At 35.9% G+C, this 140,502-nt stretch overlaps 17 protein-coding genes and 2 pseudogenes across 18 annotated transcripts; 10 read left to right on the forward strand and 9 right to left on the reverse strand.

Moving 5' to 3' along the window:
* The window catches only part of LOC114725437 (serine/threonine-protein kinase TOR-like), a 21,224-nt pseudogene extending 1,542 nt beyond the window's left edge, over positions 1–19,682 (reverse strand).
* A 3,715-nt stretch (positions 19,683–23,397) lies between these two features.
* LOC114725407 (agamous-like MADS-box protein AGL62) lies at positions 23,398–24,200 on the forward strand. Its single transcript, XM_028911924.1, has 2 exons — positions 23,398–23,793; positions 23,883–24,200. The coding sequence occupies exons 1-2, from the start codon at positions 23,398–23,400 to the stop codon at positions 24,198–24,200; spliced, it is 714 nt and encodes a 237-aa protein (XP_028767757.1).
* Positions 24,201–26,816: 2,616 nt separating this feature from the next.
* On the forward strand, positions 26,817–27,548 carry LOC114725408 (agamous-like MADS-box protein AGL61). Its single transcript, XM_028911925.1, has one exon. It carries the CDS (start codon positions 26,817–26,819, stop codon positions 27,546–27,548), a length of 732 nt encoding a protein of 243 aa, XP_028767758.1.
* Positions 27,549–30,187: 2,639 nt separating this feature from the next.
* LOC114725409 (agamous-like MADS-box protein AGL62) lies at positions 30,188–30,847 on the forward strand. The gene has a single exon (XM_028911926.1). The coding sequence runs from the start codon at positions 30,188–30,190 to the stop codon at positions 30,845–30,847; it is 660 nt and encodes a 219-aa protein (XP_028767759.1).
* Positions 30,848–33,951: 3,104 nt separating this feature from the next.
* Positions 33,952–35,762, forward strand: LOC114725440 (uncharacterized). The gene is made up of 2 exons (XM_028911956.1): positions 33,952–34,621; positions 34,781–35,762. The coding sequence occupies exons 1-2, from the start codon at positions 34,005–34,007 to the stop codon at positions 35,472–35,474; spliced, it is 1,311 nt and encodes a 436-aa protein (XP_028767789.1). The 5' UTR covers positions 33,952–34,004; the 3' UTR covers positions 35,475–35,762.
* Positions 35,763–37,339: 1,577 nt separating this feature from the next.
* Positions 37,340–40,758, reverse strand: LOC114725439 (cilia- and flagella-associated protein 251-like). Of its 2 annotated transcripts, none has more exons than XM_028911955.1 (2): positions 40,573–40,758; positions 37,340–39,366 (listed from the first exon to the last, which is right to left on the reverse strand). In XM_028911955.1, the coding sequence occupies exon 2, from the start codon at positions 39,331–39,333 to the stop codon at positions 37,615–37,617; it is 1,719 nt and encodes a 572-aa protein (XP_028767788.1). In that variant the 5' UTR covers positions 39,334–39,366; positions 40,573–40,758; the 3' UTR covers positions 37,340–37,614. The 2 variants fall into 2 exon arrangements, with proteins under 2 accessions (XP_028767788.1, XP_028767787.1); XM_028911954.1 differs by lacking the exon at positions 40,573–40,758 and adding an exon at positions 39,445–39,631.
* A 2,182-nt stretch (positions 40,759–42,940) lies between these two features.
* LOC114725410 (probable xyloglucan endotransglucosylase/hydrolase protein 10) lies at positions 42,941–44,571 on the forward strand. The gene is made up of 4 exons (XM_028911928.1): positions 42,941–43,139; positions 43,279–43,379; positions 43,497–43,690; positions 43,915–44,571. The coding sequence occupies exons 1-4, from the start codon at positions 42,941–42,943 to the stop codon at positions 44,315–44,317; spliced, it is 897 nt and encodes a 298-aa protein (XP_028767761.1). The 3' UTR covers positions 44,318–44,571.
* Positions 44,572–46,859: 2,288 nt separating this feature from the next.
* Positions 46,860–48,311, forward strand: LOC114725406 (benzyl alcohol O-benzoyltransferase-like; annotated as a pseudogene).
* A 2,450-nt stretch (positions 48,312–50,761) lies between these two features.
* Positions 50,762–54,155, reverse strand: LOC114725438 (putative receptor-like protein kinase At4g00960). Its single transcript, XM_028911953.1, has 7 exons — positions 53,222–54,155; positions 52,827–52,946; positions 52,381–52,517; positions 52,057–52,267; positions 51,702–51,939; positions 51,413–51,563; positions 50,762–51,301 (listed from the first exon to the last, which is right to left on the reverse strand). The coding sequence occupies exons 1-7, from the start codon at positions 53,988–53,990 to the stop codon at positions 50,957–50,959; spliced, it is 1,971 nt and encodes a 656-aa protein (XP_028767786.1). The 5' UTR covers positions 53,991–54,155; the 3' UTR covers positions 50,762–50,956.
* A 1,152-nt stretch (positions 54,156–55,307) lies between these two features.
* Positions 55,308–58,468, reverse strand: LOC114725411 (cysteine-rich receptor-like protein kinase 10). The gene is given in 8 exon segments (XM_028911929.1): positions 55,308–55,757; positions 55,880–56,030; positions 56,375–56,609; positions 56,757–56,967; positions 57,054–57,175; positions 57,281–57,418; positions 57,605–57,892; positions 57,895–58,468. Coding segments are annotated over 8 exon segments (2,025 nt in total). The 3' UTR covers positions 55,308–55,451.
* A 2,004-nt stretch (positions 58,469–60,472) lies between these two features.
* Positions 60,473–69,460, reverse strand: LOC114725412 (cysteine-rich receptor-like protein kinase 25). The gene is made up of 14 exons (XM_028911930.1): positions 68,659–69,460; positions 68,369–68,506; positions 68,137–68,258; positions 67,780–67,990; positions 67,386–67,626; positions 67,087–67,237; positions 66,386–66,720; positions 63,212–63,990; positions 62,476–62,613; positions 62,262–62,383; positions 61,976–62,186; positions 61,620–61,857; positions 61,097–61,247; positions 60,473–60,953 (listed from the first exon to the last, which is right to left on the reverse strand). The coding sequence occupies exons 1-14, from the start codon at positions 69,458–69,460 to the stop codon at positions 60,648–60,650; spliced, it is 3,945 nt and encodes a 1,314-aa protein (XP_028767763.1). The 3' UTR covers positions 60,473–60,647.
* A 3,502-nt stretch (positions 69,461–72,962) lies between these two features.
* On the reverse strand, positions 72,963–75,798 carry LOC114725413 (cysteine-rich receptor-like protein kinase 25). Its single transcript, XM_028911931.1, has 6 exons — positions 75,003–75,798; positions 74,479–74,600; positions 74,144–74,354; positions 73,756–73,996; positions 73,450–73,606; positions 72,963–73,292 (listed from the first exon to the last, which is right to left on the reverse strand). The coding sequence occupies exons 1-6, from the start codon at positions 75,796–75,798 to the stop codon at positions 72,963–72,965; spliced, it is 1,857 nt and encodes a 618-aa protein (XP_028767764.1).
* A 4,247-nt stretch (positions 75,799–80,045) lies between these two features.
* On the reverse strand, positions 80,046–83,243 carry LOC114725414 (cysteine-rich receptor-like protein kinase 25). The gene is made up of 8 exons (XM_028911932.1): positions 82,481–83,243; positions 82,281–82,409; positions 82,048–82,169; positions 81,753–81,963; positions 81,319–81,556; positions 81,083–81,233; positions 80,673–81,001; positions 80,046–80,573 (listed from the first exon to the last, which is right to left on the reverse strand). Exons 1-7 carry the CDS (start codon positions 83,241–83,243, stop codon positions 80,675–80,677), a joined length of 1,941 nt encoding a protein of 646 aa, XP_028767765.1. The 3' UTR covers positions 80,046–80,573; positions 80,673–80,674.
* Positions 83,244–84,715: 1,472 nt separating this feature from the next.
* LOC114725424 (cysteine-rich receptor-like protein kinase 10) lies at positions 84,716–88,193 on the reverse strand. Its single transcript, XM_028911942.1, has 8 exons — positions 87,244–88,193; positions 86,753–86,890; positions 86,507–86,628; positions 86,213–86,423; positions 85,781–86,018; positions 85,551–85,701; positions 85,087–85,419; positions 84,716–84,978 (listed from the first exon to the last, which is right to left on the reverse strand). Exons 1-7 carry the CDS (start codon positions 88,022–88,024, stop codon positions 85,090–85,092), a joined length of 1,971 nt encoding a protein of 656 aa, XP_028767775.1. The 5' UTR covers positions 88,025–88,193; the 3' UTR covers positions 84,716–84,978; positions 85,087–85,089.
* A 1,225-nt stretch (positions 88,194–89,418) lies between these two features.
* LOC114725430 (cysteine-rich receptor-like protein kinase 25) lies at positions 89,419–91,054 on the reverse strand. Its single transcript, XM_028911946.1, has 3 exons — positions 90,174–91,054; positions 89,828–89,958; positions 89,419–89,719 (listed from the first exon to the last, which is right to left on the reverse strand). Exons 1-3 carry the CDS (start codon positions 90,946–90,948, stop codon positions 89,702–89,704), a joined length of 924 nt encoding a protein of 307 aa, XP_028767779.1. The 5' UTR covers positions 90,949–91,054; the 3' UTR covers positions 89,419–89,701.
* Positions 91,055–94,082: 3,028 nt separating this feature from the next.
* On the forward strand, positions 94,083–97,544 carry LOC114725423 (cysteine-rich receptor-like protein kinase 10). The gene is made up of 7 exons (XM_028911941.1): positions 94,083–95,196; positions 95,531–95,668; positions 95,786–95,907; positions 95,997–96,207; positions 96,316–96,553; positions 96,774–96,924; positions 97,042–97,544. Exons 1-7 carry the CDS (start codon positions 94,380–94,382, stop codon positions 97,366–97,368), a joined length of 2,004 nt encoding a protein of 667 aa, XP_028767774.1. The 5' UTR covers positions 94,083–94,379; the 3' UTR covers positions 97,369–97,544.
* Positions 97,545–100,002: 2,458 nt separating this feature from the next.
* Positions 100,003–103,695, forward strand: LOC114725415 (cysteine-rich receptor-like protein kinase 10). The gene is made up of 7 exons (XM_028911933.1): positions 100,003–100,774; positions 101,950–102,087; positions 102,203–102,324; positions 102,414–102,624; positions 102,803–103,040; positions 103,185–103,332; positions 103,450–103,695. The coding sequence occupies exons 1-7, from the start codon at positions 100,003–100,005 to the stop codon at positions 103,693–103,695; spliced, it is 1,875 nt and encodes a 624-aa protein (XP_028767766.1).
* A 10,230-nt stretch (positions 103,696–113,925) lies between these two features.
* Positions 113,926–116,926, forward strand: LOC114725426 (cysteine-rich receptor-like protein kinase 10). The gene is made up of 7 exons (XM_028911943.1): positions 113,926–114,830; positions 115,155–115,292; positions 115,408–115,529; positions 115,619–115,829; positions 116,013–116,250; positions 116,395–116,542; positions 116,660–116,926. Exons 1-7 carry the CDS (start codon positions 114,053–114,055, stop codon positions 116,903–116,905), a joined length of 1,881 nt encoding a protein of 626 aa, XP_028767776.1. The 5' UTR covers positions 113,926–114,052; the 3' UTR covers positions 116,906–116,926.
* Positions 116,927–132,696: 15,770 nt separating this feature from the next.
* LOC114725434 (putative receptor-like protein kinase At4g00960) lies at positions 132,697–135,687 on the forward strand. Its single transcript, XM_028911952.1, has 7 exons — positions 132,697–133,495; positions 133,765–133,902; positions 134,018–134,139; positions 134,229–134,439; positions 134,559–134,793; positions 134,973–135,129; positions 135,245–135,687. The coding sequence occupies exons 1-7, from the start codon at positions 132,721–132,723 to the stop codon at positions 135,578–135,580; spliced, it is 1,974 nt and encodes a 657-aa protein (XP_028767785.1). The 5' UTR covers positions 132,697–132,720; the 3' UTR covers positions 135,581–135,687.
* The last annotated feature ends 4,815 nt before the right edge of the window (positions 135,688–140,502 follow it).

Raw genomic sequence — 140,502 nt, forward strand, 5'->3', positions numbered from 1 at the left:
TATCAAAACAAGGCCAGAGAGGTAAGATAAATATACCCTGTATCACCTATACCAAAAAGTCCAAACAACCCAGGACCTTCTTCACAATGAGGAACTAATAAAAAATCTAGACAGGCAAATTTCAAACCTGGGTTAGCTCAGCATCTTTCCCAGTACTCTTATATTTCACACAGCACTCATAAGCCTCTAACAGCTCCTGTCGATAGGCCTGAAATAACAAGAAAATATAGACAATTCATATTCAATATTTGAATTTGAAGTGACGGGATTTCAACTTTTTAAAAATTCAGAATTGAAAAGCTTTTATGCATATGAAAACAAATACATAACCAGGGTAATACGAAAAACATGCACGAACATCTTAATCCTCGACTACCAAATAAGTCAAGATGCTGGCACAACCTCAATAAATATTCTCTCTTTTATTGTGACATTGTTTCTCATAGCGCCTTCTTCAAGCATCTCATGCAATGGCTCCAACACCTTTAGCATCCCTTCTATGTTATGTTCACCAAAATATAAACGACTAGCTTCTTCCAGGGCTTCATGCCACATCTCATGCCAAAGAATTGCAACCCTAATTAATTCTTGCGAAACAAGTTGAGCCTGAAGAAAAAGCAGCTTATAAATAATTAGGAAATAACGATGACCAAAAAAAAAAACTGTAGATGGATCATTATCACACCTGATCCACAAGAACACCACTACGCTGCCGAACTTTGTCAACAACTTCCTGAGCTGCAGCTCTGCGTAAATTGCTTATTGATTTACACGCTACAAGGAGTGGATACATGAGAGCCTACAGATAAAAATAAATGGCAATATCACATAAGCTTAACAAAAATAAAATCAGCATGAACATTAGAATCACTAAAATAGTCATCCAAATGCTACCAGCTGAGGGAAAAAAAAAGAAGAAAAGAAAACCGTTATATCAAGAAAAGAAAGTTGACATACAGAAAACTGACACGATCAGAGTCCCATCAGACATTTCAACCAATTAGAGTGCCATCTTTCAAATTCAAAAGGCTTTTCAACTTAATGCTTTTTTTAATTCTGAATCATTAATTATTGTTTACAAAGTACAACTGCCTCCAGTAAAACTTCATTAGAAAATTCATTTAGAAGTAGTTTGCAAGCCTGTGTGGGACGAAAATCTTCTTGGCTAAGGAAATCTATGTAATTATCAGCAAATTGCTCAAATCAAATGCCTTAAACAACTGATTAAATTATGCAACTTCCCAGTCGCCCAAAGAGGCTTGTCACATTTAGTTTATTATTTTTATTATCCATAATGGGCCATAAGAATTATTTAGGAGCATTAGTTGCAAAGTCACATATCACACTCAACACCCCTTTTTTTTTTGGGGGGGGGGGGGGGAGACAAATGGAACACAGTACAGATGGAGGAACCCAATTGCCACCTAGAGATATGCGCACCAAAGCACCCATTTAGAACATAGAAATATCTAATAGGAAAATTAGATACTTCATGCAAGTTCAAAATTCCAGCATCCGGAGCGCTACTTATCAGTAGTAAGTCCAAATTCAACATCAGTCCCAAACCTGTGGATGACTTTGCCCAATTCGCACCAAAAGTGACTGTATCAATTCTCTTACAGCATGGTTATTAGAGTGTATCCTGGCAATTATCTGAGGAAGAACTACTAGCCAGGTGTTGATGTTGACAAGGGAGAACCCCTTCTTTAGGGCCATTTGAACTTCTATTGTAGCACCATGGTTAAACCATAACGTTAGAAGCCGCAATATATCCTGAATCAAGTACAAAAAGCATTAAAATTAGGGCTCTAGTATATTAAAAAACAACCACCAAAGCGGATTCCAAAGCAAAAGCAAACCTATAGCATTACTCACAGCGATAACCAGATGTAAAGATGTAGATAATCTAAGATAGGTTAATGGCACATTTAAATGAGCCCAATATTGATGTACCCCTAATCTTATTAATCTTTCCCGCACGCCAAACAATGGGAGAAGCAGAGTTCTTCTGTTTAATTAGAAGATTTTTATAATAAGATAAAAAGGAAGAATTCCATATTTAAAAATATTAAAATTACAACCAAAAAGAACAGAAGAAAGAAACCAAATAACAACCAAAGCAAAAATATCGATACAAACAGTTCCAGCAATCCCCCAAGACATCAGCATGGTTTCATGTTGCAACGGATAATGTGGCATACCTGTAAACTATCATCAACACCTTTAGCATTGGCACCACATGCTATTGAATGGAAATATCCAGTGACAGCTGCTACAACAAATTGTGTGCTGCTACCTCAGGAAAACCTCTTACAGTGTAATGGGACATCACTGCGGTATTGAACAATGCCCATTTATGCCAAGCTTTGGCCCATTTATTTGCATACTGAGTAGCCTTTGTAAATGCAGCAAGTATATCTACAGATGTGAAAACATAATCAGAGAAGCTATTGAAATCCTTTTCATCTCAGAGTTGAAATTGAAACGTCCAAGAACCTTGTATGGACTCATCATCCAACCCTGGCGAAAGTGACCACTGCCAAGATCCAAGTATCAGAAACACACGAGCAAGGAGAGGAACACCTGGATTGGCTGCATTTGCAAAGCCTGATGGTGTAACTGGTTGCATGCTGGATGAACTCGAAAGCTCCATAGCCAAAGTCTGTGCCAAACGGTTTTGAAGCAGCAGGCCAGAGATTAGTGGTAACTAAAGTACATGTAACTATTATGCAAAGGGAGATATATCATACCTGCAGCCTGACAAAAGCCTCCCTACGCTTCAGATCCTCACCAAGTGAATACTGGTATTTTAAGTACGCCAGCATTACTTGTGGAGGGCCATGGTATCGTACATTTTCAGGAGAAATTTCAGGATCATACTGAAAAAGAAAGGGGAAGAAAATAGTGAAGCGAAGATGAATGATAATTAACAGAACAACCTTCTTAGAGAAAACACACAAACCTGCAAGAGTTTAACTAAAGTAGATCTAGCCTGACTAATGCGCCCACTTTTTCTGCAAAGTGAAGCAAACTTGAGCCAAGTTTCAATGTCTTCTGAAGGAGGCAGTACAAGTGCTCTAACAACCAGAAGTGCCTGCCAAACCTATACATTCAATCAAAGGAAATAATTAGACAAGTGACAGTACTTGCCGGAACTTCCTCTTAAAGGCGATATAAAGTTTCACATTGTTCCTAAAACAGAACCAGAAACCGGTCACCATATTAAGAAAATGATAAGAGTAGCACAGCCACACAATCACTACAAAGAGCACACAACAGGAGACAAGAAGATGACAAACAAAAAGGGTTAAGTAATGGCTTTGCAAATAATCTTCCAATCACTAATTCAGTCATTAAGCAAGAAATTCCCCTCCTGGACATAACTGAAAATAAAGCCTCATAAAGTTTAAGTGAAAATTCATTTGACTTAAGCCTATTAACCATCAATAAACCCACGTGATTCATAGGAAGAATCTGCAACTAAACACACAAGAATCATTAACCATTAACCAACATGAGCAAGCGAATAAAAGCATTAACCATTGACCTATTGTAGATTAATGAATAATTAACTATTAACTACTAAAAGTAACAAATGATAAGTGAAACATGTTTACCACTTCTTTGGCCTCTTTAACCTCAAGTGAAGCCAAAGATTAGTGCCCATAACGTTCTTACAAATTATCTATATCATAATCCCCAAAACTTTCAAAAAAACACAATTGTAGGCATCTAGTCAAAACTTAGAAGTCGGACTGTGATCACAATCATATGCAGTGGTTATATGCAGGCTTTCAATTGATAGCGTGCACAAAACACTTCCATGCTTAGTTTTATGTTTATGCACTTTTCACAGGGAAAAGCTGTGGACCTCAACATTGCGTTTTGCTCCTTGTATACGCTGCGTCCACATATTGCGAATAAGAGCTCGTCGCCCTTCAGCAACAGGATCTCCCATTGGAAGGATACAGTAATCAATTACCTGGCAAGAGTATATTTTCCCGCATTAAATTTAACAAGTTTAGAATAAAGAAAAACACCAAAAGTTAAATTTCTGACTACAAAAGCACAAACCTCTTCTAGCTCTGACAGTTGCTGAACACGAACCATATTGCTGTAAGCACGTTCATAGCTCTCCAAGACCTTGAAATGAAGAGAAGATGAGAATATACAACATTCTATGCAGTAGAAAGGAGTTCATAAAAAATAAAACTCTACTAGTAATACCAAAAGAATATCACACTGACTAAGCATAAGCAGGCATTGTCAGCCAGTGGTGCATCAAATGATGTTTCGTCAGTATTGGGCAATCAGCATAGTTTACAAGTATACAAGGAAAAATGGTCCAAATAATAATTCTAAGCAGTTTACAATGCCGCAACAAAATACAAATTATAAATTGATTTAAATTTTAGAGAGAGAGAGAGATCACTGAAGAGGTGAAGTCCCATTGTTTTTGACCTATCCATCCTTTACAGCAATGCAGAGGATATACATGAACACAAAACACTAGTGTATGGAGACAACTCCAGCATTAGTAAAACCAAGTAAATCAACATTCATGATGAACTGAACCCAATCTTTTTCCTTTTCCGCTTTAAGATCTAGCACCACTTATCAGATAAACGAGTACAGATTTAGAACAATATAGGTGACGGGAAGAATTTCAGAGAATAGTTACATAGAGACTTCTTGTTTTATTTCTAAAAAGTAGCCACAAGATGTAAAGGAAGTAAGCCACAGAAAATCAATTAACATCAGCAAAGAAGAAACAACAGCCACATAAATGAAAAATAATGCCTCACAAAAAAGGAATTAAATGAGGAAACAAAAGCATTTGACTTCAACACATCAGCCTAGAGTATACTACCATGATTTTGCCTATCCGACTAACAGCAGAGATTCCAAGAATAATAGTAAAACTTCCCACCCCCTTTTAAAACTTCTGTTGTCCACATAGTCTTGGAAATTTGAGTCCACTATCCTAGGAATAAACAAGAAAGAAAAGTTTATGAATCATACTCACCAAAGCAGCAAGCTCCGTGGCCAAACATTTTCTAGCCCTTTCAACATATTCCCGTGCTTCATCATGCTGCCAATATTCAGATCAGCAAGAGTAAAATTTTTCAGCACAGGAAAATCGAGAGTAGATGTCCCTAGCAAGCCAGTACCTTTCCTCTACGAACTAAGAGAACAGCTCTGAAGAAAGTACCATTACTGCTTCCATCACCACTGGAAGCAGTATTCCCTAATCCTCTAAGTTTTGTTTCATCACCATCATCTAATCGAGACACATATTCAGCCATTTGGTCCCATTCTCCCATGTTCCAAGCAGCGTTTGCAGCCTAACACAAATCATGTAAAAAACTTACGCACATGTTGAAAAATTAGAAAGTAATATGGTTTATATAAAACAAACCATTGGCGCCATTTCAAGACGAGCAGCTGGCTCAGCCGGGGTCCAATATTCTTTACATAGGTTATTCAGCTCCTCCCAGCGAGCCAATGCAGCAAGACATCTCATTCGTCCTGCAAAGGAAGTTCCAAGCTCAAAGATCATCAAAATAATTGTGTCAAGGCAGACTAACAAAGCAAGAGTAAGTCCTTTTACATAAAAACACAAATAAATTTGTAATATAGAGTAGCTTCCATGTTTAAAAAATGGCATTGGAATAGGAAAAGGGAAGGCACATTCTATTAAAGAATATACATAAGGTCAACTTCATCCACTTCTAGATGGAACACAGTTGTCTACTTCACCTTCTGTTAGGTTCTCTAATGTATTTTTTAGAGTGGTGGAAATTGATTATTGCTACTACTATCAGAATTATTAGCATTTAGCAGTGTAATTGTTAATGTTATTATGCATACATAAATGCATATATGAAGGAGGTCTTTATAGTCTTGATTTCAACTCGTAAATTGTTTTGGCCAATTATGATATCTCATCCTCTGTCACGCAACTCATTCACTTAATCCTAAAGGCCTTTTTTTTCTTCTGCAGGGGGGAAAAAAGAAAAACATTTTGTACCATTCATAAGCAACAATTTCCAACTATTTCCCTCTAATGATGTTTTGTATCCACGCACACATGCTAAGAAGCTATAAAATCCTGGTTGATGATCCGGATAAAAACCTTCCTTTAACTCCACCTCCACATATCAACCACTTGCTGACTACAGCAAGAATTTGATCGCAATATCCTAAAAATTCTTCACTTCAAATTTTTAATACTAAAAGCTATTTTAAATATAGTTGGGACTTGGAAAATGGGATATAGAACAATCATGTGCATGCACGTTTTTGTATTTAGTTCTATTTCTAATTCAATAAATAGTCAAATAGAATCATAGTAACAACAACTGAAGCATTAACAGCCCCATAGATTACCAGCTAAAGAACAAAGAGTCGGTTCATCTTGAAAGCACGTTCAAGTAACTCCAAAAACGAAGGAATAAAGGTAGGGATATCACTACAGACCTAAAGTAGCATCCAAGACAAGATGTGGACTTGTTGCTTGGGAGGCCTTTGCAGTATAAGCCTTGAGGGCATCATCCCATCTCTGCAGTTTCTCATACCTAAAGAATTGCTCATAAGCCCAAAATCTTTCCAACACTTTCTGGTGACATGCTAAAATTGCTTATGCAAGAGAAGCAAACATAGAAACGTTAAAGCATTACCATGACTCCTTTAGCTGAAAATCTAGGTGCTGTTGAGCATGGGTCAATATCCCAACTGCAGCCTACAAAATAAGATGTTTGGATGAAAATATAACTCACCATATCCATCAGGATAACGAAGTCGACCTAGAGAGCAACAGCCTACAACAAAATTTATCCGAAGCAACTTCTCTTCACACAAACCTCATGTTGGTGTAATTGGTTGTTTATATGAATCAGAGCTTCAACTACAGCTACTGGGTTTGCATCCATCTTCTTAGAGCGTGCTTCTTCAAATTCCATTTCTTTGTAGTGCAAGGCTTTTGCAAAAGCTCGACACTGAACATGACATAGAAATGTGAAAATGTATGAAACAGACACAAAATGAAAAGGCAAAGCAATGTTTTAAGCAGCATGTGCTGAAAGCACAAAATAAAGAAATGTATGGACCTTTTCAGCAAGAGCACCAAGAAGGCGAATGTCTATTGGAAGAGGTTTTTCATCATGCTCCATGAACTCAGCCTGTAGATTGAAAAGGAGGGTAAATTTACAAAAGCATAGAAGACCATAGTTTTGTTTCTTCCCCATGAATCTTAAAGTTGGCAGGACTAAAAGACGAATCACATGAAACCCTTGTTTTTGAAAAACAGAACCAATCTTCCCAGACAATTTTGTTCACAAGTTTATCACGTATGGTTCAATAATTAAATGAATTCTTAAGATTTTTCAAAACCAGTCATTTACTGAAAGATAAGACGGAGTAAAAAGGGCTTCAACTGTCAATCACCAATAAGTAAGTTTGCTGACTATTTAATTCCAGCTCTAGCTTAATGACACCTCCTACATGAACTAATTACTCCAAGACTAAGCGCAAGATCTTGTTTAAAAGAAGATAGTTATTTGACAGACAAGTTTGTTTAAACTAGATCTTTTAAGAAAAAGATTTGCATACTTGGGCATCAAAGTTTGCTTAGTCATTTTCAAACCATAATATCTCCTAAAATGTAATTCGAGTCGAGCAATATAGAAAATGCACTTTCCTTTTAAAATCTACTGCATGAGCCCGCAGAAGCATTTTCTTCAATTAGTTAAAAAGAAAATTGCATTTGAAAGTTGAAAGGCCCTCAATGATGAACTCTTTGTTAAGAAGAAAAAATAAGTAGTAAACCTCTAAAATGAACTTGAAAGACAGGAAATTATCAAAAATAGATGAGAGAATAATTTTTGTGAGAATGAAGTTTGAATTACAAATCAGAAAGCAGTATAATTGATCACATCTAAAAGCCCCAGTGCCAGATCATTTAAAGAACATATCCTTTGATTTAATTCTCGCCCTTGGCATTATTGAAGTAGACGTGTTGAATCTATGCATGAAAACATTGAAGACTCAAGAGACGTGTTTAACATCATCAAAGTAAAGAAGAGCAAGTATACCAAGTTAAGAAGAGTTGCCAAAATTTCAGGAGGAATATTTGGAGATGAAAAGGCCATTTCTAGATTTCTGACCAACTGTTTTTGGCTACCCTCATTCAGCTGTGCCCAACAGCTGACAAATCCAGCTGCAAACAACTCTCTCCCAACAAAGGCTGCCAAAAGCACATCAGAAGTGAAATAATGAGGAAAAAATTTCTGTCAATTAGCTATATCAATCCACTGAAACCTGCAATTGTGCGAGCCTAGCACAGGTTCGAAGGGCTGGTGAAGGAGATTCCTTTAGCAGTTGAATGCTAAATGCCTCATCCATTCTGCCCAATCTTCTTTAGTACTTCGCTGAGAAGCCTCCCCTGCTGTCCGCAAGCGACCATCATTGACCTGTGTGAAAGAAATTTAAGCCCTTAATACAAAAAATATGCCACAGGGTAAAAGCTTCAGAGTGTCAGACTACAGACTATACAGGATTTTATTCCTATAAATTCTATTTCCAGTTCTTAACTCATTTCCCAGACAATGCTCCTTCCTGATTCCCCTAAAGTCAGCATAATGTCTTCTTGTGATTTTGAACCAAAATTATTTTTATACTATAGAGCTGCCCGTCTTTCATTTGGACTGCGATCATCAGCAGAATTAGCACAAAGTATGCATTTCAGAATGGCAGACGAGACAAAGATCTCTTCTAAAACTCATTGTACAAGAAACATAGTCATAGCACTGAAGACATATATGTGAAACAAAATCCACTGAGCACGCTCAGTCAGTTTCCCAAGGATTGGACAGAAGGTTGGAACTATAAACACATCACTTAGAGAAAGATACCTGATGGCCTCTTAGTTTCTGGACATCAGATCCATCTTCATAAGGATCATTCTCCACATCATCCAAAGGGTCGCTGATGACCTCAACAGGAGGACGTCGATTCAATCTTTGAATAGCTGTGCTGCCAAGGATTAATGGTTCCCGCCTTTGAAGATGCCCTTCAATTTCCTCAAATTCCTTGTGCTGAAGCATCATAAACTCTCTTAAAACTTGCTATCAAAAAAATTTCTTAAACTTTTCATTGCAAAATAGATATCAATTACACACTAAAATAAAATTAAAAACCAGGGAAAGTCAAGACCCGTAAGCGATATTTAAGTAAAAGCTTGTGTATGGACGGAACAAAAAGTGAGAAATCCTCGCCAAGGGCATGAGCCAGACAACAAAGTGCATCAATGGCATCCTTGGAGCTCATCATTTTTCTGTAAATGACAAGTAAAATTACTAGAGTCACAAGACCAAATGACAGAGAAGAATGCCATAGACTCTATGAACAAATGAGAAGTACATTGATATAAAGTTAAATAATAGAATCTCAGGACTGACCCATCCAAAACTAGCTTCAAGTGATGCACAAGAGAAGATATGTGACCAGTGACCTGATAATGGAAGAGAAAAGTTTGACAACGGACCAGAATAATCATAACAAAACGATAAAAAGAAAAAAAGAAAAACGTATATCTTGCGTAAACAAGTTAAATTTGTACACTCAGTGAATGGCATGGTAATTTACCTGCACACGGGGGATCAATCTTGTCAATGTTTTTATTGCAGCACGTCTGATGTCTACCGAAGCATCCACTTTAAATAAACGCACAAGAGCAGGAAGTAGAAGATGCATATGTTCATCCAAAGTCCCTACATAATAAAGAATATATGTTTACCCTTTATTCACATAATATATATACATAAGTAACTAATTCATGTGTTCTAGTAAAATCAAAATAACCAGGTCTTACACCCACGAAAACCTACGCACCAAGTTAATAAAGTTTTGTTCAATGTCTTGCACTAAAATAATACTGAATATCTTCTTTTATGAAATAATGCTAACAGTGAAGTACAAAGACAAAACACAACCCCCAAAAGAAAAGTAAATAAAAATTAGTTCAACGGAGGTCACCAATCCATCTGTAAATTCATTAAAGAAATCAGAGACTAGATCAAACATTTAAACCAAAATGGCTGAAAGAGCTCCCAATAACCAACTCATGTCAAAAACTTAAGATGTAGGTCAATGATAACGAAGAGGTCTATTATTATCTCCAAAACTTAAGCAAGGACAAAGCCTGACCCTACTATATACCTGTCCGGAAATATTATTTTGGAGGCAAGAAATGAGCTTACAACCACTTGTCATGAGACTCATGACCATTTCACTACAAAAGTCTGAGTAAAGACAAGAAGTTCAAGAAATAGCTTTATTAGCATCACAAACAAAACATCAGTGATTCAAAAATTATCCCACTCCAGCCATGAGCTCCACAAACCCACAGAAAAAGCACACTGCCAAATTCATAAGCTCTTTCTTCGACCCGTAATGGTCAAACGAATTGTCAAAAAGATACACATAATACATAATATACTACAGAAAATAGCACTAACCACCAAACACTTCAAGGGTGTGAAGAATGTCAAGAACATAAGTGTAGTCATTGCATCGTTCTGCATCACTAAGGACCTGAATACAGCCTGGAAGAATAACTGGAAGATATGTTCTGAATTCATCATTGAGAGCTAAGCAAAGCTGTTCAACTAGGTGGAGAACCTGAAACAATAACATGCAGATCAGACATGTGAAGATCCTTACAAAATCCACCAATTTAGAAAATTTGCCAAACTTACTGGATAGCCAAGGGAAGGACGTGCTGGTGCTGGATGAGTGAACGATGACCACAATTCTGATATCAGAGAAAGCAACTCTTGCAAGTATTTACGGATATGCTGCAAAACCACATCATAATATATAACAGGATAGTCAAACAGCAGATCATATAATGATTTATTACGCTAGATATGTACCTGGCGCACAATAGACACCAAAGTTCCAAGCTTCCATGTGATGAAGTCTTTCAAGCTATCTTCACATGTACGGACAGTATGAAATAGATCGGGCAAAACCTAAAAGAAGGAAAAAGTTAAGGAATGTACTGAAAGTGGAGGACAAGGAATCATCCCAAAGAATATAAGCCAAAATGGCTCAAAAAATTATTCAACCTCTCTGCGTAACAGAAATAAAAATCTTCCTTAAAACATCTATGAGATGTGCACAGAAGTGGCACCAAAAATGCAGGCAAGGCAACCAAAAAAAAAAAAAAAATTGTAAGCGTAGAATGAAGGTAGAAAGGACGTAACATCAATTACGAAGTCCAAGATCAAGACTAACCTTTGGCAAGTACGGTACGCAGCCAAGTCCCATTGACTTTCCTCGCAAAGAAGAAATACAATCACATTGGCACCAAGAACAACAAAAATTAAGAATTGAAGCAATTATTTAACATATAATCTAATAAAAGAAAGAGAACTTTTAATTATGCTTCACATTCACAAAGACAAGAGAATCAACTAAGAGTTTTTTTTTTTTTAAAAAAAAAAAAGGCATCTCCACAAATAACAAATTTCATTTTCATGGAGGATAAAAAAATGTGTTCTATGCGTTTCTCTTTTGGTTCAACACCTAGCCTCCCGAAAAGAAAAAAGAAAAGGCCTTTATCCATACCTTGAATATGAACATGAGGGACCCCACCACCTTTAAGTGGTAGCTGGCAAGTGATGGATCCCTCAATATACGCATAAGGGAATTAATCGCAACCTGAAATAATAAAAGGATATTTTTAAGCTTACAATAAAAAGTAAAAACCAAAAACTCCTGAGGGGTTTTCATAAGCTACCGTGGAATAATAGTCTTCTGATGACGCAAAAGAAGGCCACAGGTCCATAGGGAATTCATCCATAGACTGCATATGTTGACCAGAATCACTGGCAGGACGTGTAACTTCTCCATGAGGCCCGGGCAACCTAAGTTGATTTCGCTTATGCTCATGAGGATCTAGAGCACCCATAATCCCAAGTACCTGAGGAACCCAAGGATACTTTAGTTACAGATTTGTGGATGTGGAATAAGGAATTTTATACTTAGTTTTAACTTCTAAAGTTACCTTCAAGACTTCTCGTCTGGTGGACCAAACTAATTCACCATTCAGTAATTTTAAGAGTAAGCCAAGTAACAGGGGATACTCGTTATATGGAGTTATGACGTAACTGTCCATGACACAGATTTGAAACCATCAATATAGCAGAAAATAAAAGAATGAATTAAACAAATTTGAAATCCATCAATATAGCAGAAAATAAAAAAAATGAATTCAAACAAATTTGAAATCCATCAATATAGCAGAAAACAAAAAAATGAATTCAAATTCCAATCCACATACAAAAAACATACAAAGACAAGTAAACTGGCAACAGTTTTTACTTACGGTCTCCACTCCCAAATGATACATGAGTTCATAAATAATAATTTTCTTTAAAGCAGTTTCTCCTCACAGTCAATCCGAAAGTCTTGACCAGACAAAGGGCAGGAACTTTATCGCAACGTGTCTTTTTTGAAATAATTTGGAATATTTGGCAACAATTTGGTGCCGATTTCTAAAAAGCTTCCTTGTCTTCATATGCACCTTAGGAAAGGATTTGTTTAGGAATTCTAAGCAGCGCTTGTCTTGGGACATTTTTTAAGGGAGTATCTCCTTTGAGCATGCAAAGGGAATGGGCAGCTTTCCTGCACATTTAATTTTTAGTTTCATTTTCTTTTCTTATTCAGTTTTGGCCTTGGAGCTTCTTCCTGACAAGATACCCCATCCTACTCATAGTGTATCTTTCATCGCTCATATAATTCCTTCTTTGATAAGCTTTACCTAATACACACACTGCAAATATGTTCTTTGTCCTTTTAGAAGGCTAAAGTCCCCTCAAATCTGAACAATTTTGTTAGGAATACACTTAATGGAATTAAATGATTTGCCACAGACTCGTAAGCTTCATGAGCCTCTTTCTCAGGAGATTTGTTTTATCTGCTTTCAGAGTTCAGAGACAAACAGTCATTTTGTTTAGCACCGTGAAGGTGGATAGTAGCCTTGCAATTGACCATGGGATATTTTTATTAAAACATTCGTTTGTCCAGCCTCTTGACTCTTAAAATATAACATTTGGACGAGTACTGTTTTCAAAGCTTTGTGCTGTTAAAAGCTGGATCAAAACAGACCAGTCTTAACCAGAGATCTTTTCTATCACTATGGGATACGAAAGTGAGGTCCATCAGGCCATAGATTTTTATTTTAAGACAAAGGGACTCTGGAGTGCTCTTTTACAATTTTATTTAAGCCTTGGGGATGCATGACTTTTAACAGTTTGTTAAATAATATATACCCCGAAAGGATTCATCAAATGAAGAAATAAACAGGTAACTTTTTTTGACATACAAACGAAACATAAGTACATACCCAGTGCTCTGCACAACTTGACCGAGTGTAATAACAGCCACTTCACGCTTTGTAACAGCTGCTCCATCCAATAATGCTTCAACAATTAGAGGCATAAGTTCAGGAATGTATTGCCTCATCTCAAAACCACCCTAGTCAGAACCCAAGATATTTAGGTAAGTTTTTGGAAGAAAAAAATGAGTAAGCATATCATAAAAAGGAGGAAAGTTCTCACCACTCTGGCAAGATCCCCCACAGTTACAAGAACTCCACTTATAATTCCAGTATTGGCATTAACATCAATAAGTCTCGCTACAAGTGCCTGATATAATCAGAAATTTATTAAGAAAGTAGAAAATGAAACAAGACAAGAACTTATCTCAAACATCACAACTAGTTAAAACCTTATGAATTGGAGCAATGTATGGAAGTATTAGCCTTTCACAATTCCTTATCAAACAACCAAGTAATTTTGCACTTTCTTCCTTGCATTTGCTATCTGCACTGCTAACATAAAAAGATAATTCAACGACAATGAATTTCTTTTAAAAAAAAAAAGGTCCAATAAAAGCAACTCATAACCAAAGATATTATCAGAGATTTATTCATCAACCAATAGGATAAACCCTTCAAAATACCTCTGATCTAAATATGTTAACAACTGTATAAGATGGCGGCGAAGCGCTGGAAGAACATATGCAGGATTTTTCTCCGATAGCCTTCCAGCAACAGAAATGGCATACTCTCGAACATCAAAATCCTGCAGAACCAGGCTCAATTGTCAACAGGATGTAAGAAGATGCAGCTTCAAGAACAAATTGCAGGAAACTATGGTTCTATACAAGTCAAGCAAGAACTTTTTTTCTTTCTTTCCTCGAATTGTAAACTATACAAAAACATCTCCATTAAGTGAATAGTCAGATGAGCTTTGCACTTTCTTCCTAAAAACTCCCAATATGTTAGTTCAATGCAGCACCAATTACCAAAAGGCCGAGTTAATGCCTTGTGAAACTTAAAAGTAGGACAGGTTAGTCTAATATTTTAAAAACTCAAGGAAGCATCTAGGGAAGGTGAACATAATTTTTACACTGAACAAATGAAGGAAAAGACATGAATTTTGACGAAGCAAAAAAGCACATGCACTCCCTGAACCCAAAAAAGAACCTTTCAAGCCGGGCACCACCCTCCTCTAAATTCATAAGACATTCACTTGGGTATAACAGAGAAAAACAATCACCTAGATAGCTACGACCCAGGAGGAAAACGTTATATCCTACATAATCACCAAGTAAGACTCAACCCTTTGACCAAAAACAAGCAAGTAAACGGGGAAAAGATAATATTCACCCACCCATTAGAGCTTAATGAAAAATTGAGGACCTACAAAACAAAACTAAGATCAAAAGGCAACAGCATCGAACTCCTCTCCAAATATGATATATTTTGTTCAGTAGGCTATAACACTACGGGAAGCAGGTACTATGCACACCAGCCCTAACCTCTTTTTTTTTTTTTTTTAAGTTCCCAGGAAAGCAGGGACAAGTATTCTTTGTGAACCTTAAAGTCTAACAGTCATACCTCATCATTTAAAGCAGCAAATACTGCACTCAAATTATCAGCCTGTGCCAAATACTCATCAAAACCTCTATCTCCATGTAGAGAAGTAAAGATAGAGTGGCGGACATTAACATCAGCATCTGCTACAGCCGAAATGAGAAGCTTCTCCACGAGCTGCATAGCATCAATTTCAATCAGCAAGAAGCATATCAACTAGGCGTGAATTAATCAGCTAAGAATAAGATTAAAAAAAAATAAGCAAAAGCACTGAAAAATTGACATTTGCGATACAAAAGAGCTAGCCTGCAGGATGAAATTAAACAAAAATATCCTTCTGCAAAATCATATATCAGGTTGAGTTACCCAATGCCCCCACAACCACCTCAAATTACATTGAGTTTTTATTTCTTTTCCATACTTTCTTCTCAGAAATCCACCCGGTGGTTAGGTAATTTTCCATTTCCATTGCATCCCTTCCGATCTAAAACTTCTAAGCACACCCTAAGGGCAGACACCCTCATGGAAATCAAAGGTCCCACAAAGGTGAAGTCTTCCAATCAAACTGCAGTACTTAGCAGCTTAATATGGGGGCAGAATTACAGGTTGTTCCCCTTGGTTTGGCTAGAGTTTCAGTTACTCCCCTGTAGTCTAAACCAACTCATTCATCACCCCAGAGGTTTGTTTTATTACCACATACTATATGGTATCTTTAGTCTTGATTTGAACAAAAGATAATCATGTGAATATTATAAGACAAAAAGTCTACTCTCAGTGTTCCATATTTCATGGTTTTTTTATTGACGGCTATAAGCTAGTTCCATAACTTAGTAGTAGATTTTATATATATATATATATAAATATATATATAAATATATATATATATATATCACGACAACAGACATAAATCAACTGAAAATGAAAAACAAAATCTAAGAAATAAATTATCCACATAAAACAAAAAGTGCATGTAAACACTCAACCTCCTCAACGAGGCGGCGCCGCTTTCCTGATCTATTTGACCTGCTAGAACCATAATGGGTGCATGCTATACCAGAAAGGGAATTTGCAACTAATTTACAGCAACATAATGCCGCATCTTTTCGAGTGGCTCCATCCTCATCATCCAAGTAGATAACAACTGATTCCCTGGCAAACTCCAGTAGGTCATGGCCCTATATTATAGCATAAGTTTAAACCCTCTGGCAGCATTCTAACAACTTGAATACAAAAAGGAGGTGAAAAAAAGGCATTGCTGGTAAAATGGATAATATGAATCAGATACATTACAAACAACACAACACATAACCTTGAAGTTGAAACGAGCAAGAGTCTGCAAAGCAAGTTGTACTAAGGCAGAACCACTCAGCTCTGAAACTTGCTGAGGTACATTCACCATTGTTCCTCTGCCCATGCTTGCAGCAGGCCTCCCCAGAGGATAGTGGGACTTAGAAAGAACCATAGATATGCTGTCCAGCAACCGGTCTTGGATGGTTGGCAGCAATGATGGAATGCTGAAATGATTACAAATTAAACATTAAACAATATTGCAATGACCTATCAAATTAGCCTCTAAAAATTTACTTCAAAAAATAATCCAAACATGTACCTGGTACTTATTTGCTCCAGGGATTCCACAAGCACTGTTGAAAGACCAGCAGAAAACATAATATCCAAAAGACTACGTACATGAGGCTCCATAGCAGGGCCCATTGCTTTCGCAATGCTTCCAACACAAGCCAAGGCCTCAAGTGAAGGTTTAGTCCTACGCGGAGCAATCTACATTCATAAATGTGTCAACCTTCAAATCATGATATTGTCACATGAAGGGAGCTGAAAATAAATCAGCTAACCATAAAACCCACATAGGACATGCAAAAGGCACTAAGATGACTAATGATTGAAGACAGACATCAGTCAACAACTACAGCAACATACCGCCTCACGTAAGTGAGTAGTTATTGTCGGCAAATAATGGATGAGTTCCCCATCCAATGCTCCAGCCATCTCCCCGAGAGCAATGAACCCACTATCACGATCTTGGGGTATTTTCAAGACAGCAAGGATATGATTCATGCATATCTGCAAGAGATTGCCACTCAATAAAGTAAATGTTAGAAATTACTATAAAAGCCCCATTCTGAAAGGTATTCCTCCTAGCTTTGAAAAGCACAATCAAGTATTAGGGGAAGTTAACATACTGTCAGGTAGTTAGTAACAAAACGATCACGCAAAAAATGTGCAATTCGAGGCAGCAGTGAAGTTATGCTTAGACGAACAAGCCGGTCCCGATGCTCTAGGTATCTGAGGACAATTTCAGCAACTTCTCTGTATCTTGACATCATGAACTCACCAGTATTCCTGCCCAAAATAACAATTCATGCACTAGTTTGAACCCACCAAATTATAATTTAATCCTAAATACCAGCTTAAATGGGCAAATCTTCTGCATAGTAATGCAGATGTTGGAAACTCTACCAACCTTAAAAGCTCTCCAACTGCCAGCAATGAACCATGTATGCTGTGCACTGGGGCATTTTTACCCAATCCATCTTGTGTTGCCTCAAACATTCGGTAATACCTGCCAATAGAGAAAAATTAAGAACTTACTCCATCATAGTGGCATTTAAATGAGGATTAAAGTAAGGTAAGCCATTTAAAAATATATATACATATATCAATGGTCGCCAAAACCCTCTAAGAAGTCCCGCTATAATGATACACATTGTTTTCACAGAGTCAAGGCCTACTGCACTGCCCTGTTGATCCAATTAGCAGGCATGTACTTAAGATAGTCTTACACCCCATCCGCCTCCAAAAGGCTTCTATCAACAAAAAACCTCCAAATTTCAAATGCTAGTGCAGTTATCGTTTCATTTTGTTCTAAAATACCATATCAATGCCCCGTTTGTTAAAAGAAGGAGAACTAATCCCTATCCCACATACAACAACTGATATGTAAAATATCTGCTATACCCACATTACCGTTACCCTATCCCACATAAAACAACCGATATGTAAAATATCTGTTATCATTACTCAACAATTATTTTTATTACTTTTTTATCCAAGGGCACAATTGATATTTCTAATTCAAAAAATCACTTTTTCATTACATTCTGTGTATCGAATGGGCTGTAACAGAGTTTAGTCAACTTCATTTTCAAACTTCCAGCACTAATGTACCATGTTAGCAGACATTGATCGAACAAAGGACGTCAACCATAACCAAAGACAATATCAACACTATGACCAGATTCAGATTATGTATGTTAAACACATTTAGTATGAACTGACCATTGAACACGCCATCGTGTCTCACGCTTCTCAATGACACGCAGGCAAGCACGCAATGCCTCCACGGCTCGTTCACGAACTGGCAATTCTGGATCCCTCAAAGCAACCCAGATGGCGTCAACAAATTCAGGTACATGAACATTGAAGACAGTTGAAGCATTTTCTGCCATTTCCTGCAGCAGCCATAATATAGTCCATATATGATGTATTTGGGGGAAACGGAAGATTTGAAGGATATGGGAGACCACCGAAGTAAAAGAAAATAAAGAGAACTTGCTCGTAAATAAGCCAAGAGCTTTTGAGAAAAAGATTAAACTCCAACAAAGCCAAATACTTCAAGAGCGTCCAGAAGGTCCAACCAAAGGAAATAAAAAATTTCGATCTGCTCGGACTCTACTAACCAAATTCACTTGGCGCGACTGAACAAAGAAATGACACTTACTTTCAAAATTAAAACAGCAGCGAATCGACGATTCTCCACTCTATTACCTTTGAGCCAATCCAGAGCAATTTTAACCTGAGGATAAGAAAGTTTAGAACATTCTGCTTCCAGAGAGAGAGAGAGCGAGAGAGAGAGAGAAGAAGAAGAAGGCGTTTATTCTCTCAGTATCCACAAACCTGGCGTTCCACTTCATCCGCAGTCATTGCTCCGCCTGCCCTAGCGAGGTGGCCCAGGACCCTACTAGCATGCACCAAAATTTCACGATCGCGCTTCCCTTCAAACACATTCCGCATGTAACTGGAAAATCTTGAGACTTTAGAAGCATTCTCCCCAAGTGCCACATCAATCAACTCATCAATAGCCCTTAGGGCCCCCAAATTTTCAGCTGGCTCACTGCTTTCTAAAAGACTAGAAATTCGATCATACAACTGATCCATGAAACGAGAAAAAGCTTCACCGCTAAGGTCACGAGCTTCTTCCTCCAGATGTTTCTTGAGAGCAAGTGAAGCACCCTCCTGCGCATTTGTGAGAAAAACCCGAAAAAAAAAAGAAAAAAAATCAGTTCTTTTGTCCTTCCAGCACCATAGTTCAGCTCTCATCCCAAAAGGGTACTTCTGTAACCACGTACTATCAGCATAATCTTGCAAAACCCAAGTGATGCTGAGGGTCAATTAGAAGTTTGGAACAGTACCTTGGGATGGCCACGAGTGCAGAGGTCAGCCAGGATCCGATTGAGTGCGTCGAAGCTGCCACCGCCCGGTCCAGTGGAGGCAGGGCCGCAGTAGCGGTGGGACTGCGACGTAGTCGCCATTAGGGTGGTCAGCCCTAAATTACAAACCCGCGGCGTCTATATGAAGAAATCTTGAAAAGAGGGAAATTCAGCATTCAGCTTGTGTGATGATAACGAAGGCGATGATGAGCTATGACCATGAGCAAGCCTGGAAGGTCCACACTGTTTCCGTGTGTCTAATTCTGCACTCTCAGATGTACATGAGCAAGACGAGGGTCCTTCCGGTGTCTTGAGGGTTTTTCCCCCTTTTTCTGTAAGACAAACTCAAAAAAAAAAAACAAAACAAAAACAAAAATTTGTGTGACATGTTTCCGATCTTAGAATCAAATTCTCATTGTCAATAATCAATAATTAATTATGCAAAAATTAACATGTAAAATAGAAGCCTACTAGTTAGTTGGATAAAGCAGTGCTCCTGTTCGTTCCATTACAATAATATCACATATTACATAATTTCATGGAAAAGCATGTTAATTTCTCAATAACCTGAAAACTTTTTAAAAACCGGATTTTAACATTGGCAAGTTTGCTCTTTAACGTTTCTTCTAGGATGTCTAGAACCGTTACTGCAGCGCCAGCTAAGATCCGCCGCATGCAACGGTGTCTTCATGATTTACTTGGCTTTAGCAAGTCATGAGTGATAATATGATGCCAAAACTTCCATAGATTTTTTGCAAATATATAAATTCCTGCCTAAATTGCCAATTGAATGAAACTTGTTTCAAATTTTCAGTTTTTGAACTTAGATGCTAGTGATACTAATAACTCCCTAGATATCCTAGAGAACTAATAGAAGTAGTATGAAAATGTAAGGGTCATGGCCACCATAAGTTGTTAACAATATAGTTCTCTTCAAACCACATTAAAAGGTTCTCTCGTTAGTTCAACATTCCCTCTGCGTTTCCCCTGTTTTGTTAGATTCTATGTGACTTCATCTGTCTTTTAGATATTCTCTGCATACTTCGATGTGGTTGTTTTTTTCCCCCCCGAGGCCAAGTACCTTATAGGGTTGAAATGTCAAAAAAATTACATTTTTACCGGAAAAAAAAACTTAAGTTATTATCTCTCCAAGGCGTCACACAGGAAACAGAAATACAAAAACAAAGTTTCACATAATAGTATAATACAGTAAATGTATATGGAACATCTTTAGTTTTTAAAGTCTAACATCATTTTAATTTTGGTCCTTTAAATTTAAAATTAATGATTTTGATTTTCAAAAGTTGACTTCATTTTGGGTCATTTTTTTCCTTGAAATAATGTTTTTGGTCCACTTGTCTCAGGTATATCAAAACCCACTGTTTTTTTTTTCCCTTGACAGGACTCTCTCTCATCTTACATATGAAAAAATTCTACCTGTGATGAAGCTAAAACACTAATGCAGGTAAACAAATTTACATTAGTTTTTTTTTTCACGTTGTTCGAGTAAGAACTTAATTAAATAAATCTAAGGATGGTAGTAAATTGGTCTACCTACATCAATTTTACACACTGAAATCATCATAGTAGCATTGAATTGACTGAACTGTGAGCCTCACGTTATGACATACCATGTAGTGTAAAACGGGTTTCATGGTTTATAAACAGGACAAACACTATATTGTTCATTTTTCACCTTCTCTAAACTTTGCACCGGAAGATCACAGAAAACAAAAGCAAAGCCACAATACATTAAAAAAAAAAAAACAATTGGTGTATACCAAAGGATTTAGTTATAGAATAACCAGAGCAGGTAGCTTTATCCACTTCCCTTGATTTGATTGTTCTGACTTCTGATTACTTTAAAAATAAAATTACTGTATGTTTAGACAAGCATGAGAGATATTATGATGGGAGAATTACAATCAAATCTTATAAAAAAGAAATAATCACTAAAAAGTCCCAATAACAATCTGAACAGCTTATAATAACAAGTCCTACAAAGGAAATAACAATCTCTAGAACTTATTTTTCAATTGTTTTCGTTACTTGGAACCTCATTGTAATTCTCTTTATTATGATTTTTCAATCATCCGAGGAGGCTAGACGAGAGACCCTGGTAATCTAATACCCAGGAAACAAGTTCTATAGACCCTGTCTTGGCTCTAAGTTACCCTGTAGGATTCTAACGAGGTTTTGGTCTTTGGACCGTATTGTACATGAATATTGGCGAAGTTCGCTTCATATTCTATATACGTGGGAAGAAAACCAAATTTTATCTGTAACTATCAGTGACATATATAAAGAGGACTAAATTGAAAAACGAAACACCGTATATTTGTCAAGTTTCTGCGGGGAGCTTCTGAAATCTGAACTTGATGAATGCTATGGATACTACTACTTGAAGATCAACGTCTAACTAAACAGAGGATTTTGAGCTCCATATGTATACTACTACTACTATTAAGTTACTCTTCCGGTTCTTAATATAGGACCCAATTATTGAGTTGGTTTTGAATTTTTGGTCCTAAATATAAGATATATTTTTCATATTTATTAGTTTTCTCTAAATTATCCCTATAGATACTCCATCAATCATAATCAAGTAGAAGAAGAAGATGTGGTATTAAGAAAGATGATTATGGTATTTTAGGAAAAACATATCACATTTTTTATAATTAACTAACTTATCTAACTTCCTTAATTTAATCAAATTAGTTAAATAAGCCTTATATTAAAGACCGGAAGAGCATTTTTAAGGGATTATCTCTAAGTGGAAGAAGATCCAAATGGAAAAGAAAAAGAAAATAAGCTCTTGGATCGGCCTAGGGCCCAGAGACATCTTTCTCTAGCGAGACTCCACATTGAAATCCATTCTTTGTAAGTCAAATCGTACCAGACTTCTATGAGTATCAGTAGAAGATGAATGGAATCACTAACTAACCAGAGGATGGATTAATATGATAGATCATGGCATTTTGGTTATAAATACATACGCATAAAATACAAATATCTGATAATGCACAGGGTATGATCATGCATGTTTAAATATAAAGCAATGTTTTTCGGTAAACCTTTGATATGATATAATATTTCTATACTTAATATAAAATCTATTTAACTAATTTAGGCAAATAAATAATTAAGAAAATTAGTTAAATTAGTTATTTATAAAAAAAAATGTTTGGTTCCCCTGAAATACCCTCTCAAATTTTCACTTGAAAAAAAAGGAATACGCTATCAAATCATTTGCGTTGAAATTATTCTTGAATGCAAATTTTCTTACATCTACAATCAATGGGATAGTTTGGAAAAATATGATGAATATAGAGAAAATAAAATAGATTCATAAAGTTTTGCATATAGGATTAAATTCAATCTTTAACTAACTCTTATACTAGTAACATAAGTACCTATGTAGATGGATGAATACTCTGATCTTGATATTATTTCATACATAACATTTGATGAATAAAATATATCTAAAGAGTGTAATCAAAGAAAATGTATATATGTATATATGTATGTACATTGTTCGGGCACATAAATATAAGTTAAATACTTTCTTTACTGGCTCACCAATAACCATTAAATAAATACATACGTATATACACATTTTGTTTCAAAAAGGATAAGAACAAGATTACGTAAGGAAATATTCTGAAATTTCTAGATCCATTTTCTCTGTAAACAGCTGAATAGGCTATGATCATCCTATTAGCTGCCTCTGAGACAATACTTGTTTTCCCATTGAAGTTCCTGCCATATAAGCCATGCAGAGAGAGATTCTGAAATCTCTCAACCCAGAAAGAATTTAAATGCAACCAAATGGTGCAATGATTGACACAAGAGACACAGCCAAATGCTAGTTTTTGCGTCCAAAACCAAAATACATATGAATCTCTACGCAACAAAATGGCTATAAATTGACCCTTTCTCTCTGCCATTATCATTCCTCAATTCACTTATTCACTTTCTTTCTGGTTATTTTAGGGTTTCTCAGCCATGTCGACTTCAAGGAGGAGCAAGGGTCGCCAGAAGATTGAGATGAAGAAGATGAGCAATGAGAGCAACCTGCAGGTAACTTTCTCGAAGCGTCGCACTGGGCTTTTCAAGAAAGCTAGTGAGCTATGTACTCTTTGTGGTACTGAGGTTGCTCTCATCGTCTTCTCCCCCGGAGATAAGGTCTTCTCCTTCGGCCATCCCAGCGTCGACACCGTGGTGGATCGCTACCTCACGCGAGCCCCACCGCCACAGACCTCCGGCACCATGCAACTCATCGAGGCTCACCGCAACGCCAACGTTCGCGACCTGATCACCCAGTTCACTCAAGTCTCTGCCCAGCTAGACAACGAGAAGAAGCGCACTGATGAATTGAATCATATGCGAAAGGCCACTCAAGTATATATGGAGCTTTAATTTTAACTCAGAATTCAATCACTTTAGATTCAAACCTGTTCGTTCCGTTATTAATATGTTGTAATTGATAGGGTCAGTGCTGGTGGGCGGCCCCAATAGAGGAGATGACGAGGTCACAGCTTGAGGAGTTCAAGGCGGCGTTGGAGGAGCTAAAGAGGAGTGTGACGAGACAGGCTGATAGGATGGTGCTGATCCAGAGTGCAAGTAATAACTCATCGAATCAGTTTTGGTCGGAGGTTCATCTTCGAATGCGGTGGCTCCGCCGCCTCCACTGCCACATCAGTTGTTTCAGCCACCGCCAGCGGTGGTTCAAAATCCTCCTGGGTTTGATGGCAGTATGGTGCCACCACACCATGGATTTGGAGCACCAGGGTTTTACTGATCAATGATTAAGTCCTCATCAGAATCATTATGATGCCCTATAATTAGGATTTAAATTAAACTGTTGGTTTATTTTATTTTAGTTTCCTTTGGGTTTGGATCTTCTAAATTCTTGAGAAAACTCTAGTGCGAAAATTCAAATAGAACTGAAAAACGCACAATAAGTAAGTCCTCATCAGAATGATTATGATCCCTTTGAAATTTAACGCAAAGTTTTTCTGGAGATTGAAATCTGTTTTATTATAGTATTATGCTTTTTTTTTTTGGGTTTGGTTTTGGATTGTCAGTGTCTTGTGTTGTTATAGTGATATAGGATGTGTTGATCTGTTCTTCCTTTGTGACTTCATTCTATATGCTGTCAGGAAGAATTACATTGAATCATCGTGTAGTTTCATGTAGTTGTAATAAAAGGCATCTGATCTACATTTCATGTGTGTGTATAGTGTATACATAAGAGTAATTTCTTAAACTCTGAGCAACAATCGTGCTAATTAATGTATTAAATTAATTCGTTAAATTGAATTTGCGTGCATCCTCGTACTAATCATGAAAAATATGAGGAGAAATATGTTTTCTCCCTCAGAATGGGTAAGAAAACGATAGAAAGAAAAAATAGAAGAGAAAACTCATTCTATTTTCTCATCAAATTTGTTCTCTTTGCAAGACGAAGGAAAAAAAAAAAAAGAGACAACTTGTTATTCAGTTGCTCCTTTCGTTGTCCTTTGATTTTTTTTCTTCCTTCCAAATATTTTTTCTTATTTTTTTATCATTAAATTTTCCATAAAATTAATGATATTTTGATATTTTATATATCAATTAAAAATAGCACAGTCTTCAATTTTTTTACGATTTTTGTGTGTAATTTCTTATTAATCTAGATACAAATTCTTTAAAAAATTGAAAAATATATCATTTTTTCAATAAAATATTAAAATATGACTCATATTAGGTAGAATCTCATAATAAAAAAAATCTGAAAAATGGGGAGGAAAAAAGAAAGAAAGAGAAACAATGGAGAAGGCTAAGGCACCCTAATCCAAAATGAGAACTGAGACGTATTCCAGTATTCCCCCTCTGCCCCATGACCATGCCTCTCTTCCACCTCAAGCTACGTACCCTCCCATCTTCTCTGCTCTATATACAGTCCTCCTTGTCTACTTTTCATGTCCCTGCCTGGTGGCATATAGGAATCGGGCTACTGGATCTTACACAAAAATCAAAATTCATGGTTAAAAATAAAGTTCAAAACTTTGATTTCTTACAGCATTGCAAATACATACATATAAAAAAGCAACTTATACAACCATTTATAAAGTTGATTACTAAAATTACATTAAATTTTATACTATGAATTCATAAAGCTAAAAAACGTTGGACCTGTAATATATTTTATATATTAAAACTGGAAGACTAATACGAGTCCAAATATGGGGAATACAATAGACATTAAAAACATGCGCTATATCCATTAAAGTCACACGCCATAGCCGTTCTTCGCCTTCTTGTTCCAGAAACACCAAAAATATTCATAAAACACCTCAACATTATAACCCAGAGTAACCAAAAAACCCAGAAACGACCCTCAAAACTCTTGGCCCCTTTGATAGTCCAAATGAATAATGTAAAAGATAGGTTTTTTCAATCATATCACCGCCTATTTCATTTTGGCACTCACAATCATCAAAACAGCTACCAAAATCATGCCTTTTATGTACATCTCGCATCTACCTCCACATATGTTTTCCGCAGTTGCTCAAACCCCCCCCCCAATGTGAACATCGATCTTTTGCCAAAATGCGAAGAGGAAGGCAATGGTTTTAAATTAAAAACCATGGATGACTTGAGTTCAATTAAGAATGAGCGGTCTGATTCGTTCTTTCAAAACGATATCGTTTTGACTATTAGGCTAGGATATGAAGCATTAGGAGAAGCAACAAGAGGCACGTCAGCTCGCTCCCGTCTATTTCCATCCTTCCTAAGAGAAACAGCCAGCACAATACATGTATATATGTAATGCAGTCAACAATATAATTATGTTCCAACTAAAGAATATCCTCTTAATTTGCTTATATTGTTACGATTTATGATACATTATTGTTTACCCATAATGTCCATTATTGCCTTAATGAAAATAAATATGAGCAAGACAAGGCTTCAATATCGATCATACATATCCTTTGTGTAGTTAAGTTCCAACAGATTTTGACAGTGTGTCCAATTAACATTTGATAAGTAACTGCAGAAAACAACTCAATTAACTCTATAATTTTAATCTCAACAAGTCAAAATATAGTACCATAACATCCGATGATTAATTAAAATGATTTGCAAAAGTCAATCTTTTTATAATGCCAACTAGCGTATATGTAGGTGTAGGAGGTTTCACATATAATGTATATAATAGACATTAAGATAAAAGATTTTCTAACTCCCTCACTGGACTATATGATAAATAACAATAATATAACATTAAGATGGGACAATTAATTTGGTTAATCAAATGCCATAAACCAAACACATATATAAATACACATATATGTTTCCATTCCAAATAATCTCGCTCAAGTCCTAAACCCACTAGCAAGAAGCATTTCTTATCATCATCTTCTCTTTTTCGTTGAAACATGGCGATGAACAAAAAGTGTAGCTCAGGTCGTCAAAAGATTCCGATCGAGAAAATACCAAAGAAAAGTAATTTGCAAGTTACATTCTCCAAGCGCCGTTCAGGATTGTTCAAGAAAGCCAGTGAACTTTGCACGCTTTGTGGGATAGAAATCGCCATGATAGTATTCTCTCCAGCTAACAAAGCTTTCTCTTTTGGCCACCCAGGAGTTGAATCCATAATCGATCGTTACCTAGCTGCTCGAAAATCTACTTCGCATGCAGACCCATCGTCATCAACAGCAATCACTAGTGCTCATCGGAATTCTAATGTTTGTAATCTCAATTTGCAGTTAACACAGATTCTTAACCAGTTGGAGGTGGAGAAGAAGAGAGGAGAAGAACTCGATCGAACGAGGAAGGCGAGGCAGAGAGAGTTCTGGTGGGAGAGTCCAATCGATGAGATCGGTTCAGTTGATCAGTTGCAGCAATTGAGGATTGCAATGGAGGAACTTAAGAAGGATGTTTTAAGGCAGAAGAGTTTTGCGTCTTGTTCATCACACATTAATTTCGGGGAAGATTATGGATCGTTTGGACGTTACGATGACGTCTTTGAAAACAAATTATTATTAGGTGGTGCTGAGAATATTAATGTTGCTGCTAATTCGTCCAGTGTTGTTCCTGATGATGCCTTTAATAACCTTATTTACCAAAACCACGACATGGGGATCTTTAAGTTTACTTCTCAGTTCTGATCTTCTTGGGTTTTTTTTCTCCGAGGGACACATTAATGATCAACCAGGACCTCACTGGCCTTCAAGTTCAATACCTCCGTTGGTTTGCTTTTTTATTTCAATTTCCGATGATCATGATTCTGGAAGAATGTTATATTTCATGTAATTGCAAATAATTCTCCCTATTTATATATTTACATATGATCTTCTCAATGAATGTTTGAATTTGTTCATTTCTCTGTTCCGTTTTATCTCTCTCTCTCTATACACACACACACACACACACACACACACACACACAACAAGATATGTCAAATAATAGTGTCTTCGTGTGTATAAACCCTGTTTTGTGTATCCTTAACAAACATTTTTATAAATATTATATGATGTCTTTATATAGTTTTGTGAAGTTTTTAAGGATTAAGTCTTACAGTCTCTTTTGTTCAAAAGCAAAAAAATTTTAGTTCCTGAAAATCATTCCATTAGAATTAAACTAAAACCAACAAGTGTAATTCATAGTATGACTTGGGTTGTGGGTGTTTAAGTACAAAAACACAAGATATTCAGTCTGAGTCCATATCTGCAAAAGATATTATTAAGAAAGTTATCTTATTCCGGCTTCACAATACTCGAATTCCACCCATATCAGATATTAAATATTACTTTAAAAATTAACTAATTAAAATCCAGCCAAATAAATACAGTAATAATTAAGAAGGGTATATGGGATAATACGTACCCATCTCTCTTCTCATTCACAAGTCTTTTCTAATCAACAAGTGTCTACTATTATAATTACCTTTTTATTTGATGACTCATTCAATTTCCATTAATATGATCAAGAATATATTTCAATAATATATTATTCTCGATCTTTACTTTTGAATGATGAGTTAGGGAACCAAATTAAAAATTAGCAAAGACAAGCTCCAGCCTCACATTCATTTTCTTATTACTGTTAAAATTTGTCGCTCTTTACACCCAGAAAAAGGCAAGAATATATACGGCTAACATGCAATAATCATTACTAAAATAATCTTTTAAAAATATTTCCAAACTCATGGGTGGGTATTTTTTTTTTTAAAAAAAGGCCATGCGTTGACTTGTAAGCGATATCATCTTCAATTAAATGTTGAATCTAGATTTAATTTTTTTTATCCAAAATACTTGAGTAATTAATTGTATTGATTTCTAGTATGTATATCTCTACCAAGAAAAAAGGACTCAATTCAACACGTACGAGAGAAAACGAAATTGATTGGCTCATTTGATAGGTGGAAAAATAATCACAATTTACAATCCGTTTTATTGTTATTGAGATTTTTCTTACCGCACTACAAAATTAATTAATTTTCCTTCTCATTATACCCTTTTCGGTAATCTAGTATCATCAATTTCATCATTATATATTAACTCCTTCATATAATTTAAATTGGGTCGGTAGAAGTCAACAAAAATTTAATTCTCAAATAATAAATAAATATAAATATAAAACATAATTTATTATAAATCATATATTACTTTTAAATTATAAATAATATCACTCGTTCTAAATTTCATGCTCATTTCCCACCAAAAAAAAAAAGAAATACTCATTTACTAAAAAGACAATATATAGAAATACTGGTTAGGTGCCTGAATAATGTCCTGATATAAACATTTGTGTAGTTGGGGGGAAAAAAAAGAGTAAACATTTGTATCCAATTAAAATTTAAATTATACCAATTAAAAAGAAACTCAATGAAATTAAAGTTCAAAATAATTTCAATTAATTCTAGAGTGCTTCTGATTAAAAGAATTAAACTTAAATTATCAAATCAATATATATATATATATATATATATAATACAACATATTCTCTATCAAGTTCTTGTTAACTTGGCTACAGACCTTCACACTATAAAGGTTAGCTTTTACAAAAATAATCGAATCATTAGCGAAAAATATATTAGAAACAGAGATAGCCTTTTAGATAAGCCTAATATGAAGGATAACAAATAGGTAAGGAAGTAACAGATTTCCCTGCCTAACTTTAGGAGAGGGCTCAAACCATTAATTAGCACCTCTATCTATTAAGTTAATATTATTAGTAAGTTATATATGATTAAATATTTGTCAAAAGTTTAAATATTGACTTATCTTTTTTTTTTTGGCTATATATAATTTACCTTATTTTTCAGTGGAATCAAATTACAAGAAAATTTCATGGTAATAAATGAAGGGTTATATTAAAAAAAATAATCTAAATTAATCAGCATAAATGTTTACTGCCTTATGATAATTAGTGTCAAAACTATAATTTAAAAAAAAAAAGCAAATTAAAGGCTCATTTAATATCGACTGAAATAAAAAGCCTCTTCAAAGGAGAAAAGAACGGAATTGAAATCCATTATCATAATGATCAAGATGTTAATATTAATTATAATTATAATTTAATATCTAATAATTAAGTCAAACTATATTGAAATATTAAAATAATAATACAATATTATATAATCTATATGATTCAAAATCTTTGGAGGGATACAAATTGTAGGGTTATTAGTTAACTCAAACACAGACCTTTTTATAATATATAAAGACCTAGTAGCACAACTTTTTTTCCTACCTCGATCACTCGCTTTCTTCTTCAACAAATCATCATTTTTCCTTGATCAGCCATGGATATCATAAAACAGACCAAGAAATCCACAACCACAGGTCGCAAGAAGATCGAGATAAAGGAGATAGACAAGGACTCCAACAAACAAGTCACCTTCTCAAAACGACGCACCGGACTGTTCAAGAAAGCCAGCGAGCTCTGCGTCCTGTGCAATGCTCAGATCGCCATGATCGTGTTCTCACCGGCCGACAAAGCCTTTTGCTTTGGCCAACCCAACGTCGAAGCCGTCCTCCGCCGCTACCTCCGTGGTGGAGCAGAAGATAATCACGACGCTAGCGACTTCAGTTCGGCGTCTTACGAAGAACTTAACAGACAACACGAAGAAGCAGCGAGGGCATTGGAGATGGAGAAGCAGCAACTGGAGGAGATCGAGAATGTGGCTAAGGTATGGAATAGAGGGAACTGGTGGGACGAACCGATTGATGAGATGGATTTGGATGAGTTAGAGCAATATGTGGCGGCCATGCATGAGTTAAGAAGAAAGGTGGCTGAGAAGGCCGATGAGTTAATGAGGGTTTCGATAATGCCGTCGGTGCCATCGTTTTATGGAGAAAGTTCATTGGGTGGTCTTCTTATCGGAGGCGGCGGAGGCTATGGTGGTTTTCCTAACCAGTTTGGCGGCGGCCTTGTTGCTTATCATGACAAGTTTGAATTTTGACGTCTGAAAAGTGCAATAAGGTTCAGAAATAATAGAGAGGCGATGAGATCGTCTCGATCTCTTTGCACTTGCATTTTTTTTTTCCCGTTTGCCTCAATGGAATAATAATGAGTTTGTTATTGTTGTCATTAGTTCATTACCTCAATGTCTCTCTCTCCCAAATTTAAATTTGTTATTATTTTAGTTTTACTTTTTCAAATTTTAAACCATAAGTTTTGGTTCCTAAAATTTCTTCTGATCTCAAACATTTATTCATATAATTAAATAAAAATTAGGATCATTTTTCCTTTTGAGAAACCAAAATCTATGGTTTAAAACTTGAGAGACCTCAAACCAAAAAATACTTAAGAGACCAAAACCAAAATAATCAGTACAAACTTGAGGAATTGTATTAACCTTACATTTTATTACCAATTAAGCAAATCAAAATTAGCAAGTTCGAAGTGAAGACCATTCCAAAACCTCCACAGAAGTTGTTATTTTAAGAAAACCAGTCCTAAAGAACAAATCTCTTTTATCATGGGTTGGCTGTTATCCAAGTGGTTAAATTTTTGCATATATCTGCAAATTATATAGTTATTATTTTATGCATAGTTATTAATATTGTTTATTAAATATTAATAATTGCAGGAATATTATAAACCATTTATTAACATCTTGATAATCTCAATTTTGAATGCCATGGCATGATGAAGGTGGTGGTTAATTTTATACATGTAGAGGCAATAAACTATTTCATTCAATCATTCTCCCCAAAATTTAGCCTCCAGTAGCTTTAATAATTGGATGCTGATTAATTATGAATTGCTGATATTGAGTTTGAAATTTGAATGTGATCAAATTATTAATATCAATGTATATAATTTATAAAAATAAAAAGTCCTTCTGACAATTGTGGTCTTAGAAAAGTCACAGGGATAAGGACATATTGCGGTTTACCTTGTCCCATGCTAAAAAAATGTATATTATGAAATACTAGCTTCATTCCTTAATATAAGACCTTGTTTGACTTTTATTTTGATTTTAAATATAAGACTCCAATCCACTTTGCCTGTTATATTTATGCATTTTTTTCCCAATATAGTTCTTTTAACAATGGTAGTTCTAGCTAATACACTTGATTAACAAGGATATTTTAAGAAAGATAATATCTATTTATTACAAATAACTAACTTAACTTTTTTTTTCTTAATCTCCTCAAATTAGTCAACTAGCTCTTATAATTAGGACCGAATGTAGTAACTTAGTTCTTAATTTTGCGGTGATACTTTGATATTAACATTAAACATATAAGATTATATCTGCTAATTTAATTAGATTTGCAATTATTAAACTTCACACCAGCCTCCACACAAATTTGGCCAAGAAAAACTAGCCTCTCCCACTCATTCAATGGCTAACATTTTTATTAAGACACTAACGCGTTTTTGAGACATGTTTCATTTTAATTGGTTACATAAAACGAAATCAATGTCGTCATTGTTCATCGCGTCAACTTTATTAATACAAACAAAAGACGGATTAACACAAACGTGTCACCAATTTATGTGTCTGCTTTAACTTAGAAATATAAATATATAAGCAATTTTATTATAATAATGAATTTGAAATAAAATATACTCCTTATATGGCGTATGAACAATGTGATTTGTTATATGTTTTATTATATATGATGTGTATTGACATTAATTACAAAAAGATCTATTATGCACATATGAATGAAAATAAAATGACAGAATGTCCTAATGTACTAAAAGTTTGATAAAAAGCAATGAGGGTGGGTTAATAGAAGATACTTAGTTGCTTCTAATGTGATGAATTTGAAAGATATATCACATTTAGTGCCAAATAATATCTCTAACACGATTTCTCTTATAAGAAGATACACTTAGGTCTTGAAAAAAAAAAGTTTAAGGGACAAAAATGAAGACCCACCAATTTTAACACGATTAAAAAAATAAGTGAGAAAAAAACGTAGAGCATTTTTTTAAATACCCTTTATTTATTAGAGGCAAATATGAAAAAAATTTTAGCCATGTTAATGTGAAAAAATAAAAATAAATAAATGCCCTTATATCTTGAGCGAGATATTAGGAGAGCGAGGTTCAAAATTTGAGCCGTGATAATATTAAAAAAAATATTTTTAATAATCAAAAGTAAAATTAAAAAATACAAATCAGCGAGATAGCGAGGTCGATTTTTTACTTTTTTTTTTGCCAAAGAGATATTTTTATTACTAAAAGAACACTTATACTATTAAACAAGATATAATTAAAAAAAAGCAAATACAGTTCATGAGCCTCGGTCTTTATGGATATTTTTTCGGTTACACCATTGCAGACAATATATGTGCCTCGTAAAATCAGACTTTTTGTTATGACTTGACCCCTCATCCAAAAAAAATATATTGAATTATTCATAATATTACCTCCTATACTAATTATAAGAGTTAGTTGATTAATTTGATGAGATTAAAGAAATAAATTAAGTTAATTATTTACAATAAATATGTGTTATCTTTCCTAAAATATCCTTATTAATCAAGTATATTGGTTAGAACTACTATTATTAGAAAGACTATTTTAAAAATATATATAAATATGAGAAACAAAATGGATTGTGGTTTTATATTTAGGACTAAAATAAAAATAAAATTATATCTTATATATTAAGGAGCAGGGATAATATATCAATATAATCAATATATAAAATTTGCAGCAAGCTACATATCTATGAGTCATGACGTAGGACTCTTGTCCCATGTAGTTTTTTTTTATTTTAATGGGAAATAGTGCAACTTTTATTTTAATCTTATAATTTCTTTTATTTATTCCAAGAGAAATTTCATATTAAAACTAATTATAATATCATGAATGAAATGATAAAAAGGATATTTAGTTATTCTAATTTATACTAGGGGACAGGAATTTCTTCATCCTATCCCTTCGTCCTTATCACAACTATAAAGAGAAAAAAAATTGAAAATAGTTGGCAAAAAAAATATTGAAAATATAAAGTTTACGACAAAAGGAAAAAAATCCAACTTGTTCCAGGTTGTCCAATTCAGTTATCATACCCAGCAATGTACTTCAGTCTTCACTCTCGATAACTGCGTTATTATCGATTCTTCCCTCATTCCACACACCCGAAAACCTCCATGGATCCGTGTCCTTTTGTTCGGATCCTCATCGGAAACTTCGCCATCACATCTCCGGCGACGTCGAGGTCTTCTGTCCCCGGTGAAGCACCCCTCTCGAGTTCCCCGTATTTCTGCCGGATTCAACTCAGGGACTTCGATTCTCATCAGCATCATCACTTCGCCACCGTTCCTATCGTCTCGTCAAACACCGACGAGACCTACCCTCCCTCAGTTGCTGCTATCTTCGATTTGAGCAAGCTTCAGATGGAGAAACTTATGGCGACCAAGAATCCAGTAATGAAAATTTCCGTTTATGAGTCTCGGCAGACTCCGTCGTGCTCATTCGATACAGCCAAATTATTGGGCAAAATTTCTGTGCCGTTGGATCTGAACATGGCTGAGTTTCGAGCGTGTATGTTTCAGAACGGCTGGGTTGCGCTTGGTGGGAAAAACAGAGCATCTTCGTCGGGGCAGTTATTGCATGTTACAGTTCGCGCCGAACCAGACCCGAGATTCGTGTTCCGGTTCGACGGTGAACCAGAATGCAGCCCTCAGGTGTTTCAAATCCAAGCGAGTGTGAAGCAGCCCGTATTCACTTGCAAATTCAGTTTCAGAGATCGCAGTGTGAGTTCGAGGTGAGTGACTTACAAGTTTTTGGCTCGGTAATTGTAAACTGTTAATGTTCAAGCTGATCAAGAAAAGGATATGAGAAGCTGAGAACCTTTCGATTCTGCTATGATTTTTGTTCTTTCCTTTTCTTGGATGTCAATCAATGGGTATCGTATCTATTCCAGGTCATCTATGTCAGAGCCAAGCAATTCAAAAAGCTGGTTGCCTTCACTAACTTATCAGAAAGACCATTCAGCGGAGCGAAAAGGATGGTCCATCACAGTGCACGATTTGTCCGGTTCACCCGTAGCGGCGGCGTCAATGATAACTCCATTTGTCCCCTCGCCGGGGTCTCACCTGGTAAGCCGATCCAATCCCGGCGCGTGGCTGATTCTCCGACCCGGAGGCAACGGGACGTGGAAGCCATGGGGCCGCCTGGAAGCGTGGCGCGAAAATAACAGCCCCAATGCTGTCGGTTACCGGTTCGAAATCCTTCCGGCCGTCGCAGCTCCGGTCATGCTCGCATCCTCCACCATCAGCTCGCGACATGGCGGGAAATTCGTCATTGACGTCACCTCCGGCGTCACTCCGATCGACAGCCCGAACGGCAGCTGGGACTTGGGTTCTGGATCGAGGTCCGGGTCTGGATCAGGGTCGGAATTCGGGCTTGAACAGGAACTCTTATACAGAGGGTTCGTAATGTCGGCGACGGTGGCAGGTGAGGGAAAGTGTAGCAAACCGGAGGTGGAGGTCGGCGTGCAACTCGTGAGTTGCACAGAGGATGCTGCGGCTTTCGTGGCTTTAGCCGCAGCCATGGATTTGTGCATGGACGCTTGCCAGTTGTTCTCACGGAAGCTCCGTAAGGAGTTGAGGCAGTAGCCTCTGTCGTTTGATGCGCTAGAATTTCGAGGAACAGGATGTCGTTTCAACGTCATGGTGTCGTTTATTCTGAAGCACTTTAAGTTTGGTAGAGTAGCGAGTAGTGACTAGTTCTTTTTTATATAAAATACAATGCACAGTGTAAAATGACTTGGCAAGATCAAGTTTTTTAAATTTTGTATTTGGGAATTGCAGGTTCCTTTTTGCGCTGACAGATCAAGTCTTGTTATCTTGTAAATTATAGTGGGTTTGTACAGTATTTTAAATTCAAGGTGTCCTCTTTTGGAATTTGATGCGAGATGATATTTGAAGAATCCTATGATTTGCCCGTGCGAAGTCGCTCTGATATGTATAATCATATTCCAACTGACATTCATGCACCTGATATGGCCAAAAAAAAAATTTGAAACTTTTTTTTTGGTAAATGTCAGCGAGGGAGCACCAAGATTCAAATCAATAATATTTTTATGATGCTCTTGCTATTTCGAATTTAAAATCTTGTTAGGAACTCAAATGGATAATTCAATTGATTTAACATTTAGCTTGTTATTAACATGAATATTAATTATCAGGAATACAACGTTTAACATTAGTCCAAGTTAGTGAATACTTAAGTCTGAAGATTGCTATTTTTTTAATAAAAAAAGTTAAAGCAAAAAGAATATTGTTCTTTTGTTTATGTCAAAGATCACAATCCATTTTGCAGCGTAATACACACAAAAAATGCAAAGGTTTTATTTAGTTCAATCTAATTCAATGGTGGAGTTTTGGGTGGATTTAAATGATGCTTCTATTTATTATTTTCTTTTGTTACATCATTAATTCAGAAAAGAAAGTTAAAGATGAGAAATCTCTCACAAATTGCAGCTTTTCGCTGTTTCTTTTCTTTTCTTTCTTTTTACTTGTCAGAACTTTTTGCTGTTTAAAACAGCCAAGCATGAAATGCTTGCATCAAAATGAAGCTTGATTTTCTAGAGAAAAAGGAATCTTAATTTATTTTCTATTCGCTTTTCAAAAAATAAAAATAAAAAACTAAAGTAACATGTGTCAGTTCATGCACGTTCCTCTATTGGAAGTGGAAGGGATTTAAAAGTACTCTAATGAATCTGAAGGGAAGTGTATCAGAAGAAGGTTCGTGTCTCACACTTTGACTAAGTCAACCAATCAGTCATTAAATGCCTTGCTGGATTCTGAAGTTTTACATAGAAACAGGGCACATGCTGAAGCAGAGCGAACTTGAGGACCCAGCCTCCTGTAGCTGCTTTGAATGTTGGATGTTCTTCGCTCCATTTATTTCCCTGTGATACCGTTAGTGCCGTACCATGCCAGAAACAGAGAGTCCCATGCAGCTTCTGGAACTAACACAAACCTGATTCATAAATTGTCTGAGAGAAATCATCCAGGTTGATATGCAGGTGTTCCAAGTTCCATTTATCTTTGATTCATAATTAAGGAATTAGTGTACGTTATATACTCATGAAATTCAAATCTCTTCAAGTTCGCCCTTCTGAATTTCCACGGAGTTCAACGGCAAGACACGTAAACCTTAACACACCTTAATAAATAAATAAGCAGATAGTACATGCATCTTATTGATAGAAATGCAACTTCAGAGAAACTTCATAGACGGGAAAATTCAGAAGATCCGTTTCTTATATTAATTAGTATGATTATTTTATATGTTTGAATACATTTTATTCATCATGTCTCTCCCTGACTTGCCTCTACTTCTCTTTCAGACTCTCCGCTCTGCTTCGCCATAAACTATCATATCAAGAGACAGAGTCCGGGCAGCTAAAAGAAAGGAAGTTCGAAAGGCACTAGTCAAGAGAAGCTATCGTCCTCGTCGCCTACATGAGGGGTCATGGAGCAAAAACTACAGTAGGAATTTATAAGAGTAAACTAAAATTGTGTCCATGGTGGAAAGTCGAAATTAATTATACAGATCAAAACATTCACACTAAAACCCACTAAGCTACATTTGTACCTTTGGTAGCTTCTAGTAGCACATCTCGGGTCAAACAAAAAGATCTAAAAGTGAAAACAGTGTGACGTACAGAAAACAAAGGTCAGAAGGAGGGATAAAGAAAAACTGAGGAAAGCTTTCCCATGAATCCAATGGCCATCTTTTAAATAAATGCTATTCTGCCGCAGTTTCATCAAGAATATTTCCCGCGTTTCTAATATCTGGCAATGCATGTTCATCAAGAATATTCGCCTCATCGTCTCTAATATCTGGCAATGTATCCAGGTCAGTTTGAACTTCTGTCACGTCCTTGTGGATATGAGAATCAGAAACATCAATGGCATCTTGTTCAACTAAATCTGAATCTCCGCCATTCACAGAGGAAGAATCTGAGGTTCTATGAGTTGAATCCAACTGGGGATCATCCATGGACTTCTCATCCTTCCTGGCATCATTGTTCTCCTCAGCATCTGAACTATTCTGAGTTACATTTGTTGCAGCCATTTCAGATTGAACCTTCGACATCTCATCCACAGAGGCATCGATATTTTCCTTTGCATCAGAATTTACAGAGTTGTTCTGAGTTTCATTTGATGCAACATGATTTATTGTCTTGTCTGATTGACCCGCTCCAGAATTAGAAGATTCCCCTGCATTTCCAGTTTTCATGGAGATTGTGGAATTAGTAATTGGCAGGTTATCTTCCCTGTCTCCATGACTCTGCTCTAATTCCTCTGTTTTCCCATTTTTGATGCCATCGTTGGCTGTCATATCCACTGTCGTATTTTGAGAACTTTCAGATTCAGATAATATCACCGTTTTATTCTGTTCAGAAGAACCTGCTGTGTTGATACCGTCTCCAGTTGAGTTGTTGATAGCCTCAGTGATCGCAACAGAGTGGTTACTGCTTACTTCTAGATGACCATCAGAGTTTGCTGTGGCAGTGGTATTTACATTTGGGTTACTGACTGAGTTGGACAAAATGGTGTCCCCACTTTCTTTACCAGTGGCATTCGACACATTCCCACTCTCCATTTCATCTGCCGTAATCTTACCTGAATCATTTTGATTCACACCGCTTACCTCTGTATAATTAGGCTTATTCTCCTGTTTCACAATACTCATTTCAGAGTTTTCATTGGAGTTTTCTGCACTTAGAATCACAGATTCAGTGCTAGTAGTCAGGGCATCATGAGCTACAGCACTGGAAGCATCATCCGCCATGTAATGTTCCTCCCTTGCCTCATGTGTGCTTTTGTCTTCAACTGAACTGTCCTTTTCCTCATCCTCACCATCTTCATTCTCCTTCTCATCACTCTCTTCTTTCTCTCTCTCTCTATCCTCATCCATCAACTCTTCATCACGGTCGATATCCACTTCTGGTTTTTCTTGATCATTTTCTTCTATCTCCTCATCCCCTCCTCCTCTTCCATCATCCTCTGATTCTTCACTCTTGTTTTCTTCCTCATCTCGTTCTTCTGCTCCATGCTTGCTTTCTTCTTCTTCATCTCGTTCTCTAAATTCATGCTTGTCTAGATTTTCTCCCGATTCATGCTTGCTGCCTCCTCCTTCTTGTTCTTCATGTTCATGCAAATTTCCTTCATCATCTAAATTATTTTCATCTTCCTCTTTTTCGTCATGCTGTTCAGATTGAATTATATCATCTTTAAGAGGTTGAAGATCTTTTCTACCAAGTTTTGGAATCTGATCAGCATTCTGCATTCTGACAGCCTCCTTTGCATCATTTTCATCAAATTCCTTCTTCTTATCATGAGAGTGCTTAATCTGGTAGATCAACCAGAAACAAACACCAAGCAGCAGAATAATTTGCAGAACATTCTTTAACTTGATGCCTTTGGACCTGTGGTTTCTACTTGGTGTGCGTTTTATCATGATTACTTTCTTCTCCAAACAAGGGCAGGCTACCTGCTTTGAATGGTAAATGCATTATTAAGGAACTGAGGAGGCCGTGATAATTGATTTAAGAATAGCACAAATACTTACACAGAACATAAAGAGTACACACAAAACACAACTTATCTTTCCCAGATATTTGCGTCAACAAACACCTAAAAAAAAAAAAACTCCCAGAGCCCTTTCGATTCTGATCCATTTCTTATCCAGTATCTTCGTTAAATTCGTGTAATTGGCCCTCTTTGCCACAAGATAGAAACCAAAGCAACGAAAGCAACAGAAAAATGTTAAATTTAAACAGGAAAATATTATGTCCCTTGTTTAGCATTTATCCCAAAAAAGCAGGAAAAGTTAAGGCAAATGAGAGATAAAGAAAATTACAGTTCCTTCAGTATGCAGCATCCGCAATAAAATTCTCCACAGATGCAGGTCACAGCAACATTTATAGCAAGAAATTTGTTTTCAAGCACCATTTTCAATCCCAAAATACAATTATGATACAAGGAGATAGCAAGTGAACCAATAACAAAAAAAAGTTGCATCCTCAACTTCCATGGCTACTGATACAACCGGTTCATCCTACTACGCCCGCAAAAGAACTAGTTTACTTCTTCCCAATTACCAAAAAAGCAAAAATAAGATCAAGTGAAATAATAAAGAGTACAAGAAGCCCGTTCTTTGAGGTGGAAACAATGTTATCACCCTTCCGCTATACTCCCTTCTTCTCTTAACACCAAAATCTACGAGTTACGTACATTATACAAGGAGAAACCCGGAAACTATGGGGTTTCAAGAAAACAACCCAAAAGAACAAAATATGGAACAGAAAGAAAAGAAAAGGTGTAGAGGCAAGAATCAAACCCTAGAAAAACACCCCAGGAAGCAAAATAAGAATTCTACACACAAACTTCATTCCAAGATTCACAAATAATACAAATCACAAAGGCAAAGATTCCATAGCAGATCACCGGAGAAGATAAACCAAGGCCGTAATTTTCACAGCAAGACCCCATCTTCCATATGGAGTAAGAAGAAATGCCAGACCCATTTTCCAGGAAGAATCAAACAGATAAAGGGTGTACTGTGGAAAATTACCTCAGCAAAAGAAGGAAAACCAAGCATCGAAAACAACATCAGGCAAACACATGATAGAGAAATTCCAGAAATGAGTGAATCAAGACATTGTACGAAAAAGAAAGAGTGGAGAGGGGGAATTACCGGAATAAGGAGGCAAGGCGAAGAAGGAAGGAAGAAAATCACAAGTGAGAAACGAAGAGAGAGTGAGAGAGGAGGAAGCAAAAGTAGTGAAACTAAGGAGGATTGGATTTATTAGGTGGGAAAGTGTTGTCTTTGAAGTGCGTGAGCCAAGGTCGGAAGGAACATCCAAGCAGAAATGCGATCGATAACAAGGAAAATGAATTGACTTGTGCTGGATTTGGGAATATCAACCTCACCCACAAAACGCAATAATCAAACGAAGCGTTGTCCCTTTCTTCATTTGTCTCGCAAGTGAAACTTGCCGTAATTTTTAATTTTTAGTGATTTATTATTAACATTTTTAACCAGCACTAGTGATATTACGACTATTAAAAATTTTAATAATTTAAAAAACTTCCTTTTATGTTAAAACTAAATCAAACTTCACACCAGATGATGAAAAATTTACTTCAACTTTTATCACAAAAAAAAAGATATATATTATTAAAATACACAAAATACCTTTTGTCTTTTAGGGATGCTAATAGGAAAATATTGGAATAATAAATAATCTTCACTTGGATTCCTCAGTTGCTGCCTGGCCACAACCATAATGGTTACTAAAATTAAGCATGGCTGTATTAATTAATTCTGTGGGGGTAAATTTGACTGAGAGTTCTTTTTTCTTTCTAAATGATGATTGGTAAATAAAATTAATTACTATTTGTCACTGCCTTATTATCAATTTTATATTTTTAATTGTTATAGATGAGTGAGTTTTTATGCCAGCTAGAACTGTCATTACCAACTAGGTGAGGCATATAGAGCCGTGCATAGAAGAAAGTTAGATCTTGCAAATCCAGCTACCTCCCACGGTCCCACATATTATTATTATTATTTTGGGTTCAATTTTGTATAGTTCTCTTCCCGTCCTTTTTTTTATTTTTTATGAGCAACCTTAAATTTCAGATCAAAAAATTAGTTATAAATAAAAATGAGAAGTTTTTTCCCTTCAAAATACCCTTATTTATGGGAAAAAGAGTGAGTATAAGAAACAAAATAAACAATTATTATAATAAAAAGAATTATAAAAGAGAGCAAATGTGGATGGAGAGAGACGACGGTTTAAGAAATGAGATAATAAATATATTTGATATTAAAATAAGTAATTAATAGGACAAAATAGGAAATTTGCTAAGAAAATTTAAAACAATTTGCAAATATTACTTGTATTTAAGAATAAGAGGATGATGGTAGTTGTTGTTTATAAAAAATTAGGGGGGAAGTATTTGTGAAGGCTTTATTTTAAAGGGAAAAAGCAAGAAAAATACCTTAGTTTCTGTGAAACAAAGATTTGCATTAATTGAATTCCCATTTCCCGTGTCTTGCTGTGGCTCTCCCAACCCAAGTGGCGAAGGCTTGTCCCTTTTACCGTGCTTTCATCAAACTTTTAATCCAAAATTCATGTCCAAATCGCTTTCTAGTCCCTCTGTTTTTCTTTTTCTTAAGAAAACCCTTCATTAATTAATGGAGCAGTTAGCATTTTAGCCCCATATTCGTCATTAATGCCTAACTTTTAGGGGATATATTTTATGTGGCTGGTTTATTTTTCTCCGGACACAAACAAAATTACATTTAATTAATATTTCGATGATCATTAATAGCAATATTTCTATAGGGTCATCAACACCATGACAGTTTATTATCAAGACAATATTTTCTTTAATTTGCATCTTTTAATTTGTATCTTTTTCTAAAGAAAAATCACTTTTTAAGTATTTAAACTTTCTGACCCATGAAAATGTATTTTCACTTGGCTTTGTTCGCATCTTTGGCACTCAAGATTCCTTAGTCTGTACATAAATATTTTCCTCCCAGGCCAAGAAAGGCAATGCTAAATTAAAGTGGAGACAAATATATATACCAAACTTGTTTCCAGGCCTAAAGGAAAGGTGGGGAAGGAATAAATCTTCTGAAACCATCAGAGATATGGAAGCTTTATACACCAAGTTTGTCCAACCTCAAAACAAATCTGTAGCCAGCTTTTCACTTTTCTGACCTTTCTGCTTAGACCAGGTGGCAAAAAGCACTTGCTGAGAAAGCCTATGTGTGTGTCCGAAGCTTGGGATATATGCATAAACACAATATTCTTGGTTCACTAGTTACACTTAAAGCAGGTTAATGTTTTATTGGTCGCCCATATGTTATATACAAGTGGCATTTACTTGGTTCTAATCGTAGCTTCATTAAAGACTCCTAGTGCTAAGCGTCTTTGCTTGCTTCCAAAGATATTCTTTATAAACCCAAAATGAAAGGAAAAGGTTTCATGCAATGCCTATATATATAGCCTTTTTACAAGCCATCTGCATTTCTTTTGTCAGAGGAAGCCATGACCCACAACATTATTCTGAGATTCATCCTCCTTAATATCACTGGGCTAGTTTGCTTGGGCTTGTTTCAAGTCTCAGTTGCATCTGTTGTTTCAACAGGGGACTTCAATAAGGACTTCTTTGTCGCATGGTCTCCTTCCCATGTCATCAATTCTGCTGATGGACGATCCAGAAGCTTGAAGCTAGATCAACAATCTGGTACCTACTCTCTCTCTCTCTCTATATATATATATATACACACATATATATATGCATGGCTCGGTGGGAGTACGTATTTCCTCAGTTAAATTGTCAAAGTTGCTTTTTAACCCATGAGTTTCGATCTTTTTCTTTTCAGGGGCCGGTATTGCTTCCAACAAGATGTTTTTGTTCGGGCAAGTGGACATGCAAATTAAGCTAGTTCCTGGTTATTCTGCTGGCACGGTGTTAGCCTATTACGTGAGCAATTCTTAAAAATTTCCACTCGTCTCAGTCTACGAACTTTCTTCTATCTTTTCAATCATTCAGGAATAGTTATAGGGGATCGAGACTAATTAGTTTGGCATTGTTGTGCAGTTGACCTCAGATCAACCGAACCGTGATGAGATAGATTTTGAGTTTCTGGGTAACGTGACTGGGCAGCCATATATTGTTCAAACCAATATATATGCAGATGGGTTTGATAACAGAGAGGAGAGGATTTATCTGTGGTTCGATCCTACCAAAGACTTTCACACTTATTCTGTGCTTTGGAATCTGCACCAGATTGTGTAAGATCCATCTCTTATGAAGAATGAAAATCTCTCCTTTTTGCATTCATGCATGTTCATCTTCTTTCTTTGTTGGAGATTACCATCAAGCATATCATATTTTGTTAGAGACAGCTCCTTTCAGAATACTCGACAAATTTCACGATCAATCTTCAATCCTTGAGGGACTAATTTTAAAAAGATCAAAAGTATGTTAATGTTAATTCACACTTAACTTTATGCAGGTTCATGGTGGATAAGATTCCTATAAGAGTGTATAGGAATCACGCAGATAAGGGAGTGCCATATCCAAGATGGCAGCCGATGAGTGTGAAAGCGACACTGTGGAATGGAGATAGCTGGGCAACACGAGGTGGCCATGACAAAATTGACTGGAAAAAAGGTCCCTTTATAGCTTCCTTAACAAATTACAAGTTAGATGGATGTGTTTGGAAGGGTAATCCCAGGTTCTGTAGGGCAGCTAGCCCTACAAATTGGTGGAACCAGTACAGCTTCAGCACACTGAGTTCTTCTCAGAGAAGGTGGCTCAGATGGGTCAGGAAGTACCACATGATTTATGACTATTGCCAAGATTATCACAGGTTCCACAATCATCTTCCCACAGAATGTTCACTTCCCAAGTACTGATAACTTCATTTCAGAATAGGAGATCAAATTACCAGAAATATTTATTGAAGCCTGTATTCATGAGTGTGTGTGTGTGTGTAGTCTTTGTGGTGAAGCATTCTGGTAACCCAGATGCATGTCTGGGCCTGCTTATATTTTTCTTATCTGTTTTGTTGAGAGGATTGTCTTTCTTCCTGGTTGGATTATAGCTAGAATATGTTGGGAGAACATTGTTTTTACTGCATGGTTCACAAGCCAGAATTCAACATATTATTTTATGTGACTTATTTGTTATTATTTACATTCTAAAGATGAGGCTATTTAATTTAACAGCATTTGAATTTTGAGGGATGACTCTATTTGTTATAGAAACAGATTTTTTCTTTACTTTTAATTTTTTCCATTTTTATATATTAAATAGAATTAAAATTAAAAATTTATTAAATTTTAAGACAAAGATTTAAAATTTCTTTTAATTCTAATAAATTATATTAAAAATACTTTGTAAACAAGACTTGGGCAATAACGAGTGAGGTTTTGTCTGATCAATGTGGACCAATCAACATCTTTTGGAACAGCATCCCCGGGATCCAATTCCTTACTTGTATCAAAAGACGGATAAGGTGTCCATCTCTCTCTTTGGGCCTAATCTTTTTTTTATTTGATGTATGTTCACCTTTAAATAATTTTTGTGAGAAATATTATGAAGTCAAATATAATTATTAAATTTTTTTAATAATAACATAACAGCATGTAATAACAAGTTTTAGGACAATAAATAACAATTACTTACTTATTATTAAGAATTAATTATTTTTTAGGACCTTATTGTAATTCTTTCATAATTATTTTTGATGATTAGCTTGTAGATAAAACAAAAGATATGATGGTGTATTTTATTTGTAAAATGAAGTAGTTTTATCAAAAAAATCAAAATTACTCTTTGTGCTTCTATTTATAATATTCAAATTTAGGAAGGAATATGATCCATTTGGTACTCTTTTTGTCCCTTATTATAAGATCTAATTTTTTGAATAGGTTTGTCCCTTTTTATAATATCCTCTTTGAATTTGTTTGAGCATTTAATGTAGTGTCACCTATTTTACCTCAAATTTAATATATTTAATATATTTTCTTTTTTCATTTATCTCACTATTACTCTCTCATATTTATTCATTTACATATAGGGATATATTTGGTAAAAAATTATATTTGCTATATATTAATTGCTTTTAACTAATTTTAACTATTTTCTTAAACAATATAATTTAGTTAAAAAGATTTTATAATAAGCGACAGGGTAGTATGTTGTAATTTGGGTTGGTGTCAACATTTAACGCATTTTTTTCGATTTTATTTTTAATTATTTATTCTTTTGTCTTTGTCATACTTTTTTTTATTGCATTTTCCCCATGCATTCTTTGTTATCTCAGTTTTTCTCCTTTGTTGTTTCTCTCACTTATCTTTATAAATAAGAAAATATTTAAAAAAGTATTTTTTTTACATATTTATTATTTTTAATTGATTTGTGTTATACACAAATCAATTATTTAAAGTTTATAATAAGAATACTAGGGATTACATATGGAAAAAAAATCAAATTTTCATGTAAAAAATAAAAAAATCCGATAATTATCAGAATGAGATGATATCCTCCACATCTTTTGAGATACTCATTCTGTCCTTTATTATAAAATCTTTTTAACTAAATTGTGCGGTTTAAAAAAACAGTTAAAATTAGTTAAAAGCAATTAATATGCAGCAAATATAATTTTTTTTCAAACATACCTCTATATATAAATGGGTAAATGTGAAAGAGTAATAGTGAGATAAATGAAATTAGGGATAAAATACATTAAATTAGGGATAAAATAGGTAATAATACATTAAATGCTCAGATAAAATCAGAGAGAATTTTATAAAAAGGGACAGATGTATTCAAAAAATTAGATCTTATAATAATTAAGAAATGGAGGAGTAGGTCACATCCCCTAACATACTCTTCCAATCCTATTTATAATTCATTTTCTACGTATTTTACATAGATTAAGAAAAATTTTAAACTTCATTAATTCTCATTTAAAATTCATCAACTTTTCAAAACCTTATATTTCATTAATTCTCATTTAAAATTTAATAACTTTTTAACTTTATCCTTATTTAATATACATTATATCCTTAAACATAGTCAACACAATAATAAATGAAAAGTAAAATTGTACATTCATATAAAAAATTTTCCTTTATATCTTATAAATATGAGTAAAAAATTTCTTTTCTCTACTTTATAAATAAAATCAAGACTAAATAGGTAAAATAATCTCTAATTAATTACACTGAGAACTTCTAGGATAGTCATAAATGGCATTAATTGGCAAAAAAAGTTCATAAATGACATTAAATTCATTTCATGGCGTCAATAGCATTAATGAAATTTAACACAAGTTGCCCTTTCACCATTATAAATATACTATACCATCTCTAAACGTAAACCCCCGACTCAGAGTAACTAGTCTAACTCGGAGTAGTTTTCCTCTCTCTTTGCAACATTTCCCCCTTTAACATGGCTCAACCATCTCCCTCTGGTCAAATGTTCACTGTCATAAGGCATGAACCAGAATTGGTAGCTCCGGCTCGGCCCACCCCTCGTGAGTTGAAGCCACTCTCAGATATAGATGACCAACAGGGCCTCCGATTTCAAATTTCAGCAGTATTCTTTTATCCTCACAGGCCATCCATGGAAGGCAAAGACCCTGCTCAAATCATCAAGAAGGCACTATCTCAAACTCTTGTCTTTTATTACCCATTCGCAGGGCGGCTCAGGGAAGGTCCTGGCCATAAACTTATGGTAGATTGCAATGAAGAAGGCGTCATCTTCATTGAAGCTGATGCAGATCTCACTCTTGACCAGTTCGGGCACCCTCTTCAACCTCCATTCCCATGTTTTGAAGAGATCCTTTATAACGTTCCAGGCTCAGAAGGAATCACCAATTGTCCTCTCTTACTTATCCAGGTCTAACCACCACTTTGCAATATTTCATCCAGCAGCTTTTACTCATGTGGCATCTTTCTCTTAATACCTGTCAATTTCTTTTTTTGTTTTTTGTTTTTGTTTTTCGCAGGTTACACGCCTCAAGTGTGGTGGTTTCATATTAGCTTTTCGTCTAAACCACGCCATGAGTGATGCTCCTGGGTTTATGCAATTCACAAAGGCCATAGCAGAGATTGCTCAGGGTGCTTGTGAGCCTTCCATTACCCCCGTTTGGTGTAGAGAGCTGCTAACTGCGAGGGACCCACCTCGTGTTACATGCAATCATCTTGAGTACGAGGAGTAGCGCTTGATGATACCAAAATAGCAAAAGACATGTCCCACCACTCTTTCTTCTTTGGACCCGACAAGATAGAGGCCATCCATCAAATGTTTCGCCACGACGACCACCTTGGTCACCACACAACGTTCGAGGTACTCACAGCATTCCTCTGGCGTTGTCGAACCAAAGCACTGCAACTTGATGCGGACGAGGAAGTTCGTCTTGTATGTCCATGTAACGCTCGTAGTAAGTCTATGTCTTCATTGGTGCCACTGGGCTATTACGGCAATGCTGTTATGTACCCCACTGTAGCCACCACTGCCAAGAAGCTCTGTGAAAACTCATTTGGGTATGCATTAGAGTTGGTGAAGAAGGCAAAAGGTAAGGCAACGGTGGAATATATACAGTCTGCAGCAGATCTTATGGTGATTAGAGGGCGACCACGCTTCAGTCTAACGAGGTCATGGATGGTGTCGAATTTAACACGGGTCGAGTATAGAGATGCAGACTTTGGTTGGGGCAAGCCCGTATATGCCGGACCTGCAATGGCTGGTTTTGGACCTTTTCCTGAAATAAGTTTTCTGATTGCTTCTAAGAACGCAGAAGGAGAGGAAGGTATTGTAGTGCCAATTTACTTGCCGCCCAAATCTATGAAGATGTTCGTTGAAGAGTTAGATAACATGGTTAGCAAGAACAATAATTGAAATCTATGGACTATGGCCAGAGTCAGATCAGAGTGGGGTGAGTAGTGTGCAAGGTTGTTTCTTTTCTTTGGTGGTTATTATGCTTGCTTTTAAATTTTCAAGTTGTTGCTCTGGTTTATATATAAGCACCACCTGGATCATCCTCAAGACTTGGTTGATCAGGACTGTAGTAAAAGTGAATTTGTGGCATTGTAAGAGAAAAGTGAGTTTGTGGTCCAAGAGGTTGTCTTTGTTTAAGAATAGTTTGTGTAATAGCGTAAGCTACTCGGCATTAGTTGTTTTTTATTTTCTCGACGATGTAGGCCACGGGATGTCGTCTCGAGTAGTAAGTAGTAATAGCCTATAGCTGGCAAAACAAAAAAGTAGTACAGCCTAAAAGCTAATATTTTTTTATTTTAATAAAATATGTCGGGTTTAGGTAAAAAAAAATCTCAGGGATGACTTATAAATAAAACTAAAAATAAATTTTATTACTTTTTAAGGAAAAATAAATGGGGGTTATCATATTTTGTTTGAGAAAAATTAATCTAACAGTCCTCATAGTTTTATTAAATTTTGAATCAGGTCCTTATATTTTTATTTCTTCTTATTGAACTTTCTAGTTTGCTGAGTTACATAAATCAATCCTTCCGTTATACTTTTCCTGCTCTTTGTTAAGCATTAATGATAGAAGATGACCTAGAGTTGAAGAGGGTGCACATGGACAAATAACATTTGCTTTCTCTTTCTCCCCCCTCGTTGCTCTCTCTCATCTTTCGGGGCTCCTTTGTTAACGAGTTCTACTTCTCTCCGGTCTCCGCCAGTCCGCACCACGTCCTCCATCTACTCCTCTTATCTCTCCAATATTTATTCCTCATGTGTGCAGTAAGCCTTGTATTTGGGTAAGCTTTGTGTGCGCCTCTCTTGCTGGAAAATAAAGGGCTGAGTACCCAGTGAAAAACAGAGCAGCCATTGGTAAGCTTTTTTTTTTTTTTTTTTGGGCTTATTGCAATCATTACACGTCGTATAAGAAATAGACTTTTTTCTCATATTTTAAAGTGGTGTCTTTGAGATTGAAATACCAATTCATTGTATTAATTTGCTTGATTGCCTTGCCCACATACTCTGTTATTGTGAAACCATCCTATTGTGTATTATTGCGAAATTCACTCATGTTTTCCAATTTTCTAAGCACTCTGTCGGTAACTACTGCAAGTCAAGGGTGGACCAAGATACTATGAATTAGATGGAAGAGAACAAGAAGCAAATCGTATTTTTCATAGAGAGCAAAGCAGGGGACTAAGAGGTGGGAGGAGCAAGCGGTGTGATGGAGATCGAAGAGGACGAGTGGTATGGGAAATAGAACTAGTTGAAGCAGCAGCTGTGAAAGATGAGAGAGAGCTACGGGTGAGAGAGAGAGAAAGCATGTATTATCTGTGAATTTCTAGCCTCTTCATGCCACATCATCTTGTGTCATCATACTTACGGCGTGTGGGAAAATTATTAACGGAAGGATTGATTTCTTTAATTCAATAAATTATAAGGATCCACAAAAAAAAGTATAGGGACCTGATTCAAAATTTAATAAAACTACAAGATTGCCAAATTAATTTTTCCTTTTGTTTAATCATATGCATGTGTGAATTAATCCATAAACACTTTTTTGCAAGACCATCCACTTGGAACGAAGTAATTACTCACTCCCAGGATGTGTAACAGTAAGGTGTCCATCTCTCTGTTTTTTTTTTTTTTTTTTTTCCCGTTTGGTAATTATCAAGTCCTGATAATGGTAGCTAGCAAATCCATGGCCAGAGTCGGAGAGGGGTTGTGTAGCGTGCAAGGTTCTTTTTTTTTTTTTTGGCCCATTACTATGCTTGCTTTTAAATTTTCAAGTTATTGTTACTCTGGGTTTGAAGGAGCATCGGATCATCCTCAAGACTCGTTTGATCAGAATTGTCATAAAAGTGAGTTTGTGGCTGCTTCTTGTTGTTGTTGTGGCCCAAGAGAGTGTGTCTCCATTTAAGAATAGTTAATTGTTTTTTTAATTTTCTCGACAATGTAGGCCCTGGGATGTCCCTCTCGAGTAGTAAACTGATAGCTTCAATGAAAATCTGAAACATCCATTTCCGCAGCAAAAGGGGGGAAAAAAAAAAAACACTTCTTAGTTATAGTTCAAAAGTCGTGTTCTCTTGTTAAAAGACCATCTCTCAAGGACACACTGTCATCAACAAGCATCAACAAAGACATCACTCCTGGGAAGTCCTTCACTTCTCACATCAATTTAGGCATTTAATTGCTCCATCATTCATTGCATAGCACCTACTATCACAAATCATGCAATCCAATTTATTTCTAAGAATGAGATGAAGAGAGATTGAATCAATGTAAAATTGGCAGAAATCTTGTACTCAAACAAGAAAAGAAAGATAACCCCTATTATCAAGCCTGTGTAAAATAAAGGGGAAAAAAACTATGTATACACAAAACTATATTGCGAGCTGAACATTCTTCATTTACAAATGAACTGAATTAGAACAAATAAAAATAGAATCTTAATGTTCAGGATCACATATACATACATAAAACTACATAACTTTCTTTTCTTCGAAACTGCAACATTCGCTTGTCCTTTGCAACAGAGTGTAGACAGTAATTCCATAATCCTTCTAACGAGGAAATGGCTGAGAGATCGATGCTTCATTCAATGATGCTTGAACAGATTGGTTTTTGAGTTCATTTGATGTTATTGCCCCTGAATTATACTCTCTGGACCTGCTGTAGGAAAAATTTCTACTATTCATGTAGGAAGCAGGTTGAGAAGGCAAAGGAAAGGTAGCAGAGTAGCTGTTAAGCATGACTTCAACTGAAGCCATGGTTGGTCTGTCAGCTACATCATCTTGAACACAGAGCAATCCTATGTGGATGCATCTCATTATTTCATCTCTTGAACCTCCCATAATTGCGGGGTCCACAATACTTGTGGCTGTTCCTTCCCTCCACTTTCTCCATGCCTGTAAATTAAAAGATATCACAATAGAAATTTCAGCTTTTTACTTCTACAAAAATTTCTAGCCATATGCTTCCAAAGAAAAGGAAGATAAATAATGCAAAGCTACACTTACAAAGCTGACTAGATTCTCTGCATTCTCGCCTTCAAAAACCTCACTATTTTTACGGCCAGTTACAATCTCTAGAACTAGAACACCAAAGCTAAAAACATCCGTTTTTACTGAGAATTGTCCATGCAGTACATATTCAGGGGCCATATATCCACTGCACATATTTAAGGTGTCATGCAATAATTAGTATGGAAAAGTTCAATTAGATATAAATGTAAAAAACTTTTCTCTAATTGTCTTGGCACTAAAGTTTTTGGATAACTTTTTGGTCTAAAAATATTGGCATACTTACAATGTTCCTACAACTTTACTTGTATTGTCTTGAGTTTGGTCCCTTCCAACTAATCTTGCCATACCAAAATCTGATATTTTTGCATTCATCTCTGCATCTAAAAGAACGTTACTTGCTTTGAGATCACGATGAATAACTCGCAAGCGAGAATCTTCATGAAGGTAAAGAAGTCCTCTAGCAATGCCTCCTACAATTTTGTATCTTGTTTCCCAAGATAACTGTGCACGCTTGATTGGATCTGCATATCAAGCAAACATATAATCTTTTGAGCTGTTTGGAATATGTGTAAACCTATATAGGCTCAGCAGACGTGGTGTATTAGACACAGTCCAATCGAGAACAAGTGTTGACTTACCAAATATGAAGCAATCAAGACTTTTATGGGGAATAAACTCATAGACTAGTAGTCTTTCTTGCCTTTCTAAACAAAAACCAAGTAGTCTAACTAGATTTCGATGCTGAAGCTTGGCTACTAACAGCACTTCATTCTTAAATTCTTTATCCCCCTGGGAAGAATTCCCAGACAACCTTTTCACGGCAATTTCTTGTCCACCAATAAGCTTACCCTGAAAATAGTTAGAGATTGATGTTTATGATTCATGACCAACTATCGTGGTGTCTAACCATTTTGGCCAGAGCAAGACATGGCATATTTTCGACGTAGCATTGTTATCATTACCTTGTAAACAGGTCCAAATCCGCCTTGTCCTAGCTTATTTTCTTCAGAAAAGTTATTTGTGGCAGCTATGATGGCATCATAGTTCAAGTGCAATGTCTCAGATGACCTCATTTCACCGTCAGCTTCAAATTCATCATCTGAAAATGACTTTAAAGTGAGCTACTCAACTTTGTGGAAAAAGCACATTGTTGCGGAAACTTTAAGATTTATGCTAATGATTATGTCTGTGTTTTTACTTATTACTGATTGTAATGGAATCAAACATACTTTAACAATTGGGGAAAAAAAGTATTTTATTATTCCTTTTAAATCATTGGTAAGTAAAACTTTAGGAAATTACTTTACGCCCTCATCCATGGCATTTTGTGACCTTTCTACCGTTTCATTTTCACAACGTAACAAAGGATGCTTAACTCAGCAAATCTCAGGAGACTATCTTGACTTACTTTTGATATGTTTCCGCGGTTTCCTCATTCGTAAACAGATGCAGACAAGGACGAGCAAGACAATAACGGAAGCAATTGGCACAACTATGGCAATTATAGTTCGTGATGTGTTGCTCTTTCCTGCAAAAAAATACGATAATTAAGATGTTCAGAGAATTGAGGATAATAAGACAAGGAAACCAATATGAGCACAGCAAACAGAGGAAAGGCCACCATTAACAAGATACTACGTATCCGGCATCTAAATTTTCAGCAGACTGCTCATCATTCCTCCCATCAGATGAAAAACCCCAACAAGAAAAAGGTCGTCAAAATTATATATGATGGAGCCCTATTAGATGCTATTAGCTTGATGCTTTTTGTGTAAAAAATTCTAAGCATAAAATGAGAGGTACCTTCTGATGGTGGTGTTGAATCACTGGTAGCGTTGAAGAAGCGGTAGTCTTCATATCTAAAATTACAGCTTGGTCTTAAAATTCTACCTCCAATCTTGCCACCAGAACATTGTGGGAGTCCTGAGATTGCCTCGACCAAGCAGTCACTGCACTGATCTGAAGATAGATCAGGTGTACACTGCACGAGACCATACAGAGTCTGAAAGTCTGGGCCTTCAGCGTTTGCTGCAGCAAACTTACGAAGAGAGCTCCCTGATGAAGCCGTCCTACTTAAACCATCCAGCAAATTCCTTAGCGCTTTGTTGAACTGATCCACACCTGTTGCATTCTTAATGTTCCACATGCAAAAGGAAGGCAAATTTTCCACGGTGTTAAAAATTGAACGGTTTGAATAGCGTAACATGCAATTGTCATAGAAACCAATCGCCTCCATCTGATTTGGACAGAGCCGGGTGAGGAGGGTTCTAGAATCATTGAGGCAACTGCGGCATATATCTAAGGCAACATCTCCTCTGCACAACCCTATTGCATTAACCTTGTCGGAGTTTTGGCCATAAGAGAAGTTGTAGAAGCCATAGTCAATTTCTGTGTTGGAAGCAATATTGGACAAAAGAGTATTGAGGTTGGTCTGGTAGGCACTATTAGCAGTGTAGTTGCCATTACCCTCGTTACAGTAATGATACAGGAACTCAGGCTGGGCAGTGACTTGAGATATGAGTATGGGAAGGATACAGAGAAAGGAAAGCATTCTAAGAGAAACCAAAGCCATTTCTATGGTTGTGATCTGGAGGAATGGCTTGTAAGTGGTAAAATATGGAACATTAGGTGGGAAACTAATGATCAGGCCTGAGGGATGGCTGATTGAATAGTATGTAGTCCGATTTTGTTAAATACCTTCCTTGAAACATTCAAAACCGTGGCTTCGGCATAAACATAAACACTTAATGTACAAATCGAAGAAGAAAATTAACTTTATGGTTTTGGACTTTCTTCTCTAAAGCTCAACCGGCCAATTTAATCCAAGTTCTAAGCATAGGTTTGACTGAGCACCTGCGTGTTGGCATCAATAAAACCACATCTGATTAAAAAAACACGCTGACACCTTGGATGGTTGACCAATACAGCTCGGGACACCGATATCTGACATTACGGTTTGAAGCTGATAGTGACTAATGTAGCTGCTGAAACCCGAAACAGCGTTTCTTTGGTCAAATCCGACATATTCAAATAGTTAACCGCAAAGCTGGACTTTTTCTCAGCAAATTTGGTAGGGGAAAATTGCATATTCATTGTTATTTTTGTTTTAGTGAAGTGTAATAAAAGAAAACGATTGAGACCGAAGTGGTAGCCGACGAAATTTGAGAAGCAGCACGCAATAAAAGTCAAGGCTTTATTTTAATGTTATCTTGAGAATCTGGCCTTCGGGGAGAATGGAGCGATCGTTTTCTTCCGGGCCCCTGGTTTCAGCTGGGCAGGTCAGCGACCCTTTTTTTTAATTAAAAAAAAACTAAAAGGGGAATAAATTGACAAAAAAAGAAATTATAAGCGGCACATAATTACACAACTCGTGACTTCCAGGACAGCGTGGCTACAAGGCTTTTGATAAGGTCAGCGGCTTTAAATTGTCAGTAATTTTTTTTCTTTTTCTTTTCGCTTAAAAGTCAGTATTCAGCGGCCTTTTTTTATTGATAGGCCTTCAATTTTCTTGAAGCTGATCACTTTACTTGCACAAATCGGCTTTTGAATTAGTATTCTATTGAGCATTGAGCAACAAAATTGAATCGTTCGTACATTAAAACCACTGAACTTTTATGTAGCCGTATTTTTATTCTCTCCAGAACCAGCAAGTATTTGATATTCCATTTTATTATCAAAATTTAAGGATTCAAAGTCAGTAAACAAAAATTTCAAAACTTTGTTTTTGGGTCTATATATGATTGGTATATTGAATTGAGTTATTTCTAATATTGTCATAAATTATTAAAATTATAGAGCTTTTAAGTCAAACACATAATATTTAAAACTATTTACTTATTCATTATTCAATCAATTTTGCAAAGAATCATTTCTCCATGCCTGAATCAACCAACTAATAATATTTGATTAATTCACAATAATTCCAATGAACTCAATGACAGAGAGACCTGTTCTGTACAAAAACTTGCTGAGAGAATCATCCAACACGGATAAATAAACAAAGCATATTGGTAGAAATCGACCTAGAGTCATATCACCGAGGGAAAGAATTAGTGATGGACAAATCATTTACGGAGTATAAACATGCAGAGCCTGAACTGGATTCCCCTGCCATTCCATTGTTCATAAAAAATGCTGGTTGTCGAGGGAGAGGCAGATCGGCTGAAGGACTACTAAAATATGAAACAACGTTTGCCATTGTGGGTCTATCATTTGGATTTTCTTGGACGCATAACAAACCAATCTGAATGCACTTCATGACTTCGTTATGTGGGCAAGCTTCTTTTAGAATTGGGTCCAGGATTTCTAATGGTGTTTGATCCCTCCACTGTCTCCAAGCCTGCAACATGTTTGTTGAATCAGATCTTTCAGTCTTACTTTTGTTTTTTTTCTTTATCATCTCAATATACAATGAAAATGATGAAACTTGCATCAACAGAAATATCAGAAATCAGTACTTACATGACTGATAAGGTCATCAACATTATGTGAGTCAAGCGATCGTGCATTTCTTTTTGCACTAATTACCTCCAAACTTATGACCCCAAAACTAAAAACGTCAGACTTTTCAGAAAATTGTCCATGCATTGCATATTCTGGAGACATATAACCACTGCAAAAGAGAATATTATTAGTAAAAGCAAAATTAAAGTCTCATTTTTATCAATGAATAGGCTTTAGTAAGCATAATCTATTTATGATACTTCTCAAACAAATTGTACCACTCATGAACAGTCTAACTCATTCTTCAAGCTTTATACAACACAAATCACAGTAGTTTTTTCTCTTTTATTTCTAAAATTGCGCCAAGAGGGTCTTGGGGCTTTGCTTAAAACAAGTGGAATCACTTTTAAAAAAATTATGTTCCTAAAATGCCCTTATTTCTAGCACATTTAGATCACACACAATAAGATTAAAAAGAATATAAGGAGATAGAAAAGCTTCGGAGTCACTCACTATGTTCCAACTATTCTTCTTGTTTTCACTTGACCATGATCTATAGCAACTATCCTTGCCATACCAAAATCTGAGATTTTTGGATCCATGTTATCATCCAACAACACATTACTAGTTTTGAGATCGGTGTGTATAACTTTGAGTCTTGAGTGCTCATGTAAGTAAAGAATTCCTCGAGCAATTCCTTCCATGATTCTGTAACGCTGAACCCAACTCAGTGGTTGTCTTTGAGAATCTGTAAACCGTAAGTCATTCAAGTAATCAGAAGAGAGGTGCGTATTTTTCCTTCAATAAGTTGAATCAGATTAATAAATGCTTCCTTTTCTTTTTTGGTGAGAAATAAATGCTTCCTTTGACAAATGAATGAAAAGAAGTTCCATACCGAATAAAAAATAATCAAGGCTTTTGTTGGGCACATATTCATAAACAAGCATTTTTTCTTCTGCTTCCAAGCAAAATCCTAATAAAACCACTAGATTCCTGTGCTGAAGCTTGGCTATGAGCAAAATCTCATTCTTGAATTCTATTGAACCTTGTCCTGAACTTTTAGAGAGCTTTTTAACAGCTATTTCTTGTCCGTCTCGAAGAACACCCTGAAATTATGGCTCCTCTCTGTGAAGTTTATTATAAGAAAAAAGAGTATAGATAATTAGATATGTTTTTTCCGACATTGCTTTACCTTCTAAACTTCTCCAAATCCTCCTTGGCCAATCCTGTTCTGGTGTGAAAACTTGTCTGTCGCTACTTCAAGCGTAGCCAAACTAAATTGCAATGACTCCAAAGCGCCGGTTTCTTTCCCAACTGGACCGACATAAAATTCACAAGTAACAATGTTTAGTCGTTCATTCTTTTCATTAATTTGAAGAGCGTGAGATTTTGTTTGTCCCCCCCCCCCCCCCAACTCACAATGTTCGCTTAGAGTCGTTTTGTAACTCTTCCTTGATCTGCCCAGCAGGAAATAGCAGCCTAAACACGAGAGAATTATAAAAACAAGAGGAAGGATAACAATCATGGCGATAGTTCCTGATCCATATTTCTTCTTTCCTGCATAAATAATTTCCAAGAAAAATATTCAAGCTTTTGTAATTTAAGAAGTTAAAAAGAAGAAAGCAGTCATAACTATAAAAAATCCTTGTTTTGACCATAACAGGTACAGAAATAAAACGGTCTTGTTTGTTTGCACATATTTTGCTAAAATTTAAAGAATTAGTTATGAAGAAGGTAAATTACCCGGTGACGAAGTGGTTGAATTGTAAAATTGGGACAGCTCGTATCTCACATTACAGGTTGCAAGCAGAACTCTCGCGCCTTGTCTTCCCCCACAGCACGACGGAAGAACGCCGACAGCATTCTGCAAACACGTCTCACATTGTGGGGAGCTCAGTTCCCCCGAGCATTGCGCAAGCCCATACACCGTCATCGACCTCGTAACCCTCACTTCCCCAGTCCCGAATTTCTTCGCCGTCTCCGAATTAGCAGCTTGTGTCCCCAAATCATTCAACAATCTGAACAACGACTGTTGAATTGGCTAATGTCAGTGTTAGATACGGTTTTACCGTCCGTCAAATTCGTTCCAGGAACAACGCTTCCAGACTTGAAGTACGAGCGGGTGAAACGCAGCGTGCAGATGTCGTACCAGAGGACAGCCTCTGTTTGGTTAGGGCATCGGGAAATGATGTCATTGGCGGCGGCGGCAACGCAGTCCTGACAAGTGGCGATGGCGATATCTCCGCGGCAGAGGTAGTAACCGTTGACGGCGAAGGGGGTGCCGGCGCCCATGGCAGTGTCGTAGGAGCCAGAGGAGTCTTGGGAGGCGTTGGAGGAGAGAGAAGAGAGGAGTACATTAATATTACGTTGAAATGTGGAGTTGGGTTGATACGTGACCGTGTTGTTGCAGTAATGGCCATTGTAAACGGGAGTTGCGCGAGCTGGGGTTGCCAAGAATGTTGCGAAAAGAAACGTCGTAAGGGAAAGAAGAGAGTTTGTGATTTTGTGAACAGAAGCATGGTGGGAATATAATAATGGAGTCTCTGTTTTTCTTAATGTTTGTTGAAAAATGAAGATTGAAGGGAAGAAGGAAAGTGGCCAGGCCATGCACAGAGATTATGAATGGGAACGAAGGATCAAGTTTTGACAAGTCCGAACTCTGAAGAGGGAAGACGCCGTAGAAATGGCGATTTTGACAACTGACGAGTCGGGTGGAGTCTCCCTTGGCGGGCCTCTTCAACACCTCGCGCCGATCTGACATTTATTCATAGCACGACCGGTAAGATACCAAGACATTCATGTAGTCTTCCGGTTCTAATTATAAGAACCAATTAACTTATTTGAAGAGATTAAAAAAGTAAGTTAAATTGGTTATTTATAATAAATAAGTATTTTCATTCCTAAAATATCCTTGCTAATTAAGTATATTGGCTAAAACTATTATTATTAGAAAGATTATCTTGGAAAAAAATGCATAAATATAAGAGACAAAATGGATTAGGTCTTATAATTAGGACCAAATAAAAAATCAAATTGGGTCTTATAATAAGGACCAGAGGAGTATTAGATTTTTCAATCAAATTTAAGCATTGTTATGAGGGATAAATGAAAAACTTTTTATACTTTATAAACTATATATAATTTGATTACTTGCAAGAGATTTTTATATACATAAAGCCATAAGAAATGCGAACTTTGAAATTAATTGATGGACATACATGCATCGTGTGTGATATAAATAATTAAGTAATATTACTAAGCAGTGAAATTTGGTAAAAATTTTATGCTTTATATTAATACTAATATTGATTGATATTTTTTTTTTGACCAGGCTAATATTGATTGATATATACTAATGATATTAAAATAATATCATAAATATGCCACTCAGTTTTAAAATTATACCATGAGTGACAAGAAAAATGCAAATAGAATTATAAATAGGAACCAATTTTGATTATTAAAAAATTATCTTAAATCTTGAAATTAGTTTGGTCCTTTTCTTAAAAACAAAGAAAGAAAGATGTAATGACAAAACTGATGACATCGAAGAGGAAGATCTGCACAAGTTTTCCAAAACGGAAAATAGTCATGTGAAGGGAAATTACGTGTTGATACCAAATTTAGTACTAAATTGTAGCGGTGAGGCTAAAGACAAATATCTACACAAGATTTTTTTTTTTTACAAAGAAGAAATATATCCGTACAAGAGCTCTGGATTTTTAAATATTTACGGAGATGAACTTATGAAATTATAATGTTGCAGCACCTGTAAATTTTTGAACAGGTTATACAGATATTTATTTTTCGCCCCACCCGTCACCCCTGTAAATATAAGTTATTAGTTGGATGGAAAGAAAAATGATGAAGGGTTGTGGCATGTTCATCCTATAAAATTTTCACCGACTGTAATTGGTATTTTAAACTTTTGGTTGGCATATTGTTCCTTAAAAATTTAAAAAATTAGTCAAACATTGTCCTATAGGAATGTTTAACCAACGTTAATTGTTAGTTGAATAATTTTGAGAATTAAAGGACCATTTTCCCCAGAAGTCCGTGACAGTGAGAAATTATTATTTTAAAATTTTGGTGTGTATAAAAAATCTTAAGATTTTAATTGAGGTATTATTTTTGAATTATCGATATTCAAATCACAGTAAGAATTCAACAACTCGTTATAACTCATAATCACAGGACGATATTGTAAGTGATAAAGTGACTTACTGCCACGATCTATTGAAATTTAGCCCAATTCATCTTAATTCATCTCTCTCCCACCTTGGACTGGTCTATACTGTCCACAAGCAAGTTCGTGCAAGTCGATACTTGCTCATGGTTAAAGCCTGGGCAAGCCTAGACCTGCTCTTGGATATGTCTGAAGTCTGAACTTGCTGATGGACAAACTAAAGGCAAATACAAATACTGCCCAAAGAAAAGTTCGGGGACCACTCCATGCAAAGTCGATTATGCACCCGTGCAAAGTCTCTAGTTAGAATTCAAAAATACGAACTAGTTTTAAACATTGAAAAGAAATTGTCAGATTTTCTTTACTAGTTTGCGTCAATTAAAAATTTAGAACGCCAATCACTTACTAGGGGGAAAAAAACCAAATTTCGGGAGCAAAAATGCTCTGACCCTGATCAAAATTGCTCAATTAACCATCAATATTAATGAACAAAGTCAGTCCCGGAGCGATTTCTCTATACAAATTAGCTCAGCGATTGATTTTCCCTCTACATCCAATAATGATAAGCAAATCATAATGTTCATAAAAATCGACCTAGTGTCACCGAGGGAAAGAATTACTGATAGACAAATCATTTACCGAGTATAAAGATCTAGAACCTGAACTGGATTCCCCTGCCATTACATTGTTCATCAAAAATGCTGGCTGTCGAGGTAGAGGTAATTCGGCTGAAGGACTATTAAAATATGAAACAACGTTTGCCATTGTGGGTCGATCATTTGGTTTTTCTTGTACGCATAACAAACCAATCTGAATGCACTTCATGACTTCGCTCTGCGGGCAAGCTTCTTTTAGATCTGGGTCCAGTATTTCTAACGGTGTTTGATCCCTCCATTGTCTCCAAGCCTGCAACATTTTAGTTGAATCAGATACTTCAGTCTTGTACTTTTTTCTGTTTCCTCATCATCTCAATACCCCATCAAAACAGTGACACTTGCATCCACAAAAAGAAACATAATCATCCTAGAAAATTAGAAATCTGCACTTACATGACTAATAAGGTCATCAACACTACGTGAGTCTAGTGATCGGGCATTTCTTTTTGCACTGATCACCTCCAATGTTATGACCCCATAACCGAATACATCAGACTTTTCAGAAAATTGTCCATACATTGCATATTCTGGAGACATGTAACCACTATCAAAAAAAGAAAAAATGTTATCAGCGGAAGCAAAATAAAAGGGTCTCACATTCGACAATGCTTAGGCTTCAGTAAGCATAGTCTTAATATGGTTAAGAGTATCTTGGGGTTTTGCTCAAACTAGGGGGCTTGAAGTTAAATTGACGGACAGAGAAGATATTCCTCGTCTAAATTGAGCCAAGTCCCTTGCATGTATAAAGTTTACTTTAAAAACTTCTAACAAGCCCAAAGAGATAATTGAAAAATTAGGATTAGTTATATATTTTTACAAAACTGCTATTACTAAAACAGTCTTTTACTTCTAACATATTTACATCACATATAATAAAAATTATGATGGAGGATATTTAAGTTTTGGAACCACTTACTATGTTCCAACTATTCTTCTTGTTTTCCCTTGATCATCATCTATAGCAATTATTCTTGCCAAACCAAAGTCTGAAATCTTTGGATTCATATTATCATCCAATAACACATTACTAGGTTTAAGGTCACGGTGTATAACTTTAAGTCTTGAGTACTCATGTAAATAAAGAATTCCTCGCGCAATTCCTTCCAGGATTCTATAACGCTGAACCCAGTTCAGTAGTTTTCTCCTTTGAGAATCTGTACATGACACGTCGTTCAGGTAGTAAGAAAGCAGCTGCATAATATTCCTTCAATAACTTGAATCAGATTAATCAAATGCCTCCTTGAACAAATAAATAAATAAAAAGTTCCATACCAAATAAAAAGTAATCAAGGCTTCTGTTGGGCACATATTCATAGATAAGCATCTTCTCTTCTGCTTCCCAGCAAAATCCTAACAAAGCCACTAGATTCCTGTGTTGAAGCTTGGCTATGAGTAAAATCTCATTTGTGAATTCTATCGAACCTTGTCCTGAGCTTGTAGAAAGTTTTTTAACTGCTATTTCTCGTCCGTCTTGAAGACGACCCTAATATTATGTCTCTTCTTAGTAAAGTTTAGCATAAAAAACAAGTATAGATATACTTTTACTACATTTATTTACCTTGTAAACTTCTCCAAATCCACCCTTGCCTATCTTATTCTGCTGTGAAAACTTGTTTGTTGCTGCTTCAACTGTAGCCAAACTAAATTGCAATGACTCCAAAGACTCGCTTTCATTTCCAACTGGGCCAACATAAAATTTCACGAGTAACAATGTTTAATTATCCATTCTTTTTATTAATTTGAAGAGCATGAGATTTTATTAAATTACTCACAGTGTTCTCTGAGAATAGTCCTATGACTCTTCCTTGATCTTCTCAGCAGGAAATAGCAGCCTAAACATAAGAGGATTACAAAAACAACAACAAGGATAACAATCATTGCAATTGTTCCTGATCCATATTTCTTCTTTCCTGCATAAATAATTGCCGGGAAAAAAATTCAACCTTCTGTAATTCAAGAACTAAGAAAGAAGAGCGTAATCATCACAAATACATAAAAAATTACTTTTAAGTGGGCGATTGTCCCAGGCAGAGGTATATGAAAAGAGATTATCATGAGGAGAATATAGCAAAGCTGTTTACTGAACACTCAATCAATGATTATGCACCCACTCATCCTCATATATATACCATTTGCAAATCGCTGAACCGTAAAATTTCTGAAATGCCAAAAATTAAGTACTCTATGCCTGACCTGTATCACATGAAAATTCACTCCATTAAGACCACTTAGTCTTATGTTTATCCATAAACTCTCAAGAGAATTTATTTGGTTCAATCATCTGCAAGTTTTCTTCATTTGAAAACGCAATTAATTTGAACAAATAATCTTAATTGATCCGGGAAGGACTTGAATAATCAAATCAATAACACATAATATATAAAATTCACCAGATACATTTAGCTGGAAATCATTGTTCTCACGAAACACAGAAATCAAACAGTCTTACTTGTTTGCGCTCACGTTTGCTTATATTCATAGAAATTAACTCTGAAGAAGTTATGTTACCAGGTGACGAAGTGGTTGAATTGTAAAACCGGAACAACTCGTATCTGACATTACAGGGCGAAAGCAGAACTCTCGCGCCTTGCTTTCCCTCACAGCATGCCGGAAGAACTCCGATGGCGTTCTGCAAACAGGTTTCACATTGTTCGGATGTCATTTCCTTCGAGCATTGCGCAAGCCCATACACAGTCATCGCGCTCGTAACTCTCACTTCCCCTGTTGCGAACTTCTTATCCGTCTCCGAATTCGCAGCTCGCGTGTCCAAATCATCCAACAATCTGAACAACGACTGGTTGAATAGGTTAATATCGGTGCTAGATACGCTCTCCTCATCCGTCAAATTCATTCCGGGAAAGACGCTCTCAAACCGGAAGAACATGTTGGTGAAACGCAGCGTGCAGACGTCGTACCAGATAACGGCCTCGGTTTGGTTAGGGCATCGGGAAATAACATCTTTGGCGGCGGCGTTGACGCAATCGTGACAGGTGGGCATGGTGATATCGCCGCGGCAAAGGAAGAAGCCGTTGACGGCGTAGGGCGTGCCGAAGCCCATGACGGTATTGTAGGAACCAGAGGAATCTAGGGAGGCGTTGGAGGTGAGAGAAGAGAGTAGTACATTAATATTACGCTGAAATGTGGAGTTGCGTGGGTACGTGGTCGTGTCGTTGCAGTAATGGCCATTGTAAACGGGAGCTGCGAGAGCTCGCGTTGCCAAGAAGGACGTGAAAAGAAGAAGAGGATAAATTTTGAAGAGAAACATAGTCTGAGAACGAAAATGGTAACAACGGAATCAGTAGTTTTCTCAGCGATGGTTGAAAAATGGCCATGGAAATGGATTATGAATGAGAGTGAAGGATCAAGCTTTGACAATACTGTAAGCGGGAAGACACCAAAGTGGCGGCCAGAGCTGGTGCCTTTGACGAATGGCAAGTGGGAGTCCCGCTTGGCGGGCTTGATATGATAATATTATGGGAAAATTCAATAACGTCCGACCAAGGCAATTAAATATAAAAAGTAACTAAGTCTTAAAAAATTTTATTATAAAAAATTTTGGTTATTTAATTAATTATCATATTATTTTTTTAAGTATATATTGATAGCTGAAAGAGTAGTTGATAACTATCATGTGGTAGGTATTAACAATATATTTTTTTTTTTTATAAAGAGGGAAAATAAAACTATTCATCTAAAATAAAACTATTCAATCTAGCAGTAAAATCAAAAGCATCTGTTGAACTTAAAAGGTGGAGTCCAGCCAAGGGATAGAGCTCTCTTAGCAAGGTTGTCAGCTTCAGTGTTGTTCTCCTCCTTGAATGACCGACTTCCACAAGCCATTCTCTCTAAAGCAAGTTCTGACAATTCTGAATCAATTCCCAGTTCTCATGAAGTTCTGGTGCACCATTATTTATCAACCTGACTACTTCTAAAGAATCATTAAGTAACAAAACTTTTCTGTGACCCCTCCCATGCACACTTGGGCCCAATAAGGCAAGCCCACAACTTCGCAACCAAAGGGTCGTCGTCTATCATACTGAACATAAAAGCTTCTTGAATTTGATGATCCGTGTTATGGATAGTCCCTCCACAACCTGCCTTCCCAGTCCTCTGCGAGAAGGCTCCATCCACTTGGACAGTAATGGTATCATTGTCTATCCTTTCGGTATTTCTTTCCTCATGAACAACGGCACCACTAATATTGACCTTTCGTAGTTGAACTTTGGCCCTATTGAAGCTTGACACGACTGCTCGAGCTTTGCCAATAAGTTCGTGAGTATGGGTCAAATTGTTTTCAAACACTCTCTCATTTTTCGTTTCCAAAGGAGTCAGCAAATACCACAAAGACCTCCCTCAGGGGCCATGACCATCCCCATTCTTAACAATATATTTTTCTAGTGCACCATAAAAAATATAATGCATGAGTAGTTAATATCTATCGTAATAATAATTAATTATTCTACCTTAAGTTGTTAATAACTACACTTTCAGTTATCAATATATATTTAAAAAAAAACAATTTGATAATTAAATAAAATAAATTTCTTGCAATGAGATCCATTGAAACTTCAGATTAATTTAATAATTTTAAGAAATTTTTCATATTTAATTATCTTAGGTGAGGTTTTATTGCAATTTTTCTTAATATTTTTTAAATTAGATTTCTCCGTTAAAATTAGACACGTAATATGTGATTACGTGCATTTATTGTCCTTCTAACCAGGTCTTATGCATTTGGGCCACGCTCGGGCCACTGGGTCAGAAAAGTTTATTGAAGTCATAGGCCTGATAATTTTTTGGCCCAATAAAATGTGCCTGACTTGACTCAATAAAATTATATTGACCAACCATCTCAATATTCTGTCTGTTATCTATAGGGACTAGTCTAATAAAAATGATTAGTCTTATATTTATTATCCAACAGTATTTCAAATACGATTGTCTCTAATAAGAGAATGCCTATGCTTTTAGTAAACCAAAAAAAATTCTGTTCTCTACTTTTATTATCTTTTACGTGTGGAAAACGCTTGATGGATGCACAGACATTTGTAATGCGTTTATAACGAAAATATTGGTAACTTATATAGAAAATGAGCAGTTAGAAAACTTCAAAACAACGATGGCAAAAAAAAAAAAAAAAGCTTAAAAACAACCTAAGCATACCTAGAACACTCAATTGCCACAAAATATACTAACATTTTACTTCACATCAAACATGCTTTACCGTTCTATATTAAATATAAGATGATAAAGTCCTCCATCAAATAATTTGATAATTATAATAATTACATATCAAAATAGATCAATCATTTATTATTGAGAGCAAACGTTGCAACTCGTCTAATAATAACTTGATCACAAGTTGACATATAATATAGTACAGAATAATGAACTCAAATAAAAAATCAAAACTGTTGAGTGCAAGTTAGACCAACTCCCGTTTTGTCCTCGGAGTATGATTATGATAATAAGTGCAGTTAACTGGTTTTATAAAAAGTAGTAATTAATTACCATTGCTCAAGTCATGTACACATTTGCAGCCACTATATATAGAATAATATCTGGACGACAAGAAAACAGAAGGCATATATTCTTTTCTTGTTTTTTTCCCCAAAAATTTTCCTGAGGAATGATCGATTTGACGCGATTATATGATGTTGAAAGCTTCCAACTCACATAAACTATCGAGGGAAGAAAGTAGTCTTGGACATGTCATTGATGGAAGAAGGTGTGGAATCAATGGAGGATTGTCCTGAACTGCAATCTCCATCTACCATGTTGGTTGATTTCCCAGCACTGTACCTGAAGAGCGCAGGTTCTCTTGGAAATGGCAGATCAATTAATTGGGTATTGAGGAATGAAACAACTGTGGCCATTGTGGGTCTATCATCTGGGTCTTCTTGTACACACAATAACCCAATTTGAATGCACTTTATGACCTCAGTGTGAGAGTATGATTCTTTAAGGTTTGCGTCCAGAACTTCCAGTGGGGTGTGATTCCTCCATTGTCTCCATGCCTGAAACAATGTCCCAGATAAGGTAAGATTTACGTTTGTTCATTGTGATATTTTTCGCTTTTCCTTTTATATATAGTTTAAATGGCGAGAAAATCTAGTGCTTCACTTATTTTGATGCCTTTGTGCTTAGCCCTTGCACTTTCTTTCCAGGTGCAAGGAATACACACACATATATATATTATACAACACTAAATAAGGAGTTATGCATTGCACAGAATTTCAGATTAAAGCAGATTTATGACTCGTTATTAATAAGGTCGTTTGTCATGAAACTTATGTGCTATGGGTATATAGAGATCTACATGGATAATTTATCTAACAAATATATCAAAATTTATTTAGCAAATGCGAGAGTTTAACACTCACCTGACTTAAAAGATCTTCAAGAATCTTTGACTTGGGGGATCGAGCATTTCTTTTTGCACTAATTATTTCTAGAATTATAACTCCAAAACTATATACATCTGATTTTTCTGAAAATTGTCCATGCATTGCATATTCAGGAGACATGTAACCACTGCATAAAGAAAAACAAAATCAAACTATATCAAAAGTAAGATAGAAGAAATAATTATATTTATGAGAAATAATTATTGAAGTTTAGGTAACTTTAAACGCATTTTCTCTGGAAATCATGAAAGAGGATAAACGTAGAGTACACTCACTATGTTCCAACAATTCTACTAGTACTTCCTTGATTTTGATCTATAGCAACTATTCTTGCTAAGCCAAAATCTGATATTTTTGGATTCATGTTATCATCTAATAACACATTACTAGGCTTGAGATCACGGTGTATAACTTTGAGTCGTGAATGCTCATGTAGATATAGAATTCCTCTTGCAATGCCTCCGATGATGTTGTATCGCTCAGACCAATTCAATATCCTTCTCTTTGGATTAGAATCTAAAAATTTACCAAATAGTCATTGTTATGGTTTAGAAAATGCATGAGTGCTATGTAAATCATAAGTTAAAATCAAATTAAGTAAATATGTACTACTTTTCCAAATAGAAATGCTAAGCTTCAAATGAAGGTAACACAGAAGTTGGTCATTACCAAATAAAAAGAAATCAAGACTTTTGTTAGGCACATATTCATAGATCAGCATTTTCTCCTCTTCTTGCAAGCAAAATCCAAATAAGGCAACCAGATTTCTATGTTGAAGCTTGGCAATAAGTGAAATCTCATTTTTAAATTCCACCACACCCTGCTTAGATTTACTTGAAAGTTTCTTAACTGCTATTTCTCGTTTATCTGGAAGCGCACCCTGAAAACATAAATGTCAACAATTAGAACTTAACATATGCATATATATTTGCCTCCCCAAAAAACCAAAAAAAAGGCATATAGCTAGATAGCTAGAAAATAAAAGATATACATTTCCTTTTACTATTGTTAAATTCATTGGATCACCTTGTAGACTTCCCCAAATCCACCTTTGCCTATTTTGTTAAGCTGTGAAAAATTGCTTGTCGCAGCTTCAATTGTAGCAAAAGAGAATTGCAACGACTCTGGAGCGGTAATTTCTTCTCCATCTATTATATATAGACAATATATATACGTTAAGTTCAGCACAAATCTTTTAACCAAAGAAGAATGGCTGTTTAAATTAATGAACTTTCATTTGGAAGCATTAATTACTTACGATTTTCATTAAGTACTGCAGTCTTATGCTTCTTCCGTATTTTCAGAAGGAAAGCCCCTCCCAAACACAACATCATAACAGCAACTGAAACTGGAACGACAATTAGAAGAATTCTTCGCGTTTCATTTTTGTCCTCCCCTGCGTAAATAATTTCTGGAAAGACTTAGTTTCCATCTAAAGCATCAGCAAGATGAAACCAACCAGCAAGATTAACCATACAAGCATTAATAGATTGCTAGTAAACCCATGGTCGATTTCTATCACAGTTTTGACTAGATACATTTAATTACCTGGAGCAGGAGACAATGTTACTGCAGGTCCAGGTGATACAGCCGTTACATTGTAAAACGGATATAGTTCATATCTGATGTAGCACGAAGCAAGAAGAACCCTCGCCCCTTGTTTTCCCTCACAGCAATTACCGAAAATTCCAATGGCATTTCGCAGACATGTTTCACACTGATCACTGGTCAAGTCGTCCGTGCACTGCTCTAAAGCATACAGCGTCGTCACCGGCGAGCTCGATAATATCGCTTGGCCGACGGCAAACTTCTTCACTGTCGGTGGTCTCGCAGCCTTCGTTGTCAATTCAGTCAATAAGTTGAATAACGAGACATTGAACTGTTCCAAGTCCCTGCCGGAGAATATCTTGCCGTCGTCGAGGTTTACTCCGGGTGTGACGCTGTCGTACCGGAAATACTTGCCGGTGTAACGCAGCATGCACTGGTCGTACCAGATTATGGCCTCGGTTCGGTTAGGGCAACGGGTAGTTAAGTCCTTAGCAGCGGCGGTGACGCAGTCTTCGCAGGCGGTAGGGGAGATCACGTCCCCGCGACAGAGGAAGAGGCCGTTGACGGCGTCGGTGGTTCCGAAGCCCATGATGGTCATGTAATAGCCGCCGAACTGGGAGGCGTTGGAGGTTAGGGAATAGAGGAGGACGTTGAGGTTTCGTTTGAATGTAGTGTTGGTGGGGAAGATGATGGCGTTTGAGCAGTAATGAGCTGTGTAATTAGAAGAAGCTTTGCTTGTGATGAAGAAGATGGTTAGGAACACCAAGAAGGAAGTGAATGCACAGAATTTGGAAGTCGCCATTTTTCTTTTGGTGTTGAGTTCTGATGTGTTGTTGCAGAACGAAATGTGACGATGATATTAGATTTTGTGCTATTTGATTATATGATGGAAGCAACTGTGGGATAATAATAATCAAAACATGGAACGAATATGAAAATTAAATGATGCTATGACTAACTGCAACGACAGCTGCTCTATATATACTTGAATATTTTAAAAATATATATCATCTTTGATTAATATTATTTTTAGTCATAAATGAGCCAGTTATTATCCAGTCTAACATAAAACTAAGTTTTTAATTTCACTATTTTAGGGAGAAAAGAAGAGGAAATGTGATCCCTCGATATTAATTAATAATTGGCCGGGTATTTAATTTGGAGGAGAAGTCAGTTGTGTTTGAATAAAATAATAAATTGAATGCTTCAAATGGGGCAGAATTTCTCTCTATCTCAAAGTCAATGAAAGATTGGGAAATCCATTTGTTGTTTTGTAAGCTTCCTAAGATATTATAATTGTTTGAACAGCTCGATTATCATTTTTTTTTCTGTAATCCTGTTACATATACAACAAACACATATTTATTAAGCATTAAGCAATCTATTGAATAATATTATTGCCGATTTTTTAAAATATAGTTATTCATTTGAATCAACCACGTAAAACTAACCATTACTTGTAATCAAAGGACTTATTCTAAATCTTTAACATATTGTCCGGTCAAATCCTTCACAGCTATCCATGACAACTATACTATTGAGGTTACAGATTGTAGTTTTTGAGGAAGGAAGCTTGGCCTAATACTACTTCGATTCCTATTATGAGTTACTTTTAAGGAAAAATTGATGGTTCTTATTATAATTCACCAAGTAGATGTCAATTATATTTTGTTAAGATTGTCCAGATTTAAAGTTTAATATGATTTTCTTTTTTTATTTCTTAGAATGTAATTCGTGGTTTTAAATTTTTGTAAATTTAATAACTTAATTGTCTCTTTTTTATTTGGTTCTGATATTGTGATTGGAGAAGACAGAGAGGAATTAATGTTGAGATTAATTAATTATTTGTAGGTAGGAGCTAAGTATTCTGGTTGCTTAGCCAGCAGCGAACGCCAGACAAAGTAATGGCAAGGTGAGAGTGGATTCTCACGGATGATTCATAAGCGTACGATCATGTAATTGAGCATTGGACGCATCGAATATGGTGAGGTTTTAAGATCTTCTGTTTTGTCCCCTTCTCGTTTAGACCCCAAAAACAAAATTTTGTTCTACTAATTTGTTTGTAATCCGTGACCATGATCAGAAAGGCTCTTTCTACCCTAAAGGAACTGATTACAACATGAGTTATTAGATAACGTCTCTAAATTCTTTTACTAACAAAATCCTCATGTAGTAGGATTTGCAATCACCTTATCAGAATTACAATAAGGGCCAAAATAAAAAAATTACAAAACAAGTTTCAGAAATTGTCATTCTTTACTTTATAATTTGTTGTTACGGGCTACTTAAATTATTATTGGGATTTTTTCATAATTATTTTTTTTTTGAAACTTGATTGTAATTCTCCCATTAAACAATGCAAAAGCTCGTACGTTTAAAATGGAGGAGATATTTTCATCATTACATGAAGAAAATTTTAATTCATCAAAGGTATTCAATTGATACTCTACTGAATTTGATGAATAATTACATATTCATTCGAAAATTTCAAATAACAGTTTTTAATGAGCTAAAATAAGACGCCAGTTAAATTAACTACATAATAATGTCACGGCTAAAAAATAATAAGAAAAACGATAAAATCAAGACTCTTTCCATTTATACATTGAGCCCAGACCCTAAAAATCTTGACTAAAATTTTTTTAAAAAAAAGGCACCCGTGATATAGTAGAAGCACAGAAATTAGTTGCCACGAACTTATTTTCTTAATATAAGATTTAGTTTTAACTGCAATCTACATATTACATTAATAAGTGTATGTAATATCTAATATGTTGTGTGTGGTATCCTATACGGTGTGCGACTGCCTCCTTTTCACAACCTCGCGCCTCCTTGGTGCATCTGATAAATAAGTAAATATTAACAATAACAATATAATATTATATATTTATATTAATTAAAATCTCAAAATCACAATTATTAAAGTGAATAAAATTTATTTATAAATCCCCATCGGCATTTTAGTCTGTCAGATCTGGAGCATAATTTCTCCGGATGCCACCAACAATGATTCGCAGAGGATGTTTGTGCCTATCTTATTAGCCTAATTTTATTGTTGGTGGCAAAGATTCTTTTAAGCCATTAAAAAACTTGAAAAACAACCTAATTAAGTACGTATATAAATACTCAATTTCCACAGAAGATACCAACACTTTACATCAAGCATGCATGCTTTACAAATCTATATTAGATATATGATGATAATAAAGTCCTCCTACATTTAATAATTTGAAAATCAATCACAATTATATATGTGTAGGGTGGTTCCATTTAAAATAGTTTTAAGTTGTATTGGTGTAAATAAGTCATAATTCCCTAATATATGATATTCTTTGCCAGGCGATTCGCGGGTGGAGACAGAAAATGAAGCAGGGGAAATATTACACACACACACACACACACGATTAAGTCACACGTTGCCACGTCAAACGATTAGAGTATTAAACACAAATTTAGATGTCATTTATTAATGCAAAACTCGAAAAACCTATATAACAGACATTCCTTTCGGATCTAATATCTTCCAATCACCATTTTCCATGTTGGTACATACTCTCAGATTTAACTGGAACACAATTTCTCCAGACTCTATCTATATCTCTATCTTAGCCCGCCTATTCAATGCTCATCTTATTGATGACCACTATAAACTTATCAGATTTAGACCATTTATATCTAATTTAAACGGTTTAGATTTAAAATATTTAATTATTTATTTTTAAATAAAAAATTATTTTTTGAAAGAATAATAGCTAAGAGATTATCTTTATTTTAGATCCTTTACACATTAAAATAATTATTTTGGATAAAAAAATTAAAAAAATAAATCCAGATTATCCAAATGAGATATGTACAGTCCAAATCTGATGAGTTTGTGGTGCTCATAAAAAAAATGAACATGAAACTGATTCCCCTAGCCTACCTATCAGCCTCTATTTCATTGCAGAATCTCACCATTTCCTTCCGTCACATCGTAGATTCCAACTTCAATAACAAACTTTTAAAACCTTATCTCCGTGATATATCAAAATAAGTCAATCGTTTATTCTTAAGATTGAGAGTGAAACTTTGCCAACTCGTACCTAATAGCTCTGCCACAAGTTGACATATAAGTATAAATATGATAATAAGTGCAGTTAAATGGTTTCATAAAACAAAGTAGTAATTAATGACTATTGCTCAAGTCATGTACACATTTGCAACCACTACAGAAATTCTAAATGACAACAAAAATATAGAAGGCACATATACAAGTAAATCCCACACCAAATTATTTGATATAGAAAGCTTCCAACTGACAGAAACTATCGAGGGAAAAAAGTGCTCTTGGACATGTCGTTGATGGAAGAAGGTCCTGAGCTGCAATCAATGGACGGTTGTCCTGAGCTGCGATCTCCATCTTCCATGTTGGTTGATTTCCCAGCACTGTACCTGAAGAGTGCAGGTTCTCTTGGAAATGGCAAATCAATCAATTGGGTATTGAGGTATGAAATAACTGTGGCCATTGTGGGTCTATCATCTGGGTCTTCTTGTACACACAATAACCCAATTTGAATGCACTTTATGACTTCAGTGTGAGAGTATGTTTCTTTTAGGGTTGACTCCATAATTTCCAGTGGGGTATGATTCCTCCACTGTCTCCATGCCTACAGGAAAGTCTCAAATAACATAACATTTACATTTCGTTCATTGTTCCATTCTGCTCCGTTTATGAATTATGTATATAACGGATAAGTCGATTAAAAAAAAATATCAAAATTTCATTAGAAGGTATATTAGCTAGAGTTTAACACGAACCTGGCTTAAAAGATCTTCAAAAATCTTTGAAATCGGGGATCGAGCAATTCTTTTTGCACTAATTATTTGTAGGATTATAACTCCAAAACTATATATATCTAATTTTTCTGAAAACCGCCCATACATTGCATATTCAGGAGACATATAACCACTGCACAAACAAAAACAAAATCAATACAAGAAATAATATAGAAGGAAATAACTATGTTTATGGAGCAACAACTGTTGAAGTTTTGAGCAACTTTAAGAACTCATTTTCCCTACCATGCACGAAAAAGGATAAAGGTCGAGTATACTTACTATGTTCCAACTATTCTATTAGTAATTTCCTGATTTTGATTTGTAGCAACTATTCTTGCTAAGCCAAAGTCAGATATTTTTGGATTCATGTTATCATCTAACAACACATTGCTGGGCTTGAGATCACGATGTATAACTTTGAGCCGTGAATACTCATGTAGATATAGAACTCCTCTTGCAATATCTCCTATGATCTTATAACGTTCTGACCAATTTAATATCCTTCGCTTTGGATTAGTATCTAAAAGTTCACCAAAGAGTATATTATTTTATGTTAGAAAATGTACGAGTGCCATACTAATGATCATTAAGTTAAAATCAAGTTGAAAATAAAAAGTACTATTCCAAAATGCTAAGCTTCAAATGAAGGCAAAAAAGTTGGTCATACCAAATAAAAAGTAATCAAGACTCTTGTTAGGCACATATTCATAGATAAGCATTTTCTCGTCTTCTTCCAAGCAAAACCCAATCAAGGCAACCAGATTTCTATGTTGAAGATTGGCAATAAGTGAAATCTCATTCTTAAATTCCACCACACCCTGCTTAGATTTACTTGAAAGTTTCTTAACTGCTATTTCGCGTTTATCTGGAAGCACACCCTGAAAATATAAATGTCAACAATCAGAACTTAACATATACATACGTGCGCCGCAAAAAAAAGCATATATAGATAAAAATATAAAATATACATTTCCTTTTGTTATTGTTAAATACACCGATCACCTTGTAGACTTCCCCAAATCCACCTTTGCCTATTTTGTTAAGCTGTGAAAAATTGTTTGTCGCAGCTTCAATTGTGGCAAAAGAGAATTGCAACGACTCTAGAGGAGTAAGTTCTTCTCCATCTATTATATATATATAATCGTATACCAAGTTGAATTTCAGCAATCTTTTAGATAAACCAAAGCAGAATGGTTTAAATTAATGAACTTTCATTTGAAACATTAATTACTCACGGCTTTCATTAAGTACTGCAGTCTTATGCCTCTTCCGTATTTTCAGCAGGAAAAGCCCTCCGAGACAGAAGATCATAACAACAACTGAAACTGGGACAACAACTAGAACAATTCTTCGTGTTTCATTTATCTCCTTTCCTGCTCAAATAATTGCTGGAAAACTTTAGTCTCCATCTAAAGCATCAGCAAGATGAAACCAACCCAGCAAGATTAACCATAGAAGAACTAATCGGTTGCTAGTAACCTCATGGTCGATTTGTGGCACAGTTATGAACAAATACATTTAATTACCTGACGGAGGAGGAAATCTTACAACAGGTCCAGGTGATACAGCCGTTACATTGTAAAAGGGGTACAGTTCATATCTGATGTTGCACGAAGCAAGAAGAACCCTCGCCCCTTGTTTTCCCACACAACAATTACCAACAAAAGTTTCGATGGCCTTTCGCAAACATGTCTCACACTGATCACTGGTTAAATCATGCGTGCACTGTTCTAAAGCATACAGCGTCGTCAACGGCGAGCTCGATAATATCGCTTCGCCCACAGCAAACTTCTTCACCGTCGGTGATTTCGCAGCCTTCGTACTCAAGTCATTGAGTAAGCTGAATAAAGAGAAGTTGAACTGTTCCAGGTCCCTGCCGGAGAAGATCTTACCGTCATCGAGGGTTACCCTAGGAACGGCACTGTTGAACCAGAAAAACTTGTCGGTGTAACGCAGCATGCACTGGTCATACCAGATTATGGCCTCGGTTCGATTAGGGCAACGGGAAGTTATGTAATTGGCAGCGGCGGTGACGCACTCTTGGCAGATTGTGTGGGAGACGATGTCGCCACGGCAGAGAAAGAGGCCGTTGACGGCGTCGATGGTTCCAAAGCCCATGATGGTCATGTAGTAGCCGCCGAACTGGGAGGCGTTGGAGGTGAGGGAGTAGAGGAGGACGTTGAGGTTTCGTCGGAATGTGGCGTTGCGGATGGTGGCGTTTGAGCAGTGATGAGCAGTGTAATTAAAAGAAGCTTCGCTTGTGAAGATTGTTAGGAAGACGAAGAGGGAAGAAGTAAGTGCGTAGATTTTGGAAGTAGACATTTCCGTTTGGTCTTTTGGGTCATGATATGTTGGAGAAAGAAATTAAATGCGACGATGATATTAGCTTTGAGGAGGGATGGAATTTATAGAGTGAAGTCAAAGGTCAATGGAAAATTTTTCAAGACCCAGGAACATTTTTTCATTTTCTTGAAAAAAATGAGTGAATTCGAGGAATTTAATTGATATTAACTTCTTTAGAGGGGAGAGTACTTGTTACTTTCCCAGAATATTATATATGGCTATAGTTGCAGAAAAATTAAAAAAAAATACTACCACGTACTCTTATTTATATTTTTTTAATCAACAACACACTACTTACTTTAACCTCTAGTTAACTCGCATCAAATAACGTTTTGCTTATTTTAGGATGAAAAACTTAATCTGCAAGTCCTTATTTTAGCCCATGCAAGATCTATGTGGCAATGTGTGTGCCTGGTCAGACGTTCCTCAATGCCACATCATACTCTTGTCAGCTTAAACTAACAGAATCTTGACAGAATTGGCACTAGTAACTGAATAAACAATAAGAATTGAATAAAAAGGAAAAAAAATTATAAGGACCTGATCCAAAACTTGATAAAACTATAAGCACTCACAGATTAATTTTTCCTTTTAGGAATAAAAAGGAAAGAATACTTTCCCAACATTCACTATGAATGTTTTTTTTTTTGGGAGAATTATATTCAAGTCCTACAGAAGAAAAATAATCATTAAAAAGTTCCAATAACAATCTGAGCAGCCTGTAATGACAATTCCGACATTGAGAATGACAACTTCTGGGATTTGTTTTTCAATTATTTTTCTTATTTGGGACCTCATTGTAATTCTCTCTTCTTCTTCTTTTTTTTTTTTTGCCTTCAAATAGAAATTGTGTCGTATCATTTCATCAAAGAAAATTATACAAAAGCAACTTCTTGTCTATCATCTTTAATAAATTATTACCTTCGGTCCTTAATATAAAAGCTAGTTGAGTAATATGAGTAAATTAAGAAAACTATTTAAGTTAACTATTTGTACTAAATAGGTGTTCTCTTTCCTAAAATATCATTGCTAATCAAGTATATTGGTTAGAATTACTATTATTACAAGGGTTACTTTAAAAAAAATAAATATAATAAACAAAATAGATTAGGATCTTATATTTCTAATCAAAATAAAAATTAAACGAGTTCTTATATTAAAGACCGGAGGTAGTAAAAAAGAATTATAATGATAATGCGCCATTCATTGGCCAAAAAATTGGCATCCTTTATTATGATTTTCTTCATTTAACACAAAATTAGAAGTAGTTGACAATTCATATGCAAGAGTTTTCTCGTGGAACCTCAAACGTAAATACGAAAAATGTGGTAGCAAGTCGTATTCAATGTAGCGTGGAGCTAAATATTGTTTAGAATCATTAATTGTTCTTTTAATTTGCAGGATGATCTAAGTATTTCTGGTAGGTGGCCCAGCAGCGAACATTGGAATATTAGTGACTATTCTAACACACCATTAGTTAGTGTTAGTAACTTAGTATTGACCATATAAAAACCATTGCGAGCTTGCAACGCATCTATATATCATACACGCTAATTCCTCCTGTACTTAATCCAAGAGTTAATTAAGATATTAAATTTAATTCCAAGTACGAGATCTCAATTTATTTTCTCACTTATATCTATCTCTTTTTTTCAAACAAATTTATTTAACTTATAAATTAGTATATAATACAATGTTATATAGGAATATTTTAGAGAGACATCATATCATAGTTATTATAATTAACTAATTAATTTATTTAACTTTTTAAATCTATCTAAGTTAGTTAAGTAACACAAGAGTATAGTATAATATTGCATAACATTCTAAGCCGAGTGAGAGGGATCTTCTACCCGAAGCAAACTAATTAGAATATCAGCCACTATGTCATGTCTATTTTGTTTAAATTTGAGCAATATTTGATGTCTAATTTTTGGTGTATGGGCGCATGGACTATGCTTTTTCAAATTTGTTTTCCACAATTGTATTTTTAATAATTTTTAAATTTTTAAAATTTAAATAGACATTATTTTTTATACAAAAAAATATAATTTTATGCTTAACATAACAATAAAAACAATTTAAAATTTTGCTTTTGATATCTATAAATGTATATATTATGCAAAAATTAATTTTATAGACCAAAATTGAATTAAAAAAAATTCATATTCACTAACAAATATCTAGAAAATAATGAACTTTATCAAGTATAACTTAATCTCGTTTACAAAATTTATATATCTTAATTGATTATATGATATGATTGTTTGTTTCCGATAGCTACAGAACAACCATTTATATGTATGTGTATATAAAATAGAGTTAGACAGTGGGAAGACGCCTATTTATTTGGTGAACAATCCATGGAGGTGTTACAAAAATATATGGAGCAAAGAAAAGGTTAAAAAAAAACACCTAAAAAGGACTCGGGTCCCTGTTAGGCTGTTGGCATATTATCTGAAGTTTTCTTAATCATAATAAAACAAATTATTATCTTGCTATTGGAAAACAATGTTATATCCGTTTTAAGGGGAGTTATTCTTTTTTTTTTTTTGGGACAACAGGCGGGACACTACTGCGCACGCATGCATAGAAGAGTATAAAGACTGAATATTTTAATATTAATAAATATAAAATTATGCCTTTAATTTTTTTAAAATTTTTATGAACCAATTTCTAGTCAGGTTTGTCAAAGGTTAAGCTGCAAATTTATTCAAAAAAATTTCACTCAAAAATATTAGGTACCTAAAAGTCTTTTAGTTTAATATTTACATTAGTTTTTTTTTTTTAGTGTTATAAGATAAAATGGTATGATTTTAAACTTTCAGAGCAACATCAAATAAAAAATTTTCGAGTATAGAACGATCCCAAGTAAAAATTTGTAGAGCAAACTTGCATCTTAGTCTTGCTAAATTCAGGGCATGTTGGGCCGCTTTTGGACACGGTCGGCACAAAACAACTCATCTCTGTTGACCAACGGGGGTTGGTCCGAGTGGTAAGCGGCTCGGTTCTGCTTAAGTGAAGTCTCGAGTTCGATTCCTCATGGATGTAGAAAACCCGTGCTGGGAGACTCACCCACCATACCCAGGTGTGCGACACGGGTCGGATCCGGACGTAGTCAGAGCTTTGTTCTGGTGAACCGGATGGGGAACAAAAAAAAAAAACTCATCTCTGTTGATGCTTTCTAGCTTATTTTTCCAAATTATTTCTGCGACCAAAGAAAACCAAAGACACAGGTCAAACAACTTTCTACGTTCTGTTTTCGTGTGGCTGATGGCAGAAACCTACAAGAAGCTATGGCAGCAACCCAATAGGCTAACAATTAAAGGCTTTTAGCTCCAAGTTCCAATCGTTGATACGTTGTACTAAGCCCACCTAAAATTACTTCTTTTGATCTTAAATCAATTTGCCCCTTGTTAAGTCATCCTACCAAATTCAAATAAAACCATAATCTGATCAGTTCCGTCGTCGTAAAATTAGATTATTCGCATTCTCTGTCATCGATCATTTTCAACCTGGACAACCGAAACCTTAATAATTGCACTGCGTAGTAAAGTTTGCCCGAGAGATGAGAATTAGTCTATTTATATCGTTAAAATAAATGTTTATAAGATGATTGTCACTTGTTCCGGCTAGGATCAGAATAACCATTTGAAAATTCTTTAATATAAGAGCTAGTTGATTAATTTAATTTAAGTAAATTAAAAAAACTAATTAAATTAGTTATTTATAATAAATAGATGTTGTGTTTTCTAAAATATCTTTAATAATCAAGTATATTACTTAGAACTACTATTATTACAGTTACTATTTTCAAAAAAAAGGGATCAATATGAAAAACATAGTGAATTAGAATCTTATATTTAGAATCAAAATAAAATTAAACAAGTTTTATATTAGAGTTTTATATTAAGGTTGTGTATGTCTGTGTATATATAAAATAGAGTTAGACAATGGGATGTCGCATATATACATTCCTTGCAGAAACGGAGCTCAGACACCCTTCTATGCTCTGTTTTCATGTGGTTGTTGGCAGAAACCTAGAAGAAGACATGGCAGCAACATCAGTAGACTTCCAATTGAAGGCTTTTAGCTCCAAGTTCCAATAGTCCATGCTTTATATTTAACCTCACTAAAATTACTTTTTTAAAATCTTAAACAAATTGGCCTATTATTAAGTAATCCCAACAAATTCAAGTAACACCATAATGTGATCAGTTACCTCGTGCTTAAATTAGATCATTCCTATTCTCTCTTATAGACTTGTAGACCCAGACAATTTTTGACAGATTAGAGAATTTTGCATCACATGCCAACTAGAGACTTCTCTCAATTCATATCTAAATTTCTAGGATATACGTAATTTCCTCTTCTCTGGGTAAGTAAAATCTGAAAATGCAGGTCATTTATTAATGCACCAACATCTCTGTTCTTTGGACTCTTATAAAAGGGTGACAAAGTCTTTTGCTACGTATCAAACTTCTATATTCTAAGATCTCCCCCCCAAAAAAAAATCTCCAAGAACCTGTATTATATTCTAAATTTCTAATATTATACACGAATAAAAGGACTCAGAGCTTCAAAGCCAACAAAAGGAGAATATCCCAGCAAAAAGAGGTGTTGAGAGGTTAAGTCCCCACATCATATTGTCAAAAGCACTAGGATTAGCTTCTGTACTCATCTCCATGAGAATGATCTTGAAGTGATCACCTGGAGAATAAGGTTGTTAGCCCCATTCTGAAGCTGTAACGAGTCTGTTGAAGTTTGTAAGCAGTTAGAGCTATATAAAGTCATGAACTCAACCAGATAATGCAAACTTCTTTTTTTTTTGGTGGGGGGGGGGGGGTGGTTACCTTTATCGAGGGTAAACGTCAGTGATGGGTGCTTCATCTGTAGACCATAGAATCGAACATGTAGATTGGTCAGAATCAACAACATTGTTTTGCCTGTTTGGTGTTCTTCTGCCCAGTAAGGATGCAGGCTTTCGAGGCAATGACAAAGTAACAGAGTAACTGTTGAGCATGAGTACTATATTTGCCATCGACGGTCTGTCAGAAGGGTTCTCCTGAACGCATGATAAAGCAATATGGATACATCTTATGACTTCATTTCTTGAATAAGAACCTCTCAGTGTTGGATCCAACAACTCCAGAGGTGTTTTTCGTGTCCAGTTATTCCAGGCCTGGGATTACACAAGGAGTCAGTGTTCAGAACTGGAATCTATCAAAGAGTGAAGTAAAGATGTTATAGAGTTTTTACTTACATAGCTTAAGAGGTCATTGGCTTGATGTGATTGGTACAAATCAGTGTTCTTCTTGCCAGTAATAATCTCTAAAACCAAGACACCAAAGCTAAACACATCTGATTTTACAGAAAATTGTCCGTGCATCGCATACTCTGGAGACATGTAACCACTGCAAAGAAACAAAATAAATCCATTTCGCGTGGAATAATAATGAAAAACTCCAAATAGAAACAAAGGAATCATGAGAAACTTACAAGGTCCCAACTATTCTTCCTGTATTTGCTTGAGCCTGATCACCTTGGAAGATTTTTGCCATACCAAAGTCTGAGATTTTAGGATTCATACTAGCATCTAGTAGGACATTACTAGCTTTGAGGTCACGATGAATTATTCTAAGTTGAGAATCTTCATGGAGATATAGCATTCCTCGAGCAATGCCTGCAATAATCTTGTAGCGTTTTGGCCAATCTAGTCTTGTTTTCCTTTCAGGATCTAAAAGTTTGAGAGAAGTGAGATTTTCAGGCTAGTAATTGCTGGATTATGAATAAACATGATAACACCGAGGGATTATCATAAATTAGTTGTGCTTCTATTAAGGTCTGGTATAATTATAACAATTAATTATTGACCTGAAGGACTAGATTTATAGAGATCCAAAGCATTGGAAGAGTTGTCAAAAGATTCTTACCAAATAGAAACCTGTCGAGGCTTTTGTTTGGGACATATTCATAGATAAGTATCTTCTCTTGCCCTTCTAAGCAAAATCCCAACAACCTCACTAAATTCCGGTGTTGAAGTTTGGCCACAAGAGCCGCTTCATTTCTAAACTCCATAGCACCCTGCAAGGAGGTTACCGACAACCTCTTCACAGCTATCTCCTGTCCGTTTGGAAGGATGCCCTGAAAACATGATCAGGATTAGACCAACTTTTCTTAGTTTAGCAGACAAATATGACAGCAATTTGCAGCTAATAAGCTGTGTACCTTATAAACTGCCCCATATCCACCTTGGCCAATCTTGTTCTTATCTGAGAACTTTTTCGTGGCAGCTTCTATGGCTGCCAATTCAAATTGCAAAGACTCTATTTCTGAAATATCAATCCCAGCTTCAACCGGGAAAAAAAGAAGAAAGAATCTGTCAGCCATCAGAGTGCTAAAACCATATCTAACCTTGATCTCAAAACGAAACAGGAACAATCCAAGGAAATACTACTCACCATCCTCTGTGAATGAGTTGTACTTCTTGCTTGCTCTCTTACGGAGGAAACAACAACCCACAACGAGAAGTGCCAAAGCAACAACAATTGGAACAACAATCGCAACAATCATTGAGATATTTCTACTTCCTGCTCAAAAAATGGTCACTGTAAACCCCAATAACGACATGATTTTGAACAAGCTAATATACGATCCTTACCTGAAGTAGGGGGAACCAGTGGTTCAGCGGATAAGTGGGTTATATTGTAAAACCGATAAAATTCATATCTCATATTACATGACGGAGCCAGGACATTTGCCCCCTTGCTCCCGCTACAGCAACTTGGAAGAGATGCAATGGCACTGCTGAAACAAGAATCACAAGTAGAAACGGCCAAGTCAGGAGTGCAATGTGCGAGGCCGTACAAGGTTTCCGACGACGTGAAGTTCACTTCCGCCGTAGCAAACCTCTTCCCTGTCTGGGTATTAGCTTTTGCTGTCACATCCTTCAACAAGTTCGACAGCACGCCGTCGAATCGAACCCGTTCCGAGCTAGCTATGGTGTCTTCGTTTCGCAAACTCACATAAGGAACCATGGCGTTCAAGTCCCCGTTCGAGTAACGAAGCATACACACATCGTACCAGATTATGGACTCTGTTTGGTTTGGGCAGAGGCGTCTTATCTCCTTGGATGCGGCGGCAACGCAAGGCTGGCACACGGCGGGGGTGACGTCGCCGCGACAGAGGAAAAGCCCGGTGATGGTGGAAGGGGTTGACGGGGACACGGTGGTACGGTAGTAACCGTCGGGGAGAGAAGCGTTGGAGGTTAGGGAAGAGAGAAGAAAGTTCAAATTGGCTTGGAATGTACTGTTGTTGGGTCCGAAATAGCTTCCATTAGTACAGGAATAACTTCTAAATTCTGGAGCAGCCTCGGGTGTGAAGCTCAGAAATCCCAAGAGAGAAAGGACGATGAAGACGGACATGGTGGTGAACAGAAAATTGGATTGGACATCAAAATTATCACCGATCAGTGCTGATTAAGTTTTGTTTTGTTTTGTTTTTCCAGGACATGCACTAAATGGAGGTAGACTGGTTGCCACTGGCATTAAATCAAGTCAATGCTGAGGGGATGGAAAGTCGGAAACAATTGTAGTTGTGGGCCCACTTTGACTTGTCTAACACGAACCAGAGAGGTCAAATGCATTCCTTCCCCACGCCACATGTGCTTTGATTACCCTCACCTTGCAACCAATACCTCTCTGCCCAATTAGGTGATCACCGTTACAATTACTATACCTCCTGTAGGTGATATAAATATAATAGCTCGCCGGAGTTCAATTTAATTCAAAATATAAGAATTTAATTAACTTTATTTTTTTAAAAAATTCTTACTCCTATTGATTATAAGAAGTCTTTATAAGGGGTAACCCTAATGTTCATGATTAAATAAGGTAGTTTAGTAAAATTTAAAACGGATTTATTATAAATAAATAATTTAACTGAATTTTTAATTTTTTAAATTAGTTATCTAATTTTTATTAAAAAAACAGTAATTAAGAAGAATACAAATATTTTTAATGGAGAAAGAGACATTAGAACTCGTGAAATATATGAATCTCAAAATTGCTGATTTAAATGTTTTAGTTCCTATGAAATCCTCGAGGATCATTTTCAACTTTATTTTTCTTCAGAAATAACCTAATTAACAAGTTTCTAAAAAAACTATTAGTACTCTCTAGAAGTGTTTTAATTTTTACGTTCAGATAAACTCAAACCCATGTTTGACGGGGGAAAAAATAATCCCAAGCCCGTGACCTGAGCTTAACTGTTATAATATATTTCACTAAAGCCTGCATTTGGTGGCATTTTCAAAACAAATTGCGTTAATTATGCGAGTTAAATGCCGAATCTTATAACTATAGTATCTATTAGCTAAATAAGTCTTTTCATATATTATTGTGAAATTTCAGTAGTTTTTAAAAAATATTTTTTCATGCTAAAAATTGAAATATTAGCTACAATTTTTTCACATATTAATGTCAACTTTAAAAAAATTGTTTTGAAATTCATTTGTGTTTATGTGTGTGTATGGTTAAACAAGGTTTTTAAATCTCCCATATTACAAGTTGAAAATTCAATCTCATATCTTCCACATTTGAGGGTCAAGTTTTTTTTTAATCTTCCATAGGAATTTAACACTCATTTTCCACAATTAAATATTGACTATATGATAATCTGCAATTAATCTTAATCTCATAGCTTTTAACATGAAACATCTTGGAGGAAAAGATATGTAATTTCATATAATTGTTACAGGCAAAATTAAACTGATATATTGCTTTTGACGTTCCACTTTCTCTTCTATTTTCTTTGAACGAAGGGACAACAAACATTTTTGCCTTATGCCTGAATATTTGAACAAGCCTGAATATTTGTAAATCAAGTAACACTGGCATTCTAAAAGCTCTCAGAACTCTAAATTTCAAATCATGCACATATAACTCGGAGGTTATGAACTCTTCGAGAGAAAGCCGTTTGAGTAAATTACATTGCGTGCAGCACTTGGCTTAGCTTCCAGACTCTGCTGCATCAGAATGATATCTTGAACTTGAAGTGATCTCCAGCAGAATTAGCCAGTTGGCCTCATCCTTGAAGAAGAAAGTAATTGAGATTGCGTGCCAAAAGGTCCTGGTACATCTTCCATTATTTGTTATGAAGCTGCAAAAGGCCTGAAGTTAAGGACTTGGAACTAAATACATGGACTCAACTGGATTCATTCAAAAACATAAATGAATTAGATAAACGCCCACTTGATGGAACATGAACCTGTTATCGGGGGTAAACTTCAGTAATGGATGCTTCATTTGTAGACCATAGGATTGAACAGGTAGATTGGTCAGAATCAACAACATTGTTTTGCTTTTGCCTGTTTGGTGTTCTGCGCATGAAAGCTGCTGGCTGTCGAGGTATTGACAAAGTAACAGAATAACTGTTGAGCATCAGTGCTATAGTTGCCATTGAAGGTCTATCAGAAGGATTCTCCTGAACACATAATAAAGCAATATGAATGCATCTTATGACTTCATTTCTTGAATAAGAACCTCTCAGTGTTGGATCCAATAACTCCAAAGGTGTTCTTTGTGTCCAGTTATCCCAGGCCTGTGGTTACACAAAGAGTCAGAGCCCAAATTTGGAATCTACCAGTTGTTACTAACCAAAATCCATATTTGAGACGTATTTGCAGCTGACATTGAAGGAAAAGATGGTATACTTGCTGAGTTTTCACTTACGTAGCTTAAGAGGTCATCTGCTTGACGTGATTGATTAAAATCAGTGTTCTTCTTACCAGTAACAATCTCCAAAACTAATATACCAAAGCTGAACACATCTGATTTAACAGAAAATTGCCCACGCATTGCATATTCTGGAGACATATAACCACTGCAAAGAAAGATTATTAATCTATAGGTCGAGAGAAAATAATGAATAACTCTTGCCAAAGAAAATGTCTAAAACTTACAAGGTTCCAACTATTCTTCCTGTGTTCACTTGAGTTTGATCTCCGTGAAAGATTTTTGCCATACCAAAATCTGAAATTTTTGGATTCATATTGGTGTCTAATAAAACATTACTCGCTTTGAGATCACGATGTATTATTCTAAGCTGAGAATCTTCATGAAGATAAAGAATTCCTCGAGCAATTCCCATTATGATCTTGTAACGCCTTGACCAATCAAGCATTGTTTTCTTTTCAGAGTCTACAAATCCATCAAAGTGAAATTATCAAGTGAATAAAAACAGGATTACTTGGTAGAAAAGGGTAACATCATGTGAATACTAAGAAATAACTCTGCTTTTGAATATTTACATCAACGAAATATTCGCATCCAAGACTTGATTTGTATAGGGATGTCAAAAGCTAGAAGTATTGAGAAAAGGTCAAAGTTCAAACCAAATAGAAAGTGATCAAGGCTTTTGTTTGGGATGTATTCATAAACAAGTATCTTCTCTTGCCCCTCCAAGCAAAAACCCAACAGCCTCACTAAATTCCTATGTTGAAGCTTGGCTACAAGAGCAACTTCATTCTTAAATTCCAAAGCACCCTGCAAGGAGGTTACTGATAACCTCTTCACAGCAATCTCCTGTCCGCTTGGGAGGATACCCTGTGCACATGCTGGAAATTAGACCAATTTTTCTCAATTTAACGGACAGATATAACAAAAAGTAGCATTAGAAAGTCAATTACCTTATAAACTGCACCAAATCCACCTTGGCCAATCTTGTTCTCGTCTGAGAACCTTTTTGTGGCAGCTTCTATTGTCGCCAATTCAAATTGCAGAGACTCTGTGTCTGTAAGATCATTCCCCACTGTATTTCAAATAGATGGAAAGAAAGCTGTGAGCCACCAAATTACTATCTTGTCCAATATTGGAAACAAGAATTGAAATGTAACACAGTGACAACAATTATTAAGATAGGAAGGAGATATTACTGTCATCCTCTGCGAAAGTATTAAACTTCTTGCCCTTGCTAGCCCTCTTACGCAGGAAACAGCAAGCCGCAACAAAGAGTGTCACAGAAACAACAATCGGCACAATAATCGCAACAATTATTGCGATTTTGCTTTTTCCTATAATCAACCCAAGAAAAGAAGGATAAAGAAAAGAACTATAACTTAATAAACCTCTGGACACTGTCCCCTTTGCTCACATCTAGACATAATACGGCTGCTTATCAAATTTCTGATAGGATTAGATAAAGTGAAATTAAATTTTTTAAGGCTGAAATTAAAAGCACCAACGAACAACTTGATCTATTTTAAACCTATGTAACTTATTCTTGTAAACTGACGTGTATGAACAAAGTTTGCCCTCTTCTTGCGTAGCTGTATCACTGAACAAGATTACCAGGTTATTTCCTGAGGCTAGTCAATGTATATGCATTCACTTGCTTTTCTCTCAGCATTAGGATTCAGAAAATTACCTGATCGAGGAGGACCTGGCCCTGCAGAAGATGTAGTTATGCTGTAAAATGGGTAAAGTTCATATCTAATGTTACATGCCGGAAGAAGAACCGTTGCCCCCTTCTTGTTGCCACAGCAATTTGGCAGAGCTCCAATGGCGCTTTGGAGACACATGTTGCAATCAAAAGATGTCAGGTCTGGGTAACACTGTAAAAGGCCGTACAACGTTTGTGACGATGTTGGGTTCACTTGTCCCGTGGCAAATTTTTTCCCCGTCTGGGAACCCTGAGCTTCTGCCGCCAATTTTTGCAACAAATCCGACAACAATTTATTGAACTGATCCTGTTCGGCGCTAGCTATAGTACCGTTACTCGATAAGTCCGTGGAAGGGACGATGTTGTTGAAGGTGTTGTTCGAGTAACGAAGCATACAAACATCGTACCAGACGATAGACTCCGTTTGGTTTGGACACTGGCGCCTTATCTCTTTGGCGGCGTCGGAGACGCACTCTTGACACAGTGTGGGGGTGGCATCCCCGCGGCAGAGGAAGAGGCCGTTGATGACGGCGGGAGTTCCCTGATCCAACGTGGTACGGTAGAAACCGTCGTGGAGGGAGGCGTTGGAGGTAAGAACAGAGAGGAGGACATTCAAATTAGCTTCAAATGGGCTATTGGGTTTGTATGTGAGTGAGTCCGTACAGGCTTTGCTGCTGAAGATAGGAGATGCTTCGCTTGTGAAACTCAGAAATGGAAGCAGAGTGAGAAGGATGAAATGCGTTGCAGAGAATTTGGGGAAGGACATATTGCTCAACAATAATTCTCTTCAGCTCCAACGCTGCTGAAAGGACAAAGGCATATAAGTTTATGGCATTCAGTTAACAACTCTATCGATGTCGTTACCTATTGATTTCAATCTTTCAGGCTTTGCGTTGAACTGTGGGTGGATTGAGGGGAACGCCATTTCTGATACAAGTCAACAAGGCACCTTTCTGCGCTGGGAAGATCCTTAGTTATTGTTATTTTTTGTCCTAATTATAAAATTTTATTGATAACCTACAAATAAAATTTATTTATTTATAATTAGGATTGAAAGTACTCATTCTAAATATAAGACTCTTTTATAATGTAAAGTATATTATAAAAAGAGTTTTATATTTAAAATCGGAAAAGTAGTATTTAATAAGAAGGAAACTCTTATACATATTCATATATACTTAGAACAATATCCGATCTAAACGGTGAAAACACATTTGTTAAACTAATTTTCAAAACAGTAACAGTAATTTCTACTGGTGTTTGTGAAATTAAATGATTTCATAAAACAAGTTTTCTAAAAAAATTTACTTAAATAATTTTTCGAGTAATTAATTTTTTTACGGAAAAAAAAACTCTTTGAAATTGTTTTGTTGAATGTGGCATCCAAATACCGTCTAAACCTGTTAAAAGTAGTTTGCTCAAACACAACTTTTTAATCATTAAGATTAAGTTCTTAATTTCATTTTTTAAAATTGAATACTCTCCTCTCGCCAATTTTTTTTTTTTTTTTTATGAAGAGACAAAATTTTTTAGAAAGTTAATCTAAATTCTCCATCCATCAAGTCCCATCATGCCAGTTGCCTGAGAGTATTATTTTCCGGGGGGTTAACATCGTGGATCATGCCACCGATGGCAGGACGGATGGCATCCAAAATTCAAAAGAAGAATAGTCAAAGAGGGTCATTCATACGTCATCCGTGATGATGGAGAAATAAGTTAATAACCCGCACAGTAAGATAATGACTGCTTTTTCTTTTTTTTTTAAATGACTTCATGAGTCAAAATCGACGGCCGGCTGATACCCCACATATTTTGTTATTGATTTGATTTATTGATTATTGATAAATTCCCCCAAGTACCATACCAAATACCAATTGCTCTTCTGCACAAATAAATTATTCGACATTAACTATTACCATATAAAAATATTGCATCATTTTTAAAATTTTTAAGAAAATACTGCAAAGTTAAAAATATCACGCATGTAAAGGAGAGGAGAGAATTTTTTTAATAAGTTTAATTTAAAAAATAAAAAATGTTATTTTAAAATTTTAATGGAAAGAAATTGTAAGATAAAAAAAATAAAAATTAATTAGAAGTTTTTAATTTTATTTCTTCAATTAAAATTTTGTTCCCTCCCTTTCTCTCCATTTCCTTCGTACCGAGGACTCTATAATTTTGTTACAATGTTTTATAATTAGCAATTTTCAGTGAAATATACACTGGTCAATGGTCAACGCATATACAAAACAAATACTTCAAACTAAAACTCAAGCTTCTGCCCTTCCATCAGACGCAACTTCTCCTCCTACCTCACTGCGGCAGGTGGCACTTCCCAGGCTCTTCCAAAGCTCAGTCTTGGGCTGAACTTTCATTAATATTTTGTCCTAATTTTTAACTTCCCAAATTTTCTTCCGAGTCATGCCACCCCTCATCCATACGATTATACTTCAGGCAAATTCTGCATTTTGATTCAGGGGAAATAAGTCAGAAGCCTGGATCAGAGGTTGACAAGAGTAAATATAATAACTTTCAAAGGATTGACTTTAGAATCTAATCTTATCTTTACCGTTTTCCTACACAACACTAGCATATATCTTCCTTGTTTTCGAGCGAAAGAACAGAAGCCGAAGGCAAAAAGTGTTACCGAAGCAGCAATTGGGATGATGAATCCAAGAATCACTGAAACATGGCTCCTTCCTGTATCAGTATTGGTCCAATCACAAGTCAATCAAATTGGCATATGTTAGCTAACATACAAGGAAGAATCAAAACCCTCTAATTATAATCATGCTAATACTTTGGATAGCTAATAACTATGCAGAACCACTTTGTCATCAGCAACCAAACCCTCGAATAGCAAAACGAAGAATCTGGTTAATGTTAGATATTGGGATATCTGGGCTTTTGAGTACCTGAAGGACGAGATTGAACGGCGGGAGGATTCGATGATGGGGTGGTATTGAAAAATGGGAAGAATTCATATCTGATGTTGCAGCCAGGAAGCAACACCGTCGCTCCCCGTTTTCCGTCACAGCAGTTAGGAACAGAGGCGATGGCGCTTCTCAAACACATATTGCAGTCAAACGCCGTCAGATCCGGCGTGCACTGTACTAATCCGAACAACTTCTCTGTTCTTGTGAAGTTCACTTCCTTCGTCTCAAATTTCTCCTTCTGAGAAATCACAGCTTTATCCGCCAGAGAATTTAGCATACCGGCCAGCAACTCATTGAACCTCTCCTTATCCTCCGGAGCTACGTTCTTCGTATTAGACAGGTCAGTGGAAGGTACGATGTTGTTGAGAGATTCGTGGGAGTATCGAAGCATGCAAACGTCGTACCAGATTATGGCCTCTTTCTGAACTGGGCAACGGCGTTTTATCTCTCCAGCTGCGGTGGAAACGCAATCACCGCAGGTTGCGGCGAGGGTGTCCCCGCGGCAGAGGAAGAGGCCGTTGATGACGTTGGCAGTACCGTCGCCTAGTCGTGTTCGGAAGAAATGGCTGCCTTGGGTGGCGTTGGATGAGAGATAGGAGAGGAGGAGGTTGAGGTTGATCTGAAATGTGGAATTTGACCGGTATTTGACGGAATCTGTGCAGGCATGAGAGCTGTAAATCGGAGTTGCTTCACTGAGAAAGAAGAAGAGAAAGCTAAAGAGGAAGACGAAAACAGAGGACTCGAAATTAGGCATTCTGGGGATGTCCCTCTGGACAAAGGTCCTGCACTTGGTGTGTTAGCGGCACAGTTCTGACACTAAAAAAAAATTATTTTTTAGTTTGTGTTTGTTAAAGATGTTGTTTGAGAATCATGTCCTATTCTAATACAATTATACGGCCGGTGGGACATGAAAAAGAGACACAGTAAAAATGCAAGTGTGTATGGTAAATTTACTTGTACCGTCATGATTGACTTAAAGGATTTAAATAACATGATAATTTTAAGTCAGGTGCGAGGAGTGAAACGAAGTTAGGCAGCAATGAGCAACTGAACCAACTTTCAAACGTGGGACCGTGTGGTGGCTCTCTGTTCACTTTTTACGGAGAGTGAGCCAACCAGAACTAGAACTACTGCATAATCCACTGGGAAATAATCACAAAACGAGATACTACATGGGATCCCGGCATCCTTGGCCCACATGCTTTGTTTAGCGACTTGTGAAATGTGGCCTTCCCTGCTGAACTAGTCCTAGAGCCGGGAATCAGGGCCGGCCCGGCCCTCCAGGGCCGGCCCTTCAGGGCTGGCGGGCTTAAAAGGGCCGGCCCTCCAGGGCTGGAATTTTAAAAATACCCCAATTTGCTAGGCCCGGCCCTTAAGCTACAGGGCCAGGGCCGGCCCGCGGGCTTTTGGCCCGTTTAAGAAAAAATACTATTTTTATATTTATCATATTTTTTATAAAAATAAATCAATGAAATTATTAATAAAAGACATAAATATGAATAAAATTAAGTCACATATAAAATATCATCATATATAAATATTCATCAACATCTAAAACATTCATTAACAAGATAACAACATCTAAAAGTTTTATCTATAATGCAATTGTGCAATAAATAAACACTATTATTAATCTTTTGAAACTTCATCATCACTATAATTAATTACTTTTCTTCATAAGTATACTTTTCTTTCGTAACAAAAATATCAAGTTTTTCTTCTTTATAAGAATTTTATTTTTAAATTTTGCAATCTAACTATTTTTTTACTTTAATGTGAGAAACATTGCTGTTAAAACTCATGAATTTCTAATTCAAATTATAGAATCACAAGTTATATAAGTATAAAAATATTCTATTATCAAATATATATATATATATAGTTTAAAAATATCAACGCATATAATATAAATCAAATCATTATTAAAGTCCAAATTAACCCATTTTTTAAAAAATTAATTGGATAAATTATTATCTAAAACTAAATTTACTTTTAAAATGATAATAATAACTAAATATTTGAAATATTATTAACAATGTAAAAAATTAATAACATTAATATTATATAAAAAAATTTTAAAAATAAAAAAAATATAAAAGGGCTTAAAAGGGCCGGCCCGTGGCCCTCCAGGGCCGGCCCTTTTAAGCCCTCGGCCCTCCAGGGCCAGCCCTCCAGGGCTTATGTTTCATTTTAAGAGAAAAATATCAAGCCCGGCCCTCATAATTTCAGGGCCTAAAAGGGCCGGCCCGACGGGCTCGGCCCGTTTTCCCGGCTCTAACTAGTCCCTACCAAAACCCAAAAGTGAGGAAATATCTCCGTGCAGCTGATTGGATGAGAGGCTATATTCATTACTCATTTTCTTATCTTCACATGATGGAGCTCCACGTAAGCCCCAACTAGTCTCTTGCCTTTTTTTTTTTTGTCTTTCATGTTTTTCAACTTACTCCACTGGGAAAAAAGATATTCTAGTTTTAATTAATTAATTAATTGTGTTGTAGTATTTCATGAAAATTTGATATATTCTTTCACAAAACTAATATCAATTTTGATCTAAAAAAATAATTAAGAATTTTAACAAATTAATTTAAAAGTAAATAATTAAATATATTGATTAATTAATACTCCCTCCGTTCCTTATTATAAGAGACAGATAACCGAAATACGTTAATCAAAAAATTAGTTAAAATTAGTTAAGAACAATTAATGTGTAAAAAGTATAATTTATTTTCCAAAAATGCCCTCATTAATAAGGAAAGAGAATATGAGAGAGAATAATTAAAATATTAAAAGAAAGAGAAGTGGGAGGGAGAGAGAGTGTGAGTGGGAGATAATAAATATGGGTAAAATAGGAAATCAACACAAAAAAGTAGAGACAACTTTTAAGTGTCTCTTATATATAGGAACATACCATAAGCATCAAATGTCTTTTATAATGAGGAACGAAGGGAGTACATTATATGAAAAGAAAGTTACGGGTTATGAGAGCTAACTAGACGTATTAATATTATTAGTCATCTAAACGGATATCGTTTTTCAATGTTATATTTAAATAACTGTTCTTAAATTCAAAATTTCAAATTAAATATTGTAATGATAGGAAGGTGACGTAATTTTTCGAAATATTATATACTCCTCTAATCCTTAATATATGACTTAATTGTTGAATTGATCTTGATCCTAAATATAAGATCTGTTTATTATATTTATCAATTTTTTCTAAATTACTCCTATTGATATTTTCTCAGTCATAATAAAAAAGAATATGAACAGAGAATATTAAGAAAGATGATTATAGTATTTTAAGAATAACATTTCATATTTATTATAATTAATTAACTTACTTAACTTTCTTAATCTAATCAAATTAGTTAAATATGTCTCATATTAAAAACCGAAGAAGCATAACTCAATGTTTGATTTGATGATGTGCAGTGCAGAGATATAGGACTATTTAGAATAGTTTATAAGTAGCTTTTTAATCATGATTTATAAAATATAAGATAAATATGTGAAAAAAATTTTGTCTCAATTTATATAAAATATATTTACAAATAATTTCAATTGTGACAATAAACATCACCATAAAATGTTAAAACAGTCTCTTATGAATAGTGATTCCCATTCTGGGACGACTATAGACGGTCTTCGGGGCAGGGCCTCTACTTTCCACAACCAACGCACGCGGTTTCTGTGCCTCATCTGTCCCGCCATTCAGGTTTCTAAGTCAAACATTCGTGCTTTTCTTCTGTTGAAACTTGAAGGAGACATCACTTCATCGAAACCAAATTCATACTGCTTCAAGTCATCTCATTTATCTATATTATTTACAATTTATTTTGAAAATATAATTTAATCTGCCGATGTGCGGCCTGGCTTAGAATTGACTTTTGGTTCTTGCCTTTCTACCAGGAAATCTGGACTTGATTGATTGGGCTTCCCAATTCATTAGCCAGTAGCCATCACCATCCCGCAACAAATTGAAAAGTCTTCTGCAGACAAATCTCATTGACTTGCGTCAACCCTCTCCCTCATCAATCGTCTGAGTCTCTGCAGCTGCAATATGTTCGTCTTTTCCCATGAACGATTCTCCCCTGCTCGCCATTGAAATACGCTCTATAAGAACTCCTCCAACTATAAAGCCCACGACTCATCTCCAACATCGCTAACACATCATTCAACCTTACCATGACGTCCGTGGTCAAGTCTTCCCTCAAAATTTTCTTACTCTTCTTCTTCATTGCCTTTCTCCATTCTCCCACAACCCAAGCTCAGGTTACTTATCTCTACCAAAATTGCTCTTCCAACAGTACCTTTGCAGCCAATAGTGTTTTTCAATCGGACCGTAACAGACTCTTCTCTTCCTTGGCTTCCAGCAACAACACCGACACCGGCTTCTCCAACGCCACCGTTGTCGGTGGTGGCGACACCGTCTATGGCCTCTTCATGTGCCGGGGTGACGTCAACGTCTCGACGTGCCAACAGTGCGTCGTTAACGCAGCCCAACGATTATCTTCCGAGTGCAGAGCTTCCAAGGAGGCCATAGTCTGGTACGACGAGTGCTTGCTTCGCTATTCTAACCGTTCCTTCTTCTCCACCGTCTCCACAAGGCCAAGGCTCGGCCTCTTGAACACCGGAAATGTCTCAGACCCGACAAACTTCATGAGAACATTGTACGATACTATGAACAAGACTGCAGATGAGGCGGCTAAACCTGCTGCGGGGAAAAAGAAATATGCGACCGGAATAGCAAATTTTTCGCCGTTTCAAAAAGTGTATTGTCTAGCTCAGTGCACGCCGGACCTTTCGCCGTCCGATTGCAGAAGGTGCCTGAGTGGTGTGATTGGGGACCTTGACTGGTGTTGTGACGGGAAGCAAGGAGGAAGAGTTCTGTACCCTAGCTGTAACGTTCGCTACGAATTGTACCCTTTCTACCAATCGGAAGCTCCGGCACCAACTCCTACTCCGACAACTGTGCCTCCGACAAATACTACAGGTTCCCAAGGTAAAGCTCTCACCTATATGCTTGAGGTATTTTGTACGGTCTTTATAGTTTATCATCTGTTTGCTGATTTGGGCATTGGATTGCGAAAATTGAGAGTTTGAAATTGTGGGTAAACAGCTAAGCAGAACAGAGAATGAAAGGAAAAAAGGGGATTTTTCAACATTGTCGACAAACATCTCATCTGAGGAGACTAAAAGAACAAAATAATCGAATATGTAATCTAAGCAGACTTGACTGTGGAATTTTAATGGAGTAAAGTTGGTATCTTTGTTATTGTCATCATGAATTAACCTTATTACATATATTTACCTTTTGTGTTTTCGGGATGATGCAGGAAAAAGTGGGATCTCATCGGGGACGATTGTTGCGATTGTGGTTCCAATTTCAGTGGCTGTTCTGATATTTATAGTTGGCATGTGTTGCTTGGGTAAAAGAATGAGGAAGAAGCATGACTCCGTTCCTGAAGTAAAATGTAAGGACTCCCAGAGTAAATTGGAAATATCAGACCTTTGCCTTGTTTGGCTCATATTTGCTTGCTCTTCTGTTTTTCACTTTATCTCATCATACGAATGCACCATTGGTTGTCCAGCTACAAGTGAAATCAGCAATTTGGATTCACTGCAATATGATTTCAGTACAATTGAAGCAGCCACGAACAAGTTTTCTGCAGATAACAAGCTTGGTGAAGGCGGATTTGGAAAGGTTTACAAGGTATCAAGTTTGTGTGCTTTCTTGGTTGTTAACGTGAAGGAAATTAGGCCACTCCATATATGCATGTGAACTTTATGTTTGAAATTCAGGGGACGCTTGCAAATGGACTAGAAATTGCTGTGAAGAAACTCTCCCGGGAATCTGGACAAGGTGTACAAGAATTTAAGAATGAAGTAGAGGTGGTTGCCAAGTTACAGCACAGAAATTTGGTGAGGCTTCTGGGATTTTGTGTGCAAGGACAAGAGAAGATTCTTGTTTATGAATATGTTCCCAACAAAAGTCTTGATTACATTCTTTTTGGTAGGTCCCTCATGTTTGAGACTAAAATGGAGGAAGCTTTGATTCACCTCTTTTCGCTTGAGTAGTTTACTTTCCTTTTATTTGACAATTTTTTTTTTTAATATGTAGAACCTGAAAAGCAAAGACAGCTAGATTGGACAAAGCGGTACAAGATTGTCAAAGGAATTGCTCGAGGCATTAAGTATCTTCATGAAGATTCAAGGCTTAAAATTATACATCGTGATCTTAAAGCTAGTAATGTATTATTGGATGGTGACATGAATCCAAAAATCTCAGATTTTGGTATGGCAAGGATTTTTATGGTGGACCAAACTCAAGGAAATACTAGTCGCATTGTTGGAACATAGTAAGAACAAATTTACATATCCTTGCAAAATCTATTTGGCATATTACTGGTTTTTTATTTTATTTTATTTTAAGCAAGGCATATTACTGGTTCCGAGTCCTAACAATATTATCCAGATATCCTGGCCTCTTCTCTTTAACAGAAAGAAATGCCAACAGTCTAGATTTCTGTGTAATTTTCCCTGCACTGACAATTATCTTCTAATGATTCAATGTTTTAGTGGATATATGTCTCCGGAATACGCCATGCATGGAGAGTTTTCTGTTAAGTCTGATGTGTACAGCTTCGGTGTCCTTCTAATGGAGATTATAAGTGGGAAGAAGAATAGTTCTTTCTATCAAATAGAGGGTGCTGAGGACCTGCTTAGCTATGTGAGTATATCAAACAGTACTCTCTCTAGTTTGATTCAAACGAATCATTTGTTTTCTTTCAAAAGGACAGATACTGCGATCCCATTATGACAAATAGCTGACAACATTTTGATACAGGCCTGGAAACTTTGGAAGGATGGAGAACCCTTGGAACTGTTGGACCCCACAATAAGAGAATCTTACACTCCAAATGAAGTTATGAGATGCATCCACATTGGTCTGCTGTGTGTTCAAGAAGATCCAGCTGAGAGACCTTCAATGTCATCCATAGTTCTGATGCTTGATAGTTACTCTGTGACTCTGCCGACCCCTTCAAAGCCTGCATTTTTCGTCCATAGCGGAACTGATCCAAACATGCCAAAGTTGCTATTTGGTCAACCTACGACCAAGTCAGCACCAATGTCAGTGAATGAGATGTCTGTTAGTGAAGTGATACCTCGGTAAGCTTAAAAGTTGGAGGTTTTGGCAAACGTGCCTCTGTCTAAGTGGTTGGTCTATTGAGGCAACGTTGCTTCTTTTTTAGTGTGAATTACAGGTGATTCAGGCAACGTTGTATTTATATATAGCCATGAGGTCTCTAGATGACTTCTTATGTTCCTTTTGTAATATCTTGGGTTGAATCCACCAACAATTATTTGCCTTGCAAAGTGTCAATTTTGCGTTGTAGCAGACTCGGAAGTTAGGAAGTATAGTGACATGCCATCCAACGTATATCTGTGTCTCTGGTTTTAAGTTCTCATTTACTGATTAACATCACAAACACAAACGTCTAGAAGGAAAAGTTTGAGTTTGTCGTTTTGCTAACAGCAGCAGCAAAACGGGTTGTCTATGCATTTAGAAGGATTTCTGCAACAGATGAGGAACAATAAACAACCAACAATGTGAAGCACTATGCCCCTAGTTTATTCGCTTCATTCAGGAAAGATTTAATAGAGATTACAAATGAAAGCATCATGATCCATCCAGGGCGCAGAAGAAGGAGACGAACTTTCCACCATGTATCGTGCAACAGAGGGGGATCATCCTGCGACGGGGACAATCGGAGCCATCCAAATTTACGGCTAGCAAGGAACCTCACGAGTGATGACTCTAAACTTCACAGTTCTGTGTCCTGCTCAAGAAAAATAACATTTAAAGATTGATATAAATAACACTCATCCACCCCTTATTATAGGACCTGGTTGGAGAGTTAATATTGGTTGTAAATATAAGACCTATTTCATATGATTATTAATTTTTTTTAGATTAATTTTATTGATATTCTATCAACAATAATCAAGTAGGGAGAAAAAAAAAAGTTAAAAAATATTTAGGATGTTTAAAAAAAATATCATATTAAATAATTTAATTAATATTTTTAATCTATTTAAATTAGTTAATTACATTTTATATTAAAAATTAGAGAAATATTACCTGCGGTTCTAAGAAATAGTTTTTTTTTTTTTTCCTGTCATGTAGGCACTCTTGCTGGATGAAAGCTTTAAATATAAACGTTTGCCATTGATTTTTTTTCCTTTTGAAGTTGTTCTTAATTTTTGTAGTTCCAACTTGATTTTCCGAGTGTTATAAAAATATTTTATAATGGTATCAAAAAAAAAAGTTATTGATAATTTGAAGAAGAAAAGCAATGAAAATTTGCGAGTGTCTGTGTTGTGCCCTCCTCTGGCACCGGTCTACAAATGAGAAAGAGCAGAGAAGTCGAAAATTGATTTGCTTCTGTTATTGCACTCATTGTAAAAACCACGCGCACCTGTCCCCGTCCTCCCTTTCGGGGCCTTAATTCCTTCTTGTTCTCGCCATTTGAGAAAGACGAACATCATTATCCAGCCAATAAAAATAATAAGAAGAAAAAACTAACCTTTTATTTTGTCTTATTTATATTTTCCCTATTTTGAATGTATACATTTTACTTTAAATTTTGACACTATTAAAATTATTCTAAAATGATTTCAGAATTCTATTTTCTTAATTGTAAAAATATTGAAGCAAATATTATTTATTTACTTCTCATCATATTAAATCTCCAATTTATTTTTGACAGTTTATTTAGTATTTACTACTTATCTACTATATATATGATTGAAGATAGATTTAAAAATTTTAAATTGTAAAAGAGACACTATTAATGAAATATACTCCCTTTTGTCTTATATATAAGTTTTAGATTTAAAAAGAATATGGTCCATTTTATAAATTTCAATTTAAATTTGTTTTAACATTAATGTATTTTTTTTCCTTTTTTATTTTTTATTTTTTATTTACTCCTATTTGTCATACTCTCTCTTATCAAATTTTTCACGTATTTTTTGTTTTTTATTTATTATAAAAGCATATTTAAAAATAAAAATATATTTCTAATCTATTTATTATTTTTAACTAATTACTTATTTTTTGTAAATGAGTTACTACCTCCGGTTCTTATTATAAGACCTAATTGACTAATTTAGAAAGATTAAGAAAATTAGTTAAGTTAGTTATTTGTTATAAATATGTGTTATTTTTAGCTAATTATTTGTTATAAATAAGTGTTATTTTTCCTAAAACACCTTTACTAATCATGTATATTAGATATAATTACCATTTTATGAAATATTTTATATGTGTAACTATTTTAAGAATAACTTAAAAAAATAAATATAAAAAATAAAATAGATTAAAGTTTTATATTTAGAATCATATTAAAAATTAAACAGACTTTTATAATAAAAAACAGAAGTAGTATATGATATAAAAAAGTGAATTTTCAAAAGACTTACAATAAAATCTTAATAAAAAAATAATTATAAAATAAGTTGCAACTGTCAGTTGCTATTCTTTGAATCAATCAATCATTAAAAAAAGATTTTTTTTGATAATTATTCCTTTTTTATGGGATTTAGATTGTAATTCTCCCTCCTCCTCCTCCTTCTTCTTCCACTTTTCCCCCCCGCCCCCACCCCCAACCAAATTTAGTTGACCTGCGTCGACCTTCTCCATCACCGATCACATCTCTCCCTCCCCCTGCAATATCGTCTTCCTCGTGATTCTCCCCTTTTAACCATTGAGATACACACCGTAAGAACCGCACAAACTTCGTCCATGGTCATCGCTTCTCTCAAAATTGTCTCTTTCTTGCTTATTAGCGTCCTCTTTTCCCCTGCAAATGAAGCACAGGGTACTTATCTTCACCACAATTGCTCTCCCAACATAACCTTCGCTGCCAACAGTGCTTTTCAATCGGACCGAACGACACTCTTCTCTTCCTTAGCTTTCGCCAACGCCGACTTCTACAACTCCACCGTTGTCGGTGGCGGCGGCACGGTCCACGGCCTCTTTATGTGTCGGGGTGACGTCAACCTCTCGATGTGCCACCAGTGCGTCGTTAACGCAACTCAACGATTATCTTCCGAGTGCGGAGTTTCGAAGGAGGCAATAATCTGGTACGACGAGTGCTTGCTTCGCTATTCTAACCGTTTCTTCTTCTCCACCGTTGACACGAGGCCTAGACTCAGCTTCTTCGACGCCGGAAGTTTCTCAAACCAGGCAAGCTTCATGAGAACATTGTACGATATAACAAACAAGACGGCAGATGAGGCGGCTAAACCTCCTGTTGGGAAAAAGAAGTATGCGACCGGAACAGCGAATTTCTCAGGGTTTCAAACTATGTATTGTCTAGCACAGTGCACACCGGACCTTTCGCCGTCAGATTGCAGAAGTTGCCTGAGTGGTGTGATTCGGGAACTCAAGTGGTGTTGTGGTGGGAAGCAAGGAGGAAGAGTGCTGTACCCGAGCTGTAATGTTCGCTATGAGTCGTACCCTTTCTATCAATCGGAAACTGCGAGTGTTCCTCCTGCAAATACTGGTTCCCAAGGTAAAGCTCTCACCTATATGCAGATGGTATTTCCTTGAATCTTTATAGTTTCTAATCTGTTTGGTGATTTGGGTATTAGTTTGCGAAAATTGATGCTCTCTGCTTGGGAGTGAAAATGGGAGAGGAAGGAAGAGTGGAGTGGAAAATGGGAGAGGAATGAACTTTTCCCTTGCTTGGATGGAAAAGAAAATAGGAGAGGAAAGAAAAGTGAAAGGAAAAATGTGATGGGCCCCATGCTCTATTTTCCTCTTAAAATTTCTTTCCACAAGTGGAGAGATTTTCACCGTTTCAGATCATTCCTTCACTACCCTCTCCCGCCAAACATTGGTCAGCAGGTTTTGATTAGATTTTAATCATATTGAATATTCAATCTTAGAATCTAGTTGTGGAAAGTTTAAAAACGCGCGCATGCATGTGATTATGATTAACCCAATGTTTTTATACATATATGTGTATGTGTTTGGGAGAATGGTATGCGTTTTGATAATACTAATTCAAAGCATTCGCGTTTTAGTAGATAATAATATATGTTTTGTCTTTTGTTTTCTTCTTGTGGGCAATGTTTATAAAGATACTAAAACTACAAATATGTTTGGGTGAAGTAGAATAATGAGATGGGCATTATGCTAATGAGTTCATTATCATTTTATTAAAATATTACATAATGTATAAGTTATTTATTTCCTTTTATTTTAATTAAGTTCAAAAATTATTTTCTTTTTATTTTTACATAAAAATAATTTTTTTGCTAAATTATTTAGTTTCTTTGCCAATTAATTATAATAAGGACATTTTAGTCATTCTAATATTTATATATTTTCTTTCTTCTCTATTTTCTCTCACTCATTCAAATAGAAAGAGTGATAATATTTTCTTTTCAGTTTTCTCTTCTCTTTATTTTTTTTCCTCTCAACTTTTCTTCTCATCCAAGCGGGGGATGAGAGTTTAAAAGCAAAACCGTGGGGGAAAACCCACTGAACAGAGAGTGAAGTAAAAGCGGGGGAGGGTTCAAAATTGTGGAGAAAGAGCTAAGCGGACTAAAAGAACAAATACGAGAAAAGCTTGACTGAGGAACATGAATGAAGTAAATTTGGTTGCTCAATTATTGTCATGAATTTATCGTGAATTTGCCATATTAAATATACCTGCTTTTCTCTGTTCTTGGGATGATTCAGGAAAAGGTGGAATCTCATCGGGGACGATTGTTGCTATTGTGGTTCCAACTTCTGTGGCTGTCCTGATATTTATGGTCGGCATCTGTTGCTTGGGGAAACGAACAATGAAGAAGTACGACTCTGTTGCCGAAGGCAAATGTAAGGATGTCCATAGTATCAGCATACCAGACCTTTTGCTTTGTTTGGTTCATATGTGCTCGCTCTTCTATTTTCACTTCATCTCATCATCCCCACACAACATTTGGCTGTGTAGCTGCATTTGACATCGGCAATCTGGATTCACTGCAATATGATTTCAGTACAATTGAAGCAGCCACGAACAAGTTCTCTGTAGTTAACAAGATTGGTCAAGGCGCGTTTGGAGGGGTTTACAAGGTACCAAGTTTGTGTGCTTTCTTGGTTTTTAACATGAAGGAAATTTGGTCACTCCGTGTATGTATGTGGACTTAATGTTTGAAATTCAGGGGACGCTTGCAAATGGACTAGAAATTGCTGTGACGAGACTCTCCCGAAGATCTGGACAAGGTGTAGAAGAATTTAAGAATGAAGTAGAGGTGCTTGCCAGGCTACAACATGGAAATTTAGTGAGACTTCTAGGTTTCTGCGCACGTGGAGAAGAGAGGATACTTGTTTATGAATATATGCCCAACAAAAGTCTTGATTGCATTCTTTTTGGTAGGTCCATCTATATCAATTCTGCATAGTTCACACTTATTATGCTTGATTTTAGTCTTCCAACTTCTGCTCATTATGTTTGAGACTAAAATGGAGGAAGCTTTGCTTCATTTTTTTTTTCCGGTCAATATAATTTTCTTTTATTTGACATTTCTCAAAATTATTTTTTAATGCGTAGACCCTGAAATGCAAAGGCAGCTAGACTGGACAAAACGTTATGACATTGTGAAAGGAATTGCTCGAGGGATTCAATATCTACATGAAGATGCAACACTTAAAATCATACATCTTAATCTTCAAGTTTCCAATATACTATTAGATAGTGATATGAATCCAAAAATCTCAGATTTTGGTATAGCAGTAATTTTTCCGATCGATCAAACTCAAGGAAATACCAATCGCATTGTGGGAAAATGGTAAGGACAAGTTTACATATCCCTACAATCTTACTCAAATATCTTGAAAAATTCTCTTAAACAAAGAAAGAACTGCCACCAGCCCAGATTACTATGCAATTTTCCCCACACTAACAGTTCTCTTTTGATGGTTTGATGTTTTAGTGGCTATTTATCTCCTGAATATGCTATGCATGGAGAGTTTTCTGTTAAGTCTGATGTGTACAGTTTCGGCTTCCTTCTATTGGAGATTATAAGTGGGAAGAAGAATACTTCATATCGAGTGGAGGCTGGTAAGGACTTGCTTAGCAATGTGAGTATATCAAACACCACTCTCTCTAGTTTGATTCAAACGAATCATTTACTTTATGTGAAAAGGATAAATATTGTGACAACGATGTAACAAATAGGTGACAACATTTTGAAACAGGCGTGGAAACTTTGGAAAGATGGAGAGCCCTTAGACTTGTTGGACCCCACAATAAGCGAATCTTATGCTCGAAATGAAGTCTTGAGATGCATCCACATTGGTCTGCTGTGTGTTCAAGAAGATCCAGCAGATAGACCTTCAATGGCATCCATTATTCTGATGCTTGATAGTTACTCTCTTATACTGCCAACCCCTTCGCAGCCTGCATTTTTCGACCCTAGTTCAGAAGAAGAATCTGTATTGTGATAGTTAATGCAACGGAGGAGTATCATCCTGCGATGGTGATAATCGTGTTGAGCCATCCAAAATGTTGACTAGTTAGGAACCCAATGACTCATGATTGGACAGTTCTTTGTCCTGTTCAAGAAAGATAACATTTAAAGATTGATATAAAATAATGACTTTACCTTCATATATGCACATATATATATAGAGAGACTAAAACTTTAAAAATAAAAATTTTCCATTGACTTTTCAACGTTGTTCTTATTTTTTTTAGTTACAATTTGATTTTTGGAATGTTGTAAAAATATTTTAAATTGGTGGCATAAAAACATTAGTGATAATTTTAAGTAGAAAACTTAATGTTGAAAAATAACCGTGAGTGTTGGTACTGCCTCCTCTAGCACCCACCTGCCAAATTAGAGAAGACCAAGTTGAAGAGGTGATATCTGATGGTGCTAGTAAAGCTGCTTCTAGTTTGGTTTTCATCCATATTAGGGATCAGCGTAAGGGGATATTTGGGTAGAAACAAAATCATAATTTTAAAAGTGTTTTTACGATGTACAGAGTAAATATATAAAGGAATTTGTTTTGTTTTATGAAAAAATGATTCTGAGTGGGAAGTGCAACTGAAGCGTGTTGCTGGAGATCAAAGTGTGCTTGCTCATGATTTAGCAAAAGAAGGAAGAACTACTACAGCTATTTTGAATGGCTGTCCCCCTCATCTGCGGACTTGGGTAGGTAAAGATTGATTGGCATTTAATCCCCTTCTTTTTTCAATTTATAGTTAGGCCTTGGCCTTTTTTTATACCCAAAAAAAAAAAACGAAATTCCGCAAATGACAAGGACAAGCATCTAAAAGCACAGCAGAAGAAAATCCTTCTTTAGCCCCGGCGTCAGCAAGAGTATTTTCTTATCTTGCAATATAATTAATAAAAAGCTCCCAATTGAACTCTATAAAGTGTCTAATCTTACATACTACATGTATTTTCTGTTAAAATTTTAAAACCCAATTTTTCTAAATCAGGTATAGTAAAAATTTTCTTCCCTCTCTATTTCACTCACACCAAAGATAGGGTAAAAATACTTTATTATCATGCTATGATTATTTAGATTTTTTGTTTCCAGGTATTTGACTTAAATATTTAGATTTGAAATACAATCCAAGGCCAATAAGAGTGAATGTATATTATCATCCTCAATCCTTTACCAAGACGCATGGAATGGCTTTCCTAAAAGGTCTGCATGACACGGCTATCAACGACTCAATTCCACAAGTGAACATACGGCTGATTATAGTAATAAAATAGCTCGGGGTAGTATTCCAAGTGCTAAACTTATAAGGAGATTAAATTTATACTAATCAGTAAATTTAGCTCTAATGCAACATAATGATTGTATGGGAATAAAAAATTGTGAAAAAATATAGAATAAAAGAAACAAATGTTGATTCAATTAATAGTGTCAGGGGATAAATGAAATTAAATTTTAGTTAGGATGACTAAACTTCATTATTATAGTGGATTATAGTGGATATTCTTTCTATATTATCCTAGTTATCCCTCAGTTAATTAGCTTAATTCTCTCTTGTGCAATCTAAAGACGTAATCAAACCATGAAATAGTTATAATGTAAATCACATTGAATTCCTGATATATCTTTAATTCTGTTATTCGCGTCTAAGTCTTTAGAGCTCGGCATTTTCTTCTCTCTTTTTTGACACAGAGTAGAGAAACCTCTCAGTTCCCACTGCCGCCCCCCACTCTCTGTGCACCATGGATCTTAGCCCTTCAAGTAACTCCGGCCGCCGCTTGGTGTCGACTTATGTCTGTCTCCGCGGCTAGCTGAACTACCTCATCTGCATCCGAATCCACAACTGGTCTCCTTGAACCCTTATCCCATGCCATTTTGAGAACGCCCATAGTTCTGCCGTCAGGCTGCTGTCAGCGGCGCCATGGTGAGAGATGAAACCTCCAACGAACGTGCCGTCCTCTCGCCTAAGAGCTCCGCCGCACCCAATTCCCAAAGAATGCGTGAAAGCCCCATCGAAGTTTAGCTTAGTCCACCCAAGTTGCTGCCTCTGCTACTGCGCTTCAGTGTTTCTGACCACATGTCCATTCAACATTTCAACCTTGTGAGCTTTCTTGCATCCCCCATGCATGCACTGGATCTTGCCATTTTCTTCAACTCCCACTCCTACAAGTATACTCATTAATTAGATATTATGACCCTAGTTACGAAATTGCAATCTTATGATTGAGATGGAAAGTAAATAGAAATAGGGGAGAAAATGTCAGTTTTTCAGTGCTGCAGTGCCTTCTCATGTTTTCAACTCTAGCCTAGGTAGTTTCCATTTAGCGCTCGTCAACATTACAAACAAAATCATCATCAGAAGGAAAATTTGAGGAGAATTAAAGAACTCAAGCTAAAATGTTAAAATAAATTTTAAATAGAGAAAAAGTGGATATCTAATTACAATCTGTATTATATGTAGGCTAATTTAGAAATTATAGGATAAAAATTATGCAAATTTTCTAATAAAAAGAATGTCATACGCCCACACGCACTTGTCAATATCATATCAATACCGATTATCAGGTTTTTTTTTTTTCAAAAAGAAATATAAGATCATGGGTAGAGACATGCAAGGAAAAACGAAACCAAATCAAATCAGGGCTTTTTATTATCCTTCCTAGCATCGAATATGGTGCTGCGGGTTGCTGGTAATCTGAAGCAGAAACCCAAATTCGGAAGTCACCGGAAGAGGGGCACGTAGGCAGAGGTGAATATCGTTCAAGGTGGCTTCATATTATTTCACTTGGTAGAGGAGACAGCTATCACGCGGAGGCAAGGGGGAATTCTCTGTGGTTTGGAGATTGCAAGGAACTTGGGTTTCCGGCTATGCAGATGGAAACATGATAAAAACGTTAAAAAAAAAACTATTTATAAGAAATAAAAAATTAAAGTAAAGAAAGAATTCTTAAATTCTTCGAAATAATATTATGAAGAGTAAATTAATAAAAAAAGTATTTCAACATAAATGTAATTAAAAAAATCTTTTTGGGTTTTCAAAATAAAAAGAAAATTCATATAATAAAAATAAAATATAGAGAAGATTAGAGTATTTTATTTAAAAGCAAAAAAAAAAAAAAAGTTGTCCTTCTTCTCCTTGGATTTCCAAGCACGGCAGATGTAAATGCGTAGACTAATTCAGCTTACGGAGCTTCTTGTTATTGTCTTCTTCCCAAGAAAAGGAAGATATCGAAACCTTCCATGAGTCCCTTCCCAATTGCTTATTGAGCTTCTCAATGATCAGTCAGAACTGCAACTGAACTTGCCATAGAAATATATATACACAACAACAATCGATCAGATGCCACCAACAGAGTCTTCATCCTTGTTTACCATGTCGTCCATGGTTACGCCTTCCTCCAAAATTTTCTTCCTCTTGTTTATTCGCTTCCTGTTTTCTCCTACAACTGAAGCACAGGTTACTTATCTTCACCACAACTGCTCTTCCCACAAAACCTTCGCTGCCAATAGTGACTACCAATCCGACCGCACCACACTCCTCTCTTCCTTTTCTTCCAAAAACACCCCCAACACCGACTTCCACCATGCCACCGTTGTCGGTGGAGGCGACACCGTCTATACCCTCTTCATGTGCCGAGGTGACGTCAACCTCTCGATGTGCCACCACTGCCTTGTCAAAGAGCCAAGTGGACTAAAAGAAAAGGATAACTAAATAATTTGTAATACCCAGACCGATAATTTGTAATAAAATAACTGAATAACATTGATGAAGCATATTTGGTTAGTCAATTATTGTCATGAATTTACTTATTAAGTATATTTGCTTTCTCTGTTTTTGGGATGACGCAGGAAAAGGTGGAATCTCATCGGGTACTATTATTGCCGTTGTGGTTCTAATCTCTGGCTGTCCTGACATTTATAGTGGGCACATGTTGCCTGAGTAAAAGAATGACGAAGAAGCATGACCCTGTTTCCGAAGGAAAATGTAAGGATCCTCATAGTATATATAGCAGACCTTTCGTTTTGTTTGGCACATGTTTGCTCGCTCTTCTGTTTTCACTTCATCTCATCATACCCATGCACCATTTGGTTGTGGAGCTGCAATTGACATCAGCAATGTGGATTCACTGCTCTATGATTTCAGTACAATTGAAGCAGCCACGAACGAGTTTTCTGCAGATAACCGGCTTGGTCGAGGCGGATTTGTAGAGGTTTACAAGGTATCAAGTTTGTGTGCTTTCTTGGCTTTTAACATGAAGGAAATTTGGCCACTCCTTGCTTGTTCGAAATTCAGGGCACGCTTGCGAATGGACAAGAAATTGCTGTGAAGAGACTCTATAGAAGGTCGGGACATGGTGTAGAAGCATTTAAGAATGAAGTAGAGGTGCTTGCCAGGCTACAACATAGAAATTTAGTGAGACTTCTGGGTTTCTGCGTACATGGAGAAGAGAGGATACTTGTTTATGAATATATGCCCAACAAAGATCTTGATTCCATTCTTTTTGGTATATTAGTTTTGCATAGTTCACACTTATACTTGTTTCTGGATTTCATTTTACTTTTCTTTTATGTGACATATCTTAAAATTGTTTTTGAACTGGTAGACCCTGAAATGCAAAGACAGCTAGACGGGACATATCGTTGCAAGATTATCAAAGGAATTGCTCAAGACATTCAATATCTTCATGAAGATGCAGCACTTAAGATTATACGTTGACACCACTGTCGAATAGCATCAAAATAATATAAAACTAGATTTTGCAGTAAAGCGCAACCTAGGTCGTCTCCCGATGAGCCAATGAGTTAATCACTTAAATTAAGAATTTCGATAAGAAAAAGATCACTCGAAAATGCTTTAAAAAAAAGGGGGGGTTTTGTAAATTGAATATTAAAAGTCTAATTAACTAGTAAAAGAAAATGACAACAGAGCAAATTGACAACTAACAAGAATTTATAATGGCGATGCAATTAACTACAAGTTCTTTCCTTGGGATGTAATGGTCCTTGTCCAGATAAAAGATTCAATTCCTTTGATTGAGATTTCTTAAGAAAATTTCCCAACTAAAATCCTTGAATTATCATTCAAGTTTTATGCTCTTGTTTAAATCAAAGTTCAATGACATCTCACTTAAACTCCAAATTAAACTTAAGCAACAATTAATCCTGAAATTTTAACAAACAGAGAAAATCAATCAATTTCCTCCTTTAATTTCCCTCTCAAACTTCCAATCAATCGATTAAGGGCTTATGACCTCTCAATAATTCAAGAAAAATAGCAAAGTAAACATATTCCAAATCTGGAAATATAAACTTGCACAAATTAAATCCTAACAGTGAGGAATTGTAGAAACTATCAAATCTGAAATTTCAAAAGCCTACTAGTTCAAGTTATAAATCTATAATCAGGAATTTTCAGCACAAGTCCTCACCGGATATACCACAGATTATATTCGATTCTGAACATACATTGAGCACAGAAAAAGTACGTATAAAAGAGAGTCAAAGGAAAGGAAAATTAAATAAGAATCTCAACCAAAAGAGTTCCCATTACAAGTCTTGGACTCTCATTACAAACCCAAAGTTCAAACTTATAGTTAATTACAGATGAAATTAGAAGTTCATGGCAGAAAATAAGAGCACAACGTTACTGATCATGGAGAAAAGAAGGCGTCACTGAAGTTTGGAAAAGAATAAAGTGAAGATCGCTACTCTCGTCCTTTGCTCCGTCTGCGTCTGCGTCTCTTTTGATCTCCTCCCCACTTTTTCCCCTCTCATTCTAACCGCCTCCTCCACTTTTTAATTCCTTTTTTTTTTCTTTTTTTAAAACTTCCGCCACTCCTTCTCTTTCAAACTAAAGTAATATGAAATAAAATAAAATAAAATAATTAAACTACCCTAAAACTATTTACACAATTTCACCCAAGAGAAAAATTAAAATTAAGATAGTAATTTTAATCAACTTCAGCCCAAATAATCTCCATCATCAATCTTCAATTTATCTCCCAAAATCTGCACAAGATAAGATAATAATCAATAGCCACATATTCAAAAATATTAAATGAAGATTTAACCATAAATTTCTAAGATTTAATCAATTAATTTCCATTAAGTGTAAAATGTCCATAAAATAAAATATGATCTAATTAAACTCAATTAGGCACAATTTCTCACTAAAAAGACCAAATGGAGAGGATAAAAAGTATGTAAAAATGTGATTTATCATACGTCGTGATCTTAAAACTAACAATATATTATTAGATGATTGTAAGAATCCAAAAATTACAGATTTTGGTTTGGCAGCAATTCTTTCAATTGATCGAACTCAAGGAAATACCAATTGCGTTTGCGGAACACTGTAAGAACAAATTTACATATCCCCCATTCTTCTTCAAATATATTGGCATCTTCTCTTAAATGAAGAAGGAACTGCCGCGAGCCAAGATTTATGAGTCATTTTCCCTGAACTAACCTTTCTTTTTTTATGTGCACGGTGCCTTGTTCATTGTTCAGTGGTTATATATGTCCAGAGTACTCAATAAAAAGAGAGTTTCCAAGTAAGTCTGATGTATACAGTTTTGGTGTCCTTCTCTTAGAGATTATAAGTGGGAAGAGGTTTGCCAAGGGGGATGGTGGAAGCCTTTTGAACTATGTAAGCATATCAAACACTACTCTTTCTGGTTTGATTCAAACGAATCATTAGCTTTCTGTGAAAGGACAAATAATTGACAACATTATGATACAGGCGTGGAAACTTTGGGAGGATGGAGAGCCCTTGGAACCGTTGGACCCCACAATAAGAGAATCTTATGCTCCAGATGATGTTATGAGATGCATCCATATTGGTCTGCTGTGTGTTCAAGATGATCCAGCAGATAGGCCCTCAATGTCATCCATAGTTCTGATGCTTGAAAGTTGTCCTATGACTCTGCCAACCCCTTCGCTGTCTGCATGTTCGGTGCAAATTGGAGCTCATCGCAACATTCTTGGTCAAACCACGGCCAACACACTGCCAATGTCAATTTCAGGGGTTATATGTCGGTTAGTGAAGTAATGCCTCGGTAAGCTTGAAAGTTGGAGGTTTTTAATGCACATGTGCCTCTGTCTAAGTGGTTGGTCTATTCGTCTGCAGATGAATTCTTATGTTCCTTCTGTAATATTTTGAGTTGAGTCCACTAATAATAACTGCCTTGCAAAGTGTCACTTTTGCATTGTACCAGATTTTGGAAGCTGGGAGTGGGGAGTGCAGTGACATGCCATCCAAATCGTCTGGAAAAAAAATAGAAAAGATTGATAACTGCGAATTCTGGCAACGCGCTCGGCTGGGAAAAAAAAAAGAGTTCTAGCAACACGCGAAGTTGTTAGCGACTTTCATCATCTCCAGAATTCTCATACCACGGCCGCATTAATTAGCATTACTCTTCTTGAGCCAACATCCTTTTTTTTTTTTTCCAGCGTCATACTACTGAAAAAAAAGTTAAGAAAAAAATGTTTCGTTTGACCAAATTAGTTAAGTTAGTTATTTGTAATATTATATTAGGTCATTAATATAAAAGTTAGTTTAACTTTCAATTTGATTTTAAATATAAGATCTCAATCCATTTTGTTTCTAGCATATTTGTTCATTTTTTTATGATAGTCTTTGTAGTTATTGCACATGTTAAATATTTAATTAAATGACACTTGATTAGTAAGATTTTAAATAAGCTAACATCTATTTATTACAAATAACTAACTTAAAACTTTCTTAATCCATTCAAATTAATTAATTAGTTCTTATACTAAGTACCAGAGGTAGTAGTTATCTATCATAAACTACCCTCTTTAATTTGTGTATTGAATCTACCTTTTAGTTGGAACCTTTTACACCCGATAAAAATATTTTAGGAAAAAATTATAAATTTGAGAGATAAAATGATAGTCTTATATTTAGAACTAAATTTAATTTTCAACTAGATCTTATCCTGTTTTTGGTCTTTAATATAAGACTCAATTGACTATTGAGAATATTAATGAAGTTCTTAAATTACATAATTATAACAAACGTTATATGATTTTTCTAATTATGTATATCATTAGATTAGTGTACCTAAATATAAGACCTCTTTTGTAGTGTAATTTACACTACAAAAGAGGTCTTATATTTAGGTATACTACAAAAAGGGTGTTATATTTAGAACCGGAAGAGTATATCAATTTATATGTGAGGCAAATTAATTTTTAAAAAAATAAATATAAATATAAATATAAATATAACTTTCTTAATTAATATTTATGAATTAGTTAATTATGTTTTATATCAAGTAACATAGTAGAATTAACTAACGGTAAAACTATTATTCAGTCTTCCCTACCATGGAGATAGGTGAGAACGGCGGTGAATTCGGATCTCCAAATGAGAAAGAGCAGAGAAGTCGAAAATTGATTTGCTTCTGTTATTGCACTCATCGTAAAAAGGACACCCGCCTGTTCCTCTGCTCCCTTTCCCTGGATTAATTCCGCGTTATTCTTTGACCCAAAAAAAATTCCTTGTTTCTCGTTATCCATCCAATAAAAATATGTAAAATAAAAATAATAAGAAGAAAAAGGAGACGACAAAATGTCCACCAAAATACTTTAACTAACCTTTTATTTTGTCTTAGTTATATTTTCTCTATTTTGAATATATACATTTTACTTTAAATTTTAACACCATTAAAATTATTCTAAAATGATTTCAAAATAAAAGAGACATATTAATGAAATATACTACCTCTGGTCTTATGGAGTAAGTTTTAAATTTTAAAAAGAGCATGATTCATTTTATAAGTTTCAATTTTAATTTGTCTTAATATTAATGTATTTTTTTAATTTTACTTTTTATTGTTTGTTCACTCCTATTTATCTTACTCTTTCTTATCCAAATTTTTTCACATATTTTTTATTTATTATAAGAACATATTTAAAAATAAAATATTTTTTTAATATATTTATTATTTTTAACTAATGATTTATTTTTCGTAAATGAGTTATATGATATAAAAAAGTGATTTTTTTTTGGAAGAATTAGAATGAGATCCTAATAAAAGAAAATAATTATAAAATAAATTTTAAATGTTGCCATTCTTTACATTGTAATTTGTTATTACATACTGTTTCGAATGTTATTAGAATGTTTTTATGATTATTTTCTTTTTATGGGATTTAGATTGTAATGCCCCCCCCTCCTCCCAACTCCCAACCAATGAAAAAAAAACCGGACCGGACCGGCCGGTTTCAACCGGTGAACCGGTGAACCGGTCCAAAGTCCGGTCTGGTTTAACAAGAAAACCGGTCACCAAGTGAACCGGTAATAAACCGGTTAAACCGGTAGTAAACCGGTCAACCGCCCGGTTTGGGGGGTTGACCGGTTATATATTTTTCCCCTCAAACCGCCCAAAACGACGTCGCTTCATACTAAAAAAAAAAAAAATTTCGAGCCTACACTCACTCACCCGATCGGTCGAATGCCCGGTTCCCTTCCCCCATTCCCTCCTTCGTCCTGGCGCACATCGCACATCGCACATCGCAGATCCCTTCCCCCATTCCCATCGTCCATCATTTCGCTGAGTATCTGAGTTTGATTGAGCGTCCGGCCATTCTCCCTTGCAGCGCCGTCGACTTGTGGTGGAGGTGGAGGCGCGGTGGTCGACTTGTGGTGGAGGTGGAGGCGCGGTGGTCTAGGGTCCGAATGGCGCCACCGACCGCGACACCTTCAAGAAGCTCCTCCCTGTCGTCTCCTACGAGGACATCGAACCCGACATTACCCGCATCGCCAATGGCGACACCTCCCCAATCCTCTGTTCGAAACCCGTCTCTGAGTTCCTCACTAGGTCCCCCCCCCTCTCGAATCGTCACAATGAATTTAATTAATAATTCCCCTGTTTTTACAGTTTTAAAATCTGGCTCCTCAACGTTTCCGCCTGTGTTTTTGCTTGATTTCCATAGCGATGAAGATATGTAGTTTATTAATATTTGCTTGGTACAATGAAATATTTAAACTACTTTTGTAATTTTTTATCTTTTTTCAACTAATTATTATTTATAAATTTTGTTCTATTTTAATGTTATAAATTAAATTATATTATTTTAATATGACCGGTCCGACCCCGGTCCGACCCCGGTCCGACCAGTGACCCTTGACCCACTGTCTCGACCGGTTTAGTCTCCGGTCCGGTTTTTTGTTCCTTGCTCCCAACCAAATTTAGTTGACTTGCGTCGACCTTCTCCATCACCGAGCACATCTCTTCCCGCCACTGCAATATCGTCTTCCTCGTGATTCTCCCCTTCCGGCCATTGAGGTACACACCATAAGAACTGCACAAACTATCTGATGTCCATGGTCATCGCTTCCCTCAAAATTGTCTCGCTCTTGCTTATTAGCCTCCTCTTTTCTCCTACAAATGAAGCGCAGGTTACTTATCTTCACCACAATTGCTCTCCCAGCATAACCTTCGCTGCCAACAGTGCTTTTCAATCGGACCGAATGACACTCTTCTCTTCCTTAGCTTTCGCCAACACCGACTTCTACAACGCCACCGTTGTCGGTGGCGGCGACGCCGTCCACGGCCTCTTCATGTGTCGGGGTGACGTCAACCTCTCGATGTGCCACCAGTGCGTCGTTAACGCAACCCAACGATTATCTTCCGAGTGCCGAGTTTCGAAGGAGGCAATAATCTGGTACGACGAGTGCTTGCTTCGCTATTCTAACCGTTTCTTCTTCTCCACCGTTGACACGAGGCCTAGACTCAGCCTCTTCGACGCCGGAAGTGTCTCAAACCAGGCAAGCTTCATGAGAACATTGTACGATATAATGAACAAGACGGCAGATGAGGCGGCTAAACCTCCTGTTGGGAAAAAGAAGTATGCGACCGGAACAGCGAATTTCTCAGGGTTTCAAACTATGTATTGTCTAGCACAGTGCACGCCGGACCTTTCGCCGTCAGATTGCAGAAGTTGCCTGAGTGGTGTGATTGGGGAACTTAAGTGGTGTTGTGGTGGGAAGCAAGGAGGAAGAGTGCTGTACCCGAGCTGTAATGTTCGCTATGAGTCGTACCCTTGCTATCAATCGGAAGCTGCGAGTGTTCCTCCTGCAAATACTGGTTCCCAAGGTAAAGCTCTCACCTATATGCAGATGGTATTTCCTTGAATCTTTATAGTTTCTAATCTGTTTGGTGATTTGGGTATTAGTTTGCGAAAATTGAGAGTTTAAAAGCAAAACCGTGGGGGAAAACCCACTGAACAGAGAATGAAATAAAAGCAGGGGAGGGTTCAAAATTGTGGAGAAAGAGCTAAGTGGAATAAAAGAAATACGAGAAAAGCTTGACTGAGGAACATGAATGAAGTAACTTTGGTTGCTCAATTATTGTCATGAATTTATCGTGAATTTGCCATATTAAATATACCTGCTTTTCTCTGTTCTTGGGATGATTCAGGAAAAGGTGGAATCTCATCGGGGGCGATTGTTGCTATTGTGGTTCCAACTTCTGTGGCTGTCCTAGTATTTATAGTCGGCATCTGTTGCTTGAGGAAACGAACAACGAAGAAGTACGACTCTGTTGCCGAAGGAAAATGTAAGGATGTCCATAGTATCAGCATACCAGACCTTTTGCTCTTTTTGGTTCATATTTGCTCGCTCTTCTATTTTCACTTTATCTCATCATTCACACGCAACATTTGGTTGTGTAGCTGCATTTGACATCGGCAATGTGGATTCACTGCAATATGATTTCAGTACAATTGAAGCAGCCACGAACAAGTTCTCTGTAGTTAACAAGATTGGTGAAGGCGGGTTTGGAGGGGTTTACAAGGTACCAAGTTTGTGTGCTTTATTGGTTTTTAACATGAAGGAAATTTGGCCACTCCGTATATGTATGTGGACTTAATGTTTGAAATTCAGGGGACGCTTGCAAATGGACTAGAAATTGCTGTGAAGAGACTCTCCCGAACATCTAGACGTGGTGCAGAAGAATTTAAGAATGAAGTAGAGGTGCTGGCCAGGCTACAACATAGATATTTAGTGAGACTTCTAGGTTTCTGCGTACATGGAGAAGAGAGGATACTTGTTTATGAATATATGCCCAACAAAAGTCTTGATCGCATTCTTTTTGGTAGGTCCATCTATATCAATTCTGCATAGTTCACACTTATTATGCTTGATTTTAGTCTTCCAACTTTTGCTCATTATGTTTGAGACTAAAATGGAGGAAGCTTTGCTTCACTTTTTTTTTTTTTCCCGGTCAATATATTTTTCTTTTATTTGACATTTCTCAAACTTTTTTTTTAATGCGTAGACCCTGAAATGCAAAGGCAGCTAGACTGGACAAAACGTTATGACATTGTGAAAGGAATTGCTCGAGGGATTCAATATCTACATGAAGATGCAACACTTAAAATCATACATCTTGATCTTCAACTTTCCAATATACTATTGGATAGTGATATGAATCCAAAAATCTCAGATTTTGGTATAGCAATAATTTTTCCGATCGATCAAGCTCAAGGAAATACCAATCCCATTGTGGGAAAAAAGTAAGGACAAGTTTACATATCCCTACAATCTTACTCAAATATCTTGAAAATTTCTCTTAAACAAAGAAATAACTGCCACCAGCCCAGATTACTATGCAAATTTCCCCACACTAACAGTTCTCTTTTGATGGTTTGATGTTTTAGTGGCTATTTATCTCCTGAATATGCTATGCATGGAGAGTTTTCTGTTAAGTCTGATGTGTACAGTTTCGGCTTCCTTCTATTGGAGATTATAAGTGGGAAGAAGAATACTTCATATCGAGTGGAGGCTGGTAAGGACTTGCTTAGCAATGTGAGTATATCAAACACCACTCTCTCTAGTTTGATTCAAACGAATCATTTACTTTATGTGAAAAGGATAAATATTGTGACAACGATGTAACAAATAGGTGACAACATTTTGAAACAGGCGTGGAAACTTTGGAAAGATGGAGAGCCCTTAGACTTGTTGGACCCCACAATAAGCGAATCTTATGCTCGAAATGAAGTCTTGAGATGCATCCACATTGGTCTGCTGTGTGTTCAAGAAGATCCAGCAGATAGACCTTCAATGGCATCCATTATTCTGATGCTTGATAGTTACTCTCTTATACTGCCAACCCCTTCGCAGCCTGCATTTTTCGACCCTAGTTCAGAAGAAGAATCTGTATTGTGATAGTTAATGCAACGGAGGAGTATCATCCTGCGATGGTGATAATCGTGTTGAGCCATCCAAAATGTTGACTAGTTAGGAACCTAATGACTCATGATTGGACAGTTCTTTATCCTGTTCAAGAAAGATAACATTTAAAGATTGATATAAAATAATGACGTTACCTTCATATATGCATATATATATAGAGAGAGAGACTAAAACTTTAAAAAAAAAAAATTTCCATTGACTTTTCAACGTTGTTCTTATTTTTTTTAGTTACAATTTGACTTTTGGAATGTTGTAAAAATATTTTAAATTGGTGGCATAAAAACATTAGTGATAATTTTAAGTAGAAAACTTAATGTTGAAAAATAACCGTGAGTGTTAGTACTGCCTCCCCTAGCACCCACCTGCCAAATTAGAGAAGACCAAGTTGAAGGGGTGATATCTGATGGTTCTGGTAAAGCTACTTCTAGCTTGGTTTTCATCCGTATTAGGGATCAGTTTAAGGGGATATTTGGGTAGAAACAAAATCATGATTTTAAAAGTGTTTTTACTGTATACAAAGTAAATATATAGAGGAATTTGTTTTGTTTTGTGAAAAAATGTTTCTGAGTGGGAAGTGCAACTGAAGCGTGTTGCTGGAGATCAAAGTGAAAGTGTGCTTGCTCATGATTTAGCAAAAGAAGGAAGAACTACTACAGCTATTTTGAATGGCTGTCCGCCTCATCTGCGGACTTTGGCAGGTAAAGATTGATTGGCATTTAATCCCCTTCTTCCTTCAATTTATAGTTAGGCCTTGGCCTTTTTTTATACCCAAAAAAAAAAAACGAAATTCCGTAAATGACAAGGACAAGCATCTAAAAGCACAGCAGAAGAAAATCCTCCTTTAGCCCAGGCGTCAGCAAGAGTATTTTCTTATCTTGCAATATAATTAATAAAAAGCTCCCCTAGCTTAACCATAGGTCTCACGTTCGAGCCCTGGGAACGCAGCATCTTAGGGGTCAGGGGCGCCAACCTTAATGGTTCCTGTCATGCCTCAATTCGGATTAGTCTGGTTTGTAATTGGATTCACCTTAGGGGTGGTCCGTCCCTGCGGGGTTGGCCAGGACACCGGGTGCGCAAGCAAAATAAAAAATAAAAAGCTCCCAATTGAACTATATAAAGTGTCTAATCTTACATACTACATGTTTTTTCTGTTAAAATTTTAAAACGCAATTTTTCCAAATCAAGTATAGTAAAATTTTTCTTCCCTCTCTATTTCACTCACACCAAAGATAGGGTAAAAATACTTTATTATCATGCTATGATTATTTGGATTTTTTGTTTCCTGGTATTTGACTTAAATATTTAGATTTGAAATACAATCCAAGGCCAATAAGAGTGAATGTATATTATCATCCTCAATCCTTTACCAAGACGCATGGAGTGGCTTTCCGAAAAGGTCTGCATGACACGGCTATCAACGACTCAATTCCACAAGTGAACATACGGCTGATTATAGTAATAAAATAGCTCGGGGTAGTATTCCAAGTGCTAAACTTATAAGGAGATTAAATTTATACTAATTAGTAAATTTAGCTCTAATGCAATATAATGATTGTATGGGAATAAAAATTTGTAAAAAGATAAAGAATAAAAGAAACAAATATTGACTCAATCAATAGTGTCACAGGATAATTGAAATTAAATTTTAGTTAGGATGACTAAACTTCATTATTATAGTGGATATTCTTTCTATATTATCCTAGTTATCCCTCGGTTAACTAGCTTAATCCTCTCTTGTGCAATCTAAAGACGTAATCAAACCATGAAATAATTATAATGTAAGTCACATTGAATTCCTAATATATCTTTAATTCTGTTATCCGTGTCTAAGTCTTCAAAGCTCGGTATTTTCTTTCTTCTTTTTTGACACGCTGCCACCTCCCACTCTCTGTGCGACATGGATCTTATCTCTTCAAGTAACTCCGGCCGCCGCTGGTGTCGACTTATGTCAGTCTCCGCGGCTAGCTGAACTACCTCATCTGCATCCGAATCCACAACTGGTCTCCTTGAACCCTTATCCCATGCCATTTTGAGAACGCCCATAGTTCTGCCGTCAGGCTGCTGTCAGCGGCGCCATGGTGAGAGATGAAACCTCCAATGAACGTGCCGTCCTCTCGCCTAAGAGCTCCGCCGCACCCAACTCCCAAAGAAGGCGTGAAAGCCCCATCGAAGTTTAGCTTAGTCCACCCAAGTTGCTGCCTCTGCCACTGCGCTTCAGTGTTTCTGACCGCATGTCCATTCAACATTTCAACCTTGTGAGCTTTCTTGCATCCCCCATGCACGCGCTGGATCTCGCCATTTTCTTCAACTCCCACTCCTACAAGTATACTCATTAATTAGATATTATGACCGTAGTTATGAAATTGCAATCTTCTGATTGAGATCGAAAGTACAGAGAAATAGAGGAGAAAATGTCAGTTTTTCAGTGCTGCAGTGCCTTCTCATGTTTTCAACTCTAGCCTAGGTAGTTTCCATTTCGCGCTCGTCAACATTACAAACAAAATCATCATCAGAAGGAAAATTTGAGGAAAATTAAAGAACTCAAGCTAAAATGTTAAAATAAATTTTAAATAGAGAAAAAGTGGATATCTAATTACAATCTGTATTATATGTAGGCTAATTTAGAAATTATAGGATAAAAATTATACAAATTTTGTAATAAAAAGAATGTCAAAGGCCCACACGCACTTTGTCAATATCATATCAATGCCGATGATCAGGTTTTTTTTTTCCCCCAAAAGAAATATAAGATCACGGATAGAGACATGCAAGGAAAACCAAAACCAAATCAAATCAGGGCTTTTTATTATCCTTCCTAGCATCGGATATGGTGCTGCGGGTTGCTGGTAATCTGAAGCAGAAACGCAAATTCGGAAGTCACCGGAAGAGGGGTACGTAGGCAGAGGTGAATGTCGTTCAAGGTGGCTTCATATTATTTCACATTGGTGGAGGAGAAAGCTATCACGCTGAGGCAAGGGGGAATTCTCTGTGGTTTGGAGATTGCAAGGAACTTGGATTTCTGGCTATGCAGATGGAAACATGATAAAAACGTTATAAAAAAATATTTATAAGAAATAAAAAAATTAAAGTAAAGAAAGAATTCTTAAATTCTTGAGAATAATATTATGAAGAGTAAATTAATAAAAAAAGTATTTCAACATAAATGTTAACTAAAAAAAAAATCTTTTTGGGTTTTCGAAATAAAAAGAAAATTCATATAATAAAAATAAAATATAAAGAAGATTAGAGTATTTTATTTTTTAAAAAAAAAGTTGTCCTTCTTCTCCTTGGATTTCCAAGCACGGCAGATGTAAATGCATAGACTAATTCAGCTTATGGAGCTTCTTGTTATCGTCTTCTTCCCAAAAAAAAGGAAGATATCGAAACCTTCCATGAGTCCCTTCCCAATTGCTTATTGAGCTTCTCAATGATCAGTCAGAACTGCAACTGAACTTGCCATAGAAATATCCATGCACAATAACAATCGATCAGAAGCCACCAACACAGTCTTCACCCTTGCTTACCATGTCGTCTATGGTTACGCCTTCCTCCAAAACTTTCTTCCTCTTGTTTATTCGCTTCCTGTTTTCTCCTACAACTGAAGCACAGGTTACTTATCTTCACCACAACTGCTCTTCCCACAAAACCTTCGCTGCCAATAGTGACTACCAATCCGACCGCACCACACTCCTCTCTTCCTTTTCTTCCAAAAACACCCCCAACACCGACTTCCACCATGCCACCGTTGTCGGTGGAGGCGACACCGTCTATACCCTCTTCATGTGCCGAGGTGACGTCAACCTCTCGATGTGCCACCACTGCCTTGTCAAAGAGCCAAGTGGACTAAAAGAAAAGGATAACTAAATAATTTGTAATACCCAGACCGATAATTTGTAATAAAATAACTGAATAACATTGATGAAGCATATTTGGTTAGTCAATTATTGTCATGAATTTACTTATTAAGTATATTTGCTTTCTCTGTTTTTGGGATGACGCAGGAAAAGGTGGAATCTCATCGGGTACTATTATTGCCGTTGTGGTTCTAATCTCTGTGGCTGTCCTGACATTTATAGTTGGCACGTGTTGCCTGAGTAAAAGAATGACGAAGAAGCATGACCCTGTTTCCGAAGGAAAATGTAAGGATCCTCATAGTATATATAGCAGACCTTTCGTTTTGTTTGGCACATGTTTGCTCTTCTATTTTCACTTCATCTCATCATCATACCCACGCCCCATTTGGTTGTGTAGCTGCGATTGACATCAGCAATGTGGATTCACTGCACTATGATTTCAGTACAATTGAAGCAGCCGCGAACGAGTTTTCTGCAGATGACAGGCTTGGTCGGGGCGGATTTGTAGAGGTTTACAAGGTATCGAGTTTGTGTGCTTTCTTGGCTTTTATCATGAAGGAAATTTGGCCACTCCTTGCTTGTTCGAAATTCAGGGCACGCTTGCGAATGGACGAGAAATTGCTGTGAAGAGACTCTATAGAAGCTCGGGACATGGGGTAGAAGCATTTAAGAATGAAGTAGAGGTGCTCGCCAGGCTACAACATAGAAATTTAGTGAGACTTCTGGGTTTCTGCGTACATAGAGAAGAGATGATACTTGTTTATGAATATATGCCCGTCAAAAGTCTTGATTGCATTCTTTTTGGTGAGTCCAACTATATTAGTTTTGCATAGTTCACACTTATACTTGTTTCTGGGTGTTCGTCAATTTACTTTTCTTATATGTGACATATCTTAAAAAATTGTTTTTGAATTGGTAGACCCTAAAATACAAAGGCAGCTAGACTGGACATATCGCTGCGAGATTATCAAAGGAATTGCACAAGGCATTCAATATCTTCATGAAGATGCAACATTTAAAATTATACATCGTGATCTTAAAACTAGTATTATATTATTAGATGATCATAAGAATCCAAAAATTATAGACTTTGGTTTGGCAGTAATTCTTTCAACTGATCAAACGCAAAGAAATACCGATCGCATTTGTGGAACACTGTAAGAACAAATTTACATATCCCCACATTCTTCTTCAAATATATTGGCATCTTCTCTTAAATGAAGAAGGAACTGCCGCAAGCCAAGATTTATGATTCATTTTCCCTGAACTAACCTTTCTTTTTTTATGTGCATGGTTCATTGTTTCAGTGGTTATGTGTCCAGAGCACTCAAAAAGAGGAGAGTTTTCAATTAAGTCTGATGTATATAGTTTTGGTGGGGAAAATGACACTCAAGTCCCATGTATGGGAATCTATTACTGACAGGTCCGGTGAAATCATCAAATGATTTGTAAGTCCCAAGGGACTTGAGAGTAAGAAAATCTAATTGTGAAATCACTAACATACCCTTGTCAATTTGGGGAAAAAATTGGAAGAAAATAGAGAGGATTTTGCTCATGCTCATTTACACGAGGGTAGCTATAACTCGATAGGTTCTTCAACTAGGACCTTCTTTTGTGACGAAGAGAGCAGATTGGGTAGAAGACTAAAGAGGCGATTGGAGTGGAGACCAAAAGACGCTGTTAACAAGACCACAGGATGTGAATGAAGTTGACAAAAAAGGGAGCTAGTTTGTCTTCTTCAAACTTTGATGGGAAGAGTTGGAATAGGGGAAGACGAAGATGTCGCCATTATTACTATTCATCTTCATCATCATGATCTAAACCAGCAAGAGAGGGAGGCCACGAGCAACTGTTCATGGCCATATCACTCATCCAGGACCAAGTGAGGTGTTGCTGAAAAGGGAATATGAACTTAAAGTTTTTTGATTGATGTGAATTAAGTTTATAATGAAGAATGAATTGAATTTATGAAAATGAAATTGGGAAATGATATTACAACCCAAGAGAAAGCTATTGACAATTTAGGATGTGTTTCTGATAAAAATGAATGAAAATAACAAATTTTATTGTTATAATCCCTGTAATGCGATAGTTAACTGTCTTGTTAATGGGTGCATCGAAAGTTGTAAATGTAATTGTATGACTTGTTATTAATAAGTGATTGTGACTTGTTGATATGAAGAATGACAACTTCAAGTGGGAAGCATTTGTTCTATTACTTCCACATAGGGGGACAATTTATTAATGGTGTAAGAAGTGAAATGCAATATGTTGGAGTGGTGTGAGAACAAGAATGATAAAGGAAGGCACACCAATCACTAAAAGACCCTCAGGGAGGCCAAATAAAAGAAGAATTGAATCTCAATTTCAAAACAAAAAACTTCACCATTGTGGAAGATGCCATGAGCCAGGCCACACTGTGAAGACTTGCCAGAACTCCAATCCAAGTTGAGCTTTATTGGTGGCTTGTTTATATTTCTTTTTGTGAATGCTTGTGACAAAATTGTTTTGTAAATGTCATAACCCACACCTTAAGTTGTCCATCATTATCCACACATGCAAACCATATGCTTTTTTGAATGGGTTGTAAATTTGGTATAGTTACATTATACATATATATATCAAGTGGTAAATAACATCTAGTTGTAATATGATATAATATCATATCTGTATTTTGATGTACTTGTCAATAGGCTATAATGAACTTGTTATCAGACACTATGGAGGTTATCATTAGCAGTCTGAATTATGTTACTGATATAAAGTGATAATTTTTCCTACTTGCAGCGTTCAATGATTTCTTAACACATGATTGTTGTGTTAAAGTTGTAATATTATATGATTTGGTTATAATTTGATATTATGTGGAGGCTGTGATATCTCACAGCTTGAGTTGTCAGGGGCACTGTCGAAGTTGTTAACCACTTCTCCTCGGGTTGTCAACAGCCACCGGTGAGGTTGTAAATGAATCTCTGCAATAAAAATCTACTGTAATGCTATTGGATTCAGTTATAGCTGTTAATGACTTCAAAATGCCTCACATTATATTGTTAAGGTCGTTATATGTGCTGATAATACAATTTTTTAGAAGTTGTGGTATCTGACAAAGTGAGTTGTCAGAAGTACTGCCGAGGTTGTTAAATACTTCTCCTCAGATTGTTAATAGTTGCCGTTGAGGTTGTAAATGAATCTCTGCAATAAAAATATACTGTAATCCTGCTCGGTTTACTTAAAGATGTTAATGACTTTAAAATGTATCCCATTATATTGTTAAGGTCATTATATGTGCTAATAATATAATTTTTTAAGAAGTCGTGGTATCCCACAGAGTGAGTTGTCAGGGGCACTATTAAGATTGTTAAGCACTTCTCCTCAGGTTGTCAATAGACGCCTTTAAGGTTGTAAATAGATCTGGCAGAAAGGACTATGATATATACCTATCATGTCATCATGGTTAACATTTATTTATATAGTTTTATTAAGTCTTCATTTCTGGACATGATTCAGATTTGAAATAAGAAATTTCGTCGTTATCAAAACACATGAATGCCATTACAACAACTTCATAACCAGTAAACGATGCCAATCATATTAATATAACTTAACATTCAGCTGTCATTATATAGTCAAATAAAAAAACAAAATTTGAACTTTACTTTCAGATGTCATTATGCTGTCAAATGAAAAAATAAAATGTCAACTTTAATTCAACTATCATTATGCTGTCAAATGAAAAAACTAAATACAATATATGCTGGTTGTTTATTTCTTCCTCTTGCTTTGGAGGTTTCCTCGTAGCAAAGATAGCACTTGATCACCATGCAGGTTGTTCTTATAAGTTACAAGCCATCACAAGCATCCAACCTTCAAGTCATGTGACTTCCTTGTTAATTATGTCCCTTTCATCAAATAGTGCTGGCTTCACTCTACGAAGAACTTGGTAGAAGCAATCTCTCTGCAAAAAGAAACCAAAAAAGGAATAAACTTGACGGTAGTGAATGACAAATAATCAACTAGTATTAACAACCTTGATGGTAGTGAATGACAAGTAATTAGCAACCATTAACAACCTTGATAGTCGTAAATGACAAGTAATCAGCAGGTATTAGTTGACAATTTATCAAAACCAATTCTTTTCAGCCTTTCCATCATATCATATATGTAAGAAATCATTGAACACTGCAAGTAGGAGAAATTGTCACTTTATATCAGTAACTTAATTCAGACTGTCAATGACAACCTCCACAGCGTCTAATAACAAGTCCATGACAACCTATTAACAAGTACAGCAAAATACAGATATGATATTATATCAAATTACAACCAGATGTCATTTACCACTTTATATATATATGTACAATATAACTACACCAAATTTACATTTTATCTACAAGGTCCACAAATGTATACTCATCAAAGGTTACTATGAATTTCATAACTATTTCATTACTTTTTTTTTCCATAATTGATGCTATCATTGTTCTTAATTCTTTATATGATGTGCCTTTCTTTATCATTCTTGTTCTCACACCACCTCCAATATATTGCATTTCACCTCTTACACTATTAATAAATTGTCCTCCTATATGGAAGTAATAGAACAAATGCTTCCCACTTGAAGTTGTCATCCTTTATATCAGCTTGTCACAATCACTTGTTAATAATAAGTCATACAGTTACATTAACAACCTTCAATACACCCATTAATAGGACATTTAATCATCGCATTATAGGGATTATAACAATAAAATATGTTATTTTCATTCATTTTTATCAGAAACACAGCCTGAATTGTCAATAGCTTTCTCTTGGGTTGTAATATCATTTCCCAATTTCATTTTCATAAATTCAATTCATTCTTCTGCCATCAAAGGTTGAAGAAGACAAACTAGCTCCCTTTTCTGTCAACTTCATTCACATCCTCTGGTCTTGTTAACAGTGTCTTTTGGTCTTTGCTCCAGTTGCCTCTTCAGTCTTCTACCCAATATGCTCTCTTCGTCACAAAAGAAGGTCCTTGCTGAAGAACCCATCGAGTTATAGCTACCCTCGTGTAAATGAGCATGAGCAAAATCCTCTCTATTTTCTTCCAATTTTTCCCCCAAATTGACAAGGGTATGTTAGTGATTTCACAATTAGATTTTCTTACTCTAAGTCCCTTGGGACTTACTAATCATTTGATGATTTCACAGGACCTGTCGACAATAGATTCCCTTACATGGGACTTAAGTGTAATTTTCCCATTTTGGCGTCCTTCTCTTAGAGATTATAAGTGGGAAGAGGCTTAAATGGGGGATGGTGGAAGCCTTTTGAGCTATGTAAGCATATCGAACACTACTCTTTTTGGTTTGATTCAAACGAATCATTGGTTTTCTGTGAAAGGACAAATGATTGGCAACATTATGATACAGGCATGGAAACTTTGGATGGATGGAGAGCCCTTGGAATTGTTGGACCCCACAATAAGAGAATCTTATGCTGCAGATGAAGTAATGAGATGCATCCACATTGGTCTGCTATGTGTTCAAGATGATCCAGCAGATAGGCCTTCAATGTCATCCATAGTTCTGATGCTTGAAAGTTGTCCTATGACTCTGCCAACCCCTTCACAGTTTGCATGGTCGGTGCAAAGTGGAGCTTATCGAAACATTCTTGGTCAAACCACGGCCAACACACTGCCAATGTCAGTCAACGAGATGTCGGGTAGTGAAGTAATGCCTCGGTAAGCTTGAAAGTTGGAGGTTTTAATGCACATGTGCCTCTGTCTAAGTGGTTGGTCTATTGAGGCACGTTTTATTTATGGCCATAATGTCTACAGATGAATTCTGATGTTCCTTCTGTAATATTTTGAGTTGAGTCTACCAGTAATAATTGGCCTTGCAAAGTGTCACTTTTGCATTGTAGCAGACTTTGGAAGCTGGGAAGTGCACTGACATGCCAGCCAACATAGTTTTATTTAAAAGGATGTTTAGGTGATTACCCAAACCATGGTTTGGGAAAAAAATTACCCAAACACTCATTAATTTTTTAAAATAAAACTATGGGGGTGTTTGGCTATTGCCAAAAGTACTTTTTCCCAAAACGATATAAATTTCTCCACATATTTGCTTCGTAAACCGTAAAAGTACTTTTGAAACTATGGTTTGATTTCCATCCAAATACCCTTCTTTGCCTATCAAAACCAAGGTTTTGTAATAAGCAAAAATTTTTTACTTTTTGAGCAGTTCTCCCCTACCCCCTACAGTAATTTTTTTTTTGGTTGAAAACAATTATTTATTTTTCTAAAAACATAATCTTATATTTTATAATTATATATATACATATTAACAATTACTACATCCTGTCTTTAATATAAGATCTCATTTGACTTTTATTTGATCCTAAATATAAAATATTAATCTATTTTATTTCTCATATTTGTTTATCGTTTTTCAAGTTATAACCAATAAACTTGATTAATAGGGATATTGTAGGAAAGACAACACCTATTTATTATAAATAACTAACTTAACTTATTTTTTTAATCTACTCAAATTAGTCAACTAGCTCTTATATTTATAACTGGATAAAGTAATTAATATATGTTTTTATACATTGTTTATTATGTTGGCCCAAAAAAAAAACAAATTTATTATTCCGGTCTTTAATGTAATACCTAATTGGAGAGTTAATATTGGTTTTAAATGTAAGATTATTATCCTGGTCATTAACGTAAAACTTAATTGGAGAGTTAATATGTAGACTAAACTTTTATTGAAGGAAAGCTTCGACCAGACTGGTAATATGTCGTTACAAAAAAAAACTTGTTATAAATGCTCCATATCGATGCAACATCTTAATTATTATGGCACTTTTTTATTCATTTTTCTATAAACATATTTAATCTTTTTTTATAAATATATATACATATATTAATTATTTATTAATTATATTTTCTTATATATTATTAATTATGTTGGTAAAAAAATATATTATTAACAATTTTATTCTTTCAAATTAAAATATATTATAAAATCTATCTTCTATGTAATTATCATATTTGTATGCCTTTTTTAGTAATTTGTACATATGAAAAGTGCTTCTGACAACAACTATCCAAACATTCTCATTTTATCAGAATCATTTTTTTAGAAAATATATTTTTCTCAGAATCTATTCTTCAGAAGCTATTGATTAAACAAATAGAGAGAAGTCAGAAGGAAAATTTGGATTTGCTACGAGGATAACGTGAAAATTACTTACGTGGCATGCCATCTTATCATCTCTCCCGTCCTTTCTTCCACATCACCCTCCTCCTCCTCCTCCTCCTCCTTTTTTTTCCCAGTGTCAAACTGCTGAAAAAACGTTAAGAAAAAATATTTCGTCCGTACAAATTAGTTAAGGGAAAACCATATTGGAGGTACCTGTATTTTTTTTAATTTTCAATTTGGTACCTATGTGTTTTTTGTTCTTAACTAAATCTTTAATTTTGCTCAATTAACATCATTAATCCTTATGTAGAGATTAAAAATGCCAATAGAATAAAGTTATAAGAGCTAATGTTGCTAAAAAAAAATTGAATGTTTAATTAAGAGGAAAAAACACATGGGTATCAAATTAAAAATTGAGAAAAAATAGAGGTACCTATGACATGATTTTCCCTTATCCAAATACTATATTAAGTCATTAATATAAAAGCTAATTTGACTTTTAATTTGATTTTAAATATAAAACCTTAATTCATTTTGTCTCTAGCATATTTGTTCTTTTTTTATAATTGTCTTTGTAGTTATTGTACATGTTAAATATTTAATCAAATGACATTTGATTTGTAAGATTTTAAATAAAATAACATTTATTTACTACAAATAACTAACTTAAAATATTCTTAATCTACTCAAATTAGTCAATTAGTTCTTATATTAAGTACTAGAGGTAATAGTTATCTACTACCCTCTTTAATTTGTGCATTGAATGTATCTTTTAGATGGAACCTTTTACACCCAATAGAAATATTTTGGAAAACAATTATAAATCTGAGAGATAAAATGATGGTCTTATATTTAAAACTAAATCTAATTTTCAACTAGATATTATACTGCTTTTGGTTTTTAGTATAAGACATAGTTGACTATTGATAATATTAATAAAGTTACTAAATTACATAATTATAACATACGTCACATGATTTGTCTAATTATGTATATCATTAAATTATATATCAATTTATATGTGAGGTAAATTAGTTTAAAAAAGTAATAAATATAATATAAATATAACTTTCTTAATTACTCCTCCGGTCCTTAATATAAGATCCAATTCTTGAGTTGATTTTGGTCCTAAATATAAGACTCATTTCTCACATTTATCAATTTTTTCTAAATTACCCTATGGATACTCCTTCAACATAATCAAGTAGAAGAGGGATATGGGTATTAAGAAAGATGATTATGGTGTTTTAGGAAAAATGTGTCACTTTTCTTATAATTAACTAACTGATCTAACTTCTTTAATCTAATAACATTGGTTAAATATTTCTTATATTAAGTATTAGAGGAGTAATATTTACCAATTAGTTAATTGTATTTTATATTAAGTATCATGATGGTATTAACTAATGGTAAAACTATTATTCAGTCTTCCCTACCCCGGAGATTGGTGAGAACGGCGGCGAATTCGGATCATCCTTATGACCGAAGCTGGAACTGCTGGAAAAGTTCGCATTTGCTTAATTACTTTTCAGCGCAAGTTGCGGCCCATTCTCCAGCCGACTTCTATCAGTCCAAACGACTTTCCCTCGGAACCTTTTTGCTGAATCTGCCAATAATCAATTGGCCTCACGAAAAGTCAATTTTACAATGCAGCAAACGTGGAAACTAACACGCCTTCGCGTAATTTCAGCTCTGGCTTCTAGATTTCATTTCATCCTAGTCAACCCTGGCAAACAAAATCATCACCAGAGGGAAAATTTGGGTTAACTGTTTGTCATTTTTCCAGCAGCAGCAGCAGCATATCATTCTTATGCATGGACAAGGTTTCCTGCAACTTGTCATCTATAAGACTACTTTCCATCTTTAGTATGAAAGTTAGTTGACTAATTTAAGTAAATTAAATAAGTTTGCTGAGTTAGTTATTTTTAATAATTAGGTGTTGTTTTCTCCAAAATATCCTTACTAATCATATATTAGTTAAAATTATCATTTGATTGAACTTTTAATATGTGTAACTATTATAAGGATTACTTTGAAAAAATAACTAAATAAAATAGACAAAGTGAATTAGAGTCTTATATTTAAGACCAAATTGAAAGTCAAACTATTTCTTATATTAAAGATCAGAGATAGTACTAAGCAACCAATATCCTGAAGTATTCAGTGCTAATTATAGTGATGAGCATCATGATGCTTATTAAGTCTCAACCATTTAAGTTTAATATAAACAGTCGAAATTTAATATTTAACATTTTTGTTTTTTTAAAAATATTTTTCTTTTGAATGGTTTGGATTTTATTAATACTTATCACTTCCATGATTACTGAAACCCGTTCCATTAATTACCTAGCGACTAGTTTATAAGCCTGATTTGACATAGCTCACACACATGATATATCATTATCTCGCCCAAGTAAGAAAAAAGATAAAATGATCACATGATGACAAACTTTCCACCATGGGCAGTGACAGTGAATGTACATATTAATGAAACGGCGGGGCTAGTGTCACATCCTGCAATCAATCTCTAGAAGAATTTGAAACTCAACACCATGCCAGGTGAGGAACGTCATGACTTACACAATATAGATGTACAGAAATAGCTTATCAGCAGATTCTAGAAGGATTTGAAAATAGTTGTACATTGTGATCCATGACGCACTACAAAAAAAACCTAATTACTGACAGAATTAGTGACGGAATAATTTTCGTCGCTAACTTCTGACGGATTACCCACCAAAATTCTGTTGCTAAACTTAGCCATGGAGCTAGTGACAGAATTTAATCCGTCGCTAATTAACCACGGAACTTTTCCCGTCAGAAAATTCCGTGGCTAAAATTTTATACTTTAAATTAGCCATGGAATTTTTTCCGTCAGAAAATTTCGTGGCTAATTTTGTGGCTAAAGTTTTATAATTACGATTTGTGACGGAATACTTTTCTGTGGCTAATTTAGCCATAGAATTAGCGACGGAAAATTATTTCGTCACTAATTTTTGTGGCTAATTCCGTGTCTAATATATAATATAATAAATATATAATTAAATTATATATGTTATAAATATTAAATAAAAGAATTAAATTTAAAAAATATATTTATGAAAAAATTATTTACTATTTAAAATTCAAAATTAATGTCATTGGAAATTAATATTATATTTAAAATAATTTTTTTAAAAATAAAGCATTATAAAATAAATAGTAAAACAAATATCTAAAAATTATTTTGTTACAAAAATAGTTAATTGATTAAAATTATCATATAGTTTACTTTTAGTTTCTAATAATATATATGTGTATAAATAATTATTTGTGTAAGAGAATATTATATATATTTAATTTTGCATAATAAGTCAGTAAATTCATTGCAGCTCAACTGGTGAAGTTGCACGCGTGCACGAGCGAGGTCCTTGGTTCGAGCCGTGGAGAAGTCACTTTGAAGAAAAATTATATGGTGGCGACATGTGGCAATACAAGGTGGCATGTGCGATAGCAACACGTGGCGGTAGACTTGAGGTGGCAGGGACACCTGGAGATGAGGCCGTGACATGTGGCAGCGGAGCTGAGGTGACAGCGACATGTGGAGATGAGGTGGCAACGACACGTGGCGGAGAAGGTGAGGTGGCACTAACACGTGGCGAAGGAGGTGAGGTGGCAGCGACACGTGGAGATGAGGTGGTGACAAGTGGCGGCCAAGGTGAGGTGGCATTTTAATTTTTTTAAAAAAAAATATATTAGCGACGGAATTGAAATTACGTCAATAATTAGAGACGGAAAAATTCTGTCAGTAATTACCGACAGAATTGATTCCCTCGCTAATTCCGTCGGTAATCCAATTAGTGATGAAAACATTAGCGACGGAACCAATTCCGTCACTAATTCTGTCGGTAATTTGATTTCGTCGCTAAATAAAAATTCCGTCGGTAAATTTCATCGCTAATAAGATGTTTTTTGATAGTGATGAGGGGAAAACCCAAAAAAAAGGAAAAGAATTTTATCAGACGTTACGTTGGTGCCCCAACTTTGAAGATAAGACGATGAAGAACTTTCAAAGAATTAACTAAGAGTGCTAGCAATGTTATAATCCAACTATGATAACATTCACCCTTCAGCCATCAAAATGGACTTCAACTGCAACCCCAAGTATTATTTTCTTTATGCACCGAGACTTTTCCCCATTTTGGTGGGATCTGGAAGCTCCAATTTGAATTTCTCTTAGTATTAATGTATTTTTTTTAATTTTACTTTTTATTGTTTATTTACTCCTGTTTGTCATACTCTCTTTTATCAAATTTTTTCACATATTTTTTTATTTATTATAAGAATATATTTAAAAATAAAAATATATTTCTAGTCTATTTATTATTTTAAACTAATTTTAATTAATTAATTATTTTTGTAAATGAGTTATAGAAATAAAAAAAGTGACTTTTTTGAAAGAATTACAATAAGATCCTAATAAAAAAAATTATAAAATAAGTTATAAAGATTGTTATTTTTTATATTAAAACTTGTCATTATAAACTGTTTATGACGTTATTAGAATTTTTTAATAATTATTTTAGTTTTATAGCACTAGATTGTAATTCTCCTTTTTTTTCTTTTCTCCCAAACAAATTTAGTTGACCTCCGTCGACCTCCATCACCGATCTCATCCCCTGCCACTACAACATCGTCTTCCTCATGATTCTCCCCTTCTAGCCACTGAGATACACATCATAAGCACTGCACAAACTACTTGACGTCCATGGCCATCGGTTCCCTCAAAATTGTCTCGCTCTTGCTTATTAGCCTCCTCTTTTCTCCTACAAATGAAGCACATGTTACTTATCTTCACCACAATTGCTCTCCCAACATAACCTTCGCTGCCAACAGTGCTTTTCAATCGGACCGAACGACGCTCTTCTCTTCCCCAGCTTTCGTCAACACCGACTTCTACAACGCCACCGTTGTCGGTGGCGGCGACACCGTCCACGGCCTCTTCATGTGTCGGGGTGACGTCAACCTCGCGATGTGCCACCAGTGCGTCGTTCACGCAACCCAACGATTATCTTCGGAGTGCCGAGTTTCGAAGGAGGCAATAATCTGGTACGACGAGTGCTTGCTTCGCTATTCTAACCGTTTCTTCTTCTCCACCATTGACACGAGGCCTAGACTCAGCCTCTTTGACGCCGGAAGTGTCTCAAACCAGGCAAGCTTCATGAGAACATTGTACGATACAATGAACAGGACGGCAGATGAGGCGGCTAAACCAGCTGTTGGGAAAAAGAAGTATGCGACCGGAGCAGCGAATTTCTCATCGTTTCAAACTGTGTATTGTCTAGCACAGTGCACACCGGACCTTTCGCCGTCAGATTGCAGAAGTTGCCTGAGTGGTGTGATTGGGGAACTTAAGTGGTGTTGTAGTGGGAAGCAAGGAGGAAGAGTGCTGTACCCGAGCTGTAATGTCCGCTATGAGTTGCACCCTTTCTATCAGTCGGAAGCTGCAGGTGTTCCTCCTACAAATAGTACCGGTTCCCAAGGTAAAGCTCTCCCCTCGGTGATTTGGGTATTAGTTTGCGAAAATTGAGAGTTTAAAAGCAAAATCGTGGGGGAAAACCCACTGAACAGAGAGTGAAATAAAAGCAGGGGAGGGTTCAAAATTGTGGAGAAAGAGCTAAGTGGACTAGAAGAACAAATACGAGAAAAGATTGACTGAGGAACATGAATGATGTAAATTTGGTTGCTCAATTATTGCCGTGAATTTACCATATCAAATATACTTGCTTTCTCTGTTCTTGGGATGATCCAGGAAAAGGTGGAATCTCATCGGGGGCGATTGTTGCGATTGTGGTTCCAACTTCTGTGGCTGTCCTGATATTTATAGTCGGCATCTGTTGCCTGAGTAAACGAGCAATGGAGAAGTACGACTCTGATGCCAAAGGTAAATGTAAGGATGTCCATAGCATCAGCATACCAGACCTTTTGCTTTGTGTGGTTCATATTTGCTCGCCCTCCTATTTTCACTTCATCTCATCATGCACACGCACCATTTGGTTGTGTAGCTGCAATTGACATCGGCAAAGTGGATTCACTGCAATATGATTTCAGTACAATTGAAGCAGCCACGAACAAGTTCTCTGCAGATAACAAGCTTGGTGAAGGCGGATTTGGACCGGTTTACAAGGTATCAAGTTTGTGTGCTTTCTTGGTTGTTAACGTGAAGGAAGTTAGGCCACTCCATATATGCATGTGAACTTTATGTTTGAAATTCAGGGGACGCTTGCAAATGGACTAGAAATTGCTGTGAAGAGACTCTCCCGAGAATCTGGACAAGTTGTACAAGAATTTAAGAATGAAGTAGAGGTGGTTGCGAAGTTACAGCACAGAAATTTGGTGAGGCTGCTGGGATTTTGTGTGCAAGGGCAAGAAAATATTCTTGTTTATGAATATTTTCCCAACAAAAGTCTTGATCACATTCTTTTCGGTAGGTTCCTCATGTTTGAGACTAAAATGGAGGAAGTTCTGATTCACCTCTTTTCGCTTGAGTAGTTTACTTTACTTTTATTTGACAATTTGTTTTTTTTTTTTCCTTTTAATATGTAGAACCTGAAAAGCAAAAACAGCTAGATTGGACAAAGCGGTACAAGATTGTCAAAGGAATTGCTCAAGGCATTAAATACCTTCATGAAGATTCAAGACTTAAAATTATACATCGTGATCTTAAAACTAGTAATATATTATTGGACAGTGACATGAATTTAAAAATATCAGATTTTGGTTTGGCAAGGATTTTTATGGTGGACCAAACTCATGAAACCATTAACATTGCTGGAACACTGTAAGAACAAATTTACATATCCTTGCAAAATCTCTTTGGCATGTTACTGGTTTTGAGTCCTAACAATATTATCCAGATATCCTGGCATCTTCTCTTTAACAGAAAGAAATGCCAACAGTCCAGATTTCTGCCTAATTTTCCTGCACTAACAATTATCTTCTGATGATTCAATGTTTTAGTGGATATATATCTCCGGAATACGCCATGCATGGACAGCTTTCTGTTAAGTCTGATGTGTTCAGCTTTGGTGTCCTTTTAATGGAGATTATAAGTGGGAGGAGGAATAGTCCTTCCTATCAAATGGAGGGTGGTGAGGACCTGGACCTGCTTATCTATGTGAGTATATCAAACACTATTCTTTCTAGTGTGATTCAAATGAATCATTTGCTTTCTGTCAAAAGGATAAACACTGATCCCAATATAACAAATAGCTGACAACATTTTGATACAGGCCTGGAAACTTTGGAAGGATGGAGAACCCTTGGAACTGTTGGACCCCACAATAAGAGAATCTTATGCTCCAGATGAAGTTATGAGATGCATCCACATTGGTTTGCTGTGCGTTCAAAGTGATCCAGCAGAGAGGCCTTCAATGTCATCCATAGTTCTGATGCTTGAAAATTATCCTATGACTCTGCCAACCCCTTCGCTGCCTGCATATTTTGTGCAAAATGGAGCTTCTCGAAACATTCTTGGTCAATCCACGCCCAACACACTACCAATGTCAGTCAACGAGATGTCGGTTAGTGATGAATGCGTCGGTAAGCTTGAAAGTTGGAGGTTTTAATGCACACGTGCCTCTGTCTAAGTGGTCGGTCTATTCAGGCAACGTTTTATTTATAGCCACGATGTCTGCAGATGAATTCTTTTGTTCCTCCTGTAATATTTTGAGTTGAATCCGCAAAGTGTCACTTTTGCATTGTAGCAGATTTGGAAGTTGGAAAGTGCAGTGACATGCCATCCATCATCCCACTGCCACCTCCCACTCTCTGTGCAACATGGATCTTATCTCTTCAAGTAACTCCGGCCGCCGCTTGGTGTCGACTTATGTCAGTCCCCGCGGCTAGCCGAACTACCTCATCTACATCCGACTCCACAACTGGTCTCCTTGAACCCTTATCCCATGCCATTTTGAGAAGGCGCATAGTTCTGCCGTCAGGCTGCTGTCACCGGCGCCATGGTGAGAGAGGAAACCTCCAATGAACGTGCCGTCCTCTCGCCTAAGAGCTCCGCCACACCCAACTCCCAAAGAAGGCGTGAAAGCCCCATCGAAGTTTAGCTTAGTCCACCCAAGTTGCTGCCTCTACCACTGCGCTTCAGTGTCTCTGACCCCATGTCCATTCAACCTCGTAAGCTTTCTTGCATCCCCCATGCATGCGCTAGATCTCACCGTTTTCTTCAACTCCCATTCCTACCAGTATACTCATTAATTAGATATTATGACCATAGTTACGAAATTGCAATCTTATGATTGGGATGGGAAGTAGAGGGAAGTAGGGGAGTCAGTTTTACAATGCTGCAGTGCCTTCTCATATTTTCAGCTCTAGCCTAGCTAGTTTCCATCTGGGGCTCGTCAACATTACAAACAAAATTACAAATTAAAAATCATCAGAAGGAAAATTTGAAAAACAATTAAAAAACTCAAGCTAAAATGTTAAAATAAATTTTAAATAGAGAAAAAGTGGATATCTAATTACAATCTGTATTATATGTAGGCTAATTTAGAAATTATAGGATAAAAATTATACAAATTTTGTAATAAAAAGAATGTCATACGCCCACACGCACTTGTCAATATCATATCAACAGCGATGATCAGTTTTTTTTTTTTTTCCAAATGAAATATAAGATCATGGATAGAGACATGCAAAGAAAGACAAAACCAAAGCATCGGATATGGTGCTTTGGGTTTCCGGTAATCTGAAGCAGAAACCCAAATTCGGAAGTCACCGGAAGAGGGGTACGTTGGTAGAGGTGAATGCTGTTCAACTTGGCTTCATATTATTTCACATTGGTAGAGGAGATAGCTATCACGCTGAGGCATGGGGGAATTCTCTGGGATTTGGAGATTGCAACGAACTTGGGTTTCTGGCTATGCAGACGGAATCGGACTGTCTGGAAGTTGTGGAGGGTATTGGTAGTCCTGGGCAAGGAGGAGGGCCCATAAGAGGACGGGATAGGCAGCGGCTTGAACAGAGAACGGGAACTGCTCCTCGTCTGGTGTGGGCGTGAGGCGAACAAGGTGGCGGACAGGGGTTTGTCTGTTCTTGTCACACTGCAGAGTGTATTCGGCAAGTTTTGAGCTAGGCTTGTAATCTTAAAAATTTACTATCTCTTTATTTTGTCTAAATTAAATTATAAAAACCTCACTTTTATTTAAATAAATGTATATAAATCTTTCTTAAAATTAAAATATGTGTAACACAAATTTTTTTTATATGATTAAGATTCCATTTCCATGCATCCAATCATTAATAGAGACTTTTAAATTTTTTTTAACCAAAATATCCCTCCTTAATATAAATATTATTTAAATATTTATATCTATTAGAAAAGTTATTTTTAACACAACAAAAATTAATTATAGTACATGCACTTTCAAACTTTTTAATATGTTCTAAAATTTATAATTTTGATCATATCATCGAATATATAATTTTAATGGATAGAAAATATTTTAGATGCTTATTTTTTTGTCAGATAATATAAATTATGTAGGTTTGGGACATTATATAAATTATTTAAATTTAAAATTTAAAATTTTTAAACGAAACGTTAGTTTCAAACAGTTATAAGTTATTTGATCAATTATTTTATTTAAATAATTAATTAATTTTTCATTCAATTTTTTATGTTTACATCAATAAATTACTTAATTTTCTGTTCTAATATGATAAAACTATTAAAAATAACTATTTATAAGAAATAAAAAAAATTAAAACAAAGAAAAAATTCTTAAATTTCGTCTAAATAATATTATGAAGAGTAAATAAATAAAAAAAGTATTTCAACATAAATGTTAACTAAAAAAAAAAAGAGCATCTTTTTGGGTTTTCGAAATAAAAAGAAAATTCATATAATTAAAAATAAAATATAAAAAAGATTAGAGTATTTTATTCCCAAAAAAAAAAAAAAGCTGTCCTCCTTCGATTTCCAAACACGGCAGATGTAAACGCGTAGACTAATTCTGCTTATGGAGCTTCTTGTTATCGTCTTCTTCCCAAAAAAGGGGAGATATCGGAACCATCCATGAGTCCCTTCCCAATTGCTTATTGAGCTTCTCAATGATCAGTCAGAACTGCAACTGAACTTGCCATAGAAATATCCATGCACAATAACAATCGATCAGAAGCCACCAACACAGTCTTCACCCTTGCTTACCATGTCGTCTATGGTTACGCCTTCCTCCAAAACTTTCTTCCTCTTGTTTATTCGCTTCCTGTTTTCTCCTACAACTGAAGCACAGGTTACTTATCTTCACCACAACTGCTCTTCCCACAAAACCTTCGCTGCCAATAGTGACTACCAATCCGACCGCACCACACTCCTCTCTTCCTTTTCTTCCAAAAACACCCCCAACACCGACTTCCACCATGCCACCGTTGTCGGTGGAGGCGACACCGTCTATACCCTCTTCATGTGCCGAGGTGACGTCAACCTCTCGATGTGCCACCACTGCCTTGTCAAAGAGCCAAGTGGACTACAAGAAAAGGATAACTAAATAATTTGTAATACCCAGACCGATAATTTGTAATAAAATAACTGAATAACATTGATGAAGCATACTTGGTTAGTCAATTATTGTCATGAATTTACTTATTAAGTATATTTGCTTTCTCTGTTTTTGGGATGACGCAGGAAAAGGTGGAATCTCATCGGGTACTATTATTGCCGTTGTGGTTCTAATCTCTGTGGCTGTCCTGACATTTATAGTTGGCACGTGTTGCCTGAGTAAAAGAATGACGAAGAAGCATGACCCTGTTTCCGAAGGAAAATGTAAGGATCCTCATAGTATATATAGCAGACCTTTCGTTTTGTTTGGCACATGTTTGCTCTTCTATTTTCACTTCATCTCATCATCATACCCACGCCCCATTTGGTTGTGTAGCTGCGATTGACATCAGCAATGTGGATTCACTGCACTATGATTTCAGTACAATTGAAGCAGCCGCGAACGAGTTTTCTGCAGATAACAGGCTTGGTCGAGGCGGATCTGTAGAGGTTTACAAGGTATCAAGTTTGTGTGCTTTCTTGGCTTTTAACATGAAGGAAATTTGGCTACTCCTTGCTTGTTCGAAATTCAGGGCACGCTTGCGAATGGACAAGAAATTGCTGTGACGAGACTCTATAGAAGCTCGGGAGATGGTGTAGAAGCATTAAGACTGAAGTAGAGGTGCTTGCCAGGCTACAACATAGAAATTTAGTGAGACTTCTGGGTTTCTGCGTACATGGAGAAGAGAGGATACTTGTTTATGAATATACGCCCAACAAAGGTCTTGATTCCATTCTTTTTGGTATATTAGTTTTGCATAGTTCACACTTATACTTGTTTCTGGATTTTCGTCATTTTACTTTTCTTTTATGTGACATATCTTAAAATTGTTTTTGAACTGGTAGACCCTGAAATGCAAAGACAGCTAGACGGGACACATCGTTGCAAGATTGTCAAAGGAATTGCGCAAGGCATTCAATATCTTCATGAAGATGCAGCACTTAAGATTATACGTCGTGATCTTAAAACTAACAATATATTATTAGATGATTGTAAGAATCCAAAAATTACAGACTTTGGTTTGGCAGCAATTCTTTCAATTGATCGAACTCAAGGAAATACCGATTGCGTTTGCGGGACACTGTAAGAACAAATTTACATATCCCCCATTCTTCTTCAAATATATTGGCATTTTCTCTTAAATGAAGAAGGAACTGCCGCGAGCCAAGATTTATGAGTCATTTTCCCTGAACTAACCTTTCTTTTTTTATGTGCACGGTGCCTTGTTCATTGTTCAGTGGTTATATATGTCCAGAGTACTGAATAAAAAGAGAGTTTTCAAGTAAGTCTGATGTATACAGTTTTGGTGTCCTTCTCTTGGAGATTATAAGTGGGAAGAGGTTTGACAAGGGGGATGGTGGAAGCCTTTTGAACTATGTAAGCATATCAAACACTACTCTTTCTGGTTTGATTCAAACGAATCATTAGCTTTCTGTGAAAGGACAAATAATTGACAACAATATGATACAGGCGTGGAAACTTTGGGAGGATGGAGAGCCCTTGGAACTGTTGGACCCCACAATAAGAGAATCTTATGCTGCAGATGAAGTTATGAGATGCATCCACATTGGTCTGCTGTGTGTTCAAGATGATCCAGCAGATAGGCCTTCAATGTCATCCATAGTTCTGATGCTTGAAAGTTGTCCTATGACTCTGCCAACCCCTTCGCGGTCTGCATGTTGGGTGCAAAGTGGAGCTCATCGAAACATTCTTGGTCAAACCACGGCCAACACACTGCCAATGTCAATTTCAGGGGTTATATGTCGGTTAGTGAAGTAATGCCTCGGTAAGCTTGAAAGTTGGAGGTTTTTAATGCACATGTGCCTCTGTCTAAGTGGTTGGTCTATTCGTCTGCAGAGGAATTCTTATGTTCCTTCTGTAATATTTTGAGTTGAGTCCACTAATAATAACTGCCTTGCAAAGTGTCACTTTTGCAT

This window comes from Neltuma alba, unplaced genomic scaffold, assembly GCF_004799145.2.
Source record: "Neltuma alba isolate B1F8T4 unplaced genomic scaffold, ASM479914v2 tig00012252_pilon, whole genome shotgun sequence".
NCBI lineage: Eukaryota > Viridiplantae > Streptophyta > Magnoliopsida > Fabales > Fabaceae > Neltuma > Neltuma alba.

What these genes read in the sequence shown, in the direction of transcription:
- LOC114725407 (XM_028911924.1), top strand. Translation starts at nt 23,398, where the DNA reads ATGTCGACTTCAAGGAGGAGCAAGGGTCGCCAGAAGATTGAGATGAAG. An exon ending in ATATGCGAAAGGCCACTCAA is followed by an intron (nt 23,794 to 23,882) that starts GTATATATGGAG and finishes TGTAATTGATAG; the next exon opens with GGTCAGTGCTGGTGGGCGGC.
- LOC114725408 (XM_028911925.1), top strand. Translation starts at nt 26,817, where the DNA reads ATGGCGATGAACAAAAAGTGTAGCTCAGGTCGTCAAAAGATTCCGATC.
- LOC114725409 (XM_028911926.1), top strand. Translation starts at nt 30,188, where the DNA reads ATGGATATCATAAAACAGACCAAGAAATCCACAACCACAGGTCGCAAG.
- LOC114725440 (XM_028911956.1), top strand. Translation starts at nt 34,005, where the DNA reads ATGGATCCGTGTCCTTTTGTTCGGATCCTCATCGGAAACTTCGCCATC. An exon ending in GATCGCAGTGTGAGTTCGAG is followed by an intron (nt 34,622 to 34,780) that starts GTGAGTGACTTA and finishes TATCTATTCCAG; the next exon opens with GTCATCTATGTCAGAGCCAA.
- LOC114725410 (XM_028911928.1), top strand. Translation starts at nt 42,941, where the DNA reads ATGACCCACAACATTATTCTGAGATTCATCCTCCTTAATATCACTGGG. An exon ending in GCACGGTGTTAGCCTATTAC is followed by an intron (nt 43,380 to 43,496) that starts GTGAGCAATTCT and finishes ATTGTTGTGCAG; the next exon opens with TTGACCTCAGATCAACCGAA. An exon ending in TGGAATCTGCACCAGATTGT is followed by an intron (nt 43,691 to 43,914) that starts GTAAGATCCATC and finishes AACTTTATGCAG; the next exon opens with GTTCATGGTGGATAAGATTC.
- LOC114725438 (XM_028911953.1), bottom strand. Translation starts at nt 53,990, where the DNA reads ATGGCTTTGGTTTCTCTTAGAATGCTTTCCTTTCTCTGTATCCTTCCC. An exon ending in ACCGCGGAAACATATCAAAA is followed by an intron (nt 52,518 to 52,826) that starts GTAAGTCAAGAT and finishes AGTCATTTTCAG; the next exon opens with ATGATGAATTTGAAGCTGAC. An exon ending in CAGAGAATCTAGTCAGCTTT is followed by an intron (nt 51,302 to 51,412) that starts GTAAGTGTAGCT and finishes TTTAATTTACAG; the next exon opens with GCATGGAGAAAGTGGAGGGA.
- LOC114725412 (XM_028911930.1), bottom strand. Translation starts at nt 69,460, where the DNA reads ATGGCGACTTCCAAATTCTGTGCATTCACTTCCTTCTTGGTGTTCCTA. An exon ending in GATTTGGGGAAGTCTACAAG is followed by an intron (nt 67,991 to 68,136) that starts GTGATCCAATGA and finishes TTATGTTTTCAG; the next exon opens with GGTGCGCTTCCAGATAAACG. An exon ending in AGTAGAATTGTTGGAACATA is followed by an intron (nt 67,238 to 67,385) that starts GTGAGTGTACTC and finishes TTCTTTATGCAG; the next exon opens with TGGTTACATGTCTCCTGAAT.
- LOC114725413 (XM_028911931.1), bottom strand. Translation starts at nt 75,798, where the DNA reads ATGTCTACTTCCAAAATCTACGCACTTACTTCTTCCCTCTTCGTCTTC. An exon ending in AAGATTTCCTCCTCCGTCAG is followed by an intron (nt 74,601 to 75,002) that starts GTAATTAAATGT and finishes TATATATAATAG; the next exon opens with ATGGAGAAGAACTTACTCCT. An exon ending in TCTTGATTACTTTTTATTTG is followed by an intron (nt 73,997 to 74,143) that starts GTATGACCAACT and finishes GTGAACTTTTAG; the next exon opens with ATACTAATCCAAAGCGAAGG.
- LOC114725414 (XM_028911932.1), bottom strand. Translation starts at nt 83,243, where the DNA reads ATGTCCGTCTTCATCGTCCTTTCTCTCTTGGGATTTCTGAGCTTCACA. An exon ending in CAACTCATTCACAGAGGATG is followed by an intron (nt 82,170 to 82,280) that starts GTGAGTAGTATT and finishes TCCCGGTTGAAG; the next exon opens with CTGGGATTGATATTTCAGAA. An exon ending in GGAAGAATAGTTGGGACCTT is followed by an intron (nt 81,234 to 81,318) that starts GTAAGTTTCTCA and finishes GTTTCTTTGCAG; the next exon opens with TGGTTACATGTCTCCAGAGT.
- LOC114725424 (XM_028911942.1), bottom strand. Translation starts at nt 88,024, where the DNA reads ATGTCCTTCCCCAAATTCTCTGCAACGCATTTCATCCTTCTCACTCTG. An exon ending in GCCAGGTCCTCCTCGATCAG is followed by an intron (nt 86,891 to 87,243) that starts GTAATTTTCTGA and finishes GGTTGATTATAG; the next exon opens with GAAAAAGCAAAATCGCAATA. An exon ending in CAGATGACCTCTTAAGCTAC is followed by an intron (nt 85,420 to 85,550) that starts GTAAGTGAAAAC and finishes GTGTAACCACAG; the next exon opens with GCCTGGGATAACTGGACACA.
- LOC114725430 (XM_028911946.1), bottom strand. Translation starts at nt 90,948, where the DNA reads ATGCCTAATTTCGAGTCCTCTGTTTTCGTCTTCCTCTTTAGCTTTCTC. An exon ending in CGTTCAATCTCGTCCTTCAG is followed by an intron (nt 89,959 to 90,173) that starts GTACTCAAAAGC and finishes ATACTGATACAG; the next exon opens with GAAGGAGCCATGTTTCAGTG.
- LOC114725423 (XM_028911941.1), top strand. Translation starts at nt 94,380, where the DNA reads ATGACGTCCGTGGTCAAGTCTTCCCTCAAAATTTTCTTACTCTTCTTC. An exon ending in AAATACTACAGGTTCCCAAG is followed by an intron (nt 95,197 to 95,530) that starts GTAAAGCTCTCA and finishes GGGATGATGCAG; the next exon opens with GAAAAAGTGGGATCTCATCG. An exon ending in GATTTGGAAAGGTTTACAAG is followed by an intron (nt 95,908 to 95,996) that starts GTATCAAGTTTG and finishes TTTGAAATTCAG; the next exon opens with GGGACGCTTGCAAATGGACT.
- LOC114725415 (XM_028911933.1), top strand. Translation starts at nt 100,003, where the DNA reads ATGGTCATCGCTTCTCTCAAAATTGTCTCTTTCTTGCTTATTAGCGTC. An exon ending in TGCAAATACTGGTTCCCAAG is followed by an intron (nt 100,775 to 101,949) that starts GTAAAGCTCTCA and finishes GGGATGATTCAG; the next exon opens with GAAAAGGTGGAATCTCATCG. An exon ending in AATCGCATTGTGGGAAAATG is followed by an intron (nt 103,041 to 103,184) that starts GTAAGGACAAGT and finishes TTGATGTTTTAG; the next exon opens with TGGCTATTTATCTCCTGAAT.
- LOC114725426 (XM_028911943.1), top strand. Translation starts at nt 114,053, where the DNA reads ATGTCCATGGTCATCGCTTCCCTCAAAATTGTCTCGCTCTTGCTTATT. An exon ending in CTCTGTTGCCGAAGGAAAAT is followed by an intron (nt 115,293 to 115,407) that starts GTAAGGATGTCC and finishes TTGGTTGTGTAG; the next exon opens with CTGCATTTGACATCGGCAAT. An exon ending in AATCCCATTGTGGGAAAAAA is followed by an intron (nt 116,251 to 116,394) that starts GTAAGGACAAGT and finishes TTGATGTTTTAG; the next exon opens with TGGCTATTTATCTCCTGAAT.
- LOC114725434 (XM_028911952.1), top strand. Translation starts at nt 132,721, where the DNA reads ATGGCCATCGGTTCCCTCAAAATTGTCTCGCTCTTGCTTATTAGCCTC. An exon ending in TCTTGATCACATTCTTTTCG is followed by an intron (nt 134,440 to 134,558) that starts GTAGGTTCCTCA and finishes TTTAATATGTAG; the next exon opens with AACCTGAAAAGCAAAAACAG. An exon ending in ATTAACATTGCTGGAACACT is followed by an intron (nt 134,794 to 134,972) that starts GTAAGAACAAAT and finishes TCAATGTTTTAG; the next exon opens with TGGATATATATCTCCGGAAT.